The following is a 144,179-nucleotide window of genomic DNA, read 5'->3' on the forward strand; positions in this document are numbered from 1 at the left end:
ACCAAGATGCCAAAAGAAATGGCAGAGGCCTTCTGACCTTTCCTAGAACCGGAAAAGATAAGAAATAGACTAGAAGTCTTTCGGAAATTCTTAGTAGCTTCAATAAAATATTTCAAAGCTCTAACAACATCCAAAGAATGCAATAAACTCTCCTTAGAATTTTTAGGATTAGGACATAATGAAGGAACCACAATTTCTCTACTAATGTTGTTAGAATTCACAACCTTAGGGAAAAAAAATTAAAAAAAAAAAAATTAAAAAGAAGTTCGCAACACCGCCTCATCCTGATGAAAAATCAGAAAAGGAGACTCACAAGAAAAGAGCAGATAATCCAGAAACTCTTCTAGCAGAAGAGATGGCCAAAAGAAACAAAACTTTCGAAGAAAGTAATTTAATGTCCAGTGAATGCATAGGTTCAAACGGAGGAGTTTGAAGAGCCCCCAGAACCAAATTCAAACTCCAAGGAGGAGAAAATTGACTTAATAAAAGATTTTATACGAACCAAAGCTTGTATAAAATAATGAATATCAGGAAGAATAGCAATCCTTCCGTGAAAAAGAACAGAAAGAGCAGAGATTTGTCCTTTCAAGGAACTTGCAGACAAACCTTTATCCAAACCATCCTGAAGAAACTGTAAAATTCTCGGAATTCTAAAAGAATGCCAGGAAAAATGATGAAAAAGACACCAAGAAATGTAAGTCTTCCAGACTCGATAATATATCATCCTAGATACAGATCTACGAGCCTGTAACATAGTATTAATCACAGAGTCAGAGAAACCTCTTTGACTAAGAATCAAGCGTTCAATCTCCATACCTTTAAATTTAAGGATTTGAGATCCTGATGGAAAAAAAGGACCTTATGACAGAAGGTCTGGTCTTAACGGTAGAGTCCACGGATGACAAGAAGCCATGCGGACAAGATCCGCATACCAAAACCTGTGAGGCCATGCTGGAGCCACCAGCAGAAAAAACGAGCATTCCTTCAGAATCTTGGAGATCACTCTTGGAAGAAGAACTAGAGGCGGAAAGATATAGGCAGGATGATACTTCCAAGGAAGTGACAATGTATCCACTGCTTCCGCCTGAGGATCCCTGGATCTGGACAGATACCTGGGAAGTTTCTTGTGTAGATGAGAAACCATCAGATCTATTTCTGGAAGTCCCCACATTTGAACAATCTGAAGAAACACCTCTGGGTGAAGAGACCACTCGCACGGATGTAACGCTTGGCGACTGAGATAATCCGCTTCCCAATTGTCTATACCTGGGATATGAACCGCAGAGATTAGACAGGAGCTGGATTCCGCCCATACCAGTATTCGAGATACTTCTTTCATAGGCAGAGGACTGTGAGTCCCTTCTTGATGATTGATATATGCCACAGTTGTGACATTGTCTGTCTGAAAACAAATGAACGATTCTCTCTTTAGAAGAGGCCATGACTGAAGAGCTCTGAAAATTGCACGGAGTTCCAAAATATTGATTGGAAATCTCACCTCCTGAGATTTCCCAAACCCCTTGTGCTGTCAGAAACCCCCATACAGCTCCCCAACCTGTCAGACTTGCATCTGTTGAGATCACAGTCCAGGTTGGAAGAAAAAAAGAAGCCCCCTGAACCAAACGATGGTGGTCTGTACCACGTCAGAGAGTGTTGAACAATCGGTTTTAAAGATATTAAATGAGATATCTTTGTATAATCCCGGCACCACCGGTTCAGCATACAGAGCTGAAAAGGTCACATGTGAAAATGAGCAAAGGGGAACACGTCCAATGCAGCAGTCATAAGAACCTAGAATTTCCATGCATAAAGCTACCGAAGGGAATGATTGAGACTGAAGGTTTCGATAAGCTGAAACCAATTTTAGACGTCTCTAATCCAACAGAAACAGAGACATGGACACTGAATCTATCCGGAAATCTAAAAAAGGTTACTCTTGTCTGAGGAATCAACAAACTTTTTGGTTAATTGATCCTCCAACCATGTTCTTGAAAAAACAACACTCATAAAAAGCTGGAAAGGATCTTTCCATTGAAAATAAGCAAAGGGAATTGAATCCAATGCTGTTAAAACTTCTATGCATATATAGCAACTGAAGGAAATAATAGAGACTAAAGGTACCGACAGACGGAACCCAAATCAAAATGTCCCTTGTCTGATAGAGACAAAGATAGTGACATAAACCATCTGGAAACCTAAAAAAGGTGACCCTTGCGTGAGGAATCAAGAGCTTTTGAAAAAAAGATCCTCTAACTATGTCCTGAAGAGCAAGTGAAACATATGAGATTCCGCATCCACAGGAAATAATCTGAATGCAAACAGAAAAATGAAGAATATGCATTTATTGTATCTAATGAAAACAAATAATGCTATCAATGACCATAAAAAAGGCAGAATAGTTTGAATAAAACTCCAAAACCCAGTTCCTAGAAAAAGAACTGCAAGAAATACCCCAGAAGATTCCAGGTCTGAGCAGCGCTTGAGCCATGCTTCAACAGTATCCAAAATATATAGGACAGAAACACACTGAAAGAAAGTGTTAGCCTTACTGGAATAAAATCAAAGAAATTTGGACAGAATAGAACCAAATAAATTTCAAAGAAGTCTTAACCTGCCCCTTACCAGCGAAGCTGGAATACGGCACGTACATCGCAATATTAGGGAGCTGATCCCAATTATAAACATGTTACTTGGGAAAGAACTCAGGAATTCGTTCCTTAATAAGAACAACCAAACTAATATAAGCTTAAAGTTTAGTCTTAGAACTCAATCTTGAAGCCCATAGTAACAGTTAAGAATTGAATCCAATTATAATTGATTATCTTAGAAAAAAAGAAATATGGATTTTCTTTTTGTTTTTTTGTATTTTGTTTTTTTTTAAAAAACACAAAATTCTTCTAGCTAAAATAGCTAAAGACATAGATTAACCCTCATTTGCGAAAATATTCAATAAAATGAAGACACAAATGAAATCATTAGCATGATAGTCCAGTTTAAAGAACCAGTCAAAACAGAGGACTTGCAAAATGCAAAACAACAAGACAAATGCAACAGCACCTAAGTCTAGTAAATGTTGTCCCTTTAACAATGCTAAAATAAATCATAATCTGATACTTAGAAAAGTACCTGAAACTAAATAATTTTCCATAAATAAGATATAACTATATAAAGGAAAATAAATACTATTTTGCTATAACAACAATAGCATAATTAGTAGGAGTAGAGATAGCTCCAATAAATTGGAGAACCCTCCAAATTAAATTTAACTGCTGACAAAGAATATAGTTTAAAAATAAAAGAAAATTCTCAGCCTATTCCATTCTCTAGTATGGGAAATTGGAAGGAAATCACAGAAGAATAAAAAGGCAGAAATAGTGTCAGCTAGTTTTAAAGAACTAGTTACCTTAATATCCAAAATAATCAACACCTCTTCAACAAAGAACAAATGTACTTTAATAAAAAATTTATATAAAAAAGTAGATTTGTTAGTGTCAATATCTGATGAAGAGAATTTCTGAAAGAGAAAAAAAAACATCATCAGAGAAGGATAAATCAGTATGTTGTTGGTCATTTGAAACTTCAATAATTAAAAAAGAAGTGAAAAAGACCTAAAAATTGTATTAGAAGGCACGAAGTCAGACAAAGCCTTAATCAGAAAAAATATTTCTTATAAATCTTCTAAACATTTCTTGTACTTAAGAATGGAAATGTATAAAGCATAAATACTAATGGAATCTGCATGTAAAAGTATATCAAAATAACTTAATACAAACCATAGCTAAAGATAAACATTTATAACATTTAAAATAAAAGAACTTAGCTTTGGTAGAACTGAAACTCAGTTAAGCATTTTTCCAGAAGTGGCTTCTGACTCAGGGACAAACGGAGACATCTTGCAATATGTAATAGAAAAAACAACATATAAAGCAAAATTGATCAAATTTCTTAAATGACAGTTTCAGGAATGGGAAAAAAAATGCCAGTGAACAAATTTCTAGCAACCAGAAGCAATAAATAATGAGACTTAAATAATGTGGAGACAATAGTGACGCCCATATTTTTTAGCGCCAAAAATGACGCCACATCCGGAACGCCGACACTTTTGGCGCAAAAAAAGTCAAAAAAATGACGCAACTTCCGGCGCCAAAAAAGTCCGCGCCAAGAATGACGCAATAAAATGAAGCATTTTCAGCCCCCGCGAGCCTAATAGCCCACAGGGAAAAAGTCAAATTTTAAGGTAAGAAAAAAATTGATTAATCCATATGCATTATCCCAAATATGAAACTGACTGTCTGAAATAAGGAACGTTGAACATCCTGAGTCAAGGCAAATAAATGTTTGAACACATATATTTAGAACTTTATACAAAAGTGCCCAACCATAGCTTAGAGTGTCACAGAAAATAAGACTTACTTACCCCAGGATACTCATCTACAAGTAGTAGAAAGACAAACCAGTACTGAAACGAGAATCAGTAGAGGTAATGGTATATATAAGAGTATATCGTCGATCTGAAAAGGGAGGTAAGAGATGAATCTCTACGACCGATAACAGAGAACCTATGAAATAGACCCCGTAGAAGGAGATCATTGAATTCAAATAGGCAATACTCTCCTCACATCCCTCTGACATTCACTGCACGCTGAGAGGAAAACCGGGCTCCAACCTGCTGCGGAGCGCATATCAACGTAGAATCTAGCACAAACTTACTTCACCACCTCCATAGGAGGCAAAGTTTGTAAAAACTGATTTGTGGGTGTGGTGAGGGGTGTATTTATAGGCATTTTGAGGTTTGGGAAACTTTGCCCCTCCTGGTAGGAATGTATATCCCATACGTCACTAGCTCATGGACTCTTGCTAATTACATGAAAGAAACACTAAATAACAAAAAATTCAATTATCAAAAATAAAAAAGAATTACACCTAATCTAATAGCCATATCAAAATAAAATAAAAACTAGACTACAATAAACTACCAATAGCCCTTAAAAGGGCTTTTTGTGTGGGGGGGGGGGGCATGTCCGTACAGCATACCTGACAGGATGCACTTTCTGTGAGCTCTGACCGAATCTTAACTAATCCACTGATTTTGGACACATTACAGTGATTCATTTATCAGCACACTACAAGATATAGCTGCTTCATCTTTAGTGGTTATAGATCAGCTTAAATCTGCTGTTTTAATGAAATTGGAGCTACAGATCAGAAATATAAGGCCTAAGGCGGCGGCCCACTATTAAGCCACAAACCCCCTGGCTACACCGGGTTACCAGTGCTGGCAGATAACATCTGCCTTACTGAACTTTTCATCTATAACACCAGATAAGGCAACATACTGATAACAAGTCCACAGATCAACAATCCAGAACTTTTCATCTTACTTAAAATCGGGAAATATCAACATGAAGACCGCATGGGAGACAAGCACACTGCAAACATTGGATCAGCGTTTTGCCAAAATAGAGTGTCTATTACACAACCTTTACCAAAAATCCTTACCTAGAGCTTTACTAGAGAACGCTGAACCCTTGATACAAAAGGTACCTGAAAGGGAACTCGAGCTGGATATGCCAAATGGGAACGACCAGAATGCGCAACTTGTTTCAAGGAAGGAGCTTTCTCCCCCACATTAACCAACCGCCTGACTATTTGAGACCCTCAATCCCAGACCTTGCAATGCAGCCCGAGCCCAGCTCCATATTACAGGCTACTGATATACCTGAAGGAAATCGGGATGATCCATGTGACACATTCACAGATCCAGCTGAGCCAACGTCTAGCTACTCAACTGACACAGCATACCCCCGAGGTATCGATGGTATACCCGAAATAATGACACCCTCCATGCAAAAAGAACCCTTGAACTTCTCCATGTATGGCCATGACCAAATACTCTCAGGCTCCTCTCTTCTACGGAGTCCTCAGAGGTCTTGAAAGAACTGGACCACTGAACCCTGAAATTTGAAGGTTGGGTTCTTCCTGGAGGCCGCAAGAATAGCCTCCTTCTCCGGAAAGCGGAACATATGGACTATGACGTCTCTAGGTGGTGCATCCCCCCTAGGTTTTGCCCTTAGGGCCTTATGGGCTCTTTCCATCTGAAAGCATCCATCCTCAGAGTGACCAGTGATGGCTTGGAATAACTGGGTTAGATATCTGTCCAATTCAGTAGGCAACACAGATTCAGGGATCCCCTTCAGGCGTATATTGCATCTACGGCTGCGATTTTCGAGGTCTTCCATCCTATCCTTTATAGTCTCCAACTCCTGTTGGTATCGAGTCACCTGCTGAGATACTGAAGTAACCTCTTCCATGACTGAGTTTTCGCTATCTTCCAGGGTGGACACTCTGTTACCTAGGTCTTGGATATCTTGTTTAATGTCGGCCAGGCTACTTGTTACAGTGTTCTGCATAGCATCCATTTTCTCCCAAAGCTTATCAAAGCTGGAAGCTATGTCTTGTTTTGATACTAGGTTTTTAATATCCGCTTTCGTAGCTGGGATAGGATCATCCCCCTGATGCAGAGTAGTGGCATCTGAATCTTCCTCCTCATCCTGGTCCTCTATAAGGGTCCCTGTTATTTTGTCTCCCTTCATTTGTTTAAAGAAGTGATGCATAGTTGGGGTTTTACCCCCTTGTGCAGGTTTATTGGATTTTATTACAAGGACAGAGACTCCTATTTTGCAATAACTTTTCATTTACTGAACAGACAGCACTTAAAAGCACTGAAAATGTTTTTGAAGTATACATAAATTAAACCAATAAGGTTACAGGTACATTTTATGTAATGAGGTAACAGCCAATCAGATAACAACATCAGGTATAAGTGAGCACAGGTATAATAACTAATCCTCTTTTCACTTTGCTGAACAGACAAGTATCCATTTAAAATTTCTTTATAAATAAATTTTATTGATACATTTATTATTTATTTATTTATTTTCTGCATTTATTAAATTAATTCATATTTGGATTTATTCGTATTTTGTTGATTTTGTTCAAAATTAATTTTTGTTATGATTTTGTTTTATTTGTTTTATCATCAGTTTGTTTCTATATGTTTGCAAATTAAAGTTTTCCTTTATATATCTTTTCGCTTTTACTTTGGGCTCTCGATGCTTCCTCTTCCTCCATTATCGGCCTCTGTCCCCGCCCCTTCTTAGTGACGCACTAGTCTCTTTTTCCCCGCCCTCAAAATCTCCTCAGCTGTCAGATTTCCAGTCACGGATATACTTTCTCTCGTACTTGTATTTTGCAACTTTTGTAACAAATCCAATTACTATTTTATTTAAATTTAGCAACGTTTTATTAGTCTTATATATTTGTAGCCTATTGTTACACTGTTAAATGATATAGCAGAGTGGTTAGCTTGTCAGTCTCTGCACAGCAGAGTCCCCTGTTTGATTCCCCATACTGAAGGAAAAAATATATTTTAAATTGTTTAGCATTTCAATCCAATTCTAGGTCAGGAGTTTTATAACAATTTATTTAACCTTATTATTATTTAATAATACATTTATTTAATTCAGGTCCTTTATTAATATGTTGAATGAAAATATTTCAGAGGTCTCTAATAAATCTTTACAAGACTATGGCCTAGATTTGGAGTTCGGCGGTAGCCGTCAAAACCAGCGTTAGAGGCTCCTAACGCTGGTTTTGGCCGCCCGCTGGTATTTGGAGTCAGTGATTAAAGGGTCTAACGCTCACTTTTCAGCAGCGACTTTTCCATACCGCAGATCCCCCTACGCCAATTGCGTATCCTATCTTTTCAATGGGATCTTTCTAACGCTGGTATTTAGAGTCGTTTCTGAAGTGAGCGTTAGAGCTCTAACGACAAAACTCCAGCCGCCTGAAAATAGCAGGAGTTAAGAGCTTTCTGGCTAACGCCGGTTCATAAAGCTCTTAACTACTGTACCCTAAAGTACACTAACACCCATAAACTACCTATTTACCCCTAAACCGAGCTCCCCCCACATCGCCGCCACTCGATTAAAATTTTTAACCCCTAATCTGCCGACCGCCACCTACGTTATACTTATGTACCCCTAATCTGCTGCCCCTAACCCCGCCGACCCCTGTATTACATTTATTAACCCCTAACCTGCCCCCCACAACGTCGCCGCCAGCTACTTAAAATAATTAACCCCTAATCTTCCGACCGCAAAGCGCCGCCACCTACGTTATCCCTATGTACCCCTAATCTGCTACCCCTAACACCGCCGACCCCTATATTATATTTATTAACCCCTAATCTGCCCCCCTCAACGTCGCCGACACCTGCCTACACTTATTAACCCCTAATCTGCCGAGCGGACCTGAGCGCTACTATAATAAAGTTATTAACCCCTAACCCGCCTCACTAACCCTATCATAAATAGTATTAACCCCTAATCTGCCCTCCCTAACATCGCCAACACCTACCTTCAATTATTAACCCCTAATCTGACGACCGGAGCTCACCGCTATTCTAATAAATTGATTAACCCCTAAAGCTAAGTCTAACCCTAACACTAACACCCCCCTAAGTTAAATATAATTTACATCTAACGAAATTAATTAACTCTTATTAAATAACTTATTCCTATTTAAAGCTAAATACTTACCTGTAAAATAAATCCTAATATAGCTACAATATAAATTATAATTATATTATAGCTATTTTAGGATTAATATTTATTTTACAGGCAACTTTTTAATTATTTTAACCAGGTACAATAGCTATTAAATAGTTAAGAACTATTTAATAGTTACCTAGTTAAAATAATAACAAATTTACCTGTAAAATAAATCCTAACCTAAGATATAATTAAACCTAACACTACCCTATCAATAAATTAATTAAATAAACTACCTACAATTACCTACAATTAACCTAACACTACACTATCAATAAATTAATTAAACACAATTCCTACAAATAAATACAATTAACTAAACTAGCTAAAGTACAAAAAATAAAAAAGAACTAAGTTACAAAAAATAATAAAATATTTACAAACATAAGAAAAATATTACAACAATTTTAAACTAATTACACCTACTCTAAGCCCCCTAATAAAATAACAAAGCCCCCCAAAATAAAAAATTCCCTACCCTATTCTAAATTAAAAAAGTTACAAGCTCTTTTACCTTACCAGCCCTGAACAGGGCCCTTTGCGGGGCATGCCCCAAGGATTTCAGCTCTTTTGCCTGTAAAAAAAAACATACCATACCCCCCCCCAACATTACAACCCACCACCCACATACCCCTAATCTAACCCAAACCCCCCTTAAATAAACCTAACACTAAGCCCCTGAAGATCTTCCTACCTTGTCTTCACCATACCAGGTTCACCGATCCGTCCTGGCTCCAACATCTTCATCCAACCCAAGCGGGGGTTGGCGATCCATCATCCGGTGCTGAAGAGGTCCAGAAGAGGCTCCAAAGTCTTCCTCCTATCCGGCAAGAAGAGGACATCCGGACCGGCAAACATCTTCTCCAAGCGGCATCTTCAATCTTCTTCCATCCGGTGCGGAGCGGGTCCATCTTGAAGCAGGCGACGCGGATCCATCCTCTTCTTCCGTTGTCTCCCGACGAATGACGGTTCCTTTAAGGGACGTCATCCAAGATGGCGTCCCTCGAATTCCGATTGGCTGATAGGATTCTATCAGCCAATCGGAATTAAGGTAGGAATATTCTGATTGGCTGATGGAATCAGCCAATCAGAATCAAGTTCAATCCGATTGGCTGATCCAATCAGCCAATCAGATTGAGCTCGCATTCTATTGGCTGTTCCGATCAGCCAATAGAATGCGAGCTCAATCTGATTGGCTGATTGGATCAGCCAATCGGATTGAACTTGATTCTGATTGGCTGATTCCATCAGCCAATCAGAAAATTCCTACCTTAATTCCGATTGGCTGATAGAATCCTATCAGCCAATCGGAATTCGAGGGACGCCATCTTGGATGACGTCCCTTAAAGGAACCGTCATTCGTCGGGAGACAACGGAAGAAGAGGATGGATCCGCGTCGCCTGCTTCAAGATGGACCCGCTCCGCACCGGATGGAAGAAGATTGAAGATGCCGCTTGGAGAAGATGTTTGCCGGTCCGGATGTCCTCTTCTTGCCGGATAGGAGGAAGACTTTGGAGCCTCTTCTGGACCTCTTCAGCACCGGATGATGGATCGCCAACCCCCGCTTGGGTTGGATGAAGATGTTGGAGCCAGGACGGATCGGTGAACCTGGTATGGTGAAGACAAGGTAGGAAGATCTTCAGGGGCTTAGTGTTAGGTTTATTTAAGGGGGGTTTGGGTTAGATTAGGGGTATGTGGGTGGTGGGTTGTAATGTTGGGGGGGGGGTATGGTATGTTTTTTTTTTACAGGCAAAAGAGCTGAAATCCTTGGGGCATGCCCCCGCAAAGGGCCCTGTTCAGGGCTGGTAAGGTAAAAGAGCTTGTAACTTTTTTAATTTAGAATAGGGTAGGGAATTTTTTATTTTGGGGGGCTTTGTTATTTTATTAGGGGGCTTAGAGTAGGTGTAATTAGTTTAAAATTGTTGTAATATTTTTCTTATGTTTGTAAATATTTTATTATTTTTTGTAACTTAGTTCTTTTTTATTTTTTGTACTTTAGCTAGTTTAGTTAATTGTATTTATTTGTAGGAATTGTGTTTAATTAATTTATTGATAGTGTAGTGTTAGGTTAGTTGTAGGTAATTGTAGGTAGTTTATTTAATTAATTTATTGATAGGGTAGTGTTAGGTTTAATTATATCTTAGGTTAGGATTTATTTTACAGGTAAATTTGTTATTATTTTAACTAGGTAACTATTAAATAGTTCTTAACTATTTAATAGCTATTGTACCTGGTTAAAATAAATACAAAGTTACCTGTAAAATAAATATTAATCCTAAAATAGCTATAATATAATTATAATTTATATTGTAGCTATATTAGGATTTATTTTACAGGTAAGTATTTAGCTTTAAATAGGAATAAGTTATTTAATAAGAGTTAATTAATTTCGTTAGATGTAAATTATATTTAAGTTAGGGGGGTGTTAGTATTAGGGTTAGACTTAGCTTTAGGGGTTAATACATTTATTATAGTAGCGGTGAGGTCCGCTCGGCAGATTAGGGGTTAATAATTGAAGGTAGGTGTCGGCGATGTTAGGGAGGGCAGATTAGGGGTTAATACTATTTATGATAGGGTTAGTGAGGCGGATTAGGGGTTAATAACTTTATTATAGTAGCGCTCAGGTCCGCTCGGCAGATTAGGAGTTAATAAGTGTAGGCAGGTGTCGGCGACGTTGAGGGGGGCAGATTAGGGGTTAATAAATATAATATAGGGGTCGGCGATGTTAGGGCAGCAGATTAGGGGTACATAGGGATAACGTAGGTTGCGGCGGTTTACGGAGCGGCAGATTAGGGTTTAAAAATAATATGCAGGGGTCAGCGATAGCGGGGGCGGCAGATTAGGGGTTAATAAGTGTAAGGTTAGGGGTGTTTAGACTCGGGGTACATGTTAGAGTGTTAGGTGCAGACGTAGGAAGTGTTTCCCCATAGGAAACAATGGGGCTGCGTTAGGAGCTGAACGCTGCTTTTTTGCAGGTTTTTTTTCAGCTCAAACAGCCCCATTGTTTCCTATGGGAGAATCGTGCACGAGCACGTTTTTGAGGCCGGCCGCGTCCGTAAGCAACTCTGGTATCGAGAGTTGCATTTGCGGTAAAAATGCTCTACGCTCCTTTTTTGGAGCCTAACGCAGCATTTGATTAAACTCTCGATACCAGAGTTAAATTTATGGTGCGGCCAGAAAAAAGCCCGCGGAGCGTTAACAGCCCTTTTACCGCCGAACTCCAAATCTAGGCCATAATGTCTTCTATGGCCTCACTTCAACAACAGATGCAATCTGTCATGGCAGCAGTTAAAGAATCTGGTCATACTCCCAGAAAAGCAACTAGCAAAAGAAAACATTTAAATATTAATAATAATGAAATGTCATATATTAATACTGCTGAGAAATCAAATAAAAGTCTGCCTAGTTCAGACAATGAGTCTGCGCTTCCCAAAAATTTAAAAGATTTTTCTTCTGAGGATTCAGATCCTGTTTTATTTAATACTAAGAGACAAAAAAAGTAAGCGCAAGAGTGACGTTGACTTTGTTTCAACATCTGAGTCGGATGACTCCTATACTTCTAATAAAGTTTGTGATGACAAAGATATTGATTCTTTTTATGAGGATGCCTCAGACTCATCATCCTCTGATGATGATTCTCCCAAATATAAAAGGTCAAAATAGATTAAGAAATCCAAGAAACCTAGACTGTTAGATAACGCAGGTGATACCTACCTTGATCCCGATGATATTGAACACCCCAGGTCTTCTAATTGGAGACCATCTAAAAGGGTTTCTAAGTTCATAGCCTTTTATATCAGGAGACCTTTATCCAAAAAATCAAAAAGTATCTTAATAGCAAAATGCCCTAGGCCAGAATTACCCAGTTTAGCTCATGCCACTCCTGAAATTGATCTTAATTTATTAAAATTCATTGGTTCAATAATTTTTAATATTCGGAAAGGACCTGACAGGTTCTTAAAGGCCTGTCAAGACAAACTATTAGACACTCTGGGTCCTGTTACTAAATTATTAGAATTATCGGAAGATGCAATCTCTAATAATACTCAGGTTGATCCTACAGTGATTAAGCAATGGGTTCAACGTCTAATTTATTTATTAGGTGACTCTAATTCAGCCTTATCCTGCCAAAGAAGGCAAATTTTATTAAGAAAACTTGATCCTTAGTTAACAGATTTCGCTCCCAAAGAAATGGGAAAAAAAAGCCAAAGGTTTTTTGTTTGGAGATACAGGATTGAAGGAATTATCCAATTATGTGTCATCTCTTAATTCTTTAAATAAAATTAAATCCCAAACAAAGAACATTTTTAACCAAAACAGTAGAGTTTTTGACAGGGCCGGGAAAGGAAGGGGCCGCTTTCCTGGCCGCTCATCCTTTATCTCAACGCCTGTCTACCAAGGCAATCCTGCCCCATCAACATCTTTCAACAGTTTCTTCCCTACAAGAGGCAGACATTGGTTATCCAGACCATTTAGAGGGAGACCATCTAGAAGACCCTTCTCAGGTAAGTTTGAGCATTTATCATTCCATACCTTTTTTCCCCTCAAAAAAATAGGCGGCAGACTTGCCTTATTTACTCACAATTGGGAGAAAATAACTCTAGACCCTTGGGTGCTTCAAGCAATCTCAGGTCTTCATCTAAACTTCATTTCCATCCCATATCAGTCTTCTCTCCCAAATCCCATTGTTTTTTCCCTTTCAGATTATCATCTCTTAGACCTAGAGATTTCAGAATTAGCCAAAAAACAAGCTATAGAAATAGCCCCTTCAAACAAAAATTCTTTCATCAGCAACATGTTTCTGGTCAAAAAGAAAGAAGGTTCCTTCCGTCCTGTTATAAATCTAAGAGATCTGAATTACCATTTAGAATACAATCACTTCAAGATGGAAGGAATTCATCTCCTCAGAGATTGTCTTCTTTCCAAAGATTGGTTAGTTCGTCTAGATCTGAAAGATGCATATCTTTCCATTCCTATTCATTATTCTTTCAGAAACTTTTTGAGGTTTCTATGGAAAAACAACCTTTGGCAATTTACATGCCTTCTATTTGGACTTTCTTCAGCACCTTGGGCGTTTACAAAGATACTTCGCCCTGTAGTTGCATGGCTCCGGATGAGGGGTGTTCGTCTTATAATTTATTTAGATGACATCCTTATCATGCACCAAGACCCTCTTTGTTTGATTTCTCACCTAAATTTATCTGTAGATCTTCTTCAAAATCTAGGTTTTGTCATAAATTTCAACAAATCAGAGATCAATCCTTCCCAATCTCTTCAATTTTTAGGGTTCTTGATAGATTCTCAATCTGCAACCTTAAGTCTACCCTTAGTCAAAGTAAAGAAGATAAAGAAAGAAATTTCTTATTTACTCAAAAAACCTCTTTTCCCAATTCGAACTTTAGCTCGTATTATTGGTCTTCTTTCTTCATCCATCCAAGCTATCTTTCCAGCTCCCCTTCACTACAGAGCTCTTCAGAGACTGAAGATTTCTTATCTTCGACAAGGTTTTTCTTATTTTCACAAGATTTCTCGGACGGAAGAAGCGAGATCAGAATTATTATGGTTGTTAGCCAACCTAGAGGCTTGGAATGGGAGAGCCATTTTTGGTTGTTCTCCAGAGATAATTCTGGAATCAGATGCCAGCAATTCAGGATGGGGAGCCAGACGAGGCCCATTAATTACCAGAGGCAAATGGACTGCAAAAGAAAAGAACCTCCATATCAATTGTTTAGAATTATTAGCAGGTTCTTTTGCAGTCAAGAGTTTTGTACGCTCCGATCGTCCCATTTCAGTATTACTCAAAATGGAAAATATTTCTGCTGTGAGGTACCTCAATCGTCTAGGAGGTACTACATCAAAAATATTGTCAGACTTAACTTCATATTTTATCCATTCTTGTTTGGATCACAATATTTTCATTCAAGCAGAATATATTCCTGGTCAAAACAACATCATGGCAGATTGGGGTTCTCGCCATCTTCAAGATTCCAGCGATTGGAAATTGAATTCCAACATTTTTCAAATGTTGTCATTCCACAGAGGTCCTTTTTCCATAGACCTCTTTGCGTCGCGCTTGAATCATCAACTGATTCCTTTTTTCAGTTGGAGACCAGACCCTCTTGCCTTGGCAACAGATGCTTTCCTTCAGGAATGACCAATCATAGGAGCATATGCATTCCCTCCTTTTTCAATGATTCCTCGAACAATATCCTTTGTCAGGAGGAATCTTTTATCAATTCTTCTGATAACTCCCTAGTGGTCAGCCCATTCTTGGTTTCCAGCCCTACTAGAGATGTCCTACCTTACTCCTCTTCTCCTTCCTCTCCAAGATCTTTTATTGGACCCGACGGGACAACCTCACAACCTGGTTCTTCAAGGATCTCTTCATCTGATTGCTTGGATGATTTCAGGGGATCCTGGTCGTTCGAGGGTCTTTTGGAAGAGGCTAAATCACTACTTCGAGAATCATGGGCTTTAGGAACCAAAAAATTATACAAATATGCATGGCTTAAATGGTCTGATTGGTGCAGTGGAAGAAACTTGGATGCCTTTTCAGCCCCTGTAAACGAGGTCATTAACTATTTGACTTCTTTGTTTAAAGCAGGTTTAGCTTATAGGTCTATTAATGTTGCACGATCAGCAATTTCAGCAGGACACTATCCTTTATCTTTCATTTCTATTGGCCAGATCTCTTCTATTAAGAAACTTCTTAAAGCTATAAGAGTTAAGAAACCTCCCGTTCCTAAACATTCTTATTTTTGGGATGTAGATTTATTGATTTATTTATTTATTTTTTATTTATTTATTTATTAATAATTTTTATTTGAGATTTGAAAGATGGCATACAAAAATGTTAATACAGTAGTACAAAATAACATTGGGTTACAATAGTAATGTGCAATTGAACGTACATGTATGAGATGCCTAATGCTCAACCAACCTCCTGGTTCACACAAGAGACCTCTTTTGGGCCTCAATTAGAAATATATCAAGCTTAGGAGGTTACGGCTAACTGAAGAGACCGCTCTTGGGCCTCAATGACAAACCTCTTTTTATATTTAAGAGATGAACTGTGGTAACACGTCTAACTGGTATCTGATCTTGAAGGGGTTACTTCCGCTAAAGTTGAAACTAGAACTGTGTATTCCTGCAAAGTATATCAATATAATGGTCTTTATACGTAGTCTTTAGAGTGAATAGAAGTAGCAACTAAAGTATAATTTTAAGAAAAGTAAAAACCTTGTAAACTAACTTTTCTAGGGCTATATGAAAGTTATGCTGCTAAATATACTAACATTACAGGTGCAAGGGCTAGTAGAAGTGTCAGATTAGGGCATGTCTCTGTTATTTAAGTCAAGGTAGTGGAATTGGAGCTTCAACAGGCATAGGAATATAGGTGCAAAAATTTAGGTAGTTAGTTTTACAATGCCTCTAAAGGTAATAGATGTTTATATACTTATAGCATTAAATATGTGATATAATCTGACAGGTTAGAGCTGTTTTATCCAGCCAAGAGCAAGGGACTCGACAGAAAAAAAACAAATGCTATGGATGCCCATATTCTGCTATAAAGTTCCTGACCAACAGTAATGCGTTGCCAATTCCCAATTCAATGAACTAGCTGAACTGAACTGATCCAAGCCACACACTAGCACAGCAACGATGTATAGGGCTACAGTATATATCAAGCTTGAGCGAAAAAAATAGACTGTACAGGAAAATGTTGCTAGCACTGAACGCTGGTCTACTAAGGTTTCATTTTAGCTAGTCTAAAACAGAGGAGGAAATTCACCAACAATGTAGCACAACAGCGAAAAAAAACAAACAAACAAAAAAAAACCCAACATATATATATAGATGTCTCCTGCAGTATGAACAGTATAGTAGTAAAGTTCAGAGACACGCAAGTGAAATTCTGTGTTGTATACTCAGCCGATATCAGTGCAGGTGAATTCAGCATATTTCAAGTATGTGTACTGGAGTTAGTTAATATGGCTAAAAATTAACACGGCTCTGCCTGGAGTGATAAATAGCTGCATATAAATTGTATATAGCCCAGCTCATAGTATAAGTACTAGCGGCAAGAATTTAAACAACACATCTGAGTAATATGAACATAAACACCAGACAAGAAATTGAGAGTCTAAAGAAAATAATATATATATATATATATATATATATATATATATATATAGACATAAACTTGAACTGGAGCCGTCTGACTCATGTCCCTTATTAAGATAGCAAAAGTTTTAGCATTCAGAATGTGTATGTCTCAACCGACTCCGCATCTCTGAGTCAATCTGGCATCCACAAAATGTGTCTTCAAGGGCCGACTCACCACCCGTTGTCCAGCCGACCCCTCTACACTGCAGAAGTTCAACACAATCCCGCAGGTCCGTTTGAAAAAATGATCCCTCCGCAAACCACCCAACACTAAGGAGGTATAAGCGTCTCTCACTGTGGGCTCTCTCTCAGGATCCGGATCAACTCCTGGGGTGAGGCCATACACAGCAATCTGGCCAGCGTTCTCCAGCGTGTACCATCTGTGACGCTGCAGGGCAAAAGCCCATCTCATCTCATGTAAAGCGAACCCTACGGGGCTCTCTCTCCTGGCCACCATCCTCTGCTCCGTAACAGTGGACTGCTCAACCATGGGCCGCAGCTCTGCAGGACCATCGGCCCCCCAGTCTTCATGCCTCTCGAACAGCTTGGCATTGTCTCTAAAGTTCAGGGAATGGTGAGTCGCCTTCAGGTCAAGGGATATGACACCCGCACGTACTCTGGCATCAGTCTGCAGTTCCCCTGTCCTCAGTTGCTTCGTGGAAGGGTGTATCTTTAACACTCTCTTGTTGAAATTACTAGCTGGGTGAGCGGCTAGAGGGTTGTTTGCGGATACGCTCAGATTCTGAGTTGCTTTAACCAGAACCTGGGCTTGGGGTGGAGGGCGTAGCAGGCCGGGGATGAGCTCCTGAACACTTGAAGCTTTGCCGGGTTGCTCAGGTGACTCTCTTGGATGTCCAATTTGCTTAGTTAGCGCACGGAGGGCATTCCACTTGGCAGACCAGGATTGTAGTATCCTTTCATGGTGCGCATGCAGTAAGCTTGCTACAGTCTCAAGAAGTATGTTGGCGCCAGGTGCCATCTTGAATAGGTGCTTGCGTAGTTAGAAAAAACATAATTTATGCTTACCTGATAAATTTATTTCTCTTGTAGTGTATCCAGTCCACGGATCATCCATTACTTATGGGATATATTCTCCTTCCCAACAGGAAGCTGCAAGAGTCCACCCACAGCAAAGCTGCTATATAGCTCCTCCCCTAACTGCCATTACCAGTCATTCGACCGAAAACATGCAGAGAAAGGAAAACCATAGGGTGCAGTGGTGACTGTAGTTTAATGGAAAAATTACCTGCCTTAAAGTGACAGGGCGGGCCGTGGACTGGATACACTACAAGAGAAATAAATTTATCAGGTAAGCATAAATTATGTTTTCTCTTGTTAAGTGTATCCAGTCCACGGATCATCCATTACTTATGGGATACCAATACCAAAGCTAAAGTACACGGATGATGGGAGGGACAAGGCAGGTACTTAAACGGAAGTTACCACTGCCTGTAAAAAACCCTTTCTCCCAAAAATAGCCTCCGAAGAAGCAAGGTATCAAATTTGTTAAATTTGAAAAAGTATGAAACGCAGACCAAGACTCCGTCTTGTAATCTGTTCAACAGAAGCCACATTTAAAAAAGGCCCAAGTGAAAACCACAGCTCTAGTAGAATGAGCTGTAATCCCTTCAGGAGGCTGCTGTCCAGCAGTCTCATAAGCTAAATGAATTATGCTTTTTAACCAAAAAGACAGAGAGGTTGCTGAAGTCCTTTGACCTCTCCTCTGTCCAGAATAGACAACAAACAAGGTGAATGTTTGATGAAAATCTGTAGTAGCTTGTAAGTAAAACTTTAAAACACGAACCACGTCCAAATTGTGTAATAGACGTTCCTTCTTTGAAGAAGGATTAGGATACAAGAATGGAACAACAATCTCTTGAGTGATATTCTTGTTAGATACCACCTTAGGTAAAAACCCAGGTTGGTACACAGGACTACCTTATCCGTACGGAGAACCAGATAAGGAGAATCACATTGCAACGCACAACAAAACTGCCACAGCTGAGCTGTGGATTACCTTCTCTATAACTGTTTCTATGCAAAATTTAAGCCAGCCATGTGGAAAAATTAGGCCCCAATAAGTTTTATCACCAAACATATGTTAAAAAACGATTAAACATGCCAGCAAAAGTTTTAAAACACATTCTTATAAGAGTATGTATGTCTATTAATAAGCCTGATCCAGTCGCTATCACTGCATTTAAGGCTTTACTTACATTACTTCGGTATCAGCAGTATTTTCTTAGTCAATTCCATTCCTTAGAAAAATATATTACTGCACATACCTTAGCATATATCTCTATCAATCAGCCTGGTACCAGTCGCTTTCACTGCATTTAAAGGCTGTACTTACATTACTTCGGTATCAGCAGTATTTTCTTAGTCAATTCCATTCCTTAGAAAAATATTTTACTGCACATACCTTATTTGCAGGAAAACCTGCACGCCATTCCCCCTCTGAAGTACCTTACTCTTCAGAATGTGTGAGAACAGCAACTGGATCTTAGTTACGTCTGCTAAGATCATAGAAAAAACGCAGGCAGATTCTTCTTCCAAATACTGCCTGAGATAAACAGCACACTCCGGTGCCATTTAAAAATAACAAACTTTTGATTGAAGAAATAAACTAAGTATAAAAAACCACAGACTCTCACGACCTCCTATCTATGTTGAGACTTGCAAGAGAATGACTGGTAATGGCAGTTAGGGGAGGAGCTATATAGCAGCTTTGCTGTGGGTGGACTCTTGCAGCTTCCTGTTGGGAAGGAGAATATATCCCATAAGTAATGGATGATCCGTGGACTGGATACACTTAACAAGAGAAAAAACTCTCAATTCCCCTTCTATCAGAAGCATATAACATGTACAGTACTAAATAATAATTGTCCAGTTATATAGAAACTGGTTTGGTAACCCAGTGACCTGGGGGGGTATTAGTGCGGAAGCCCCTACAGCACTAACAGTCAGACAGGAGAGGCCTCTCGACCCCGTGGCTAATTGTAGTGGAGTAAGCTGAGGAGCATAGGCAGGTCCGAGAAATGTGGTAGATTCCTGAAACTCTCCTCATTAATTAAAGATTGTTTATCTTGGGTTCCTCAGTAAGAAAGGTAGAAATACAAGTTGAAACAAGTTCTTAAATATAGCTTAAATGTAGATTGAATGCAGGAGCTCCCAACAAACACGTCCTGCCGCAACAGCTATAGGCTCCGCCCCCCTGATTAATTTATTTAATAGTTGGCCATCTAATAAAGATCTTTCTCTTAAACAGTTAACCTGTAAATTAGCTGCTCTTTTATGTTTACTTTCCTGTAAAAGAGTTTCAGATGTTAGAGCTATAGATTACAATTCTAAAATGTTTTCTCCTCAAGGTGTAGTTTTTTCTTTCTAGAACTAAATCTCTGTCATCTTCGATTTTCTATCCTTACTTTTTTGATTGTCCTAAATTATGTGGGGTTTCTTGCCTGAAAGAGTATGAATCTAAAACCTTTCCTTTCAGATTATCTTCTTCTTCCTCTCAACTCCTTATTTCTTTTGTTTCCCCTCATCTACCTGTATCTACTACCACGATAAGTAGATGGGTTAAGTGGATTATGTCCTTAGCTGGTGTGGAAGACAAGTTTTCAGCTCATTCAATTAGAGGAGCTGCTGCTTCTAAAGCCTTTCTCAAATCTGCTTCATTACAAGAAATTTTAAATGCAGCAGATTGGTCTTCTGATTCTGTTTTTCGTCAGTTTTATTTTAAACCAATCACTTCTATTCCACATCATCTTTTCTCATGATTAATTTTGCTTTAAACTTGCAAAATAGGAGTCTCTGTCCTTGTAATAAAATGACGATTATCCTAACATTGTGACGGTATAATCTAGATTTTATTAAAGAGACAGAGACGAGTATTTTCCCCCCCTAAATGTATAATTTCTATATATTTTATTTATTGTATATATTTATGTTTCCCTCCCAATTATTTGAGGATTTATATTATATTATTATTATTTTGAAATTTTATATATTTTTCAGCTCAGAACTCAACAATGAACAAGCTTCAATTTCATATATTCCTTCAAGAAGTTCTTCTTTCCTCCAGAATGAATTTGGATCTCTTCAGAAATATCCATCCTACATCTGGAAGCAGTTTCTTTCTATCAAGTTTTCTATATTTTTCACAATTCTGTTTTGCATGTGTTTCTGAATTTTGTTTCTTTTTTGTTCCCACTTTCTTTATGATATTAGCAGCAAAGTTTAAAGAGGATTAGTTATTATACCTGTGCTCACTTATACCTGTTGTTGTTATCTGATTGGCTGTTACCTCATTACAAAACATGTACCTGTAACCTTACTGGTTGAATTTATGTATACTTAAAAAAAAAATTCAGTGCTTTTAAGTGGTCTGTTTAGTAAATGAAAAGTTATTGCGAAATACTCATCTCTGTCTCTTTAATAAAATCTAGATTATACCGTCACAATGTTAGGATAATCGTCATTTTCTAACAGACATGTTTAGGTGGGTAGTTCCCAATATTACAACACCTGTAGGGCCCAGATGGATTTTGATTTGTGTCTGTGTCCCCCAGTAATATGGTAGCAAGCTAAAGTCTTCAGCAGAGAATTTTCCTCCCCTCTCACGCTGCCATGACTTTTTTAAAGTATAGAGGTATATCTGGATATATATATATATATATATATATATATATATATATATATATATATATATATATATATATAGGCCTGTTTTAGGGTAGTTGCTTAGACAGGTAGCCGCATATTGTGAGCCCTTGTACATCCTCCATTCATAAATATATCTGGGTATCTGTAGAGTCTCTGACAAGTTTAACATGTGGTAACTGACATTTTTTATGGCTGTTCCTGGGAGTTCTATTTCAGCTAACATACCTCAGTTAGTGTGTGCTAACTTTCTCTAGCCTCTGTTGCATCTAAACCGGATCTCTCTGTATTCAGCTCTGTGTCTCCTTACATTCTCCGGATTGCCTCATGGTTCCCAAAGATGGCCGGCACCTATCCAGCTCACAGCAGCTACGGAAGCAATCTCTCTCCAGCAGCTTGCTTCCCGGCCGTTCTGGGCTTTACTTCAAGTGCCCCGATGCTCTCTGCATGATGTCTCCCCAGGGAGGCAAGGTTTTAAGCCGGGTTAAGGTTTTTTTTTTTACTTCCCTGTGCTCCGCTATGCACGGAGCTATTCCACTATGCGACTGACTTAATTTCGCTCCAGCGACCAAATACTCTCAGAAGGGACAACTCTGCAGAACCAGCAAGACCTCCCTATCACTACCGCTTCTGCATCACAAAGCCTACATATCACGGAGAGACGACCGGAACCAGAACCGCTCACCACTTTCAAAACTACAACGGTTGTACACAAATGTCACTTTCAGCAAATGGGAACGGTAGCTGACTTAACGGTGAGATCACATATTGTGCCCCACAGGATCTGTGTGAGTTGCATAGACACTTCACTTTTGGGACCTAGCTGTGAAGAGGTCAGGGCTCCCGAAATGCTCAAATGCCTTTAGCCAGATCACGCTATCATAACAAATAATGGACTGCTTGGTCTCTGTATGGAACCCTAACAAGGATATATGAGCCGCCTTCTTTTTCTTTTTTTTTAAAAAACTAAAACATATTGTGGTCAACTATACCCTTTTTTAGTTGCTATCTCTTCGGCTCAAAGAGTTTCTGAACTATCTGCGTTGCAATGCTACTCGCCTTATCTTGTTTTCCATGCTGATAAGGTGATTTTGCGTACCAAACCTGTATTCCTTCCTAAGGTTGTTACTAATAGGAATATCAATCAGGAAATTGTTGTTCCTTCTGTGTCCTAATCCTTCCTCTAAGAAGGAGCGTCTGTTGCACAACTTGGACGTGGTTCATGCTTTTTAGTTTTACTTGCAAGCAACCAAGGATTTCCGTCAAACATCTTCTTTGTTGTCTATTCTGGAAAACGTAGAGGTCAAAAAGCTACGGCTACCTCTCTTTCTTTTTGGCTGAAAAGTATCATCCATTTGCCATACGAGACTGCTGGACAGCAGCCTCCTGAAAGGATTACAGCTCACTCTACTAGAGCGGTGGCTTCCACATGGGCTTTTAAAAATGATGCTTCTGTTGAACAGATTTGTAAGGCTGCGACTAAGTCTTCGCTTCATACCTTTTCCAAATTTGATACTTTTGCTTCTTCGGAGGCTATTTTTGGGAGAAAAGTTCTTCAAGCAGTGGTGCCTTCTGTTTAACCATCTGTCTTGTCCCTCCCGTTCATCCGTGTCCTGTAGCTTTGGTATTGTATCCCACAAGTAAAGGATGAATCCGTGGACTCGTCGTACCTTATAGAAGAAAAGGAAATTTATGCTTACCTGATAAATTAATTTCTTCTATGGTACGACGAGTCCACGGCACGCCCTGTTATTTTAAGACAGATTATATTTTTTGATATTAAACTTCAGTCACCTCTGCACCTTTTAGTTTCTCCTTTTTCTTCCTGTACCTTCGGTCGAATGACTGGGGGGTGGAGCTAAGGGAGGAGCTATATAGACAGCTCTGCTGTGGTGCTCTTTGCCACTTTCTGTTGGCAGGAGGATAATATCCCACAAGTAAAGGATGAATCCGTGGACTCGTCGTACCATAGAAGAAATTAATTTATCAGGTAAGCATAAATTTACTTTTTCCTCAGAAACGTTACGAAGAAAAGCCGGTGTGGTGACTGCAACTGCCAAGCTCAAATTACTGCTTCCTGGAACACTGAGTACCATAAATAACCGTTTTTTCAAGCCGGACAGCTTAAAATGTTGCATCAGTTTATTTTAAAGCAATGGGGAAATGAATAAGCTACTGAAATAGAAAAAACATAATTTATGCTTACCTGATAAATTCCTTTCTTCTGTAGTGTGATCAGTCCACGGGTCATCATTACTTCTGGGATATTACTCCTCCCCAACAGGAAGTGCAAGAGGATTCACCCAGCAGAGCTGCATATAGCTCCTCCCCTCTACGTCACTCCCAGTCATTCGACCAAGGATCAACGAGAAAGGAAAAGCCAAGGGTGAAGTGGTGACTGGAGTATAAATTAAAAAATATTTACCTGCCTTAAAAACAGGGTGGGCCGTGGACTGATCACACTACAGAAGAAAGGAATTTATCAGGTAAGCATAAATTATGTTTTCTTCTGTTAAGTGTGATCAGTCCACGGGTCATCATTACTTCTGGGATACCAATACCAAAGCAAAAGTACACGGATGACGGGAGGGATAGGCAGGCTCTTTATACAGAAGGAACCACTGCCTGAAGAACCTTTCTCCCAAAAATAGCCTCCGATGAAGCAAAAGTGTCAAATTTGTAAAATTTGGAAAAAGTATGAAGCGAAGACCAAGTTGCAGCCTTGCAAATCTGTTCAACAGAGGCCTCATTCTTGAAGGCCCAAGTGGAAGCCACAGCTCTAGTAGAATGAGCTGTAATTCTTTCAGGAGGCTGCTGTCCAGCAGTCTCATAAGCTAAACGAATTATGCTACGAAGCCAAAAAGAAAGAGAGGTAGCGGAAGCTTTTTGACCTCTCCTCTGCCCAGAGTAAATGACAAACAGAGAAGACGTTTGTCGAAATTCCTTAGTTGCCTGTAAGTAAAATTTTAGAGCACGGACTACATCCAGGTTGTGCAGTAGACGTTCCTTCTTTGAAGAAGGATTTGGGCATAAAGAAGGAACAACAATCTCTTGATTGATATTCCTGTTAGTAACTACCTTAGGTAAGAACCCAGGTTTAGTACGCAGGACTACCTTATCCGAATGAAAAATCAAATAAGGAGAATCACAATGTAAGGCTGATAATTCAGAGACTCTTCGAGCCGAGGAAATAGCCATTAAAAATAGAACTTTCCAAGATAACAACTTTATATCAATGGAATGAAGGGGTTCAAACAGAACGCCCTGTAAAACATTAAGAACAAGGTTTAAACTCCATGGTGGAGCAACAGTTTTAAACACAGGCTTAATCCTGGCCAAAGCCTGACAAAAAGCCTGGACGTCAGGAACTTCTGACAGACGTTTGTGTAACAGAATGGACAGAGCTGAGATCTGTCCCTTTAATGAACTAGCAGATAAACCCTTTTCTAAACCTTCTTGTAGAAAAGACAATATCCTAGGAATCCTAACCTTACTCCAAGAGTAACCCTTGGATTCACACCAATATAGGTATTTACGCCATATCTTATGGTAAATCTTTCTGGTAACAGGTTTCCTAGCCTGTATTAAGGTATTATCCTCTGAATCAGACATGTTTAACACACTAGCAAATAAACTTGTAACTTGGAAATACAATTCAATTAGAATAATATTAAAACGTACTGTGCCTTTAAGAAGCACAGAAGATCTATGACAGTTGAAAATTAATAAATTGAAACAGTTATAGCCTCAATCCTTGTAAATAACACAACTTTAGCAAAGGTTTAATCCCATTAGCAAAGATAACAAATTCTGAAAGCAGGAAACAAATTACAGAATAAACGTTTTTTATCTCAGTCAAACTATAATTCTCACAAGCTCTGCTGAGAGAAATTACCTCCCTCAAAATAAGTTTTGAAGACCCCTGAGCTCTGTAGAGATGAACCGGATCATGCAGGGAATACAATGAGTTGCTGACTGAAATATTTGATGCGTAGTAAAAGCGCCAAAAAACGGCCCCTCCCCCTCACACACAGCAGTGAGGGAGAACAGAAACTGCCAGAAAACAGATTAAGCAACTGCCAAGTGGAAAAATAGTGCCCAAACATTTATTCACTCAGTACCTCAGTAAATGAAAACGATTTTACATTCCAGCAAAAACGTTAAACATAATCTCTAGTTATTAAACAGCTTTATGTATTTCTTACAGTGTAATTCTAGTGAAGTACCATTCCCCAGAATACTGAAGTGTAAAGTATACATACATGACATTATATCGGTATGGCAGGATTTTCTCATCAATTCCATTGTCAGAAAATAAAAACTGCTACATACCTCTATGCAGATTCATCTGCCCGCTGTCCCCTGATCTGAAGTTTACCTCTCCTCAGATGGCCGAGAAACAGCAATATGATCTTAACTACTCCGGCTAAAATCATAACAAAAACTCTGGTAGATTCTTCTTCAAACTCTGCCAGAGAGATAATAACACACTCCGGTGCTATTTTAAAATAACAAACTTTTGATTGAAGATATAAAACTAAGTATAATCACCATAGTCCTCTCACACATCCTATCTAGTCGTTGGGTGCAAGAGAATGACTGGGAGTGACGTAGAGGGGAGGAGCTATATGCAGCTCTGCTGGGTGAATCCTCTTGCACTTCCTGTTGGGGAGGAGTAATATCCCAGAAGTAATGATGACCCGTGGACTGATCACACTTAACAGAAGAAAGCAGCATTAATTTCAGTTTAAGCTTGTATTGTTTTATCAAGTAAATATGTGTTAGAAAATAAAGCCTAATAAAAACACTTTACCCTTTCATTTTAAGAGTTTAAAAGTTAGTCTCACACATGCTACAGTGCCTGCTTCATGCCCCAGTGTAACCCATACAACAGTATTATCTATGTCCCATAAAAAAAAGCAGTGTCTTAATTTGTCAAGTGCATGGTCTCCCTAACTGGAAGAAAAAGCAATTACCTGTTCCGCTGTAGACAGTTACAAGGTATGAGAAGACACCTTTCTTTTTCAAAGGTCTCTGAAGAACTAACAGAGTAGCCAATTCTGGCTTTCTAAACTAGGGCAGCAATTGTTAGGAACTTGTAAAGAGGTACTTACTGAGTTTTCCTAACTGCTTTAAAGCCACCACTACCGGACTGCAAGGAATGACATGGAATATGGCTATACCCCCAAAACTTGCTTGTAGATGAAATCAAAATTTGTATTCAGACACCTAAACTTCACCTCCTCCATGCACCGAAGGCAAAAAGAATTACTGGGGGTTGTGGGTAAGGGAGTGATACTTAGCAGTTTAACTGTGGTGCTCTTTGCCTCCTCCTGGTGGACAGGAATGATATTCCCAACAGTAATTATTCAAGCCGTGGACTAACCATCGCTTAGGAAATAAAAAATAATAAAAAAATGTCCAATAGCAGATTTGATTAGAAACAATGTGTTATGAACCTATGTTTGCATAAATGCTTCTTTGAAAGTCTATAATTCACATAAGGTTAACTTCTAGGTAAATTTGCAGCTAATATGGTTAATGGCTAATATTCAGTGTATGATCCCAGAGTCATTGTCGCCATAGACACTCAGAACATGTAATAGAGGTGGATGCACGTGCAAATTACCTACCATATCATATCACCAAAATGGGGGGAAGGAGGTGTTGGGGGAATGCTTTCAAAATATCCCGTTAAAAATCCATTGATATTAATATCATATAACTGACTAGATGAGGTGATCTATTTGGCCTTTTGTGAAAAATTTTAAATAACAAAACAAAAACAAACAAAGTGGTACATTCTCAGGTATTACCAACAAGCAATTGGAATGCACAGATGCATTAAAAATACTTGCAAATACATAATAAAACCTACACACAAATGTACGCTACAGAAATAGCTGTGGCTATAAAGGTATTTAATGGGGATTGGGTGAGGATATATACCCGGTTTCAGCAGTAATTGTCAAAATTTGTAGCACCACCTGTAGGATACAATAGTACATTAAATAATTGGTAGAGGTTACATAACCACAGGAGAGACATCGGGGAATAGAGGCTAAAGATTAACCAAAATTGTATTACCCTCAAAAGGTGCTATTTTAATAAATAAAACTTTCACATTTCATTACGGATTACAGTACAGGTACATATTCCCAAATCCAGACTTTCATTAGTATTTTTTTTATTTTAAATAAAATTAAAAATTACAATTTCCCCCAACAGTAAGCCAAAAAACAAACCAAAGACGCAGGCAGAGACTGTGTGTCCTAAAATGCAAATGATAGTCATATTATGACATGTAATTATTACCTAAGTGGCATAAGATACTGTTTACACTTGGTCCCATTTTACAGATGCAAATATACAAATATTCCAAAATCTAAACTGTTTCCGATCCCAACCAGTTTGGATAAAGGGTTTTGTATCAGTAATACTTCATATGGATTTAGTAATCAGTCATCCAGAGATTAAGGGCAACAAGAGACTTATATTATATGCTGGCAAGAGTTTTATGTAGTTTTATAAAATGACAAATATATTTATGACACACGTGAACTAATGCCCTCTAGTGGTGAAAAAACTGCCAAAATGCATTTAGATAAGAGGCGGCTTCAAGGTCTAAGAAATTAGCATATGAGCCTACCTAGGTTTAGCTTTTAACTAAGAATACCAAGAGAACAAAGCAAAATTGGTGATAAAAGTGCATTGGAAATTTGTTTAAAATTGCATGCCCTAACTGAATCATGAAAGTTTATTTTGGACTTGACTTTCTTTTTAATAATGAAAGAAAAAAAATTGAGTTTTCATGTCCCTTTAAGAGGTTATAACAAATCTTGTAAGTTTATACATACAAATGTATTCCATGCAGGCATCCTACTAGCAGAACTATTACACACTTGCAATAGATAGTGGTCCGATATTTTATTATTTTTTTGTAATAAGGCAGAATACAGATATATTATTCTGGACCAAACAATGGGATAGAACCAACTCTTTAATCATGATTGTATTACTATTCTCATTAAAACATTTAGTGACTCCAAAAACACAAATTTCAAACAAATGATTTTCATAAAACTGCATAGTTTTCTTTTGTGCACAATTCTTTGAGGGGAGCGTACAGTTGGGTACATGCAGGTAGATAGCTAAGAACAAACGTTTTTTTTACCTCTATAAAGTGGTATGTTGCTGCAAGTCTAAGCCACATCAGTCTGTTTAATGTAACGTAAAGTAAATCTAGAACACGCTAAAGACTTTAGTGTAGAAAAATCCTGTACATTGAAAAGCACAACTTGACATCTGTTTGATCTTGGCAAACAGCATAGTATAGGATGCCTCTTCTACACAACTAGAGCAACTAGCGAAGCATTACTCAATTTATTCTGGTACTAAATGACTTAAAAAGGCATCAGGGATATAATCACATTCAATTCCCATTTAACATTAGAATCAGCAGCATAGCTGTCCTAGTCACAGCCTCACGCTCTTCCTATGACGACCCTTATAGTGTTTACTGATTACGAGTTTGAAGCGTGTGCTGAACTGCTGGAGGGATAAAATCTCAGAAGCAACAGCTGGTGTCCTACAGCTGTTTGATTTAATGGAGGAACCGGATGCTCATTTTCTGTTCTACATCCACTTTTTCCAAAACCTAAAAAGAAAAACAATATTTTTGTTACAAAGTTGGAAAGTCTGGAGATAATGTAGAAGGTGCCAATGGAGGGACATCAGTAAATTAGCAATACATTTTAACATGAACATACTTATAATACTAGAAATTATTCTGAAAGTAAACAGTGGTATGTTTGAACATTTGTCAACTCAAAGCTTAAGAATCCCTGCACAATATTATGAAAATTTGTTTTATTTGAAAAGGACATGAAACCCAACATTTTTCTTTTGTAAATCATTTAATTTAAAAACATTTCCAATTTAACTTTCAAATTAGTTTTGTTCATATGGTATTCTTGTTTAAGAGATACCTGGGTAGTGTTTTACATGTCTGAAGGAAAAAAGTGCTGCCGTCTAGTGCTCTTGCAAATGTATAAAATGATTGCAAAACTGCTGCTGACACATGAATGCGCCTGAGCTTACTTCCCATATTTTACAACAAAGGATATCAAGAGAACAAGACAGTTTGATAATAGAAGTAAATTGGAACGTTGTAGGACAGAGGTTTTTCCCAGTTCCATCAGTTTTATTTAGTATAGGTGCGCCCATACATATTATTATACACCAATTTTTAACAGAAACTTGACAAAAGAGCAGGAAATCCCCAACATTGTGCAGCATTAAAACCAAAGTCCTTTATTGCACCATGTTAAAAATACACACAATCCTTTATGTGCAGAGCCATGCAAAAGTCAGCTAACATGCTTCAGCATACGCCGTACTCATAGCTGCATTGTCTGTGTGCATTTTTAACATGGTGCAATAAAGGACTTTGGTTTTAATTTTGCATAATATCGCTCTTTTGTTTCAAGTTTCTAATACTGGCCGCTGCTTGGAGATTCCCCAGCATGCATGTCCCTTTTCAGCGGCTGAGGCTCAGGCTACAGCTTGGCATGAGGACGTGGATGACGTAAGGGAGAGAACCACGTGACCGCTGGTGAGAGAGCCGTCAGGAAGTGAGTGCCTTTAAAGAGTCCCGCTGAGGGCTGCCTGAAAGAGGTGTTGAGGACACAAGGAAGAAGCAGTCGATCAGCTGGAGTGGCTGCTAGGCTTCTGTTTATCTCATCAATCGGGTAAGCTGTGGGACGAGGTGAGCATTAAGACTCCCTAGGGTATCACTCTCTGTGGCTTGTGTAGCCTCATTATTTACATTGAATTGTTAATAGGAGCAGATTACCCTTCTTGCACTTGGTCCTATTGTAAATACCAATTTGTAACAAACAAACCTTTCTTGTGATACCCTACATGGGTACATAAAATAATAATAAACAACAATTTAACACTAAAAAATGGGTCAGAAAGGGAAAAAAATTGTTTTGCATAGTTCTTTATAACCATGTCTACAAAACTAGTGTAACTAATAAAAAATACCTCCAAATTAATTTATTATGTTTTTCAAATTGTAGGAATACCCAATAAGTCGAAATATTTGAGTAATTTATAGCAAATATGGATCAAAAACTACAAAGATGGCATTATTGTTATAGTTTGACTGTAAGCTGTAAGCTAAATATAGTGGTAAACCAAATTCAAAACTGCTACACAAAAAGACACCCCAGGGTATTAAACCAGTGGTATTTTGACACGGTTTAAAAAAAAAAAAAAAAAAAAAAAAAAAGTTATTACCAAGGGCAGAAAACATTTAGGAGGAAAAACACTTTATGAAAACAAAATGTAGAAAAAAAAAAAAAGTGTTTTTTTTTTTTAAATGGGGATTTTCTTATTTGCTGCTGACTCGGCAGTGTGTGATATTACAGAGCGTGGGCCAAGAACTACAGGCTGACTAAAGCTCTATTACAGTGCATTATCTTTCAGCTTTTTTTCTCCTCCTGCAGGCACTTTTGTCAGTTGCAGGAGGGAAGACTTCCTCAGTTGTTGAATGTTTTGTTTCCCCCCCCTCATATTCTGCCCATTGTGTCCAGTTATTACTTAAAGGGGCAGTAAAGTTTTTTGTTTTTTAAAAAAAAACTTTCATGATGATTCAGAGAGACCATGACATTTTAAACAACTTTCCAATTTACTTCTGTTATCAAATTTGCTTTGTTTTTTTATGTATCTTTTACTGAGGAGCCCCAAGGCAGAATACTGTGGGATGTGCAATCTAATCGCAGAAACTGCAGTGTGTCTGCAGAAACACCAGCCATGGGGGCCCATTTATCAAGTTCCGGATCATTGATTCGCGATCATCATCGAGATCAGCTGTTGCCTGGCCCCTGCCCTACTGTACAGGTTAAGTAATGGAGACTGACAGTCAGCCCTGGATTAAAGATCACTGTCAGGGGACATGTGAAACTTCTCTTGAATTGCAGTTTATCTATGCAGCAGGGATTCTCTTAGTGGTGACATCAAGGTATATTATAAATAACTATTTATGCACATTATTTTTATTATAATCTGCCTTGATGTAATCACTAAGAGAATCCCTGCTGCATAGATGCCCTACGATTGAACAGAAGTTTCACATGTCCCCTGGCAGCCAGTTATCTTTAATCCAGGGCCAGGGACGTGCAGTAAAAATGTTATTTATAATCCGGCTACATAAATTCGCATTCTGTAAATTTTACAGAATGCTAAATTATGTAGCCAGATTATAAAAATCGGGCAAGCAGACCGCAGCAGGAGTATTTTAAAAGCGGCCAGTGGAGATGAACAGCTAAACGTCTCTAAAAATGTCTAATTTAACACAGGTGCCAGGGGTCTGTTAGTATGCTATGCGCCTCACACGGGCTATACAGAGCGCGGGGTTAAGTCATAATTGCAGTTGTTTAAACTTTTTCTGCCCATTTCAGTTCTTCAGCAGTCTCCTTCCTTACTCCAGCGGTGGCCATTTTGCGCTACAGACATGAGTTTTTTTGACAGGAGGGGGTAAGATTCATAGCGAGGATACTAGTGTTGATAGCGCAGCTGAAGCCAAGATAGGTCGAGAGAATGCAGAAGTGGACCAGCATAAAGCTGTGTGCTGCTCTTTTGGCGTCTTTGTGTCGAGTTTTGATATATTGCACTGGGTCTCGCATTTTTAAGACCTATTTAACCTTCATCATTATTCTGTAAGTAAAGAAGAATAATACATTTCAGAAATATTGGTTAAACTGACCTTTCAGAGAATATTATATTATAATCTCTATCTCTTTCTCTGAAGGGTCAGTTTAACCAGGATTTCTGAATATTGTATTATTCTTCTTTATTTACAGAATAATGGTGAAGGTTAAATAGGTCTTAAAAACGTGAGACAAATTCAAAGCCCCAGTGCAATATATCAAAACTCGACACAGACACACCAAAATTTATTATATGTAGTTTTAGGTAGGGCTTTGCATAGGGGAACTGTGGCTTCAAAAAATATACTGTAGTGTGTAACAAACTAAATTGTTAAGAAACAGCAGTACGTCTGCAAACATACCCTGTGCTGGCTCTTAAAGACCTCTGGCAACCCAATATTCTTGTTGGCTCCTAAGTCTGATATCAAATTGTCAACCCCTGCATGGACAGTTTGTGCACGGGCCTTATTGTTCAATTAAACACTACTGTCTTATATGGTAGTTCAGCGGTGAATTCCTAATATATTCACTGTATTTTATGGGGAAAAGTTGTATAACTTTGAAATGTTATATATTCACTTGTTTCCTAATATATCCTATTTACATTTGTACATAGATGTACTTTTCATGTGTTTGCATCTCTCTTGCCCAGCAATTTACAACACATCCTTTAGTCTGTGTAAGAAGTTTTCTTTGCTACAGTATTAGTTCTGTAATGGAGCAGACTGGCTTGTTGGTTCAGTACATTTTACAACACATCCTTTAGTCTGTGCAAGTAGATTACTTTGCTACAGTATTAGTTCTGTAATGGAGCAGACTGACTTGGGGGTTCAGTACACTTTTTAGAGCTAGGTTCTGCTCTGGTGTTATACCCATATCACTGTTTGATTGGCGCCTTAAGCACTGTTTTCAGTTATAAGTTAGTAGAATGGAAATGTTTTCCCTGGGTGGAACCCTTGGGGGTTAGATCCTCATATAATACATGTATGTTTTTCAATTTTGTGTGATGCAGAAAGAACAGTAGCTAGGATATATGTGTATTCTTTTTCAACAAGGGAAACTAAGAAAACAAATTAAAAGTGTCTTAAAATTACATGCTCTGAATCATGCAAGTTTAATTTTTACTTTCCTATCCCTTTCAGTATATGATGTATGTATGTATGTATGTATGTATGTATGTATGTATGTATGTATGTATGTATGTATGTATATATATATATATGTTATATATATATATATATATATATATATATATATGTTATATATATATATATGTTATATATATATATATATATATATGTTATATATATATATATATATGTTATATATATATATATATATATATATATATATGTTATATATATATATATGTTATATATATATATATATATATATATATATATATATATATATATATATGTATGTGTATGTGTATATATATATATATACACATACATATATACACATAATATATATACATATATATATATATATATATATATATATATATGTATATATATTATGTGTATATATGTATGTGTATATATATATATATACACACACACATATACACACACACACACACACACACACAACACACAGAGAAAACCCAGCACTCACAAGCTCTCAGCTAAGATTTAAAAGCAAAAATGGAAAGGTTAGTCACCGCATCTGGCCAAATGGGACAAGATGCGGTGACTAACCTTTCCATTTTTGCTTTTAAATCTTAGCTGAGAGCTTGTAAGTGAGTGCTGGGTTTTCTCTGTGTGTTGTATTAATTTGTTTTGTAATTTTCCCTATGGTTCTTGCACCCAGACCTGTCTGGGGTTAACTGCTTGTGGCTCTGGGGACAGCACAGCTTCCTGTGAGTGCCAGTGGCACCCAGGGCTGAGCATGTTGCAGGGTCATGGGATGTGTACCCGGTCTGGTATGATAGTGCAGTTCCCTTCCGTGTTTTATATATTTCGGAAGAGTTCCTTCCTTTATCAAGTCTGAAGCAATACTGACCAATTCAATGGAATTTACAGATTGTATCTTAAAACACAGAATAGCTAAGAAGACAGAAAGTGCAGGGAGAGAAGGAGGTGTAGTAAAAATCATGAGGGGGGCTTAGGTAACAGGCAGACAGTGTCCAGTGTAGGCGAACAGACGGGGGAAATACATAGCTATACATAGAGCATATCCTGACATAAAGTTATATATCAACAGTGAATCAATATCTATAAAGATGTGAAATTGTATATACAGGGGAAATACAAAAGTTAAAAAAAGACAAAAGTGTGGACATAAGGTTACCTGTGTACCTATGTATAAAGAATGTGGAATATACAATGTAATTGACTAAATGAAAGTACATTACAGAAAATTTTGATAATGTGTTAAGAATCCAGAGTCCACATTTAGTCCAGAATTAAACAAGTTGAAGTGCACTATCATTTTCATTTCAAAGGTTTTTCTTTCCATGGTGTTTTTGAAGTTGCCTTTGAGAATTTTGATTTTGAGGTTTTGGATGGAGTGGTCAGGTTGGGTGAAATGGTGACCAACAGGGGTGCAGTATTTTGTTTCACAGTGGTTTTTGATTGAGTGTCTGTGTAATCCGAAGGTGCAGTTTTTGGCTTGTTTCTCCAATATAGCATCCCACTTCACATGCAGTGCAATGTATCATGTATACCACATTTGCAGATATACATGAATATGCCCCTTTAATTTTATAGGATTTATTATTGTGGTTTGCTGTGCTGCTTTCACAAACGTGTTGACACAGTTTGCAGAGAGCTTTATAGCAGCACTTGGTTCCATCCCGAGTGTTCTTTTTCTCAAGGGGTAGCTTCCTATGTACCAGTTTCTGCTTTAGGTTAGGCGGTTGTCTGTATGCCAGGATTGGGGGTGAGTGGGATCCTCTAAGAGTAGTGGCTGTAAGTCTTATGATTTTTCGTATCCCTTCCACAGCAGGGTTGTATTTGACTACTAGTGGGATACGTGATATGTTTTTCTTTTCCCTGTATTGTAGTAAGTATTCACGGGGAGTATTGAGGGCAGAGTTAATTTTTTTATTTATAATGCTTGTTTTGTAACCTTTTTCTCTGAATGATTGGGACAGTGTGATGAGGTGTTTGTCATGGTCCTTGGTATCTGAGCAAATTCTTGTAGCTTGACTGTAGATTATGGATTTTTTAATATGATTGGGGTGGGAGCTGGAGCTATGGAGGTAGCTGCATCTATCTGTTGGTTTCCTGTATACAGATGAGTGCAGTTTGCCATTTGTGATGGATATTGTTGTATCAAAATGTTTTGTAATGTACTTTCATTTAGTCAATTACATTGTATATTCCACATTCTTTATACATAGGTACACAGGTAAGCCTATGTCCACACTTTTGTCTTTTTTTAACTTTTTGTATTCCCCCTGTATATACAATTTCACATCTTTATAGATATTGATTCAATGTTGATATATAACTTTATGTCAGTATATGCTCTATGTATAGCTATATATTTCCCGTCTGTTCTCCTACACTGGACACTGTCTGCCTGTTACCTAAGCCCCCCTCATGATTTTTACGACACCTCCTCCTCTCCCTGCACGTTCTGTCTTCTTAGCTATTCTGTGTTTTAAGATATAATCTGTAAATTCCATTGAATTGGTTAGTATTGCTTTAGACTTGATAAAGGAAGGAACTCTTCCGAAAGCTTGTCAACTTATAAACGAATAGTTAGTCCAATAAAAAAAAAAAAGTATCATTGCTCAATGCAATACGCTTGTCATTTTGAGATATCTCGATCTCTCTCTCTGGTGGAAAGTGTCAGGTGGAGGGTAATCTCTACACTAATGCTAAAATTAACCTTACAAGCTACCTGCATAACCCCATCACTATCAGGAATAATAAAAGTGTGGTGTGCCTTTAATAGTAAAGGTTAAAATCCTCAACACTACATAATTTATACGCACCCAACATTATTGATCATGATTTCTGGGAAAATCTACAAAATAAGATATTGGCAAAAGCAGAAGGAATGTTAATAATAGGAGGAGATTTTAACATGTCCCCGCACTATGCCCTAGATAGATTCAGGCATAACACTACAATATTGAAAACCAAAAAAGATAACTTAGAAACTAAAATCTTCAATAAATTATTTAACAATTTAAGAGTTAAAGATATATGGAGGTCTCAAAACTTGGATGGTAAAAACTTTACTTGTTTATCAAAAGCCCACAAGTCCCTCTCGAGAATAGACTTATTCCTAATAGACGAAAAATTACTGAATTTTAAAATCAAAGCTAAAATTCTCCCGATTATAGTTTCGGATCACGCCCCTATAACTATTGAAATTAGCTCACATGATTTTAAAACCAAAAATAATCAATTTCACTTTCCTCAATATCTGGCTACTGATCCAGAATTCAAAACAATGTTAAATTTAAAATTTGAAGAATATGTCTATTTAAATAGAGAATATATTAATCGCCCAATAATATTTTGGGAGGCTGCAAAAGCAGTCATGAGAGGAGAGATATTGGCATATAATATTAGGAGAACTAAAGATTATAAAAAAAAGGAAGAAAATATTATCAAAAAGTTATCAAATGCTTATAACAACTATATAGTAAATAAAACGATTGAAACCTGGAACAATTACATACAGGTCAAGAAAGAAAGAGACTTTTCTCTTGCATAAAACAACGCAACGTGAACTGAGACTTCAAGCGAAGTTGTATAAATACGGGAATAAGGCAGGCAAGTTACTTTCTAGATTAGTCAAGCAAGATAAAGGGAATACTATAATTGAGCATATTTAGAAGGACGATAAACTCTTCTCAGACTCAGAAGAGATTTTAAAAATAATGGTAGAATATTATCAAAGTCTGTACTCTTTAAATGCATCCAATAGCAGAAATAGTGAGGAGTTCTGGGAAAAGATTTCTTGTCCAACTATTTCAGAAGAAATGAGTGAAATGATGAATCTCCCTATTACAGAGATAGAGGTCGTGAAAGGGATAGAGGAACTGCCCATTAATAAAGCGGCAGGACCAGATGCCCTGCCTAGTGAATTTTATAAGTTGTTATCACCCTCCATAGCTTCACATTTAACAAAACTGTACAATGACATGTATAGGGAGGGCACTCCACCATCAAACACCTTCTCAGCCTCCTTTACTACCCTTATCTTAAAACCTGGGAAAGACCCTACACAAAAAGAGTCGTATAGACCTATCGCTCTTCTCAATACAGATTACAAACTGTTGACATCTATCTTGGCACGTAGATTACAAACCCCCCTTGCACAGATAATACACAAAGATCAGGCAGGTTTCATGATAAATAGAAACTCCTCGGCTAAAATCCGTGAGCTATTCCTTACGATAGATTTTTTTAATGTACAACCGAACCAAGTCCAAGAAATAGAACATAATATTAATGATAAGGCTATTATCACAATTGATGCTGAGAAGGCGTTTGACTCGGTCCACCATGATCACCTTCTTCATACACTCTTTCAATTTGGTTTTAGAGGTCATTTCTCTAAATTTATTGAAAATCTATATAAAAACAGCTTATACCAGGCTCCTAGTTAATACCAGACAATCATCTACTATTCATCTAGCTAAAGGCACAAGACAAGGATGTCCTCTTTCACCCTTGCTTTTCAATATTGCAATTGAACCTCTCGCGATTCTGGTTAGACAAGATATAGAAGGAATTAAAATAAGGAAAAAGGAACTCAAAATCTCGCTTTATGCGGATGATATTCTAATATATATGAGAAATACTCAGTTAAATATCCCTAAACTCTTGTCTATTATATCACAGTTTAGCTCATTTTCGGGTTACAAGATAAACACTAACAAATCGGAACTCTACTGGGCAAGACCTCCAGATCAGCCCCTAGATAACATGCCCTTTAAAATTGCAGAAGAAGCATTTAAGTATCTGGGTATTATAATCTCCTCAAACCCAGAACAATGGTATTCTTTCAACATACCCCCAATTCTAAAAGTAATTAGAGAAACAATGAAGTACTGGCAAAATTTACCTATTTCACTTTCAGGCCGAATTGCCCTTTATAAAATGATATTATTTCCAAAAATCCTATACATCTGTCAAAATATACCAATTCTATTAAAGGAGAAAGATATCAAGATCTTAAACACGGCACTTAGAAAATTCCTATGGCAGGGCAGGAAACCTCGAATATCTCTTGAAAAGCTCTTTTTGCCCAGAAAATTTGGAGGCTGTGCTTTACTTGATCTACGGTTATATAATCTTGCATTCTTAGCTCGTATAGTAATAGATTGGATCTGCCTTAAAGATTATGCAACAAACAATGACCTAGAAAAGAACGTTAGCTTGCCCTATCTTCCAGTAGCCCTAATCCATGTGAGAAGAGGCGAAATTCCAAAGGAAATTAAGAAACTTCAGTCTATTTTTATCCCAATCAAAGCCTGGTTAAAGATATGTAAAATTTTAAATATAAATGAGAAAATTTCTACCTATTTACCCTTAAAAGGAAGCCCATACTTTGAACTAGGGTTACAAATATCACCTCTTACAAGATGGGAAGCAAACGGTCTTGAAAGAGTAGCGCAATTAATCGATATGTCAAGGAAATGTATCTAATCATTTTCTGATCTCAGAAGTGAATTTGACATTCCACAAAAAGATTTTTTTGTTTACCTCCAGGCAAGACACTATGCTTGGAAGTTAATAAATGAAGCAGGTTGGAATTGGTCTCTGGGTCCATTAGAAAAATCGATAGCATTAGCTAATGGGGGCCAAATGTCAATATCTCTATGCTACCAAACGCTAAAGTTAAGTAAAGGCGTGAATCATATTAATAACATTGAACTAAAATGGGCCCCACTTATTGAACCAACTTCTATAGAAACAGGATATATTCAAACTTCCATCTTAAAAGTAAATCAAACAACATTCTCTTCTACTTGGAGGGAATCACACGTGAAACTTTTGCCTATGACTTATGTAACTCCTGAAAAGGGACATAGATGGGGCAATACACAATTTAACAAATGCCCAAAATGCTCAATGGGAGCGGCGAACCTAAAACATATGTTATGGACCTGTCCAAAAATAAGAGAGGTATGGAAGAAAGTGGAATATTGGTTAAATAGAAAGCGTGGCATATCTTATGCGATTCTCTCTTTTATAAATGTAATTTTTCTTAAAACAGATGAAAGACTCCCCCCAGATAAGGAAAAGATAGTAAATGTCACAATATTAGCAACAAGATACCTAATCTTTAAAAAATGGAAAGAAACAGCAACTCCCAGTATCCCAGAGATAAAAAATTGTATAAAAAAGCAATGTATACTTGAACAATTTGATACAAAATTATTTGAAACCCAAGATGTTAACAGGTTCTTCCAAAAGTGGTCATCATTTATAAAAATCTTTCCAAAAAAAGAAATAGATCATCTAATTTATCCCTTCAGGAATTCAGATTTAGTTTTATTAGGAATTTGGTAAGAATAGAAACCAGTCCTCCCTGCTTCTCCTCTTCTCTCCTCTCCCTCTCTTTTTCCCTTTTTTTTTTTTTTTTCTCCCAATCTCAATTCTCCCGGCCCCCCCCCCCCGCCGCTCATTTCCCCCCTCATTATGTTCATTTCTTTCTAATGCATTAAATTAATATCTAAGGTTGATATGGGTACCCTGTAAACCTAATAAGACACTTTCCCAATACAGTTAGGAATAACAGTGAAGATAATCTAAGGTCCAAGAGACCTACACATGTATTAATCTTAGATAAAATATTAGGTTAGATCAAGTTAGATGGAATTAGTGGAATCAGTCAATATACAAGAATAAATTGGGACTGACTTTGTCAAGTTACTTGTATTTCTTTTTTTCTCTTCTTATCTTGTTCATGTAGATTATAAGTAATGTTATGTTTATTTTTCCTTTGATACATAGCCCTGCGAGGCGTAACAAGAACCTACATGTAGTAGGACCCAAACAGATATTGTATTGGAGATTGTATAAAAATAAAAGTTTAAAAAAAAAAAAAAAAAAAAAAGTGTGGTGTGCCTTCTAATTACCAAAAACCAATGGAAAAGCCATACATGTCTGCTATTTCTAAACAAAGGAGATCCCAGAGAAGCTTTTACAATCACTTGTGCCATGAGTGTACAAGCAAGTAGTATGTAAATAATTTCAGTGATAAACCCAAAGTTTGTGAAAAATGAACTTTTTTTTTTTTTTATAAGATCGCATTTGGCGGGGAATTAGTGGCATGAAATATACAAAAATGAGCCGACGTCACTGGATTTCAAACCTGTCCTCAGGCCTCCTAAACAGTCCAGGTTTTCTGGATAACCTTGGATGAGAGCAGGTAAAATAACCATGTTTACTAATCAGCTGATTATTTCACCTGTGCTCAAGTTCAGATATCCACAAAATGTGGCCTGAGGAGCGGTTTGAAAACAAGTGGCCTAGCTCAATACCTTGGTTTGTCTACTTAAAAAAATAACAAGGCTCTATTTCTGTTTAAATGGAGTGATAGCAACAATTCTTAAAAATAAATGATCCGGTGTTTTCCCAGTAGTGAAGGGGTTAAAGGGACACTGAACCCAAATTTCTTCTTTTGTGATTCATAGAGCATGCAATTTTAAGCAACTGTCTAATTTACTCCTATTATCAATGTTTCTTCGTTCTCTTGCTCTCTTTATTTGAAAAAGAAGGCATCTAAGCTTTTTTCTTGTTTCAAAACTCTGGACAGCAGTTTTTGATTGGTGGATTAATTTATCCACCAATCAGCAAGGACAACCTAGGTTGTTCACCAAAAATGGGCCGGCATCTAAACTTACATTCTTGCATTTCAAATAAAGATACCAAGAGAATAAAGAAAATTTTATAATAGGAGTAAATTAGAAAGTTTCTTAAAATGCCATGCTCTATCTGAATAACGAAATAAAAAATTTGGGTTCAGTGTCCCTTTAAGAGTAATATTTAAGGAGTGCATTCCCCAGTTTTGTTTTCTTAAGATATTTCATCCTTTCCTGTTGCAATATAACATTTAGTAGGCAATACAGGTGTAATTCCATTTCCTAATGGAATTACACCTGTAAGTGACTTCCTTATTCTGTCTCATTGTATTAGACAGTTATTTTGAGTCGCAATTCAGTTCTATAATATCAGGTGTCACAACTAATAAATGGCGGATACTGAGAACTTTGTAATATGTTTAGGCAATAAATAATTCATATGCACATCTATAAATTGTGCAAACACAACCAAAATTATTATTTTTTAAATATTGATATATATTGAGTCAAACCTTGACAAACTCTGAGAATGAAATGGCACTGTCTCCATCCTGATCTGCTTCCTGGATTGTGCGGTCAGCGATGCTTCCTAACTGCTCGTCTGATATGTTCACTCCAACCATCATGCGAAGGACCTGGAGAGAACAGCAGATAAGCTTAACTACAAATGGTATCAATCTCTACTGCATAACCTATATATGTAAAAGGCATGGGGTGAAAAGAACTGTACACTATTATTTAGCCTAGGTAAAGAACACTGAAAATCACCATGAAATGTGGCACAATGTTACCATATATGAATTTCAATAGCAGAAAATTCAGACATAACAGACATTCTTTGAAAGTTTTTTTCCCCCATTACACTATAATAATGGGCAAAATTTTAGTATTTCTAATATTTTATTTCTAATGGCTTCCAGACACTGCTTTATAGTTCCAAGAACACTCAGAGCATACTGACATATTTAATGGTCAAGACTCTTATTCATAGTGGCAAAAATCTGGATTACAAATATCACCGAAATTCAGAGACCATAGTTTTTTGCTTTGAAATTTAAATCTTTTTTGAAGCAGTGATTGTGTTGACGGGAGCTAAGTACCTTACCTGCAATAGCTCATCCCTGGATATCTTGTCATCTTTGTCCAGGTCATATAAACGGAAAGCAACTACAAAAGAGTAGAAGATTTCCATTAACTAAATTTCATGAGTAAAAAGAAAGTGAAATAGAAGCATAGTTCCATAAAAACATAAATGTATATCTTACCTGAAAAATGAATTTCTTTCATGGTAGTGAGAGTCCACGATCTGTTACATATGGGATATACATTCCTACCATGAGGAGGCAAAGTTTCCTAAACTCAAAAAGCCTATAAACCCCCTCCCACCTCACAGATACCTCAAGTTTAAAGTATAGCCAATCCGTGAGGTGCAAGAGCCCAAAAATTAGGAGCAGGGAAAAAGAGGTGCTAAAAAATTTTTAGCCCCATAAGGGTGTGGGCTTGTGGACGCTCACCACCATTAAAGAAATTAATTTATCAGGTAAGAATATAAATTAGGTTTTCTTTTATATAACTGGCGAGAGTCCACAACCGGTTACATATGGGAACCAATACCAAAGCTGTGTAAGTCCACAAGTAACAATAAAAGGGAGGGATTGAGAAGAGAAAAAAACAAAAACAAAAAAAGAGAAAAAAAACCCCAAACAAACAGTGTTTCTCGCTGAGAAATTAAATCCACAAATATTGCTTGTGACAAACTCAAAATATTCAGATAGGTTAATACAAGTGTTATCCGTCTCTACTCTGTTAAAGAAAAAAAAATGTATGGACACTGAATTTGTTCGAAGAAACAAGGAAAGGACTGAGCTAGTTCCAAGATATCATTCAGGTAATAATTTTGTTTGGAGAAAGAATTGCAATACCCTGAGCTCGGTTATAGACAAAGGGTTACCCAGAACCTTGATATTATTCTTTTCAAGTACTGACCAGGTCTGGCCCTGCTTAACTTTCGAGATCAGATGGGATCAGGTGCATTCACAGCAGTGTGGCGGTAGGCTGGAGTTGTAGCTAGATTTTTTTCCAGTAAAGTGATTCCCAAAAAACTAATGTTTTGAATAAATTAGATTAGGAAGGCAAGCATCCTTTAATCTAATAGTGACATAAACTGACCTTGCTTAAGATAGAATAGTTCTGAATGTTTCATTCTGAAAGATTAAATTCTTAGGAACTGTTTGGAGTTCAAGATCCAAAATTGGTCTGAAGGTGTCTTCCTTCTTTGGAAGAATGAAGAGATTTGATTAAAATCCCATTCCCTGTTCTTGGATTGAATTGGAATACGTATTCCCATATCTCAACAGAAGCCAAGATTAAAGAGCCCTGAAATTTTGACAGTTTGAAGAACGTAATGGATAGGGGAAAAAACATAAAATTTATGCTTACCTGATAAATTTATTTCTCTTGTGGTGTATCCAGTCCACGGATCATCCATTACTTGTGGGATATTCTCCTTCCCAACAGGAAGTTGCAAGAGGATCACCCACAGCAGAGCTGCTATATAGCTCCTCCCCTAACTGCCATATCCAGTCATTCGACCGAAAACGAGAAGAAAGGAGAAACCATAGGGTGCAGTGGTAACTGTAGTTTAAAATTAAAAAATACCTGCCTTAAAATGACAGGGCGGGCCGTGGACTGGATACACCACAAGAGAAATAAATTTATCAGGTAAGCATAAATTATGTTTTCTCTTGTAAGGTGTATCCAGTCCACGGATCATCCATTACTTGTGGGATACCAATACCAAAGCTAAAGTACACGGATGAAGGGAGGGACAAGGCAGGTACTTAAACGGAAGGTACCACTGCCTGTAAAACCTTTCTCCCAAAAATAGCCTCCGAAGAAGCAAAAGTATCAAATTTGTAGAATTTTGAAAAAGTATGAAGCGAAGACCAAGTCGCCGCCTTGCAAATCTGTTCAACAGAAGCCTCATATTTAAAGGCCCATGTGGAAGCCACAGCTCTAGTAGAATGAGCTATAATCCTTTCTGGAGGCTGCTGGCCAGCAGTCTCATAGGCTAAGCGGATTATGCTTCTTAGCCAAAAAGAAAGAGAGGTTGCCGAAGCCTTTTGACCTCTCCTCTGTCCAGAGAAGACAACAAACAAAGCAGATGTTTGACGAAAATCTTTAGTCGCTTGTAAGTAAAACTTTAAAGCACAAACCATGTCCAGATTATGTATTAGACGTTCCTTCTTTGAAGAAGGATTAGGACACAAAGACGGAACAACAATCTCTTGATTGATATTCTTATTAGATACCACCTTAGGTAAAAACCCAGGTTTGGTACGCAGAACTACCTTATCTGCATGGAAGATCAGATAAGGAGAATCACATTGTAAGGCAGATAACTCGGAAACTCTTCGAGCCGAGGAAATAGCTACCAAAAAAAGAACTTTCCAAGATAAAAGTTTGATATCTATGGAATGAAGAGGTTCAAACGGAACCCCCTGAAGAACTTTAAGAACCAAATTTAAGCTCCAAGGTGGAGCAACAGGTTTAAACACAGGCTTGATTCTAACTAAAGCCTGACAAAATGCCTCAACGTCTGGGACATCCGCCAGACGCTTGTGCAAAAGAATAGATAGGATTGTCAGGGACAGATTTCTGCACTTTCTCCAATCCTTCTTGGAAAAAAGATAATATCCTGGGAATCCTGACCTTACTCCATGAGTAAACCTTGGATTCACACCAATAAAGAAATTTACGCCATATCTTATGATAGATCTTCCTGGCGACAGGCTTTCGTGCCTGAATTAAGGTATCAATGACTGACTCGGAGAAACCACGCTTTGATAAAATCAAGCGTTCAATCTCCAGGCAGTCAGCCTCAGAGAAATTAGATTTGGATGGTTGAAAGGACCTTGAAGTAGAAGGTCCTGTCTCAGCGGCAGAGTCCATGGTGGAAAGGATGACATGTCCACCAGATCTGCATACCAAGTCCTGCGTGGCCACGCAGGCGCTATCAAGATCACTGATGCTCTCTCCTGCTTGCAATCAGACGAGGGAGCAGAGGAAACGGTGGAAACACACAAGCCAGGTTGAAGGACCAATGCGCTGCTAGAGCATCTATCAGCATTGCCTTGGGGTACCTGGACCTGGATCCGTAACAAGGAAGCTTGGCGTTCTGTCGAGACGCCATGAGATCCAGTTCTGGTTTGCCCCAACGATGAATCAATTGTGCAAACACCTCCGGATGGAGTTCCCACTCCACCGGATGAAAAGTCTGACGACTTAGAAAATCTGCCTCCCAGTTCTCTACACCTGGGATATGGATAGCTGATAGGTGGCAAGAGTGAATCTCTGCCCAGCGAATTATCTTCGAGACTTCTAACATCGCTAGGGAACTCAATGTTCCCCCTTGATGGTTGATGTAAGACACAGTCGTGATGTTGTCCGACTGAAATCTGATAAACCTCAGAGTTGCTAACTGAGGCCAAGCCTGAAGAGCATTGAATATCGCTCTCAGTTCCAGAATGTTTATTGGAAGGAGTGTCTCCTCCTGAGTCCACGATCCCTGAGCCTTCAGGGAGTTCCAGACTGCACCCCAACCTAGAAGGCTGGCATCTGTTGTTACAATTGTCCAATCTGGCCTGCGAAATGTCATACCTTTGGACAGATGGACCCGAGATAGCCACCAGAGAAGAGAATCCCTGGTCTCTTGATCCAGATTTCGTAGAGGGGACAAATCTGTGTAATCCCCATTCCACTGACTGAGCATGCAGAGTTGCAGCGGTCTGAGATGTAGGCGTGCAAATGGCACTATGTCCATTGCCGCTACCATTAAGCCGATTACTTCCATGCACTGAGCCACCGAAGGGCGAGGAATGGAATAAAAAACACGGCAAGAATTTAGAAGTTTTGATAACCTGGACTCAGTCAGGTAAATTTTCATTTCTACAGAATCTATCAGAGTCCCTAGGAAGGAAACTCTTGTGAGGGGGGGATAGAGAACTCTTTTCCTCGTTCACCTTCCACCCATGCGACCTCAGAAATGCCAACACTATGTCCGTATGAGACTTGGCAATTTGGAAGTTTGACGCCTGAATCAGGATGTCGTCTAAATAAGGGGCCACTGCTATGCCCCGCGGCCTTAGGACCACCAGAAGCGACCCCAGAAACTTCGTAAAAATTCTTGGGGCTGTAGCTAACCCAAAGGGAAGAGCTACAAACTGGTAATGCCTGTCTAGGAAGGCAAACCTGAGAAACCGATGATGATCTTTGTGTATCTGAATGTGAAGATAGGCATCCTTTAAATCCACTGTAGTCATGAATTGACCCTCCTGGATCATAGGTAGGATGGTACGAAAAGTCTCCATCTTGAATGATGGAACTCTGAGGAATTTGTTTAAGATCTTTAGATCCAAAATTGGTCTGAAGGTTCCCTCTTTTTTCGGAACCACAAACAGATTTGAGTAAAATCCCTGTCCCTGTTCCTCCTTTGGAACTGGATGGATCACTCCCATAACTAGGAGGTCTTGTACACAGTGTAAGAATGCCTCTCTATTTATCTGGTTTGCAGATAATTGTGAAAGGTGAAATCTCCCTTTTGGGGGGGGGGGGGGAAGCCTTGAAGTCCAGAAGATATCCCTGGGATATAATTTCCAACGCCAAGAGATCCTCGACATCTCTTGCCCACGCCTGGGCGAAGAGCGAAAGTCTGCCCCCTACTAGATCCGTTACCGGATAGGGGGCCGTTCCTTCATGCTGTCTTAGAGGCAGCAGCAGGCTTTTTGGCCTGCTTACCTTTGTTCCAGGCCTGGTTAGGTCTCCAGACCGTCTTGGACTGATCAAAAGTTCCCTCTTGTTTTGCATTAGAGGAAGTTGATGCCTTGCCTTGAAGTTTCGAAAGGCACGAAAATTAGACTTTTTGGCCCTTGATTTGGACCTATCCTGAGGAAGGGCATGACCTTTTCCTCCAGTGATATCAGCAATAATCTCCTTCAAACCAGGCCCAAATAGGGTCTGCCCCTTGAAGGGAATGTTAAGCAGCTTAGACTTTGAAGTAACGTCAGCTGACCATGATTTAAGCCATAGCGCTCTGCGCGCCTGGATAGCAAAACCAGAATTCTTAGCTGTTAGTTTAGTCAAATGAACAATGGCATCAGAAACAAAAGAATTGGCTAGCTTAAGTGCTGTAAGCTTGTCAAGTATGTCATCCAATGGAGTCGCTACCTGTAAAGCCTCTTCCAGAGACTCAAACCAGAACACCGCAGCAGTAGTGACAGGAGCAATGCATGCAAGGGGCTGTAGGATAAAACCTTGTTGAATAAACATTTTCTTAAGGTAACCCTCTAACTTTTTATCCATTGGATCTAAGAAAGCACAATAGTACGCTTTGCTAGAGTAGAAACTGCTCCCTCCACCTTAGGAACTGTCTGCCATAAGTCCTGTGTGGTGGCGTCTATTGGAAACATTTTTCTAAAAATAGGAGGGGGAGAGAACGGCACACCTGGTCTATCCCATTCCTTAGTAATAATTTCTGTAAATATAGTATTTATCCAGTCTACACAATTTCTCTGGCACTGCAATTGTATCACAGTCATTCAGAGCAGCTAAAACCTCCCTGAGTAACACGCGGAGGTGTTCAAGCTTAAATTTAAATGTAGAAATATCATAATCAGGTTGCATCATCTTCCCTGAGTCAGAAACATCACCCACAGAAAGGAAAGAAGCTGTCCTTCTTCAGCTTCTGCATATTGTGAGGCAGTATCAGACATAGCTTTTAAAGCGTCAGTATGCTCTGTATTTCGTCTAACTCCAGAGCTATCTCGCTTTCCTCTAAATTCAGGTAGTCTGGCTAATACCGCTGACAGTGTATTCTCCATGACTGCCGACATGTCTTGTAAAGTAAATGCTATGGGCGCCCTAGATGTGCTTGGCGTCATTTGAGCGTGAGTCCCTTGAGCGGGAGTCAAAGGATCTGACACGTGGGGAGAGTTAGTCGGCATAACTTCCCCCTCGTCAGATTCCTCTGGTGATAAATTTTTTAAAGACAGAATATGATCTTTATTGCTTAAAGTGAAATCAGTACATTTGGTACACATTCTAAGAGGGGGTTCCACCATGGCTTTTAAACATAATGAACAAGGAGTTTCCTCTATGTCAGACATGTTTATACAGACTAGCAATGAGACTAGCAAGCTTGGAAAACACTTTAAATCAAGTTAACAAGCAAATATAAGAAACGGATAATATTAACCAAAGTGTGATAAATCAGTTGCGCCTAAAAACAACAAATACAAATAATATATCTGACAAAAAAAAAAATGTGTACAAAAGAATATGTGCAATAAAACATATATAAGTGCATAAACACAATGATATGATGCCCACACGCTAGATTGTGTGAGGTGAAACTCACAAACAATGATATCAATCAAACCAAAAACCTGGTGTGTGAACACAAAAGTCCAAAGTTCAAATAATGAAGGTGTGGCGGCAAAAACTTCTTCCAAAAGTTGAAGGCAATTCAAACGAAGCAAATCTGTATAGAACACAAAAAAGAAGAAGGCGCCAACATAGTGTGAATCTGTATTGAAAGTTGTTCACTCCCCACACATAAATTGTACTTACAAGAAGTCAGGCACTTGAGAAGTGCTACAACGGCTTTCTGGAGCATTAACAGCTGTCCAGGTAGCTGCTCTCTCGTAGTAAAGATGTAATCCTTGATGCTGCGTACGATCTGCAGGTATTTTGCAGCTTGACCCCTTTAGCCGGCTACTTTCTCTCGTAATATTCGTGATAGGAGAGAAGCCCAAACCAGGTGGGCTAGCAGCTATATTCGAATGCCAAGTATTGTAAAATTATCACACATATAAAATATCACTCCAGCCGTGATAAAGATATAGTTAAAAACAAATGTTTATTTAGTAAACATGTAATCACAACGCGTTTCCCGGTCTACCTTGACCGCTTCCTCAGGTGAATAAACTATATCTAAAATACACAGCTTATATTTGCTTGACTCGGCGTTCAAGCCGAAACAGAGCGCATGCGTGAAGGAGTATGCAGTACCCAGAGTCAAAGGGGGTGTGTATCAGCGCCTAAGTGATTGGTTGTCGACCGAAAAATCGAACCAACCAAAGGGAGATATAGTAACACACCTCTATAGTGTGTGTAAGGTTATACCAAATAATTTCATGATCTACAAGTCACTGCCGATAGCGTAATTCAATGACCACCAAGCGCAATATATTGTGTTAAGTGAAAGTATCAAATCGCTAATGTGTAATACGTATAAAAGGTAACAAAAGATACTGTTGGCGGCGATACGATACAAAATTCTTATATGCATACGTACAACCCCCAAATTGGGATACTACTCCTTCATGCATTTACAAAAAGAAGAAAGCAATGCTATACCATATACCAGCTCAAATGGCTAATATCACAATGAACTAAAATATACAGGATATAGAATATATATAAAATATACTACCCCTCATACATAAAATAAAAATACAAAGTAACTCTTGTATTCAGTAAATTATAAAAAAATGCAAAAAAATACATATTCATAAAAATAATAAAATAATATATACATAAAATATAATCAACGGGTTAGGTGTTCACATCTATGTACGGTTCTAATGAGCCATGATGTCTCAACAACTATCCCTCCTAATATAGAGCTATCCAATTCAGATTCTCATATCGAAAACTCTAAGGGTGAAATGTTGTTACAATACCTAGACCCAGTCGAATGTTGTTACAATACCTAGGCCAATTAGATGGTAATGATGAAACTAAAAATTAAAAATAGCTACTAACTAATAAATTATTGGACTACAACTTAATTGAATGCCGCCATGTCAAGATTCTCATTTAGACCATATGGATTCAAAGTTTTTAATTTCCAGATCCAATATGTCTCCCTTTGTCTTAGATCAATTAGTCTATTTCTGCCCCATTTAGAAGAGATTTGTTCAATAGGAAAAATACTATACAAATCTGTCTGCCCATCATGACAACAAACTCCATGTCTAGAGACACTATGTTTAGTACAGGACTTTTTCACGTTTCTCATGTGTTCCCCCCATCTTTTTTTCAGGGGTCTAGAAGTTCTCCCTATGTACTGTAGGCCACATTTGCACTCCAGTAGATATATTACAAAAGAGGAATCACATGAAAAACGAGTCTTTATCTCAAATTCTTCCTTTGTGGAAAAAGACCTGAACTTCAACTTTTCCCCCTTCGTAAATTCACATAACCCACAGTTAGCTCTGTTACATTTATAGAACCCTTTCTTATTAGACAGCCAATCTTTCGTCTTATGTTCTATATTTTTTCCAAATTTCCTCATCACTATTTTACTAGGGGCAAGTTTATTTTTAAGTGAAGGTGCTCTTTTAAAAGTACATATAGGGTTTTCATCTAAAATGTTTCTTAATACCGGATCGTTCAATAGAATGTTCCAATGTTTGCGAACAATTCTCTTAATTTTATCATGGTTTGAGGTATATTTAGTTATAAATCTCAGATTTTTATTTTTATTGATTTTGTTCTTATTAGTGCCTATTTCATCTAACTTGTTGCACTCTAGATTCTCCTTCTCTTTTGGAGTTTTAAAAAATTCAGATCTATCTTTATTTCTAGCCTTCAAAAAACTCTCCTCTACTAGATCCCTAGGATAATTTCTTTCAAATAATCTACTTTTTAGGATTCCTGCTTGTTCGTCATAAAGAGTTAAATTTGTACAGTTTATACGGATTCTAGAGAACTGATTGTATGGAATATTTCTCTTCCATGCCTTATAATGATTGCTTTTATAATTCAAGTAACTATTTGTATCCACTGTTTTAAAGTGGGTTTTGGTCAAAATATGACCTACTTGGTCCCAATATAATACCAAGTCCAAAAATTCAATATGATCTGTATTAATATTATGAGTGAACTTAAGTCCCATATTATTTTCATTAAGTGATTTAATAAAGTCTAAGGCATAATCCTCTGAACCTTCCCAAATAAAAATAAGGTCATCTATAAAACGGCCATAGAACACCAGACTTGCCCCCAGGGGGGAGTTGTAAATGTATCTTTCTTCAAATACCCCCATAAATAAATTAGCAAAACTGGGGGCAAATCTGGTGCCCATGGCCGTTCCCTTAATCTGTAAAAAAAATTGTTCCTGATAAACAAAATAATTATGTTTCAACACAAATGAAATTGCTTCTAACAAAAATAATCTCTGTTTGGTGGGTAAAAATTGATCTCTCTTCAAAAAAACATCTATAGCTTCTATGCCCAGATGGTGCTCTATGTTTGAATAAAGAGCTGTCACATCACAAGTGAACCAAATGAGCTTGCGCTCAGCCTTTTCTATTTTCGATAACTTGGCTATTAGGTCCGGGGTATCTTTGATATATGATGGAAGCCCCTTCACTATTTTTTTTAAAAAATGATCAATATATTCGGATAAGTTGCAAGTAAGACTCCCTATGCCCGAAATAATGGGCCTACCAGGTGGATTATTGGTGCATTTGTGTATTTTCGGGAGGTGATAATAATATGCTAGATTTGGTGACATAGGGACCAGATATTCTTTCTCATTTTTGGTTAAGATCCCCTCTAGAAAACCTTTGTCTACCATTTTAATTAGATGGGTGGTATATGTTTTGGTAGGATTATATGTAAGCTTTTTATAATAATTTTGATCTAGAAGGATCCTATTTGCTTCCTGTAAATAATCTGACATATTTTGCAGAACAACCCCTCCTCCTTTATCAGCCTGCCTGATCACCAAGTTGTCATTCTTGGCTAATCTTGACAAAGCTTTAATCTCATATAGATTCAGATTGGGGTTCCCCACCTTCTTCTCTAGTGCACCAAACTCCTCTAGAACAAGATTTTGAAATAGAGAAATATATGGACTGGTAACTGGCGGATTAAAATTAGATCTTAACATTAAATTGGAATGGATATAGTCGTCAAATAAAACATTACATAACTCTTCTGGTTCATGATATACTATACCATCAGTTGGTCTTTCTGGCATATCATCAGTAATGATAGCAGATTGTGTTGTACTGTTAATTTTCTTATCACAAAAATACTTTTGCATAGACAGTTTTCTTACAAACCGATTAAGATCCACAAACAGTTCGAACAAATTATGTTCGTTAGAAGGACAAAAAGAAAGGCCCCTATTTAATACGCAGATTTCTTCATTTGTGAGGTTGTGACTCGAGAGATTGAAGATACCTTCTTTCATTCTCTCAAGTCTCTTCTTTTTGGCAGATTTACCTCTGCCTCTCCTGCCACGCTTGCGTATGATCTTTTTTGTGGTGTAAAAGTTCTTATATTTTCTACCCTTGGGGGAGCTCTCTCTAACTGCTTTAGACGTATAGGCATGTGTCTCTGATGTGTTATATGAGGACCTTGCTCTCTGTTTGACTGAAAATCCTGTGAATTTTGTGATCTCCAATCCGATTTTTTATTTTCCCAATTATACTGATCAGGATAATGTTGTTTATTTCTATTTTGTGATGACATCCTGTAATATTCATCATTCCTGTGGCTATACTCTCCAAATTGATTATATCTATTGTTAAAAGAATTTCTTGGTGAATAATGGTTACTATTAAGTCTCCTATTGTTAGAATAACCACCCTGATTGACATGGTTATTTTTATCTCTCCATGTATCAAAATTATTCCTAGAGGGACCTGGCGATTGATAGTCCGGCCTCAAATTCTGATTACTCCCCACATTTTTCTTTTTATCTTTAGGTTTTTTGTAATTAATATAAGAAACGGTACTGTGCCTTTAAGAGAACCAAATTTTGTCAGAATTTGAAAAACAGTGAAAAAAGGCAGTAAATCAAACAAAATGTTTACAGTGTGTATAATAAGCTAACAGAGCATTGCACCCACTTGCAAATGGATGATTAACCCCTTAGTTCAAAAAAACGATATAAATGTTTTTTTTAACAGTCACACCAACTGCCACAGCCTTGCTGTGGGCCTACCTTCCCCAACAAACGATTTTGGAAAGCCTAAGAGCCCTTTAGAGATGTCCTATAGCATTCAGGGGACTCCTGGGAGGAAGCTGGATGTCTCAGTCTGTAAAAGTTAATGCGCAAAAAAAGCGCTAAATTAGGCCCCTCCCACTCATAGTAACACAGTGGAAAGCCTCTGGTTTTTAAGCCAGCCATGTGGAAAAAACTAGGCCCCAATAAAGTTTTATCACCAAAGTATATATAAAAACGTTTAAACATGCCAGCAAATGTTTTATATTGTAAATATAAAAGAGTATTACCTCAGAAAGTAAGCATGATACCAGTCGCTATTAAATCACTGTATTCAGGCTTACCTTACATAAATTTGGTATCAGCAGCATTTTCTAGCATTCACATCTTCTAGAAAAATCTTAACTGCACATACCTCATAGCAGGATAACCTGCACGCTATTCCCCCGCTGAAGTTACTTCTCTCTTCAGTCATGTGTGAGAACAGCAATGGATCTTAGTTAAAACCTGCTAAGATCATAGAAATCACAGGCAGATTCTTCTATCTTTCTGCCTGGGACAAAATAGTACAACTACGGTACCATTTAAAAATAACAAACTTTTGATTGAAGCAAGATAACAGCTACATTTCACCACTTTCCTCTTACTACCTCCATGCTTGTTGAGAGTTGCAAGAGAATGACTGGATATGGCAGTTAGGGGAGGAGCTATATAGCAGCTCCGCTGTGGGTGATCCTCTTGCAACTTCCTGTTGGGAAGGAGAATATCCCACAAGTAATGGATGATCCGTGGACTGGATACACCTTACAAGAGAAAAACAAACTCTTTTGGAGGCCTTGTTCTTAATAAGGGACAGTCTAGTCCAAAATAAACTTTCATAATTCAGATAAGGCATGATTAGAGGCCGCCTCTTATCTGAATGCATTTTGACAGTATTTCACCACTAGAGGATGTTATTTATATGACACACAAACTAACACTGTGCTCACGCACGTGGAGTTACCTAGGAGTCAGCAATGATTGGCTAAAAGTCTGTCAAAAGAACTGAAATAAGGGGGCAGTTTGCAGAATCTTAGCTACAAGGTTATCATAGAGGTAAAAAGTGTATTAATATAACTGTTGGTTATGCAAAACTATGGAATGGATAATAAAAAGGGATTATCTATCTTTTAAAACAATAACAATTCTGGTGTAGACTGTCCCTTTAAGTCAATTCAATATTCTTGTGAATAGTTTTGAACCCAGAGCTGTGGGACAGACTGAACCCAAGCCTCCTGTTAAAAACTGCCCTCTTTAAGTAGCTTTACAGATAGTTAATGCAGGTAATACCAGTATCCATTCGGACTTGTTCAGTCTAGTTTTGTAAACTAACTTTTGAAGGCACTATCAAGGTGCAAGTACCTTCAGCTGGATTCAATTTCTAAACCCGACTGCTTGCTAGGTAGCTGAGCTAATCTTTGGGTTACTACAGCTGGCTTGGAAAAAAAAAAGTGTGCCAAAATACATTTGTGTACAAAACAAGGGTATAGTGATATTCTGTACCAGGGTCATATATACATAATATATAGCTAAACTATTAAAATTAAAAGTGCCCACAATATGGCTACATATGTGTCTATATATAAATTTAAAATACTTACCAATAGACACTCGTCCAATAATCATCATTGAGTAGCAGACAGCCAAACCATTACTGAAACATATCAGCAGAGGTAATGGAATAGAAGTATAACGTTGATCTGTAAAAGGGAGGCAGAAGACGAGTCCCTGCGTCCGAATTTACAAAGAGCCCATGAATGATTTCTCATGAGGCTAAAACATTGTATCATAAGGCAGTACTCCAAACACATTCCTCTGAAAAGCACTGTACTCTGAGGGGAACTGGGCTTCAATATGTTTTGAAGTGGCATTAACTGAAGAAAAAATAAAAAAAATAAAAATCAAGCACATTGTTATGCTTCAACCACCTCCAATGAAGGCAAAGTAAAAACTGAATTATGTGTGAGGTGGGAGGGGTTTTATAGGCTTTTTGAGATTGGGAAACTTTGCCTCCTCCTGGTAGGAATGTATAACCCATATGTATCAGGTCATGGGCACTCATCACCAATATGAAAGAAAGAATAATAATTTCTTGATAAATGTTGGTTTACTAAGCCAAAAAGAGTCAATTAATTAATAGCAAGCAATGACAGGAAGTAGACAACAGAATTTATGTTTACCTGATAAATTTCTTTCTCCAACGGTGTGTCCGGTCCACGGCGTCATCCTTACTTGTGGGGATATTCTCTTCCCCAACAGGAAATGGCAAAGAGCCCAGCAAAGCTGGTCACATGATCCCTCCTAGGCTCCGCCTACCCCAGTCATTCGACCGACGTTAAGGAGGAATATTTGCATAGGAGAAACCATATGGTACCGTGGTGACTGTAGTTAAAGAAAATAAAATATCAGACCTGATTAAAAAAACCAGGGCGGGCCGTGGACCGGACACACCGTTGGAGAACGAAATTTATCAGGTAAACATAAATTCTGTTTTCTCCAACATAGGTGTGTCCGGTCCACGGCGTCATCCTTACTTGTGGGAACCAATACCAAAGCTTTAGGACACGGATGAAGGGAGGGAGCAAATCAGGTCACCTAAATGGAAGGCACCACGGCTTGCAAAACCTTTCTCCCAAAAATAGCCTCAGAAGAAGCAAAAGTATCAAACTTGTAAAATTTGGTAAAAGTGTGCAGTGAAGACCAAGTCGCTGCCCTACATATCTGATCAACAGAAGCCTCGTTCTTGAAGGCCCATGTGGAAGCCACAGCCCTAGTGGAATGAGCTGTGATTCTTTCGGGAGGCTGCCGTCCGGCAGTCTCGTAAGCCAATCTGATGATGCTTTTAATCCAAAAAGAGAGAGAGGTAGAAGTTGCTTTTTGACCTCTCCTTTTACCTGAATAAACAACAAACAAGGAAGATGTTTGTCTAAAATCCTTTGTAGCATCTAAATAGAATTTTAGAGCGCGAACAACATCCAAATTGTGCAACAAACGTTCCTTCTTTGAAACTGGTTTTGGACACAGAGAAGGTACGATAATCTCCTGGTTAATGTTTTTGTTAGAAACAACTTTTGGAAGAAAACCAGGTTTAGTACGTAAAACCACCTTATCTGCATGGAACACCAGATAAGGAGGAGAACACTGCAGAGCAGATAATTCTGAGACTCTTCTAGCAGAAGAAATCGCAACTAAAAACAAAACTTTCCAAGATAATAACTTAATATCAACGGAATGTAAGGGTTCAAACGGAACCCCCTGAAGAACTGAAAGAACTAAATTGAGACTCCAAGGAGGAGTCAAAGGTTTGTAAACAGGCTTGATTCTAACCAGAGCCTGAACAAAGGCTTGAACATCTGGCACAGCTGCCAGCTTTTTGTGAAGTAATACCGACAAGGCAGAAATCTGTCCCTTCAGGGAACTTGCAGATAATCCTTTTTCCAATCCTTCTTGAAGGAAGGATAGAATCCTAGGAATCTTAACCTTGTCCCAAGGGAATCCTTTAGATTCACACCAACAGATATATTTTTTCCAAATTTTGTGGTAAATCTTTCTAGTCACAGGCTTTCTGGCCTGAACAAGAGTATCGATAACAGAATCTGAGAATCCTCGCTTCGATAAAATCAAGCGTTCAATCTCCAAGCAGTCAGCTGGAGTGAAACCAGATTCGGATGTTCGAACGGACCCTGAACAAGAAGGTCTCGTCTCAAAGGTAGCTTCCAAGGTGGAGCCGATGACATATTCACCAGATCTGCATACCAAGTCCTGCGTGGCCACGCAGGAGCTATCAATATCACCGACGCCCTCTCCTGCTTGATCCTGGCTATCAGCCTGGGGATGAGAGGAAATGGCGGGAACACATAAGCTAGTTTGAAGGTCCAAGGTGCTACTAGTGCATCCACTAGAGCCGCCTTGGGATCCCTGGATCTGGCCCCGTAGCAAGGAACTTTGAAGTTCTGACGAGAGGCCATCAGATCCATGTCTGGAATGCCCCACAGGTGAGTGACTTGGGCAAAGATTTCCGGATGGAGTTCCCACTCCCCCGGATGCAATGTCTGCCGACTCAGAAAATCCGCTTCCCAATTTTCCACTCCTGGGATGTGGATAGCAGACAGGTGGCAGGAGTGAGACTCCGCCCAAAGAATAATTTTGGTTACTTCTTCCATCGCTAGGGAACTCCTTGTTCCCCCCTGATGGTTGATGTACGCAACAGTCGTCATGTTGTCTGATTGAAACCGTATGAACCTGGTCCTCGCAAGCTGGGGCCAGGCCTGGAGAGCATTGAATATCGCTCTCAGTTCCAGAATATTTATCGGTAGAAGAGATTCTTCCCGAGACCAAAGACCCTGAGCTTTCAGGGATCCCCAGACCGCGCCCCAGCCTATCAGACTGGCGTCGGTCGTGACAATGACCCACTCTGGTCTGTGGAACATCATCCCTTGAGACAGATTGTCCAGGGACAGCCACCAACGGAGTGAGTCTCTGGTCCTCTGATTTACTTGTATCTTCGGAGACAAGTCTGTATAGTCCCCATTCCACTGACTGAGCATGCACAGTTGTAATGGTCTTAGATGAATGCGCGCAAAAGGAACTATGTCCATCGCCGCCACCATCAACCCGATCACTTCCATGCACTGAGCTATGGAAGGAAGAGGAACGGAATGAAGTATCCGACAAGAGTCCAGAAGCTTTGTTTTTCTGGCCTCTATTAGAAAGATCCTCATTTCTAAGGAGTCTATAATTGTTCCCAAGAAGGGAACCCTTGTTGACGGGGATAGAGAACTCTTTTCCACGTTCACTTTCCAGCCGTGAGATCTGAGAAAGGCCAGGACAATGTCCGTGTGAGCCTTTGCTTGAGGAAGGGACGACGCTTGAATCAGAATGTCGTCCAGGTAAGGTACTACTGCAATGCCCCTTGGTCTTAGCACCGCTAGAAGGGACCCTAGTACCTTTGTGAAAATCCTTGGAGCAGTGGCTAATCCGAAAGGAAGCGCCACGAACTGGTAATGTTTGTCCAGGAATGCAAACCTTAGGAACCGATGATGTTCCTTGTGGATAGGAATATGTAGATACGCATCCTTTAAATCCACCGTGGTCATGAATTGACCTTCCTGGATGGAAGGAAGGATAGTCCGAATGGTTTCCATCTTGAACGATGGGACCTTGAGAAATTTGTTTAAGATCTTGAGATCTAGGATTGGTCTGAACGTTCCCTCTTTTTTGGGAACTATGAACAGATTGGAGTAGAACCCCATCCCTAGTTCTCTTAATGGAACAGGATGAATCACTCCCATTTTTAACAGGTCTTCTACACAATGTAAGAACGCCTGTCTTTTTATGTGGTCTGAAGACAACTGCGACCTGTGGAACCTCCCCCTTGGGGGAAGTCCCTTGAATTCCAGAAGATAACCCTGGGAGACTATTTCTAGCGCCCAAGGATCCAGAACATCTCTTGCCCAAGCCTGAGCGAAGAGAGAGAGTCTGCCCCCCACCAGATCCGGTCCCGGATCGGGGGCCAATATTTCATGCTGTCTTGGTAGCAGTGGCAGGTTTCTTGGCCTGCTTTCCCTTGTTCCAGCCTTGCATTGGTCTCCAAGCTGGCTTGGCCTGAGAAGTATTACCCTCTTGCTTAGAGGACGTAGCACCTTGGGCTGGTCCGTTTTTACGAAAGGGACGAAAATTAGGTCTATTTTTTGCCTTGAAAGGCCGATCCTGAGGAAGGGCGTGGCCCTTACCCCCAGTGATATCAGAGATAATCTCTTTCAAGTCAGGACCAAACAACGTTTTCCCCTTGAAAGGAATGTTTAGTAGCTTGTTCTTGGAAGACGCATCAGCCGACCAAGATTTCAACCAAAGCGCTCTGCGCGCCACAATAGCAAACCCAGAGTTCTTAGCCGCTAACTTAGCCAATTGCAAAGAGGCGTCTAGAGTGAAAGAATTAGCCAATTTGAGAGCATTGATTCTGTCCATAATCTCCTCATAAGGAGGAGAGTCACTATCGAGCACCTTAAGCAGTTCATCAAACCAGAAATATGCGGCAGTAGTGACAGGGACAATGCATGAAATGGGTTGTAGAAGGTAACCCTGCTGAACAAACATCTTTTTAAGCAAACCTTCTAATTTTTTATCCATAGGATCTTTGAAAGCACAACTATCCTCTATGGGAATAGTGGTGCGTTTGTTTAAAGTAGAAACCGCTCCCTCGACCTTGGGGACTGACTGCCATAAGTCCTTTCTGGGGTCGACCATAGGAAACAATTTTTTAAATATGGGGGGAGGGACGAAAGGAATACCGGGCCTTTCCCATTCTTTATTAACAATGTCCGCCACCCGCTTGGGTATAGGAAAAGCTTCTGGGAGCCCCGGCACCTCTAGGAACTTGTCCATTTTACATAGTTTCTCTGGGATGACTAAATTTTCACAATCATCCAGAGTGGATAATACCTCCTTAAGCAAAATGCGGAGATGTTCCAATTTAAATTTAAATGTAATCACATCAGATTCAGCCTGCTGAGAAATGTTCCCTAAATCAGTAATTTCTCCCTCAGACAAAACCTCCCTGGCCCCCTCAGATTGGGTTAGGGGCCCTTCAGAGATATTAATATCAGCGTCGTCATGCTCTTCAGTAACTAAAACAGAGCAGCCACGCTTACGCTGACAAGGGTTCATTTTGGCTAAAATGTTTTTGACAGAATTATCCATTACAGCCGTTAATTGTTGCATAGTAAGGAGTATTGGCGCGCTAGATGTACTAGGGGCCTCCTGAGTGGGCAAGACTCGTGTAGACGAAGGAGGGAATGATGCAGTACCATGCTTACTCCCCTCACTTGAGGAATCATCTTGGGCATCATTGTCATTATCACATAAATCACATTTATTTAAATGAATAGGAATTCTGGCTTCCCCACATTCAGAACACAGTCTATCTGGTAGTTCAGACATGTTAAACAGGCATAAACTTGATCAGAAAGTACAAAAAACGTTTTAAAATAAAACCGTTACTGTCACTTTAAATTTTAAACTGAACACACTTTATTACTGCAATTGCGAAAAAACATGAAGGAATTGTTCAAAATTCACCAAATTTTCACCACAGCGTCTTAAAGCCTTGAAAATATTGCACACCAATTTTGGAAGCTTTAACCCTTAAAATAACGGAACCGGAGCCGTTTTAAGCTTTAAACCCCTTTACAGTCCCTGGTATCTGCTTTGCTGAGACCCAACCAAACCCAAAGGGGAATACGATACCAAATGACGCCTTCAGAAGTCTTTTATAAGTATCAGAGCTCCTCTCACATGCGACTGCATGCCATGCCTCTCAAAAACAAGTGCGCAACACCGGCGCGAAAATGAGACTCTGCCTATGCTTTGGGAAAGCCCCTAAAGAATAAGGTGTCTAAAACAGTGCCTGCCGATATTATTATATCAAAATACCCAGATAAAATGATTCCTCAAGGCTAAATATGTGTTAATAATCAATCGATTTAGCCCAGAAAAAGTCTACGGTTTAAATAAGCCCTTGTGAAGCCCTTATTTACAATCGTAATAAACATGGCTTACCGGATCCCATAGGGAAAATGACAGCTTCCAGCATTACATCGTCTTGTTAGAATGTGTCATACCTCAAGCAGCAAGGGACTGCAAACTGTTCCCCCAACTGAAGTTAATTGCTCTCAACAGTCCTGTGTGGAACAGCCATGGATTTTAGTTACGGTTGCTAAAATCATTTTCCTCATACAAACAGAATTCTTCATCTCTTTTCTGTTTCTGAGTAAATAGTACGTACCAGCACTATTTAAAAATAACAAACTCTTGATTGAATAATGAAAAACTACAGTTAAACACTAAAAAACTCTAAGCCATCTCCGTGGAGATGTTGCCTGTACAACGGCAAAGAGAATGACTGGGGTAGGCGGAGCCTAGGAGGGATCATGTGACCAGCTTTGCTGGGCTCTTTGCCATTTCCTGTTGGGGAAGAGAATATCCCCACAAGTAAGGATGACGCCGTGGACCGGACACACCTATGTTGGAGAAAATACAGGCAGAAGTGTTAACACAAATAAAACCTTCTTACAAAGCAATTTGTTGTTTCTGCTGTTCAGGGGTTCTGGGTTGTTCACATCTTTGGGTTTTTCATTATCTTCAATGGGTCGGAAATGAGCCAATGTTCTCATAAAGCCTCGGAAATTAACTTGATCCTCTCTGCAGATGAGAGAAGTAAACAAAACATTAGTGATATTTAAGTAGGTTAAGGTTACACATGGTTGAATATAATACCTACTGCTATACTACAAATTTAGATAATTGCCAGAACATTTAAAAAAAATAATAAATAAAAAAAATCAAAAAAAAAAAAAAAAAAAAAAAAAAAAATCAGGGAAAATAATAAAAAAAAAACTAAGAAAAAACATAATTTATGTAAGAACTTACCTGATAAATTCATTTCTTTCATATTAGCAAGAGTCCATGAGCTAGTGACGTATGGGATATACATTCCTACCAGGAGGGGCAAAGTTTCCCAAACCTCAAAATGCCTATAAATACACCCCTCACCACACCCACAAATCAGTTTAACGAATAGCCAATAAGTGGGGTGATAAAAAAAGTGCGAAAGCATATAAAATAAGGAATTGGAATAGTTGTGCTTTATACAAAAAATCATAACCACCACAAAAAGGGTGGGCCTCATGGACTCTTGCTAATATGAAAGAAATGAATTTATCAGGTAAGTTCTTACATAAATTATGTTTTCTTTCATGTAATTAGCAAGAGTCCATGAGCTAGTGACGTATGGGATAATGACTACCCAAGATGTGGATCTTTCCACGCAAGAGTCACTAGAGAGGGAGGGATAAAATAAAGACAGCCAATTCCTGCTGAAAATAATCCACACCCAAAATAAAGTTTAATGAAAACATAAGCAGAAGATTCAAACTGAAACCGCTGCCTGAAGTACTTTTCTACCAAAAACTGCTTCAGAAGAAGAAAACACATCAAAATGGTAGAATTTAGTAAAAGTATGCAAAGAGGACCAAGTTGCTGCTTTGGAAATCTGATCAACCGAAGCCTCATTCCTAAACGCCCAGGAAGTAGAAACTGACCTAGTAGAATGAGCTGTAATCCTTTGAGGCGGAGTTTTACCCGACTCGACATAAGCATGGTGAATTAAGGATTTCAACCAAGATGCCAAAGAAAACATAATTTATGTAAGAACTTACCTGATAAATTCATTTCTTTCATATTAACAAGAGTCCATGAGCTAGTGACGTATGGGATATACATTCCTACCAGGAGGGGCAAAGTTTCCCAAACCTTAAAATGCCTATAAATACACCCCTCACCACACCCACAAATCAGTTTAACGAATAGCCAAGAAGTGGGGTGATAAGAAAAAAGTGCGAAGCATATAAAATAAGGAATTGGAATAATTGTGCTTTATACAAAAAAATCATAACCACCACAAAAAAGGGTGGGCCTCATGGACTCTTGTTAATATGAAAGAAATGAATTTATCAGGTAAGTTCTTACATAAATTATGTTTTCTTTCATGTAATTAACAAGAGTCCATGAGCTAGTGACGTATGGGATAATGACTACCCAAGATGTGGATCTTTCCACACAAGAGTCACTAGAGAGGGAGGGATAAAATAAAGACAGCCAATTCCTGCTGAAAATAATCCACACCCAAAATAAAGTTTAACAAAAAACATAAGCAGAAGATTCAAACTGAAACCGCTGCCTGAAGAACTTTTCTACCAAAAACTGCTTCAGAAGAAGAAAATACATCAAAATGGTAGAATTTAGTAAAAGTATGCAAAGAGGACCAAGTTGCTGCTTTGCAGATCTGGTCAACCGAAGCTTCATTCCTAAACGCCCAGGAAGTAGAAACTGACCTAGTAGAATGAGCTGTAATTCTTTGAGGCAGAATTTTACCCGACTCAACATAGGCAAGATGAATTAAAGATTTCAACCAAGATGCCAAAGAAATGGCAGAAGCTTTCTGGCCTTTCCTAGAACCGGAAAAGATAACAAATAGACTAGAAGTCTTACGGAAAGATTTCGTGGCTTCAACATAATATTTCAAAGCTCTAACAACATCCAAAGAATGCAATGATTTCTCCTTAGAATTCTTAGGATTAGGACATAATGAAGGAACCACAATTTCTCTACTAATGTTTTTGGAATTCACAACTTTAGGTAAAAATTCAAAAGAAGTTCGCAACACCGCCTTATCCTGATGAAAAATCAGAAAAGGAGACTCACACGAAAGAGCAGATAATTCAGAAACTCTTCTAGCAGAAGAGATGGCCAAAAGGAACAAAACTTTCCAAGAAAGTAATTTAATGTCCAATGAATGCATAGGTTCAAACGGAGGAGCTTGAAGAGCTCCCAAAACCAAATTCAAACTCCATGGAGGAGAAATTGACTTAATGACAGGTTTTATACGAACCAAAGCTTGTACAAAACAATGAATATCAGGAAGAATAGCAATCTTTCTGTGAAAAAGAACAGAAAGAGCGGAGATTTGTCCTTTCAAAGAACTCGCGGACAAACCCTTATCTAAACCATCCTGAAGAAACTGTAAAATTCTCGGTATTCTAAAAGAATGCCAAGAAAAATGATGAGAAAGACACCAAGAAATATAAGTCTTCCAGACTCTATAATATATCTCTCGAGATACAGATTTACGAGCCTGTAACATAGTATTAATCACGGAGTCAGAGAAACCTCTATGACCAAGAATCAAGCGTTCAATCTCCACACCTTTAAATTTAAGGATTTCAGATCCGGATGGAAAAAAGGACCTTGAGACAGAAGGTCTGGTCTTAACGGAAGAGTCCATGGTTGGCAAGATGCCATCCGGACAAGATCCGCATACCAAAACCTGTGAGGCCATGCCGGAGCTATTAGCAGAACAAACGAGCATTCCCTCAGAATCTTGGAGATTACTCTTGGAAGAAGAACTAGAGGCGGAAAGATATAGGCAGGATGATACTTCCAAGGAAGTGATAATGCATCCACTGCCTCCGCCTGAGGATCCCGGGATCTGGACAGATACCTGGGAAGTTTCTTGTTTAGATGAGAGGCCATCAGATCTATCTCTGGGAGCCCCCACATTTGAACAATCTGAAGAAATACCTCTGGGTGAAGAGACCATTCGCCCGGATGCAACGTTTGGCGACTGAGATAATCCGCTTCCCAATTGTCTACACCTGGGATATGAACCGCAGAGATTAGACAGGAGCTGGATTCCGCCCAAACCAAAATTCGAGATACTTCTTTCATAGCCAGAGGACTGTGAGTCCCTCCTTGATGATTGATGTATGCCACAGTTGTGACATTGTCTGTCTGAAAACAAATGAACGATTCTCTCTTCAGAAGAGGCCAAAACTGAAGAGCTCTGAAAACTGCACGGAGTTCCAAGATATTGATCGGTAATCTCACCTCCTGAGATTCCCAAACTCCTTGTGCCGTCAGAGATCCCCACACAGCTCCCCAACCTGTGAGACTTGCATCTGTTGAAATTACAGTCCAGGTCGGAAGAACAAAAGAAGCCCCCTGAATTAAACGATGGTGATCTGTCCACCACGTTAGAGAGTGCCGAACAATCGGTTTTAAAGATATTAATTGATATATCTTCGTGTAATCCCTGCACCATTGGTTCAGCATACAGAGCTGAAGAGGTCGCATGTGAAAACGAGCAAAGGGGATCGCGTCCGATGCAGCAGTCATAAGACCTAGAATTTCCATGCATAAGGCTACCGAAGGGAATGATTGAGACTGAAGGTTTCGACAGGCTGTAATCAATTTTAGACGTCTCTTGTCTGTTAAAGACAAAGTCATGGACACTGAATCTATCTGGAAACCCAGAAAGGTTACCCTTGTTTGAGGAATCAAAGAACTTTTTGGTAAATTGATCCTCCAACCATGATCTTGAAGAAACAACACAAGTCAATTCGTATGAGACTCTGCTAAATGTAAAGACGGAGCAAGTACCAAGATATCGTCCAAATAAGGAAATACCACAATACCCTGTTCTCTGATTACAGACAGAAGGGCACCGAGAATCTTTGTGAAAATTCTTGGAGCTGTAGCAAGGCCAAACGGTAGAGCCACAAATTGGTAATGCTTGTCTAGAAAAGAGAATCTCAGGAACTGATAATGATCTGGATGAATCGGAATATGCAGATATGCATCCTGTAAATCTATTGTGGACATATAATTCCCTTGCTGAACAAAAGGCAATATAGTCCTTACAGTTACCATCTTGAACGTTGGTATCCTTACATAACGATTCAATAATTTTAGATCCAGAACTGGTCTGAAGGAATTCTCCTTCTTTGGTACAATGAAGAGATTTGAATAAAACCCCATCCCCTGTTCCGGAACTGGAACTGGCATAATTACTCCAGCCAACTCTAGATCTGAAACACAATTCAGAAATGCTTGAGCTTTCACTGGATTTACTGGGACACGGGAAAGAAAAAATCTCTTTGCAGGAGGTCTCATCTTGAAACCAATTCTGTACCCTTCTGAAACAATGTTCTGAATCCAAAGATTGTGAACAGAATTGATCCAAATTTCTTTGAAAAAACGTAACCTGCCCCCTACCAGCTGAACTGGAATGAGGGCCGTACCTTCATGTGAACTTAGAAGCAGGCTTTGCCTTTCTAGCAGGCTTGGATTTATTCCAGACTGGAGATGGTTTCCAAACTGACACTGCTCCTGAGGACGAAGGATCAGGCTTTTGTTCTTTGTTGAAACGAAAGGAACGAAAACGATTGTTAGCCCTGTTTTTACCTTTAGACTTTTTATCCTGTGGTAAAAAAGTTCCTTTCCCACCAGTAACAGTTGAAATAATAGAATCCAACTGAGAACCAAATAATTTGTTTCCCTGGAAAGAAATGGAAAGTAGAGTTGATTTAGAAGCCATATCAGCATTCCAAGTCTTAAGCCATAAAGCTCTTCTGGCTAAGATAGCCAGAGACATAAATCTAACATCAACTCTAATAATATCAAAAATGGCATCACAGATGAAATTATTAGCATGCTGGAGAAGAATAATAATATCATGAGAATCACGATTTGTAACTTGTTGCGCTAGAGTTTCCAACCAAAAAGTTGAAGCTGCAGCAACATCAGCCAATGATATAGCAGGTCTAAGAAGATTACCTGAACATAGATAAGCTTTTCTTAGAAAAGATTCAATTTTTCTATCTAAAGGATCCTTAAACGAGGTACCATCTGATGTAGGAATGGTAGTACGTTTAGCAAGGGTAGAAATAGCCCCATCAACTTTAGGGATTTTGTCCCAAAATTCTAACCTGTCAGGCGGAACAGGATATAATTGCTTAAAACGTTTAGAAGGAGTAAATGAATTACCCAATCTATCCCATTCCTTAGCAATTACTGCAGAAATAGCATTAGGAACAGGAAAGACTTCTGGAATAACCGCAGGAGCTTTAAAAACCTTATCCAAACGTATAGAATTAGTATCAAGAGGACTAGAATCCTCTATTTCTAAAGCAATTAGTACTTCTTTAAGTAAAGAGCGAATAAATTCCATCTTAAATAAATATGAAGATTTATCAGCATCAATCTCTGAGACAGAATCCTCTGAACCAGAAGAGTCCAAAGAATCAGAATGATGGTGTTCATTTAAAAATTCATCTGTAGAGAGAGAAGATTTAAAAGACTTTTTACGTTTACTAGAAGGAGAAATAACAGACAAAGCCTTCTTTATGGATTCAGAAACAAAATCTCTTATGTTATCAGGAACATTCTGCACCTTAGATGTTGAGGGAACTGCAACAGGCAATGGTACATCACTAAAGGAAATATTATCTGCATTAACAAGTTTGTCATGACATTTAATACAAACAACAGCTGGAGGAATAGCTACCAAAAGTTTACAGCAGATACACTTAGCTTTGGTAGATCCAGCAGGCAGAGGTTTTCCTGTAGTATCTTCTGGCTCAGATGCAACGTGAGACATCTTGCAATATGTAAGAGAAAAAACAACATATAAAGCAAAATAGATCAAATTCCTTATAAGACAGTTTCAGGAATGGGAAAAAAATGCCAAACATCAAGCTTCTAGCAACCAGAAGCAAATGAAAAATGAGACTGAAATAATGTGGAGACAAAAGCGACGCCCATATTTTTTGGCGCCAAATAAGACGCCCACATTATTTGGCGCCTAAATGCTTTTGGCGCCAAAAATGACGCCACATCCGGAACGCCGACATCTTTGGCGCAAAATAACGTCAAAAATGACGCAACTTCCGGCGACACGTATGACGCCGGAAACGGAAATGAATTTTTGCGCCAAAAAAGTCCGCGCCAAGAATGACGCAATAAAATGAAGCATTTTCAGCCCCCGCGAGCCTAACAGCCCACAGGGAAAAAGTCAAATTTTTGAGGTAAGAAAAAATATGATAATTAAAGCATAATCCCAAATATGAAACTGACTGTCTGGAAATAAGGAAAGTTGAACATTCTGAGTCAAGGCAAATAAATGTTTGAATACATATATTTAGAACTTTATAAATAAAGTGCCCAACCATAGCTTAGAGTGTCACAGAAAATAAGACTTACTTACCCCAGGACACTCATCTACATGTTTGTAGAAAGCCAAACCAGTACTGAAACGAGAATCAGTAGAGGAAATGGTAAATATAAGAGTATATCGTCGATCTGAAAAGGGAGGTAAGAGATGAATCTCTACGACCGATAACAGAGAACCTTATGAAATAGACCCCGTAGAAGGAGATCACTGCATTCAATAGGCAATACTCTCCTCACATCCCTCTGACATTCACTGCACGCTGAGAGGAAAACCGGGCTCCAACTTGCTGCGGAGCGCATATCAACGTAGAATCTAGCACAAACTTACTTCACCACCTCCCTTGGAGGCAAAGTTTGTAAAACTGATTTGTGGGTGTGGTGAGGGGTGTATTTATAGGCATTTTAAGGTTTGGGAAACTTTGCCCCTCCTGGTAGGAATGTATATCCCATACGTCACTAGCTCATGGACTCTTGTTAATTACATGAAAGAAATGGCAGAAGCTTTCTGACCTTTTCTAGAACCGGAAAAGATGACAAATAGACTAGAAGTCTTTCGGAAAGACTTAGTAGCCTCAACATAATATTTCAAAGCTCTAACATCCAAAGAATGCAACAATTTCTCCTTAGAATTCTTAGGATTAGGACATAATGAAGGAACCACAATTTCTCTACTAATGTTGTTGGAATTCACAACCTTAGGTAAAAATTCAAAATTAGTTCGCAACACCGCCTTATCCTGATGAAAAATCAGAAAAGGAGACTCACAAGAAAGAGCAGATAATTCAGAGACAAAAGGAACAAAACTTTCCAAGAAAGTAATTTAATGTCCAATGAATGCATGGGTTGAAAAGGAGGAGCTTGAAGAGCCCTCAGAACCAAATTCAAACTCCAAGGAAGAGAAATAGACTTAATGACAGGTTTCATACGAACTAAAGCTTGTACAAAACAATGAATATCAGGAAGATTAGCAATCTTTCTGTGAAAAAGAACAGAAAGAGCAGAGATTTGTCCTTTCAAGGAACTTGCGGACAAACCTTTATCTAAACCATCCTGAAGAAACTGTAAAATTCTCGGAATTCTAAAAGAATGCCAGGAAAAATGATGAGAAAGACACCAAGAAATATAAGTCTTCCAGACTCTATAATATATCTCTCTAGATACAGATTTACGAGCCTGTAACATAGTATTAATCACAGAGTCAGAGAAACCTCTTTGACCAAGAATCAAGCGTTCAATCTCCATACCTTTAAATTTAAGGATTTGAGATCCTGATGGAAAAAAGGACCTTGCGACAGAAGGTCTGGTCTTAACGGAAGAGTCCACGGCTGGCAAGAGGCCATCCGGACAAGATCCGCATACCAAAACCTGTGAGGCCATGCTGGAGCTACCAGCAGAACAAACGAGCATTCCTTCAGAATCTTGGAGATTACTCTTGGAAGAAGAACTAGAGGCGGAAAGATATAGGCAGGATGATACTTCCAAGGAAGTGATAATGCATCCACTGCCTCCGCCTGAGGATCCCGGGATCTGGACAGATACCTGGGAAGTTTGTTTAGATGAGAAGCCATCAGATCTATTTCTGGGAGTTCCCACATTTGAACAATCTGAAGAAATACCTCTGGGTGAAGAGACCATTCGCCCGGATGCAACGTTTGGCGACTGAGATAATCCGCTTCCCAATTGTCTATACCTGGGATATGAACCGCAGAGATTAGACAGGAGCTGGATTCCGCCCAAACCAGAATTCGAGATACTTCTTTCATAGCCAGAGGACTGTGAGTCCCTCCTTGATGATTGATGTATGCCACAGTTGTGACATTGTCTGTCTGAAAACAAATGAACGACTCTCTCTTTAGAAGAGGCCAAGACTGAAGAGCTCTGAAAATTGCACGGAGTTCCAAAATATTGATCGGTAATCTCACCTCCTGAGATTCCCAAACCCCTTGTGCCGTCAGAGACCCCCACACAGCTCCCCAACCTGTAAGACTTGCATCTGTTGAAATTACAGTCCAGGTCGGAAGAACAAAAGAAGCCCCCTGAACTAAACGATGGTGATCTGTCCACCACGTCAGAGAATGTCGGACAATCGGTTTTAAAGATATTAATTTAGATATCTTTGTGTAATCCCTGCACCATTGGTTCAGCATACAGAGCTGAAGAGGTCGCATGTGAAAACGAGCAAAGGGGATCGCGTCCGATGCAGCAGTCATAAGACCTAGAATTTCCATGCATAAGGCTACCGAAGGGAATGATTGTGACTGAAGGTTTCGACAAGCTGAAATCAATTTTAGACGTCTCTTGTCTGTCAAAGACAGAGTCATGGACACTGAATCTATCTGGAAACCTAAAAAGGTTACCCTTGTCTGAGGAATCAATGAACTTTTTGGTAAATTGATCCTCCAACCATGATCTTGAAGAAACAACACAAGTCGATTCGTATGAGATTCTGCTAAATGTGAAGACTGAGCAAGTACCAAGATATCGTCCAAATAAGGAAATACCACAATACCCTGTTCTCTGATTACAGACAGAAGGGCACCGAGAACCTTTGTAAAAATTCTTGGAGCTGTAGCTAGGCCAAACGGCAGAGCCACAAACTGGTAATGCTTGTCCAGGAAAGAGAATCTCAGGAACTGATAGTGATCTGGATGAATCGGAATATGCAGATATGCATCCTGTAAATCTATTGTAGACATATAATGCCCTTGCTGAACAAAAGGCAAGATAGTCCTTACAGTTACCATTTTGAATGTTGGTATCCTTACATAACGATTCAATATTTTTAGATCCAGAACTGGTCTGAAGGAATTCTCCTTCTTGGGTACAATGAAGAGATTCGAATAAAACCCCAGCCCCTGTTCCAAAACTGGAACTGGCATAATTACTCCAGCCAACTCTAGATCTGAAACACATTTCAGAAATGCTTGAGCTTTCACTGGGTTTACTGGGACACGGGAAAGAAAAAATCTCTTTGCAGGAGGTCTTATCTTGAAACCAATTCTGTACCCTTCTGAAACAATGTTCTGAATCCAAAGATTGTGAACAGAATTGATCCAAATTTCTTTGAAAAAACGTAATCTGCCCCCTACCAGCTGAGCAGGAATGAGGGCCGCACCTTCATGTGGACTTAGAAGCTGGCTTTGCTTTTCTAGAAGGCTTGGATTTATTCCAGACTGGAGATGGTTTCCAAACTGAAACTGCTCCTGAGGATGAAGGATCAGGCTTTTGTTCTTTGTTGAAACGAAAGGAACGAAAACGATTATTAGCCCTGTTTTTACCTTTAGATTTTTTATCCTGTGGTAAAAAAGTTCCTTTCCCACCAGTAACAGTTGAGATAATAGAATCCAACTGAGAACCAAATAATTTATTACCCTGGAAAGAAAGGGAAAGTAGAGTCGATTTAGAAGACATATCAGCATTCCAAGTTTTAAGCCATAAAGCTCTTCTAGCTAAAATAGCTAGAGACATAAACCTGACATCAACTCTGATAATATCAAAAATGGCATCACAGATAAAATTATTAGCATGTTGAAGAATAATAATATTATGAGAATCATGATCTGTTACTTGTTGCGCTAAAGTTTCCAACCAAAAAGTTGAAGCTGCAGCAACATCAGCCAATGATATAGCAGGTCTAAGAAGAAGATTACCTGAACACAGATAAGCTTTTCTTAGAAAGGATTCAATTTTCCTATCTAAAGGATCCTTAAAGGAAGTACCATCTGCCGTAGGAATAGTAGTACGTTTAGCAAGGGTAGAAATAGCCACATCAACTTTAGGGATTTTGTCCCAAAACTCTAATCTGTCGGATGGTACAGGATATAATTGCTTAAAACGTTTAGAAGGAGTAAATGAATTACCCAAATTATTCCATTCTCTGGAAATTACTTCAGAAATAGCACCAGGAACAGGAAAAACTTCTGGAATAACCACAGGAGATTTAAAGACCTTGTCTAAACGTTTAGATTTAGTATCAAGAGGACCAGAATCCTCAATTTCTAATGCAATTAGGACTTCTTTAAGTAAAGAACGGATAAATTCCATTTTAAATAAATATGACGATTTATCAGCATCAACCTCTGAGACAGAATCCTCTGTATCAGAAGAATCATTAGAATCAGAATGATGATGATCATTTAAAAATTCATCTGTATAAAGAGAAGTTTTAAAAGACTTTTTAGGTTTACCAGAAGGAGGAATAACAGACATAACCTTCTTAATGGATTCAGAAACAAAATCTCTTATGTTATCAGGAACACTCTGAACATTAGATGTTGATGGAACTGCAACAGGTAATGGTACTTTACTAAAGGAAATATTTTCTGCATTAACAAGTTTGTCATGACATTTAATAGAAACAACAGCTGGAGGAACAACTACCAAAAGTTTACAGCAGATACACTTAGCTTTGGTAGTTCCAGCACCAGGCAGCGATTTTCCAGTAGTATCTTCTGACTCAGTTGCAACGTGGGACATCTTGCAATATGTAATAGAAAAAACAACATATAAAGCAAAATTGATCAAATTCCTTAAATGACAATTTCAGGAATGGGAAAAAATGCCAGTGAACAAGCTTCTAGCAACCAGAAGCAATAAATAATGAGACTTAAATAAAGTGGAGACAAAATTGACGCCCACATTATTTGGCGCCTAAATGCTATTAGCGCCAAAAATGACGCCACATCCGGAACGCCGACATTTTTGGCGCGAAAAACTTCAAAAATGACGCAACTTCCGGCGACACGTATGACGCCGGAAATAGAAAAAAAAATTTGCGCCAAGAAAGTCCGCGCCAAGAATGACGCAATAAAATGAAGCATTTTCAGCCCCCGCGAGCCTAACAGCCCATAGGGAAGTCAAATTTTAAGGTAAGATAAAAATGATATATTCAAATGCATTATCCCAAATATGAAACTGACTGTCTGAAATAAGGAAATGTTGAACATCCTGAGTCAAGGCAAATAAATGTTTGAATACATATATTTAGAACTTTATAAAAAAGTGCCCAACCATAGCTTTAGAGTGTCACAGAAAATAAGATTTACTTACCCCAGGACACTCATCTACATGTTGTAGAAAGCCAAACCAGTACTGAAACGAGAATCAGTAGAGGTAATGGTATATAAGAGTATATCGTCGATCTGAAAAGGGAGGTAAGAGATGAATCTCTACGACCGATAACAGAGAACCTATGAAATAGACCCCGTAGAAGGAGATCATTGAATTCAAACAGGCAATACTCTCCTCACATCCCTCTGACATTCACTGCACGCTGAGAGGAAAACCGGGCTCCAACCTGCTGCGGAGCGCATATCAACGTAGAATCTAGCACAAACTTACTTCACCACCTCCATAGGAGGCAAAGTTTGTAAAAACTGATTTGTGGGTGTGGTGAGGGGTGTATTTATAGGCATTTTGAGGTTTGGGAAACTTTGCCCCTCCTGGTAGGAATGTATATCCCATACGTCACTAGCTCATGGACTCTTGCTAATTACATGAAAGAAAACAAAAAACGTATGGGTCTCTATACTCCCTCGCATTACACTACCGAAAATCAGAGACACTGTTATATTCTCCATTTGCTTTTAACCCTCCACCTAAAACATCCATTTCCCTCACATCTACATGTTTCAATACCTGATGAAGGGTAGTTAAATAATCATGGGTAACAAATACCCAACTGCCCCTGGAGGTTTTTGTTGGTACATTTCTGCAATCACGATTACCACAACCTGTATAGGGGCTTTATTTTAAAGAGGGGCTTCTAAGTGTTTAAACATTGGAGTTATGTCAAGATGCAGTAAGTACAAATATATAGTCTCTGAACTGGTTGAAAGCACACACCTAACCATTAAAGTCAATACATTAATGGGAACCTGCATTTGGATGGCAGTAGAAGGTACTCAAGTCAACCTGCATTTGGATGGCAGTAGAAGGTACTCAAGTCAACTGTGCTTTTTTTTTTTTTTTTTTAAATGCCAAAACACACACACACACACACACACACACACACCCATCATAGGGATGGCCAAACGTTCCTGGCTCCTACATTTTGAACAAACTTGTTGAGCACTGACTTAAATCATACATTTTGAAGAGATTTAAAAAAAAAAAAAAAAAAAAAAAAAAAAAAAGTCCCTTTCAGGTAAAGAGAAAAAAAAAATAAAAAAAAATTGTGATACATCTCTCCATTTATATTCATTCATTCATTCTCTCTCTCTCTCTCTCTCTCTCTCTACACATAAAATATATATATATATATACATACATATATATACACACACACCATTTTATTAGATACACCTTGGTACTACAGGGTTGGACCCCCTTTAGCCTTCAGAACTGGTTTAATTCTTTGTGGCTTAGATTCAACAAAGAGTTGGAAACATTCCTCAGAGATTTTGGTCCATATTGACATGATAGCATCAGGCAGTTGCTGCAGATTTGACGGCTGCACATCCATGATAATAATCTCCCATTCCACCACATCCCAAAGGTGCTCTATTGGATTGAGATCTGGTGACTGTAGAGGCAATTTAAGTACAGTGAACTCATTGTCATGTTTAAGAAACCAGGTTTAAGATGATTTGAGCTTTGTGACACAGTGCATTATCCTGCTGAAAGTAGCCATCAAGATGGGTACACTGTAGTCACAAAGGGATGGACATGGTCAGCAACAATACTCAGGTAGGCAGTGGGGTTTAAACGATGCTCAATTGGTACTAATGGCCCAAAGTGTGCCAAGAAAATATCCCCCACACCATTACACCACCACCAGCCTGAACCATTGATACAAGGCAGGATGGGTCCATGCTTTCATGTAGTTTATGCCAAATTCTGACCCTACCATCTGAATGTCGCAACTGAAATCGAGACTTATCAGACCAGGCAATGATTTTCCAATCTTCTATTATCCAATTTTGGTGAGCCCGTGCAAATTGTAGCCTCAGTTTTCTGTTAGGCTCGACAGGAGTGTCACCGGTGTGGTGTTCTGCTGCTGTAGCCCATCTGCTTCAAGGTTCAACATTGTTGTTGTGCGTTCAGAGATGGTATACCTTGGTTGTAACGAGGGGTTATTTGAGTTACTGTTGCCTTTCTATCATCTTGCACCAGTCTGCCCATTCTCCTCTGATATCAACAAGGCATTTTCATCCACGCAACTGCCGCTCACTGGATATTTTCTCTTTTTCGGACCATTCTCTGTAAACATTAGTGATGGTTGTGCGTGAAAATCCCAGTAGATCACCAGTTTTTTTTTAAATACCCAACAACCATGCCATGTTCAAAGTCACTTAAAAACTCTCTTACCCATTCTGATGCCCGGTTTGAACTTCAGCAAGTCGTCTTCACCACATCTAGATGCCTAAATGCATTGAGTTGCTGCCATGTGATTGGCTGATTAGCAATTTCTGTTACCCAGCAATTGAACAGGTGTACCTAATAAAGTGTCCAGTGAGTGTGAAAATATATATATATATATATATATATATATATATATATATATATATATATATATATATACATATATATAAATAAATAAATAATTAAATAAATAAATGTCTATATACATCTACCACTGTATATTTATCTTTTTTTAATATAAATAAAAGCCAACAGTTACCCTTCTACAAAAAATGCATTGATAATTCGGTCTCCTAGAGGATTGATGGCCAGTTCTGGTATCCGCTGAAAATCTTCCCGACTGAAATAAGAATAAAAAGCAAATGTAAATTTTTTAGTATGAAAAGGATTATGCAGATTTCTGATCAGGTACATAAAGTAGGAGTGTCCAAACTTACCAAATGAGGAACAAAACAGTTTCTCTCCTCCCATATTTAGGTCAGCGAACAAGCTTTAGTAAGGTTATTATATAATACACACACTTAGTATGCATCTATATACACAGACACACACAATTTGAATAAACAATTTTGCCAAGATATCACATTGCCATTATGATTCTAAATAACTGAACATACCCAGGGAGTATAAAATCAGACAAATGCAATAGAGAGGAGCAGGCTCATACCGAACCTCTACTGCACGGTATGTGGGTAGGTACTATTTGCGTAATGGAGAACCATGTGTTGCACAAGAGTCAATTAGGCAAAAACTATTAGGAATATATCTCAGTGTTTAAAAGGGACCGAAAAGTCAAAATTAAAATTGCATGATTCAAAGTATATAAATTTTAAAAGGGACAGTCAAGTCCAAAATAAACTTTCAACAATAACTTTCCAATTTACCACCAATTTTGCTTTCTTCTCTTGGTATTCTTATTTGAAAGTTAAACCTAGGTAGGCTCATATGCTAATTTCTTAGATCTTGAAAGCTGCCTCTAATCTGAATGCATTTTGACAGATTTTCACCACTAGAGGGCATTAGTTCATGTGTGTCATATAGATAACATTGAGCTCATGCATGTGAAGTTACCCTGGAGTGAGCAATGATTGGCTAAAATGCAAGTCTGTCAAAAGAACTGAAATAAGGGGGCAGTTTGCAGAGGTTCAGATACAAGGTAATCACAGAGGTAAAACGTGTATTAGAAATTTGTTGGTTATGCAAAACTGGGGAATGGGTAAGAAAGGGATTATCTATCTTTTTAAACAACAATTCTGGTGTTGACTGTCCCTTTAAGACTTTTAAATTCACTTCTACTTTCAAATGTGATTCATTCTCTTGGTATCCCTTGTTTGGAGCTAGAAGCTGATTGGTTTCAACACACATTTGTCTCTTGTGATTGGCTAACTAGATGTGCTCAGCTAGTTGCCAGTAGTGCAATGCTGTTCCTTCAGCAAAAGATAAGAGAATGAAACAAATTTAATAAACGTAAATTTAAAAGTGGTTTAAAATTGTATATTTTATCCAAATCATGAAAGAAAATATTGGGATTTCTCTCTGTAAGGTTACTCACATATGGCAGGGGACAATAAAAAAAAAAAAACACTGCAGAGATGGAATGTGACTTCTGTGCTTTATATTTGATAAAAACAGAATTTATGCTTACCTGATACATTTCTTTCTCCAACGGTGTGTCCGGTCCACAGCGTCATCCATTACTTGTGGGAATATTCTCTTCCCCAACAGGAAATGGCAAAGAGCACAGCAAAAGCTGCCCATATAGCCCCACCTCTGGCTCCGCCCCCAGTCATTCGACCGACGGTTAGGAGAAAAAAAGGAGAAACTATAGGGTGCCGTGGTGACTGTAGTGTATAGAGAAAGAAATTTTTCAAACCTGATTAAAAAACCAGGGCGGGCCGTGGACCGGACACACCGTTGGAGAAAGAAATTGATCAGGTAAGCATAAATTCTGTTTTCTCCAACATTGGTGTGTCCGGTCCACGGCGTCATCCATTACTTGTGGGAACCAATACCAAAGCTTTAGGACACGGATGAAGGGAGGGAGCAAATCAGGTTACCTAAACGGAAGGCACCACGGCTTGCAAAACCTTTCTCCCAAAAATAGCCTCCGAAGAAGCATAAGTATCGAATTTGTAAAATTTGGCAAAAGTGTGCAGAGAAGACCAAGTCGCTGCCTTACATATCTGATCAACAGAAGCCTCGTTCTTGAAGGCCCATGTGGAAGCCCAGCCCTAGTAGAGTGAGCTGTGATTCGTTCAGGAGGCTGCCGTCCGGTAGTGTCATAAGCCAATCGGATGATGCTTTTCAGCCAGAAAGAAAGAGAGGTAGCAGTAGCTTTTTGTCCTCTCCTCTTACCAGAGTAAACGACAAACAAAGATGAAGTTTGTCTGAAATCCTTTGTTGCGTCTAAATAGAACTTTAAAGCACGGACCACATCTAAATTGTGTAACAAACGTTCCTTCTTTGAAACTGGATTCGGACACAGAGAAGGAACAACTATTTCATGGTTAATATTCTTGTTGGAAACTACTTTTGGAAGAAAACCAGGTTTGGTACGCAAAATGACCTTATCTGAATGGAACACCAGATAGGGTGGATCACACTGCAAAGCAGATAATTCAGAAACTCTTCTAGCAGAAGAAATAGCAACCAAAAACAGAACTTTCCAAGATAGTAACTTAATATCTATGGAATGTAGAGGTTCAAACGGAACCCCTTGAAGAACTGAAAGAACTAAATTTAGACTCCAAGGAGGAGTCATAGGTCTGTAAACAGGCTTGATTCTGACCAAAGCCTATACAAAAGCTTGTACATCTGGCACAGCTGACAGGCGTTTGTGTAACAAAACAGATAAAGCAGAAATCTGTCCTTTTAGAGAACGCGCTGACAACCCTTTATCCAAACCCTCTTGGAGAAAGGAATGAATCTTAGGAATTTTAATTTTACTCCAGGAGAATCCCTTGGATTCACACCAACAGATATATTTTTTCCATATTTTATGGTAAATCTTTATAGTCACAGGTTTTCTGGCTTGGACCAGAGTATCTATCACTGAATTTGAAAACCCACGCTTGGATAAAATCAAGCGTTCAATTTCCAAGCAGTCAGCTGCAGAGAAACTAGATTTGGATGTTCGAATGGACCTTGTACTAGAAGATCCTGTCTCAAAGGTAGCTTCCATGGTGGAGCCGATGACATATTCACCAGGTCTGCATACCAAGTCCTGCGTGGCCACGCAGGAGCTATCAGAATCACAGAGGCCTTCTCCTGTTTGATCCTGGCTACGAGCCTGGGAAGGAGAGGAAACGGTGGAAACACATAAGCTAGGTTGAACGACCAAGGCGCCACAAATGCATCCACTAGAGTCGCCTTGGGATCCCTGGGATCCCTAGCAAGGAACCTTGAAGTTCTGACGAGACGCCATCAGATCCATGTCTGGAATGCCCCATAATTGAGTTAACTGGGCAAAGACCTCCGGGTGGAGTTCCCACTCCCCCGGATGGAAAGTCTGACGACTCAAATAATCCGCCTCCCAGTTGTCCACTCCTGGGATGTGAATTGCAGATAGATGGCAGGAGTGATCCTCCGCCCATTTGATGATCTTGCATACCTCTCTCATCGCCAAGGAACTCTTTGTTCCTCCCTGATGGTTGATGCAAGCTACAGTCGTCATGTTGTCCGACTGGAATCTTATGAATCCGGCCTTCGCTAGTTGAGGCCAAGCCCGGAGCGCATTGAATATCGCTCTCAGTTCCAGGATGTTTATCGGGAGAAGAGACTCTTCCCGAGACCATAGACCCTGAGCTTTCAGGGAGTCCCAGACCGCGCCCCAGCCTAATAGACTGGCGTCGGTTGTGACAATGACCCACTCTGGTCTACGGAAACTCATTCCCTGAGACAGGTGATCCCGAGTCAACCACCAACGGAGTGAGTCTCTGGTTAACTGGTCTACTTGAATCTGGGGAAACAAGTCTGCATAATCCCCATTCCACTGTCTGAGCATGCACAGTTGCAATGGTCTTAGATGAATTTGAGCAAAAGGAACCACGTCCATTGCTGCCACCATTAGACCTATTACTTCCATGCACTGAGCTATGGAAGGCTGAGGAATAGAATGAAGAACTTGACAAGCCTTTAGAAGCTTTAATTTTCTGACCTCTGTCAGAAAGATCTTCATTTCTACAGAATCTATTATTGTTCCCAGAAAGGGAACTCTTGTAGACTGGGACAGGGAACTCTTTTCCACGTTCACCTTCCACCCGTGAGACCTGAGAAAGGCTAATACAATGTCTGTATGAGCCTTTGATCTGGAAAGGGACGACGCTTGGACTAGAATGTCGTCTAGGTAAGGTGCCACTGCAATGCCCTCGGTCTTAGAACCGCTAGAAGGGACCCTAGCACCTTTGTGAAGATTCTGGGAGCAGTGGCTAAACCGAACGGAAGAACAACGAACTGGTAATGTTTGTCCAGAAAGGCGAACCTTAGGAACTGATGATGATCTTTGTGGATAGGAATATGTAGGTACGCATCCTTTAAATCCACGGTAGTCATATATTGACCCTCCTGGATTGTAGGTAAAATTGTTCGAATGGTTTCCATTTTGAACGATGGAACTCTGAGGAATTTGTTTAGAATTTTTAAATCCAGAATTGGTCTGAAAGTTCCCTCTTTTTTGGGAACTACAAACAGGTTTGAGTAAAACCCCGGACCTTGTTCCGCTGTTGGAACTGGGTGTATCACTCCCATCTTTAATAGGTCTCTTACGCAATGTAAGAATGCCTGTCTCTTTATCTGGTCTGAAGATAAGCGAGACATGTGGAACCTTCCCCTTGGAGGAAGTTCCTTGAATTCTAGAAGATAACCCTGAGAGACTATTTCTAGTGCCCAGGGATCCGGAACATCTCTTGCCCAAGCCTGAGCAAAGAGAGAAAGTCTGCCCCCTACTAGATCCGGTCCCGGATCGGGGGCTACCCCTTCATGCTGTCTTGGTAGCAGCAGCAGGCTTCTTGGCCTGTTTACCCTTGTTCCAGCCTTGCATTGGTTTCCAAGCTGGCTTAGCCTGGGAAGCGTTACCCTCTTGTCTAGAGGCTGCAGAGTTAGGAGACGGTCCGTTCCTGAAGTTACGAAAGGAATGAAAATTGGACTTATTCTTAGCCTTAAAAGGCCTATCCTGTGGGAGGGCATGGCCCTTTCCCCCAGTGATGTCTGAAATAATCTCCTTCAATTCTGGTCCAAAAAGGGTCTTACCTTTGAAAGGAATATTAAGCAATTTTGTCTTGGAAGATACATCCGCCGACCAAGACTTTAGCCAGAGCGCTCTGCGCGCCACAATTGCAAACCCTGAATTTTTCGCCGCTAACCTCGCCAATTGCAAAGCGGCATCTAAAATAAAGGAATTAGCTAACTTAAGTGCGTGAATTCTGTCCATGACTTCCTCATATGGAGTCTCCATATTAAGCGACTTTTCTAGTTCATCGAACCAAAAATACGCCGCCGTAGTGACAGGAATAATGCACGAAATTGGTTGGAGGAGGAAACCTTGCTGAACAAAAATCTTTTTAAGCAAACCCTACAATTTTTTATCCATAGAATCTTTGAAAGCACAATTGTCCTCAATGGGAATAGTCGTGCGTTTGGCTAGCATAGAAACTGCCCCCTCAACCTTAGAGACTGTTTGCCATGCGTCCTTCCTTGGGTCGACCATGGGGAACATTTTCTTAAATATAGGAGGTGGGACAAAAGGTATGCCTGGTTTCTCCCACTCCTTAGTCACTATGTCTGCCACCCTTTTAGGTATCGGAAAGGCATCAGGGTGCACAGGGACCTCTAGGAATTTGTCCATTTTGCACAATTTTTCTGGAATGACCAAAGAGTCACAATCATCCAGAGTAGTTAGTACCTCCTTAAGTAAGGCGCGGAGATGCTCTAACTTAAATTTAAACGTCACAACATCAGGTTCTGCCTGTTGAGAAACTCTTCCTGAATCAGAAATTTCTCCCTCCGACAAACCCTCCCTCACTGCCAATTCTGACTGGTGTGAGGGTATGACAGATAAATTATCGTCAGCGCACTCTTGCTCTACTGTATTTAAAACTGAGCAATCACGCTTTCTTTGAAATGCTGGCATTTTGGATAAAATATTAGCTATAGAATTATCCATTACTGCCGTTAACTGTTGCATAGTAACAAGCATTGGCGCGCTAGATATACTAGGAGTCGCATGCGCGGGCATAACTGGTATTGACACAGAAGGAGAGGATGGTGAACTACCCCCACTACCTTCATTTGAGGAATCATCTTGGGCAACCTTATTAAATGTGACAGTACTGTCCTTACTTTGTCTGGACGCCATGGCACAATTATCACATACATTTGAAGGGGGGACCACCTTGGCCTCCATACATACAGAACATGTTCTATCTGAAGGTACAGACATGTTAGACAGGCTTATACAGGCTAATAATGCAATAAAACCGTTTTTAAACAAAACCGTTACCGTCTCTTTAAATGTTAAACAGAGCACACTTTATTTCTGAATGTGTGAAAAACTATGAAGGAAATATCCGATCTTTACCAAATTTGCACCCTAGTGTCTTAATGCTTTAAAAGTATTGCACCCCAATTTTCAAGTTTGTAACCTCTTAAATGAGGAAACCGGAGCTGTTTTATCAATTAACAATTTTAAACCCACTACAGTCCCAGCCACAGCGTTTGCTGCGGCTTCACCTGTCCTTGGGGGTTATTCGCCACAGAAATAAGCCTTCCAGGAACGTTTTTAATGGCCACCAGACCCTCTCACATGAAGCTGCATGCACTGCATCCAAAAGAAACTGCGCAATAAAGGCGCGAAAATGAGGCTCTGCCTACTAGAGTGAAAGGCCCTTCCTGACTGGGAAAGGTGACTAAACGACTGCCTGGCGCTTAAAAACGTTATCAAATTATTCTCAAGTGTTAAAACACTTCAAACCACATATAAATATCGAATAAAGCAATCGATTTAGCCCTCAATAGTGTCAACCAGTATATAGCCCATTAATAAGCCTTCATTCTGTTATGAGTTTAAGAAAATGGCTTACCGATCCCAAAGAGGGAAAATGACAGTCTTCTAGCATTACTAAGTCTTGTTAGAAAATGGACTAGTCATACCTTGAGCAGAAAAGTCTGCAAACTGACACCACATACTCTTCACCATCTCCGTGGAGATGCTACTTGTTCAGAGCGGCAAAGAGAATGACTGGGGGGCGGAGCCAGAGGAGGGGCAGCTTTTGCTGTGCTCTTTGCCATTTCCTGTTGGGGAAGAGAATATTCCCACAAGTAATGGATGAAGCCGTGGACCGGACACACCAATGTTGGAGAAAACTATACAGGTTTTTTTTTTTTATGTTTAATAGTAGATTGGTGCCATATCCAAACAACATGGATACCGATTAGTAATTATACCTAATGCACAGAGAATACTTGTCAAATCAGCATCCATTTAAGTATAAATATTATCACCAGGAGATTTAAAATAAAAAATAAATACAATTTAAAAAAAAAAGAATTCAAATTTATTTGTAAATTAAAAGAGATATGAAATACAAAATGTTTTCTTTCATTATTCAGATAGAGCATGCAAATTTTAAGCAACTTTCTAATTTACTTCTATTATCAATTTTTCTTCAATCTCTTGGTATGATATATATATATATATAGATATATATATATAGATATATATATAGATATATATATATATATATATATATATACATATATATACATATATATACATACACACACACACATACATACATACATACATACACACACAGCAACCAAACAGCCGCTAGAACCTAGGTGCTTTGCTACTCTTGAACTGTCCTAGATAAACCGTTTAGCAAAGGTTAACAAGTAAATGGAATGTTGTTTAAAATTGTATTCTCTATCTGAATCATGAGAGAAAATGTTTGAGTTTCATGTCCCTTTAAAACACCAATTTCCATTTTGTAAGGAGGTCGTAAAGTATTAACACTACATTTATACTTTGTAGTCAAGTACACCGACTCTAAAATGTTTTGTATGCCCTGAATTCATGAGTAGGGGAGAAACTTTCACACATTCTCCAAATACTCTCCATAAAGCTCCTAAGTAGGCCATATGTAAGCCAGCAGGAAGAAGAGGATAGTACGAAGGATAGATTCCCACCTTTGCCAAGAAAGCAGAATAATCCACTTCATTCAATCAATACTTTTTCTTACAGTCATAAGGCAGATAGTGGTAATCATTTTTTTTTAGCGGTATATACCTATTAATAAATAATATATACGGCATCAAACAGGAACTGAATCAATTAAAAGGGAAATAATACTCATATGCTAAATCACTTGAAACTAATGCAGTACAACTGTAAAAAGCTGACAAGAAAATATCACCTGAGGATCTCTATGTAAAAAAGGAAGATATTTTACCTCACAATCTCCTCAGCTCAGCAGAGTAAGTTCTGTGTAAAAAGTTATAATTCAGCTGCTGCCCAGCTGCAGGTTAAAAAAAATAAAAAAAATAAAGAAGAAATGAACAGCAGCGAATCAGCATCAACAGTGCTGAGGTCATGAACTCATTTACTGTGATCTCATGAGATTTGACTTAACTCTCATGAGATTTCATAGTAAACTTCCTTAAACTGAATAGGGAAATAAAATGAGTGTGCACGAGGCTCAATCCCTTAGCTGTCCCGGGACAGACATACTGATTTGCTGTGGCTACTGAGGAACGTTTGAGGTAAAATATATATATATATATATATATATATATATATATATATATATATATATATATATATATATATATATATATATATATATATATATATATATATATATATATGTGAACATAGAGATGTTAAGGTGATATTTTCTAGTCAGCTTTTTACAGCTATGCTGCATTACTTTCAAGTGTTTCAACATTTGGGTATCATGGCCCTTTAACAAAACTAAATTATACACACACACACACACACACATTTTGTTTTCAAAACTGGAAAGAAACATTAAAGAGGGGGGGGATCAGTAATGCAAAATAAGCTTGTGTAGTCACACCTAGTGCTATCACTTACGTGACTTCCAAGACACTTCTATGAAAGCTCAGCTATTGCAAATAAAAATGTGCAAAAGGCCCTGTGTTTAGCAATGACATATTTAAAAAGGGTACAAAGTACAACTACATGAAATAATTCGTCAGGGGGTGAGATAAATAGTTTATTAAAAAGGTCACAGTGATAAGGAAACAAAAAGTCCAAAGGAAAAAAAAAAAAAAAAAAAAAAAAAAAAAAGGCAAGGAGTGGCATGAGCAATTGTAACATATGAAATAGCAACAAATAAAAGTCCAGGAGATTAATTACACACTGGCCAATAAGTATTTTTTTTTTGTGCGTGTCATTGTTACATTCTATGCCAGGGACATACAACATAAGACACAAAACCTCTAGTTCTATTTGGTCCCTAATATAGATTTATTTAAGTCTTTGAGATTGTGTCTATACATCTTTATCTTGCTAACAAAACATTTGGGTATCATGGTCCTTTAAGGGTACTTGAGGACTGGGGTTGAGAAACACGGTTATCCTATAGCAATCCAACCAGAATGTCTTTCACAAGGTGTTTACTCTCTCAAAACTTATTTGGTTCAGATGGTGTCAAGCGTGTGTGGCGGCAACCAGGTGAGGAGTACAAAGACAAGTGTGTCTTGCCTACAGTCAAGCATGGTGGTTGGAGTGTCATGGTCTGGGCCTGCATGAGTGCTGCCGGCACTGGGGAGCTACAGTTCATTGAGGGAACCATGAATGCCAACATGTACTGTGATATACTGAAGCAGAGCATGATGCCATCCCATCGGAGACTGAGCCACAGGGCAGTATTCCAACATGATAACGACCCCAAACACACCTCCAAGACGACCACTGCCTTGCTAAAGAAGCTGAGGGTAAAGGTGATGGACTAGCCAAGCATGACTCCAGACCTAAACCCTATTGAGCATCTATGGGGCATCCTCAAACGGAAGGTGGGGGGGAGGTATCCAACATCCACCAGCTCCATGATGTTGTCATGAAGGAGTGGTAGAGGACTCCAGTGGCCACCTCTGAAGTTTGATGTACTCACTTTTGTTGCCAACGGTTTAAACATTAATGGCTGTGTGTTGAGTTATTTTGAGTGGAGAGCAAATTTACACTGTTATACAGGCTGTACACACTGATCCAATCACCGGATCATTTTTTATAAGGTGCCAGTGCTTTCTTAGGATTTTCCTCATCATCCCATGATCCTCACTATATGTGGTGATAAATGGAACATCTATCATTTCTTTCTTCTCAAACTCCTTATTTTTATATTCTAAAAGTGAATTTCTCTCTGTAACCCTAGCTCTTGTAATGGCTGCTTTAATATTCTTCTCCTGATAGCCTCTATCTCTAAACCTATCTTCCAATATTCCTATTTGCTCATCAAAATCCATTAATCTGGAACAATTTTTTCGAATCCTTAGACATTGACCAACCGGAATATTGTCTATCCATTTCTTATAATGGCAGCTAGTAGCATGGATGTAGTTATTTGCATCCGTGGGTTTAAAATGGGTTTTAGTTATACACTCTTTATTTTCCACAACTAAATCTAAATCCAGGAAAGTTATTTTTTCCTTACTAATATTATATGTAAAAGTCAGGCCCCTATCATTACTGTTCATAGTATTAAATAAATCTATGAGGGACTCTTCACTCCCACGCCAAATAAAGGATTCGAAAAAATTGTTCCAGATTAATGGATTTTGATGAGCAAATAGGAATATTGGAAGATAGGTTTAGAGATAGAGGCTATCAGGAGAAGAATATTAAAGCAGCCATTACAAGAGCTAGGGTTACAGAGAGAAATTCACTTTTAGAATATAAAAATAAGGAATTTGAGAAGAAAGAAATGATAGATGTTCCATTTATCACCACATATAGTGAGAATCATGGGATGATGAGGAAAATCCTAAGAAAGCACTGGCACCTTATAAAAAATGATCCGGTGATTGGAGACAAGCTCCCCCCATACCCAAGGATAGTATATAAAAAAACGAAAAATTTTAAAACAATCCTAGCCCCTAGCGAATTTAAACGGAAGAAAGAAAGACCCCCGAAAGATAGAGATCTAAGAGGAGAGGAAATAAGAGGCTTCTTCCCCTGTGTCACTTGTAAAGCCTGTAGAAATGGGATTAAAAAGAAGGATGTAGTGATCCCAGGTATGGACAAAGAGTATAAGATCAAGGATACAATTAGGTGCAATAGCAAGGGTGTAGTGTATATGTTACAATGCTCATGTAAATATCTTTACATAGGGGAAACAACAAGGATGTTGAGAGATAGAGTTAGGGAACATCTATGGAATATAGAAAAAGGGAAGCTGGATACACATTTATACCAACATTTTAGAGAGATACATAAAAATAACATCAAGGACCTCACATTTTGGGGATTGTGTTTGGTAAGGAAAGATTGGAGGGGGGGCAATTTCGAAAATAAACTTTTAAAAAGAGAAGCTGAGTTAATTTATAATTTTAATACACTGTACCCCAATGGTCTTAACTCAGAATTGGCTCCTTTTTTAATGTAATTTTTAATGTAATTTATAAGGTAATTTTTATGTAATTCAAGGTAATTAATTTATTTATTTTTAAACTAATATATTTTTTTATCCATTTGTGCCATACTATTTCCTCATAGAATGATTTGTCTTAATATAATATTGATTAGATCTATTACATATATTCAATACTAGATTCCCTTGCTTGCTTATTTATTTATATATGCCTCTTACAATATACCCCTATTAATAATATATGAAGATTTTAAAAGATTAAAATGATTTTAGAAATGTCTTTTCACTTCTTGTCTACCATGTCTTTTGATAGTTATGCTCTAAGGTTTTGTATATACTAGTATTTTAATATAACTCCCCCCCTAGTCACAATTTTTTCCGTATTTCTCAGATTTAATTTTCAAAACTGAATTTATATTTTATTGAAATTTATAAATTTATTTTATTACATTTTTATTTTTATTTACATTAGAAATTTATTCTACAATTTATTCTTCAATAAAATATATGTTTTTAGAGTAGCATATTATTACGTTTTTTGCATTTAAGATAGAATTTGAGATAGCCTATATGAATGGATTCATGAATGAATGTTTAAAATTGATTAAGCATGTGTCTCTGTATCGATTCCCACATTTAACATAAGCTAGAAGGTAATGAACAATTGACGAATCAGGAGCTACAGCGGGGTTTTTAAGATAGCACAGGTGCAGGGTAAAGTATCTTGACAAAGACCCACACGGGTTGAAACGCGTAGAGGATTCACCCTGCCATTACACAAAGTTGCCTTTTCTGCTATTAGTCTATTCGATAGACGAAGACTGGAGGAGAATCTTTCACCGCGTACTTGGAAGTACTGAAGAGCCGTAATAGAACCAGGATTAGAGGTCTCCCTACACCTCGTAATAGACTTGCGCAAGTCTGAACCACCTGGAGGTTCCGGAAACCAGGTGACGTAGGAGTCTTGGAAGCCACCGGTGTGCGGTTGATTGTTTGTAGCAGAGCGGCTGAGATACAAGTGGAGTCACGGTAAGAAGGCGGATAGCCTCAAAATACACAGGATAACAACGGAGATTTCCGTAAAATATTGAAGTCTTACAGACTAACTCCCTTGCAAATTATATACAGCGCCGGTGAAAAAAGACCGACGGCTGTTGCCATTTGGGATAATCAATTTTAAAAGAGACTAAAACCTGGCACTTTACCCTGCTGTAGTGGACTTGTCATAAATTGTACTGTGCATAAATTTTTATCATAAACTTTTTATCAGGAAGAGACATTATTATTTTTAAGTCCTTTCTAGAAATATATTATACTTTTTGGTTTCGATACAAATTCAAACTTGCATTTATTCATTGGTTTTTATATCATCATTTAGACTGTTATTGTTTTAGGGAGTGTGTGAATGGTTGAAAGAGCAACAATAGTTGGGAATGAATGTATATTGTTTTAGATTTTGATTATTAATTGTGATTTTGGAACTGTTCATCAAATAAACTTTTTTATATACTAGATCTGCTTATTAAATAAATATTTTAAATTTATTTAAGACCATAGTAGGTTTGAATTTATTCCCTAAACTTTTGATCTATTCTCTAGAGGTAATTATATTTGTTTTACATATCTACTGAATCTACTGCTTTAAGTGCCCACTGTTTTATAATAAATTTGTCATTTAAACTGTTACTATCCAGGAAGGGGATAGTTTCACAGTGAGGCTTTGGAGATTAGATTCAGCGCTTCACCCACACTACTGTTCTAAAATAATAAATTAGAAATGGTTAATGCCCAGCAATAAATCAAAACAAAAAATACATAGGAGTATTAATAAATCCCAACTGCATACAAATTACTTGCAGAAAGTCCATAGCAAAGAGATAAAAGTGGATATTCCAAACCACTGTATACTGAAGAAACTGAGTCAGTCACGCATTAGATCCAAATCAGATCTCATAAAAATGGCTGTAGCTAGCGTCCATATAAAATGTCCTACTTACCTCATATGATTGAGGTAAAATTCTGTAAGTGCTGCACTCAATCAAGAAGAGGTTTGGTCTCCATCTTTCTGTAATCCTACTTCGGTTCATACTGGGTATGGTACACTCCCCTCTCCACATTACAGGAAACCAAGCAGAAGAAAAAAAAACCCACACCAAATAGTGCAACACTGTAGGTAAAAGGCATGTCATTTTATTCTTAAAAACATTATTTATGTAAGAACTTACCTGATAAATTAATTTCTTTCATATTAGCAAGAGTCCATGAGCTAGTGACGTATGGGATATACATTCCTACCAGGAGGGGCAAAGTTTCCCAAACCTCAAAATGCCTATAAATACACCCCTCACCACACCCACAATTCAGTTTAACGAATAGCCAAGAAGTGGGGTGATAAGAAAGGAGCGAAAGCATCAAAAAATAAGGAATTGGAATAATTGTGCTTTATACAAAAAAAATCATAACCACCACAAAAAAGGGTGGGCCTCATGGACTCTTGCTAATATGAAAGAAATGAATTTATCAGGTAAGTTCTTACATAAATTATGTTTTCTTTCATGTAATTAGCAAGAGTCCATGAGCTAGTGACGTATGGGATAGCAGATACCCAAGATGTGGAACTTCCACGCAAGAGTCACAAGAGAGGGAGGGATAAAATAAAGACAGCCAATTCCGCTGAAAAAATAATCCACAACCCAAATCAAAAAATGAAATAATAAGCAGCAGAATCAAACTGAAACAGCTGCCTGAAGTACTTTTCTACCAAAAACTGCTTCTGAAGAAGAAAACACATCAAAATTGTAGAATTTAGTAAAAGTATGCAAAGAAGACCAAGTTGCTGCTTTGCAAATTTGATCAACAGAAGCTTCATTCCTAAAAGCCCAGGAAGTAGAAACTGACCTAGTAGAATGAGCTGTAATCCTTTGAGGCGGGGACTTACCCGACTCTACATACGCATGATGAATCAAAGATTTTAACCAAGATGCCAAAGAAATGGTAGAAGCCTTCTGACCTTTCCTGGAACCAGAAAATATAACAAATAGACTGGAAATCTTTCTAAAACCTTTAGTAGCTTCAACATAATATTTCAAAGCTCTTACTACATCCAAAAAATGTAAAGATCTCTCCAGAGAATTCTAAGGATTAGGACACAATTTCTCTACTAATGTTGTTAGAATTCACAACCTTAGGTAAAAATTTAAATGAAGTCCGCAACACCGCCTTATCCTGAAGAAAAATCAGAAAAGGAGATTCACAAGAAAGAGCAGATAATTCAGAAACTCTTCTAGCAGAAGAGATGGCTAAAAGGAACAACACTTTCCAAGAAAGTAATTTAATATCCAGAGAATGCATAGGTTCAAACGGAGGAGCCTGTAAAGCCCTCAGAACCAAATTAAGACTCCAAGGAGGAGAGATTGACTTAATGACAGGCTTGATACGAACCAAAGCCTGTACAAAACAATGAATATCAGGATGATTAGCAATCTTTCTGTGAAAAAGAACAGAAAGAGCAGAGATTTGACCTTTCAAAGAGCTTGCAGACAAACCTTTATCCAAACCATCCTGAAGAAACTGTAAAATTCTAGGAATTCTAAAAGAATGCCAAGAGAATTTATGAGAAGAACACCAAGAAATGCAAGTCTTCCAGACTCTGTAATAAATCTTTCTAGACACAGATTTACGAGCCTGTATCATAGTATTAATCACTGAGTCAGAGAAACCTCTATGACTAAGAATCAAGCGTTCAATTTCCATACCTTCAAATTTAATGATTTGAGATCCTGATGGAAAAATGGGCCTTGAGATAGAAGGTCTGGCCTTAACAGAAGTGTTAAAGGTTGGCAACTTGCCATCCGAACGAGATCTGCATACCAAAACCTTTGAGGCCATGCTGGAGCCACCAGCAATACAAACGAACGTTCCATTAGAATTTTGGAAATCACTTTTGGAAGAAGAACTAGAGGCGGAAAGATATAAGCAGGTCGATAATTCCAAAGAAGCGACAATGCGTCCACTGCTTCCGCCTGAGGATCCCTGGATCTGGACAGATACCTGGGAAGTTTCTTGTTTAGATGAGAGGCCATCAGATCTTTTTCTGGAAGTCCCCAGATTTGAACAATCTGAAGAAATACCTCTGGGTGAAGAGACCATTCGCCTGGATGTAACGTCTGGCGACTGAGATAATCCGCTTCCCAATTGTCTACACCTGGGATGTGAACCGCAGAGATTAGAGCTGGATTCCGCCCATACAAGTATCCGAGATACTTCTTTCATAGCCTGAGGACTGTGAGTCCCACCTTGATGATTGACATATGCCACGGTTGTGACATTGTCTGTCTGAAAACAAATAAACGATTCTCTCTTCAGAAGAGGCCAGAACTGAAGAGCTCTGAAAATCGCACGGAGTTCCAAAATGTTGATTGGTAATTTCGCCTCCTGAAATTCCCAAACCCCCTGCGCTGTCAGAGATCCCCATACAGCTCCCCAACCTGAAAGACTCGCAACTGTTGAGATCACAGTCCAGGTCGGACGAATAAAAGAGGCCCCTTGAATTAGACGATGGTGATTCAACCACCAAGTCAGAGAAGATCGAACATTGGGATTTAAGGATATTAATTGTGTTATCTTTGTATAATCCCTGCACCACTGGTTCAGCATACAAAGCTGGAGAGGTCTCATATGAAAGTGAGCAAAGGGGATCGCGTCCGATGCAGCAGTCATGAGACCTAGAATTTCCATGCACAAAGCTACCGAAGGGAATGATTGAGACTGAAGGTTTCGACAAGCTGAAACCAACTTCAGACGTCTCTTTTCTGTTAGAGACAAAGTCATGGACACTGAATCGATTTGAAAACCCAAAAAGGTTACCTTTGTCTGAGGAATCAAGGAACTCTTTGGTAAATTGATCCTCCAACCATGTCTTTGAAGAAACAACACAAGTTGATTCGTATGAGATTCTGCAGAATGTAAAGACTGAGCAAGTACCAAGATATCGTCCAAATAAGGAAATGCCGCAATACCCTGTTCTCTGATTACAGAGAAAAGGGCACCGAGAACTTTTGAAAAGATCCTTGGAGCTGTTGCTAGGCCAAACGGAAGGGCAACAAACTGGTAATGCTCGTCTAGAAAAGAGAATCTCAGGAACCGATAGTGATCTGGATGAATTGGAATATGAAGATATGCATCCTGTAAGTCTATCGTAGACATATAATGCCCTTGCTGAACAAAAGGCAGAATAGTCCTTATAGTCACCATTTTGAATGTTGGTAATGTATCCTTACATAACGATTCAATATTTTTAGATCCAGAACTGGTCTGAAGGAATTCTCCTTCTTTGGTACAATGAATAGATTTGAGTAAAACCCCAGACCCCATTCCAGAACTGGAACTGGCACAATTACCCCAGCCAACTCTAGGTCTGAAACACATTTCAGAAATGCCTGAGCCTTCACTGGGTTTACTGGAATGCGTGAGAGAAAAAAAATCTTCTCACAGGCGGCCTTACCTTGAAACCTATTCTGTACCCTTGTGAAACAATGTTCTGAATCGAATTGATCCAAATATCTTTGAAAAATCGTAACCTGCCCCCTACCAGCTGTGCTGGAATGAGGGCCGCACCTTCATGCGGATTTGGGAGCTGGTTTTGACTTTCTAAAAGGCTTGGATTTATTCCAGACTGGAGAAGGTTTCCAAACGGAAACCGTTCCTTTAGGGGAAGGGTCAGGCTCTTGTTCCTTATTCTGACGAAAGGAACGAAAACGATTAGCAGCCCTATATTTACCTTTAGATTTTTTGTCCTGAGGCAAAAAGGTTCCTTTCCCCCCAGTAACAGTTGAAATTATAGAATCCAACTGTGAACCAAATAATTTATTACCTTGGAAAGAAAGAGAAAGCAAAGTTGACTTAGAAGTCATATCTGCATTCCAAGATTCCATTCCATAAAGCTCTTCTAGCTAAAATAGCAAAAGACATGTACCTGACAACTATCTGCGTTAGAAAGCTTATCATGACAACTAACACAAACTACAGCCGGAGGAACAGTTACCAAAAGTTTACAACAGATGCACTTAACTTTGGTAGAACCAGCATCAGGCAGCGTCTTTCCAGAAGTAGATTCTGATCCAGGGTCAGGTTGTGACATCTTTCAATATGTAATAGAAAACACAACATATAAAGCAAAATTATCAAATTCCTTAAATGACAGTTTCAGGAATGGGAAAAGATGCAAAATAAGCAAGCCTCTAGCAACCAGAAGCAATAAAAAAGTGAGACTTAAATAATGTGAAAAAAGGTGGAGACCAGTATGACGCCCACATTTTTTGGCGCCAAGTATGACGCCCACATTATTGGCGCCAAGTACAATGCCCATATTTTTTGGCGCCAAGTATGACGCCACATCCTCTGACATAAAAAACGACGCCCACATTTTTTGGCGCAAAAAAACGTCTAACACACATACGTCAAAAAAAATTACGCAACCACGAACAAAACTTCCGGCATCAACTATGGCGCCGGAAATGACAATTTTGTGCCAAAAAAGTTTGCGCCAAGAATGACGCAATAAATTGAAGCATTTTCTGCCCCCGCGAGCTTAACAGCCCACAGAGAAAAAAAGTAAATTGAAAATTTGTTAAGGTAAGAAAAAATTATTTATTCATATGCATTATCCCAAATAATGAAACAGTCTGAATGAAGGAATACTGATTATCCTGAATCATGGCAAATATAAGTTTAAAGACATATATTTAGAACTTTACATATAAAGTGCCCAACCATAGCTTAGAGTGTCATAAATAAAATAAGACTTACTTACCCTAAGACACTCATCTACATATAGTAGATAGCCAAACCTGTACTGAAACGAGAATCAGTAGAGGTAATGGTATATAAGAGTATATCGTCGATCTGAAAAGAGAGGTAGGAGAAGAAATCTCTACGACCGATAACAGAGAACCTATGAAATAGATCCCCTAGAGGAAGACCATTGTATTCAAATAGGCAATACTCTCTTCACATCCCTCTGACATTTACTGCACTCAGAGGAAAACTGAGCTTCAGCCTGCTGCGAAGCGCATATCAATGTAGAATCTAGCACAAACCTACTTCACCACCTCCATGGGAGGCAAAGTTTGTAAAACTGAATTGTGGGTGTGGTGAGGGGTGTATTTATAGGCATTTTGAGGTTTGGGAAACTTTGCCCCTCCTGGTAGGAATGTATATCCCATACGTCACTAGCTCATGGACTCTTGCTAATTACATGAAAGAAATTACATCCATTGGTAAAACATGCTTACACTATTTGACCCCAATCACATGAGGTATCAGCAACAGCACATTAAAGGCAAATATACAATGTTGTTCCTGCTGCAATACAAAACAATTGCAGTGATGTATAAAAAGCAATAGGTCCCGTGTTTTCAGCGTCTGTATCAACGCGTTTCGAAGGTATAAAAATTCCCACACATTCTTCGTCAGAGGTCATAGAAGGTGTGGAAATATTTGCCTTTAATGTGCTGTTGACGATACCTCATATGTGATTGGGGTCAAATAGTGTAAGCATGTTTTACCATTGGATGTAATGTAAGAATAAAATGATAAGCCTTTTACATACAGTGTTGCACTATTTAGTGTGTTTTTTTCTCCTTTTTACACCCTTGGTTTCCTAAATGTGGAGAGGGGAGTGTACCATACCCAGTAAGGACCAAAGTAGGATCACAGAAAGACAGAGACCAAACCTCTTCCAGATTGTGTGCGGCACTTACCTCATATGATTGAGGTGAAATTCTGTAAGTAAAAAATTTATATGTTATTATCTTTAACTACGCTAGCTACAGCCATTTTTATATGATCTGATTTGGATCTAATGTGTGACTGACTCCGTTTCTTTAGTATACAGTGGTTTGAAATATCCACTTTTATCTCTTTGCTACGGACTTTCTGCAATTAAAGGGACACTGAACCCAATTTTTTTCTATCTTGATTCAGATAGAGCATGCCATTTTAGGCAACTTTCTAATTTACTCATACTATCAAATTCTTTTCATTCTCTTGGTATCTTTATTTGAAATGCAAGAATGTAAGTTTAGATGCCGGCCCATTTTTGGTGAACACACTGTTGTTCTTGCTGATTGGTGGGTAAATTCACCTACCAATAAACGAGTGCTTTCCATGGTTCTGAACCCAAAAAATAGCTTAGATGGCTTCTTTTTCAAATAAAGAAAGCAAGAGAACTAAGAAAAATTAATTAGGAGTAAATTAGAAAGTTGTTTAAAATTGCATGCTCTGAATCACGAAAGAAAAAAATTGGGTTCAGTGTCCCTTTAATTTGTATGCAGTTGGGATTTATGAATACTTCTATGTATTTTTGGTTTTGATTTAATGCTGGACATTAACCATTATTATTTTATCAAATTATTTATTGCAGATACATTAGTTGTGCATATTATAAAAATTTTGCTTCAGGTTGGTCTTTTTAGGGTTTCCTTTGCTTGTGCCTTTTTCTACTGTGTGCTTATATATAAAACACACACAGTATATATATATATATATATATATATATATATATATATATATATATATATATATATATATATATATATATATATATATATATATATATTTTTTTTTTTTTTTTTTTTTTTATATTCTCTAGAGGTGGAAGCAAATGTAATGCTTAACCAGTTCTGATGCTTGCTAATATTCCAATTCAATCAAAAGTGCAAAGTCCTGTGTATATTAGGAATCACCCCGTGAACTCACTTTGTTTCCTATATGTATTAAGAAAAAAAAAAAAAAAAAAAAAAAAACAACTATCATAAATCAAACAAACACACACCCACTGCTAAAAATACAACATGCTGATATGAGAAACAAAAAGAATATCTAACCACATTACCTGTTTATTTTGGAATAAAACATATTGTAGTGGTTTATTCGGCAAATGGAAAAATAAACACACACACAAAAAAAAGCTTACAAATTTTAACGATAAGTGGCTTAAATATGAGGGCAATTTAAAGTTAGATTTTCCCAAGAGAAGAATTCTAAAATAGATTATAAATTATATAAAAACAGAAGATTAATGAATGCCAGATTGACCTATATAAGATATTTCACCTAAAATATTTCCTCAGTAGTCACCTTGTAAAAGAACATAATACACTAGATTTTTCTTTACATAAATGTTTTGTAGATGATTCATTCATATAGTCCATATAGGTTTTTTTTTTTAAATGTATAGGGTTTTTTTTATTTTTAAGCAACATTGCCCTGATTTTCAGACTCCTAACCAAGCCCCAAAGTTTTAGGAGTTTACTGATGTAGACCTACTCCAGCTTGCGCCTGTTTGTGTAAAGGGTCTTTTCATATGCAGAGGAATGGGGAGGGGGAGAGTGTCTGCTTTCACTGGGTGTTACAGTCAACCTAATCAAAATGTGCTAAACTGAAAGCTTCTAAGTTTTTAAAAAGGTTTTATACTGGAATATACTGTGCATATTATTCTTTATAGTAGTGTATTACATGTAGTTGTATGAATACTGTACCTTTAAAGTGAATGTAAAGTATCATCAAGTAGTGCCCGTTTTTTTAAAATACTATTAAAAACAGGGGTACTTTCATTGATGAAACTTTACATTGCACCATATTTGTAGAAATACTTACCTCTTCATCTTGAAAGCCGTTAAAGCGCTTCGCCAGCCCGTCGCAAGCCTCTTCCTACGACAGCAATGAAGATTCCGGCATCATCCAATCACGGCTTGATTGGTGGAAGTCCAGAATCGTCATTTCTGAAGTAGGAAGAGGCTTGCGATGGGCGGGGGAAGCGACATCAGTGATCCGGCTTACAAGACCAAGAGGTAAGTATTTCTACAAATATGGTGCAATGTAAAGTTTCATCAATGAAAATGCCCCTGTTTTTAATAGTATTTTTAAAAAGCGGGCACTACTTGATGAAATATTACATTCACTTTAAGTGCAATCAATAAATAATTAGACAAGTACCTTTTTTTGGCTCTCTTACAGAGGTGAAGAATATTAAAAAGAAAAAATACTTATGCAAATGATCTTCTCTAGCGATTTATTTATTAAAACAAAAGCACAGCACAAGTTTAGATCTGTTTTCAGTCACCTAAATGAAATGGTTTTTTTCTTTTCTCACTAATGTTAAAAATAAACTATACAAAACACACACTTTGCAGTATCTTTAATATTAATATTTCATTTTTGGGGCCATAAGCAAACTTGCCTATTTTTTAATTAAATTATTTTATTAGAAAAGAGATCGTACAGAAAATACATCATATACACATTGGCAAAAATTTAAAGCAAATAGAGATGATATTGCTTCTATAAATTCACGGTCTCTTAGAATTTTAAAGTAAAACAATAATAACGAGTTATTATCAAACAATATAACAATAATTTCAAGTAACAGTGGTTCCATCTCAGAGAAAATAACATAGCAATCTATGGTGTAATTTTGACTTCTTATTTGGGGACCACACTGACATCATGCAATTATACATATTGGGTATTTGTTATAGATAGAAAGGATCAAACATTTCTAATATAATCATCCCACATTGCTTGTAACATTATAAAACTTTCAGTATTCCCTTTTTTATATACTGAATATTCCTCCAATTCCAGGAGTTCAGTAACCTTGGCTCGCCACATCGTTAATGAGGGAACCTCTCTGGACTTCCACCTTTAAGCTATAAGAATTTTGACACTGTTGGTAAAAATCCTAAATAAAGGGAGAAGTTGTTTAGAAGGGAGAGGAGTGGTCTTGTTTAATAGCCAAACCAAAGGGTCTGAAGGGATAGTTATTTTAAAGATATGCTCAACTTCCCTTATGGTTTGATACCAAAAGTGGTTGAGCCGGGAGCACCACCACCACATGTGATCCATGCCACTTCCCACATGTCCGCATCTCCAGCATCTATTACTGAGCTTAGGGTATAAACTATGGAGCCTGCGGGGGGTTAAATACCAACAATGGAGGATTTTATAGTTAGTTTCCAAGATAGAGGAAGATGTAGATGACTTTTTTGTATTTAAAAATATTTTAGACGCTGTTTGGGGGAGGATGATGACTCCAGCTCTCTTTCTCACATTTCAGTAGAGTGTGGTAAGTTATCTGGGGGAGGGTGTGTGAGAATTTTGTAAATGGTGGACAGTGAATGTTTAACTGGGGAAGTTACAAGGAATAATTTCTCCATATTGGTGCGAATAAACTTGCCTATTTTTTAAACAGTTAAAACATGAACCATAAAATATAAATGTGTTCTCAAAAAAAACAAAAACAAACATACCACATCTTATGTTGGTCTCATGAAAAATGCCAAAGTCACGCTTGCAGCCAATCCAGAGTGGATATTAGTCATTTATGGATCAGTGGCATTTTCAAAGAAGACCAACACCAAAGTGTGTCAAGTTTTGCCTTTGATACCATGTGTGGATCATTATTGCCTAGACAATTAAGCACTGTAGCATATGCAGTAGCTGATGGAGCTTGCTTGGGCCTGACTCCTGGTGCAAGATAGTATCACTCACAGGTAGAAGGAAAATCTGCCAATTGTACTACAGATTTAAGCAGAGGTTTGCAAGAACACCTCATTTTCACTGAGGATATGAATGTAATTGGAACCTCGAGTCTTTTGATCAGGTATAATGAAGGTGTGGCCTGAAGTGCATACAAAAACAATCTACATTACTCTTATTACACTGAAGTATCAGATTGTAAAAAAAATAAAAATGTAAAATATATTAAAAAGAAAAAAACTAATATCACATTGAAATAAGTATTCAAACCCTTAACTCACTGCTTAGTTGGAGCACCTTTGGCATTGATTACAGCTTTAAATATTTTTGAGTATGATGCGGCAAGCTTTGCACACATGGATTTGGGAATTTTCTGCCATTTTGATCAGCAGATCCTCTCTAGCATTGTCAGGTTGGATGGGGACAGTTAGTGGTCAGCCATTTTCAGGTCTCTCCATAGATGTTCCATTGGGTTCAAGTCTATGCTCTGGCTGGGTCACTCAAGGACATTCACAGAGTTGTCCCTAACCCACTCTTTGTTTTTTCTTGGCTTTGTGCTTAGGGTCATTGTCCTGTTGGAAGCTGAACCTACAGCTAAGTCTGAGGTCCTGAGAGCTTGGGTTTCATGTACCTTTAATTCTTCATTTCATCAGACCAAAGAATTGTTTCTCACATTCTGAGAGTGCTTAAGGTGATTTTTTGAAAATTCCAAGCGGGCTTTCGTGTAGTAGTGCACTGAGGAAAAGATTCTATCTGGCCACTCTGCCATAAACCCTATGCACTCACTCTGCCATAAACCCTATGCACTCACTCTGCCATAAACCCTATGCACTCACTCTGCCATAAACCCTATGCACTCACTCTGCCATAAAGCCCAGATCGGTGGAGTTTTGCAGTGATGTTTGCAAGTTTCTCCCATCTGCATATATGATCTCTTGCTCTTAACCAGAGTGACTATTGGGTTCTTGGTCACCTTTCTTACCAAGGCCCTTCTCCCCCAATTGCTCAGTTTGGCCGGTCCAGTGCTAGAAAAACAAACAAACAACACAACTTCTTACATTTTAGAATTAGAGGTCACTAAGCTCTTGGGGACCTCCATTGCAGCCAAAAAAGAAATTGTAGCCTCAGCACAAGCCTGTCTCTGAGCTTTGCATTTCCTTTGACCTTATATATTGGTTTTTGCTCTGATATGCATTTACAGATGTAAGATCTTATATTGACAGATGTGCACCTTTCCAAATCATGTCCAATCAATTGAATTTGCCACAGGTGGACTCCAATCAAAGTGTAGAAACATCTCAAAGATAATCCAGGGACATGGGATGCACCAGAGCTAAATTGCAAGTGTCATAGCAAAGGATCTGAGTCAATGTGATATTTCAATGCACTATAACCATATTTACTAATTAAAAACCATGTACTGTTAGGTGACATTTCACATGGACATACATGTGCTGCGGAATCTGTTGACGCTCTACAACTTCACTCTGCAAATCATATATAAAAAAAAAATACCTTATTAAAGGGTCATGAAACCACATTTTATTTTGTGATTCAAAGAGAGCGTACAGTTAAAAAAAAATAAAAAAATTGTTTCTAATTTACTTATATTTGCGTCGTTCTTCAGTTATTCTTTGTTGAAGAGATACCTAGGTAGGTGTCTGGAGCACTACATGGCAGGAAATAGTGCTGTCATCTAGTCCTCTTGCAAATAGATAACATTCTTGGAAAGCTACTGCCATATAGTGTTCCAGACATGTTCACACTCCTGAGCTTATAGCCCCGTGTTCAATTTTATAATAGAAGTAAATTAGAAAGTTAAATGCTCTGAATAATGAAAGAAAAAATTTGGGTTTCATGTCCCTTTAAAAAATAAAAACCCCTGGGCTTTCAAAAGAACTACTTGGTTTTGCATAAAAAAAAAAAAAAAAGATTACATTTTAAAACGACCCTTTATGTAATGTTCCTTTAAACTATTGCTGAATGTATGGTCATAATATTCCACACTGCACATCTTTATAGGTTTATAAACTCATCATCTGCATGAATTGCTAAAATTGGTTTAACGCATTAATAAATTACACATTAACTATAAAACAAAGTGCTTTTCTGAATTTTATTAGCATTCTATTGCAAACATTTAGGGATAAGCCACTATGACAATTAACCTTAATGAATGTGTGCTAAATCACAAGCAGAATGCTTCTTACAATTAAAAAAGTAAATTATTAACATATAAAACAGCTTTCCTTACAATGGATTAAGTTTTTAGATTTTAGGCTTTATTTATAAAAGTAACAAAAAAAAATATATATATATATATATATATATATATATATATATATATATATATATATATTCTTGAAAGCAAGTAAAGTAAGGTCGAGGGATGTAAAAAGTACAAATAAAGTAACTTCACAGTGCAAAAATTACACTTGCTAAGTGTTAGATCATGAAATGTTTGCACTAGTGACCTGCAGTGCCGCATATAACCAGGGGTTAAACACATAGTTAAAGAGATAGTAAAGTCCAAATTAAACTTACTTAAGTTTTTTTTTACAGCTAGAGGGCGTTAATTCATGCGTTTCATATAAATAGCATTGTGCTCATGCACATGGAGTTATTTAAGAGTCAGCACTAATTGCGTGAAATGCAAGTCTGTCAAAAGATCTGAGATACAGAGGCAGTCAGCAGAAGCTTAGATACAAGGTAATTACAGAGGTAAAAAAAATATTTTTCTATAACAGTGTTGGTTATTCAAAACTGTGGAATGGTAAAAAAAAGGGGATTATCGAACTTTTTAAACAATAATATTTTTGGTGCTTACTATCCTTTTAAAGTAATAACGCAGAAATCCCAGAGAACGGCTGATCCCAAGCGGATACAGCGTATGAGCCAATAGGCAACAATAGTTGCAAGATATAGCTATGTGACAATCGCTAATGATTAAATAAAAGGGTTGGGCAGCACTCCAAAAATGTAGAGAGAGAGAGAGAAAAAAAACAAAAAAACAAAAACAAAAAAAAAAAAAAACACAACCTTTATTAGAAGCTAACACATTGACAACATTTTGGGGCTCCTGCCCCTTTGTCAGCATAACACACTTAATGTGCCGATTGTTCTCAGGCAGATCCACTGAGCAACACTGACAATACAGAGTAAATAAATTACGCACTACGGTGACAAACTTTCACAAAAGTTCAGGATATTCTCTTACATTATATATAACTTTTGTTTTCCCTAAATATAATACTGTAACCACAGGCATACACACACATATAAAAGTATTGCAAAAGAAATACGATTAGCTCTGAAAAAGTGAGGATTTTCTTATTATCAGGACCTGAAATGCCCCCATTACATATGTTGTTGAGAAATCAAATAAAACATATTCAGAGTGTAACGTCCATACTGTTGCTTCTATGGACTGTATGGATTTCATAAGCTTAGTAAGTAAATATGAAGCCAAATTTACGAGGAATGCATACAGGGCATGTACACATGGGCAATTTTTTTTTATATAGATATATTTCTCACCTGTTGAAAATCACATTTATAAAGGGATAAAACTCAGCTTTCATGTAGAGAAGACGTGTTAAGAGACTTTTCAATTCATTCCATGATTAGATGTACTTAGTTATCTTGATATTCTTTGATGAAAGCATACGTAGATAGGCTAGGGATCACCAATACACTACTGGGAGCAAGCTGGTGATTGGTGGCTACACAAATATGCCTCTTGTTATTGCCTCACAAGATGTGTTCAGCTATCTCCCAGTAGTGTTTAATCCCTGTGCAAGTAACATTGCAATGATAAAAAGCTTTAATACATTACAGCATTTTCATTTTGCAATTTCATGTACCTTTAAGGGTCACTTAAAGACTGATACATCATCTTGTATCATACCCAGGCACCAATAGGTTCTTACACATTGTGCATAGCATCAATTAGAGGCTGTGTATTTGCAATGGAGTAATGCCTTTATTCACAATAAACATAAAACTTTCCTCATCTCTTTCAAGGTTACTCTCCTGCTTCTGTTTATAGTACTTGTCTCATACTGCTTCATGTCCTTTACAGAATGTCCCCTCTACAAATCCTTACAGATGCAGAACTTCCTCAAGGAGAAAATGATTTAAAGTTATTGCTCCACACTTCTGAACATGTTACATTGGAGCACTTGCCAAGCTACTTCTTTAAAGAGCATTTCAAACTCTAATCTAAAAAAATAAATATATCACATCCTTTAAAAAGGCATTCGCAACGCTTTCATGAATTATTTTACCCACTTTTCATGTAATTTAGCTCTGAAAATTGTGGGTTTGCTTATTATCAGGACATGAAATGCACCCCCGCTGACTGATCAAGGCACATCCTACTACATATGTCCTTAAATGACTTCCTTTTCATAAAATACAATGTGCTTCATAATAACAGAATGCCTGTGGTTATCCTTGTTGTCTGCAGTCTTAGATTCAAGCCCAGATTGGTTTTTTAAAGTGAATGTCAATTTTGATGCTTAAGTGTCCGGTTTTTAAAAATTCTATTAAAAACAAGGGGCACTTTAATTAATCAAAATTTACATTTCTCTCCTGTTGTGTGAAAAAAAAAAAAACACCTTTTAATCTTCACAGCAGCTCCAGCTTTCTCCACCCGTCGCAAAGCCTCTTCCTGGGTCTAAAATGAGGAATCCAGCTTCCTTCAATCAAGGCATTGAATCAGACACTGATTCCCCCGGGGGGTAAGCCGTGAGTGGAGGATGACCTATCCATCATTTCTGAAGTCAGAAATGGCTTGCAACGACCGGAAGAAGCTGGAGCTGCTGTCAAGATTAAAAGGTAAGTTTATTTTCACAACAGGAGTGAAATGTAAATTTTGATGAATTAAAATGCCCCGGTTTTTTAAATGAATTTTAAAAAAAAACAGGCACTTTAGCATAAAAATTGACATTCACTTTAAAATATGCAGAGTGGTAGGTGGAATTTAGCTATTGAAAAAGCAAACAAGAAATCAATCACTTTTAAAATGTTTAGACTTGGCTGGTATGTTATCCTATACTGTCCCTTTAAATGAGTTCAATTCACTTACTCATATTTCTACAAATCCTAAACAAGCTCAAGATTAGATTGTAAGCTTTATGGGGCTTGTGTACTGTACAATTTGTATCTGCATTATAAAATTGCAAAGTACTGTGTATATGGAGAGCGTGGAATAAAGATAGATACAAAATAAATTGATCATCTGAAAAAAAGGATTAGCAAAAGAAACTGGGGAACAAACAAACAAACTGAACAAAACGCTAAAATTAAAGCCATGTTAATTATATACCATATTTTACACCAGTTTAAAACCATTTAAACTTCTAAATCTTTACAAGGAAAGAAAACTGGAACAAAACCAGAATAAAGCAGATCAGCTGTTACCCAAAGAATCATTTTCTAGTAATCATTTACCATTTTACATCCAAAGACTACCACTTCAGGAATGTTAGCAATCTATCACGCAACTTCTCTAAAGGACCAAGTTAGCAGTAAAATAAAGTCACCTAATTTGTAAGAGCATTTGATTACACGAACGTCCCTTAGTAATTAAAATACTTTGCTACTCCTAAGCATGACAGAGCAAGTGAACCAATCAAGGAGCTGCCTATGCACATAGAAACCAATCACTGATTATGTCCAACACTGGCTTAGCTGGGCTTTTGCTGAGGGTCCTTAGCTACTTCTTACCAAGTGAGATTAGAGCCTGTTATTACTGCAATAGCACGTTCCTTAAAAGACATCTCTGTTGTGTTGCTGTAATATTTTAATAACAATTTTAAATTAACATCCCTTTTACTATAAAATTAGTTTTCAATTACTAAACGCCACGCACCATTTGCCTTATTTAGCAGAGCCAATCTGGGCTTTAGTTCAGACAATAAGGTAAGCCTCTGCCATAAAGTAAGTATAAAATTTATGTTTTTGCAGTTATTCTATGATAAAGCCACTTAGGGACACATATGTAGCCTGGTTAGCCTTCATAAGTCAGTACGGTACATTTCAAGTCAGGAGAACTAGACTACATTTTGAGCGCTAAATTACATGAGAAGGGGCAAAATAAATAATGAAAATATAATGCAAAGTTGTTACGTTACACATAACTAAACATTTTACATAAAATCTCAAGATGTTTACTATCCCTTTAATAACCTAAATAAAAATGTTATTCAACATGCCAAAAGCTACACATTCAAGTGTCTTCCAAACCTTCAATTTCAGTTTAGTTTTCAAAGTATTTCCTTTAGAATCCCCCTAAAGTACAACTTTTAATCAGTTACTGGAGCTCTGGACACAGCAAATTTACCTAAGTCAACGTCCTATGGGAGGACACATCATGATCATGTTACAGCTGATGTGGACATTTTGTACTATATGACAGACAGGACTTTATTTATAAACCATATACATTTATATATATCTAACTTCACTGGCCAGTAACAAGATACAATACTTTTCCTCATTTACAACACTTGAAGCTCCTCAACTGTATAATTCCTGTTTCTCTAAATGTATTTAACTCATATTTCTAAATCAGCATGTATATGTATGATTATGAATAGTTAGTACTCTTTCAATTAGGTTTAAGCGGTATATAATTTTGCTTTAATTTAGAAGTGCAAATTCATATTTTATTAAGGTAAAAAATATACACAGAGACATTATACAGGTACATATCCCCAAATCCAAACTTTTTAATCAATATTTAAATTTTTAAAAAAATACAGCTTCTGAAGGTACAATCTATACAAAAGTATTAGAAATTATATCAAAAACGACCTTTAGGTTGCATGTATAAGCTGTATTATGACGTAAATATTGCGTACATGACAAAGATAATGTTGATTACACTTGGTTCCATTCCCTCTCCAAACTAACCCATTTTAAAAAGATACAAATATTTCAAAATCCAATATGACTCAGAATACACACACACACTATACAGTTGTGCTCATAAGTTTACATGCCCTGGCAGAATTTATGATTTCTTGGACATTTTTCAGAGACTATGAATGAGAACACAAAAACTTTTCTTTCACTCATGGTAAGTGTTTGGCTGAAGCCATTTATTATCAGTCAACTGTGTTTACTCTTTTTAAATCATAATGACAACAGAAACTACCCAAATGATCCTGATCAAAAGTTTACATACCCTGGTGAGTTTGGCCTGATAACATGCACACAAGTTGACACAAAGGGGTTTGAATGGCTATTAAAGGTAACCATCCTCACCTGTGATCTGTTTGCTTGTAATTAGTGTGTGTGTATAAAAGGTCAATGAGTTTCAGGACTCCTGACAGACACTTGCATTTTTCATCCAGTGCTGCACTGACGATTCTGGATTCAGAGTCATAGGGGAAATCAAAAGAATTGTCAAAAGGATCTGCAGGAAAATGTATTTGAACTGTATAAAACAGGAAAGGGATATAAAAAGATATCCAAGGAACTGAGAATGCAAATCAGCAGTGTTCAAACTCTAATAAAAAAGTGGAAAATGAGGGGTTCTGTTGAAACCAAACCACGGTCAGGCAGACCAACTAAAATTTCAGCAACAACTGCCAAGAAAATTGTTCGGTATGCAAAGAAAAGCCCACAAATAACTTCAGGTGAAATACAAGACTCTCTGAAAACATGTGGTGTGGCTGTTTCAAGATGCACAATAATGAGGCACTTAAATAAAGATGGGCTGCATGGTCGAGTCGCCAGAAGTTATTAACACGCAAATGCCACAAAGTATCCCACTTACAATACGTCAAACAGCACAGAGACAAGCCTTAAACCTTGTGGCACAAAGTCATTTGGAGTGATGAGACCAAAATTGAGCTTTTTGGCCACAACCATAAACGCTACATTTGTAGAGGAGTCAACAAGGCCTATGATGAAAGGTACACCATTCCTACTGTGAAACACGGAGGAGGATCGCTGATGTTTTGGGGATGTGTGAGCTACAAAATTCACAGGAAATTTGGTCAGAATTGATGGCAAGATGAATGCAGTATGTTATCAAACAGAACCCCTAATTTTCCACTTCTTGATTAGAGTTTGTACACTGCTGATTTGCATTCTCAATTCCTTGGATATCTTTTCATATCCCTTTCCTGTTTTATACAGTTCAACTATCTTTTTCCCAGAGATCCTTTGACAATTCTTTTTCTTTCCCCATGACTCAGAATCCAGAAAAGTCAATGCAGCACTGGATGAAAGATGCAAGGGTCTGTCAGGAGTCCAGAAACTCATTGACCTTTTATACACACTCACTAATTACAAGAAAACATATCACAGGTGAGGATTGTTACCTTTAATAGCCATTCAAACCCCTTTGTGTCAATCACAAGGCTATGTAAACTTTTGATCAGGGTCATTCGGGTAGTTTCTGTTGTCATTATGATTTAAAAAGAGTAAACACAGTTGATTGATAATAAAGGGCTTCAGCCAAACACTAACCATGAGTGAAAGAAAAGTTTGTATTATCATTCATATTCACTGAAAAATGGCCAAGAAATCATAAATTCTGCCAGGGTATGTAAACTTAAGAGCACAAATGTATATAAAAATATGGTGATTGCCGTCTCCTCCACAGATCTAGAGGGCCCCTTCCTGAGTAAGAAGTTTAGCACCACAGAACCTTCCACTAGAACTAGGTTAAATCAATTTATTAAATCCTTAGTTGTTTACTCCTGAGAGCTATTGGAATTCATTACAGCTATGAACCACTTTGGCCAAATTCAGTAAACAAAGGCCAAGAACAACAAATCTTGATTTCTTACCTTAATGTCCCATTCTCTCCCTTGTCCAGGCTGGTGAAGCGGCTATATAGACGAGTTATCTGGCTGTGGGAAACTAAACCAGAAGGAGAATTAGAGATTGGCAGCATTCATCATACATCCTCTATGTTATGGAATATGGCAGCATCAGGCCAGTTGTCAATTACAAGTTATTACATTCAACATTGCAAAGTAATTATGCATAACAAAAATTTGTTTGTTGAGAATATTAGCAATTACATCTAATACAGAAGAAATAGGTTTTAAAGAAGTGTAGATTATAAATTTTTTAAATAAACTTTAATACTCTTGGTATCTTTTAATCGAAGAAGCAGCAATTCGCTCCAGGAACCTAGCAGCCAATTAAAATGGGCAAACAAGTTCAGCCACCAATAAGCGACTAGCTCCTGAACCTATCTAGATATCCTTTTCAATAAAGGATAACAAGAAAATTAAGCAAAGTAGGTAATAGAAGTACATTTGGAAGTTGTATAAAATAGTGTGCTCTAGCTGAACCATGAAAGAAAATTTTGGGTTTCATGTCCCTTTAAATTAGACATAGTATCAATCTTGTAATCAAAGCATTCGTCACCAGAAATGGTATCAGGCAGGTTTATCATCAACAAATCTAGCCATTTGGGAGATATTATTGAATAAGCTTAGTAGAAAGTGAAAATGGTAAATATGTGAATAAAAATATGGAATTTTAAATGGCCATAATAGTCAAAAAAAGACATCCTCAAATGTGTTAAAATAACAGGCTCTGTGTCTATCCGCGCGCTATTGTGTGTTTAACCCCTACACACAGTGAAAGTGCCCCTTGGGACCTGTGTGCCCACAAATGAGTGTAAAAAGGCAAGGGAGTACTTTTATATTGATCGATTAGATACTTTATTATATTTTACACTAACATTGCAAAAGGTAATATTAGGATTATAGCTTAACAAATAAAATGAAATTTGTTAGAAAAAAATAAAATAATCTACTACTCATTTGAAATTCAGAGTAAATGCTATTGTATTGTCTTTTTATCTTGCATTTGTTGATTATTCAAATCTACTGTGTTTACTGGTCCTTTAACTAATTTATTTAACCCCTTAACGACACACATCGTACAGGGTACGTCATACACAAACTGGTTGTTAAAGACAAACAACGTACCCTGTATGTTGTTAGGGGTTTAAAGCAGCTGCAAGCGATCCTGATCGCTCCCAGACACTTTCAAGGTATTGCCGTGATGCCTCGATATTGAGGCATCACTGCAGTACTTTTTTTTTTTTTTGGAACATCGATGCAGATAGGCCCTCTCTGCTTTGGCCAGTGATGGTGCCGATCGTTGGTGGGTGGGAGCAGCTGCAGGGAGGCGGGTGGGCGGCCCATTGCTGGACAAGTTCAGGTGACGACACCGGCCACTGTTCAGGGAAGGTGGGCGGGAGCTTGAGAGGGGGGTTGGAAGCGCGCGCGCAGGCGACTATCCAATCGGTGGGAGAGAGAGAGAGAGAGAGAGAGGGGGGAAGAGGGAGAGGGGAAAGGTTGTTGGAAATGGGATCTGGGAGGGGGAAGGATATTGAGGGGGGCAGCTACACTACGGGAAGAAACAAAAAAAGCTAATTTGTTAAGAAATTGGGTACTGGCAGGCAACTGCCAGTACCTAAAATGGCCACATATAGGAAGAGGGGGAAACTACACTGCAGAAACTATTATTAAAAAAAAAAAAAAAAAAACACGCTTTTATTTTAGTACTGGCAGACTTTCTGCCAGTACTTAAGATGGCGGTGACAATTGTGGGATGGGGGAGGGAAGAGAACTGTTTGTGAAGGGTCAGGGAGGGATAAAGAGGGTGGGATGTGTCAGGTGGGAGACTGATCTCTGCACTAAAGCTAAAATTAACTCTACAAGCTGCCTAATTAACCCCTTCACTGCTGGGCATACTACAAGTGTGGTGCGCAGTAACATTTAGCTGTCTTCTAATTATCAAAAAGAAACACCAATGCCATATATGTCTGCTATTTATAAACAAAGGGGATCCGAGAGAAGCATTCACAACCATGTGTGCCATAATTGCACAAGCTAATTGTAAATAATTTCAGTAAGAAACCTAAACTTTGTGAAAAATTTAGCGTTTTTTTTCTTTTTGGATCGCATTTGGCGGTGAAATGGTGGCATGAAATATACCAAAATGGGCATAGATCAATACTTTGGGTTGTCTACTACACTACAAGCTACCTAATTAACCCCTTCACTGCTGGGCATAATACAAGTGTGGTGCGCAGCGGCATTTAACGGCCTTCTAATTACCAAATAGCAACGCCGAAGTCATATATATCTGCAATTTCTGAAGAAAGGGGATCCCAGAAAAGCATTTACAACCATTTGTGCCATAATTGCACAAAATGTTTGTAAATCATTTCAGTGAGAAACCTAGTTTGTGAAAAGTGTTCCAATGTAACTATCGCTAATATTTTTTTTTGGGGGGGGGGGGGGGAATAGTTCTGAAATAGCAAAGTGCTACTTGTATTTATTGCCCTGTAACTTGCAAAAAAAGCAAAGAACATGTAAACATTTGGGTATTTCTAAACTCACGAAAAAAATTACACTATTTAGCATGGTTGTTTTTTGGTGGTTGTAGATGTATAACAGATTTTGGAGGTCAAAGTTAGAAAAAGTGTGTGTGGGGGGGGTTTCTTCTTTTTTTTCCCCATCATATAATTTAATATAAAAAATTTTTTTTTTTATAAAATAAGATATGATGAAAATAATGGTTTCTTTAAAAAGTCCATTTAATGGCGAGAAAAAACGGTATAGAATATGTGTGGGTACAGTAAATGAGTAAGAGGAAAATTACAGCTAAACACAAAATATAGCCCTGGTCCTTAAGGGTAAGAAATTGAAAAATGGCCTTGTCCTTAAAGGGACACTAAACGATGAAAAAAATTTAACTTAAACATTTCAATAGATATATTTTAATCATATTTGTAATTAGTTTTGCGTGTCATATTTTTACCGTACATTAGTTATGCAGCTCCAAAATTTTATTGATTTCCAAACCCACCAATTTAATCTTATTTTTCTTTCACGAATCGTCTACGATAACCTGAGTTATCAAGATGTCCGACTTTGTGAGTAATGCGCAATCATCTAGAAACGTCATTACATATGTCACCTTCCATTTACACCGCAGACCGTCTGAATCGATATTTCCAAACAGATGTTACCCAGGAATAGACAATGTAAGATCATTACGCTGCGCTGCGAGAATAACCCTTACTTTAACGAGCATTTAAATACATAAATATTTCATTAGGAGAATAATGATGAATGAAACCTCTAATATTTTAAAATGCATTTCTTAAGGATCTAAGTAGTTTATTTAATTACTCAAGGATTTAGTTACTATTAGTGTTGGATGCTATATGTGTGGTATCAGCGGCACCACCGACGTCTGAACTTGCAAAGCAAATAAGAAAAGAGGTTGTGGAGATTACAACCTCTGGTAAGTATTGCGGTAGGCTATTTCTTGCTTGTGTAAGTACCGACTGAAAATGGAATCTGTTGATTACCGTGCTGCTAATGGGACTATACATCTCCCCTTGTAAAATGATAGCTAAATCAGACTAAGTACTCAGGAGGATCCCCCGATTATTCTCTATATATATTTTGCCCCGCTAATAAGCATATATCTTGTGAACAGTTGGATACTACAACAACAGCCGTTACGATAAATTAAAAGCTAAAAATGTGCTCCCAGCAATAACTTGATATAAAGCAGTACTGTTCGTGTAGTGTGCTGATCTAAATTGCCTAAGCAGTAGTACAGAGTAAAGATCTAAGAGACACTAAAAATATGTCAGGGAAGTTAGCTGTGTTAGGGTACTGGTGAGAAGCCCTGGAACTTCTGTGTTTTCAGATAGCCTTAGGTTGCCTCAATTGCAAATGTTGATGTTGTCACGTACAACTATTTATATTATGTTTATGTACTAGGGGTAGCACTTATTTATACTTGGGGGTATCTCCAATTTCATTCAACCTTAATTTAATTCCTTGATTTACAGACCGTTAATATCAGGCTTCAATTCTCTGTGACATGTATACACACTCATTTACAGTAGATCACATTTCTTAACCTCTTAAGGACATATGACGGAATTTTTCCGTCATAAAACAATTGAGCAAACTGAAAGCTGTGTCCTTAAAGGGTTAATTGAAGAATTTATGTAACTTATTTGTAATGTTGCTTGGATCCTCCTGAGTACTTAGTCTGATTTAGCTATCATTTTACAAGGGGAGATGTATAGTCCCATTAGCAGCACGGTAATCAACTGATTCCATTTTTAGTCGGTACTTACACAAGCAAGAAATAGCCTATCGCAATACTTAGCAGAGGTTGTAATCTCCACAGCCTCTTCTTTTCTTATTTGCTTTGCAAGTTCAGACGTCAGTGGTGCCGCTGATAACGATACCACACATATAGCATCCAACACTATAGTGCTATGGGTTATAGACAGCAGTATATTATAGCGAAACCTAGACACCTGTTGGCAACTACCTCCTTTTTTATCCAGTTACTGTAGAACAGCCAATATTTGTATTTATTAAAGGGTTGTTGTGAGCATTTTATCACTGTTTGCCTAACCTAATTTATTCGTGAATTCAAAAAGCACCTAGCTTTTATATTGTCTACATGTTCAGTATATAATACCCCCAGTGACAACAGGAGGTTTATAGCGAGCGTGGGTATATACAAAATCTTTTTCCCCCTGAATATTGAGCATACAATTACAAATCCTGCTGTTCTTTATAATTCAAGACAATTATGTTTCTCTCATAGTTTGTTTAGGATTAGCTTGTAATCAAGCCGTACACAGTATGAATAGGAGTACCTATTCAATCGATCTAATTTTGAAAAGCGCATGCGTGTCGCAAGTAACTTGTTATGGGTAAGTCTGGCATCTAAGTGGTAATATGCGCATGCGCTAATGGACATATAGTATTGCGCATGCGCTGGGTGACGAATACAAGCAATAATGAGATGCAAGAAATCGCGCTGTGATTGGATAATAGTTTTTGCATTGACGTCAGCAGAAACGGGGTTTGGCTTTGATGGCGTTTTTTTAAAATGTAATATATTATTTTATTCATCTTCTAACACTCGTTTTCCATTCTAAGTGGGTTAGTTTGGCTAATGAGGGTTTATAGATACGATTGATTAAAATTTAGACAACGAAAAAGTAAAAGTTTTGGAATCTTTAAGGGGTTAATGTGAGCAACAAACATTGAAAAAAATAATAAGCAAATTTTATCTCAAATGTTTGCTGGCTGGTGCGCACATTAAAAAGGAAGAACACAAAAAAATAATATATATATTTATATATATTATAATATATCTTTAGCATGGAATACACTAATCAGATATTGTATTCCCTATGTTACCCGAGTTTATTGCAGTATGATAATGACAATATCAAATGCCTGGCAAATCATTTTGAAAGTTTTTGAAAATTAATTCTTCAAGCTGTACAGAAAACAAAAAAGTAATGTAAATCACTTCTGAGTTTCAATACTTTTTATAAGTATTTATAACCATAATAATAGCTACTTTGCTTTTGTTGTATAAACGGACAATCATTCACCCTTTAAAGGGACAGTCTACACTAAAATTTGTATTGTTTAAAAAGATAACGCTTTACTACCCAATTTCCCAGCTTTGCACAACCAACATTGATATATTAATATACCTGATAACATTTAAACCTCTAAATGTCTGCCTGTTTCTAAGCCACTATAGACAGCCTCTTATCACATGCTTTTTTATTTGCTTTTCACAACAGGAGATTGCTAGTTCATGTGGGCCATATAGATAACATTATTTTCACGCCCAAGGAGTAATATTTATGAGGTAGCACAAAACAGTACTAAATGCAAGTCAATAGATAATAAATACAAATAAATAAAAAGTCATGTGACCTGGGGGCTGTCAGAAGATGCTTAGATACAATTTAATCACAGATAAAAAGTGATTATCTTTTAAAACAATAAATAGGAGCCATGGCTATCTGGCGTCCGTTCTTTGTCAAGTTCTTCTCTAAACAGCTCCCAAATACACTAGAATGTGTCAACTTGAGTCTTTTTCTCTGAGCAGGTACAATATTGTTCAAACAGGATTATACAAATGAATAAAATAATCTCTAGGACCACACAATTTCCTTCTTATTCAACACCACAAAACTTTTAATCAAGATTAATTGGCTACAGTTACTGAGTTCTTGCTGAAAAATGAAAAGGATATGAACCCCAAAAATGTTCTTGTGTGAGACGAACATTTTTTTAAAAAAACAATTTTATTATTTCATTATCAAATTTGCTTTGTTCCCATAGTAATTCTTTGTTGAAGCAATATCAAGGTAGGCGTCTGCCATCTAGTGCTCTTAGAAATAGGTAACATTCTTGCAAAAATGCTGCCATTTAGTGCTCCAGACATGCACAATCCTGAGCTTACTGCTCTGCTTTTCAACAAAATATACCAAGAACATTTGATAATAGAAGTAAATTATAAAGGTTGTTTAGAATTTGCTATATATGAATCAGGAGAGAAAAAAAATTAGGGTTTCATGTCCCTTTTAACTTCAATATTAACTTTATAATCTGACAGCTAAATATATGAATTGTTCATGGAGGGGAATTATAATTTGACCACACACATTGTGTCCATCCGTGTATATTACTAAGAGCTGCTGAGTTAAAAAGATAAAGGTCAGTCCTTCTTTAGTTATGATCATAAAGGTGATAGTTTAGAATCTGTAAATTTGTGCTACATCCAAGTAAGAAGAGAGGACACACAGCAAAGACAGACAGACACACAGTCCAACAGCAGCTTATGTAGACATAACAGCATATGGCTAACATTTCCCCATTATCCAACAGAAGTCTGGCACTGGTTTTATTTTAGGTAAATTGAAACCCAAACGATCACTATCCAACCACCTAAAGACAAACCTAAATCAGTACAATACAAAGGTAATGGTAGGTCAGTCTGTTCGCTTAAATAACACTAGGAAGTACAATCAATGTTACCCCTTCGCTGCCACATAAGGCTACAAAAACGAATTACATAACAACCAATGGGTTAACACGAATACCAAATTAAAAAAAAGCCATATTTCCAGAACAATACAGGGTTAGTTACATTTAGCACTTACAGCCAGTCTCCTTCTTGATTTCCTCGATCTCCTCGTCTCTCAGTAAACTAGAAGCACGGGAGCCCATTCTGATGACAGACACTTCCTAGTACAGTCAGTCACAGTGCAGCAAAAGCCTGATAACCTGCCTCTTCAATATTTCAACAGATGGGCGTGGTTAATCATATCAGCCCCCTGCGCCACGACCCTTTAGAAAAGTCACTCTCTATCATTGGATACAAATGCGCTTAAACCAGCCTCTTTCTAGTACACACCAATCATATAATCTATCGACATTTCAGAAACGCCTTCATTTGGCTATTCGATCCTGCCTACAGTTTAACCACGCTCACTGGTTCTTATTTTTTTTTTTTACAGAAGTAGACAACTTTATTTAAAACTGTAAACAGTTACAGTTTTGCAGTACAATGATTATTGCGTGAGGTTACTGAGTCATGTAAATGAATAAAATATTTATTGGAGGCGCAAGACTCTTTAAAATTATCAACAAGAAGCAATTGAAAGGGACGTAAATATTCTGTTCCAGGGTAATAATAAAAAAAAAACGGTGGGTTATTTATATATAAAGGGACATGATATCCAAATCAACATAGAGATGTGCAGTGCAGGCAATATTTCCTAGTCAGCTTTTTACAGCTATGTTTTTGTTTTAAATCTAATGTGTGTAGGCTCCCTCCATTACTTATTGTCACAGCACCATACAAGAGGCCGTGGAGTGGACTATTCAGGAAGAAAAGATTTATCACAAGGCGAATTTGCTTGCTCATGTGAGCCTGAAACTGATATTTATGAAGCAGGGACAGTCTAGTATAAATTCAGACATCCCAACTCTCCCTGAAGTTCAGGGAGTCTCCCTGATTGTAATAGCGGCTCCCTGATGCCAGCAAAGGGAGTGCAATCTCCCTGAAACTCCAAGTACCATGATCTAATGTGGCCCAAATCTGTAAAAAGTGTTTCTTTAAAGAATGCCTTTAGTTGCTGGGACGTTATAGAACCCTTAAAGCATGCATCAGTAATTAAAAATCCCCCACTGAATTTAATAAAATAAAACACAAATACTACCTTATTTACTGCACGTAATTAAACTTTGTATTCTAAAATATTTAAGCTTTCAACAAGCGTACTATCACTGGAAAAAAGGTTTGTTTTATGTGGTTGAGCAATAAAGATACTTTTTTTTAATGTGACTTTAGTGGGAAGCTACTTTAATGATAAGTCTCTATCTTATTTAGAGTTTCAAGGTGTCCAATATATAACTGGGGGGCGGCGGCGCAGTAGTGGGTGAAACCACCTCCCTGAAATCCGTTTTTGCAGGTTGGGATGTCTGTAAATTAAACTTTCATTATTCAGATAGGACTTTTAATTTTAATCAACTTTCCAATTTACTTTTATCATCAAATTTGCTTTTTTCTCTTGGTATTCTTAGTTTAAAGAGACAGTAAACCTAAAAAATAATGTTATAGAATTAGAATTATATAACATTATTTTTGTGTTATCGTTATAAACCCTTTTATTCCCTTTTAATTTTTTAAAAATATGTCCGTTTTTCAGACCCGCTCTCTGTACTCTGCTGAGCGGGTCTGTTTTTTTTACACAGCGCATCGGGCCAGCTGTATAGTCACAGCCCGGCCCGACTGCGCCATAACACTAAGTGCAGCTCGCTCCTGCTCTGTCTGACACAGCAGTCTCGATAAAAAAATGTTTCCTTCCTCCTGAATCGATCCGTTTTGGTTTTGAGGCTGCTGCTGTGACTTTATATCCGTTGAGACTTACCATTGTTGTACCTGGGACTCTGACATAATAATTAGATTGATTCCTCTGATGCGGGGAATTACTGGGATGGTCCACATACGGATATTGTTTATGATGGTAGTAACAGTTATTCTCATTCTTATTTCTATTTTTATTATTATATTGGTTTTTATTCCTATTTTTCCGATAACTAACTGTAGACCATTCACCGTTCTGTCCCTCTAAGTCTACAGGGTGTTGGGTTAAATTATCAAACACTCCCTGTTCATCAATGGGTGGATTAGAACTATCTTTCTTTTTATTTATATTTTTATTATAGGTATAGATTTCACCTTTTGAGTAGTCTTCCGCATCTCTTGCAATTTTACGGTTCTTTATGTCCATCAGCTCTTTTTGGTATAAATCTGTTTTATGTAGCACCATCTTATTTATGTCCTCATATAGCTAAACTGTTTTAAATTTATCTAAACTAGTTTGGATAATATCTATCTCTTTAGATGTTTTTTCCACTAAAGATTTTCTGTGGGCAATAAGAATCCTCATAAGTATAACAGAACATTCCTTAAAGTGAAGTTCAATTTTAACTCACTGCTCAGCACCCATGTAAACATTAACCTCCAAATATAAAAGTCGCTAACTTTTTAAAAAAAAAAAGTATATGAATTTAGTGTAATTTATATATATATTATAGCAATGTTTCTTACTGTTACTCCTCCCCCAGTCTACTTCCTTATTTTCCTCTAATGACGTAGCGATTGTAAGAAGAAGCTGACTTCGTCACTTCAATGCTCGTGCACAAGACCGGCTTCAATATGCGCATTGTATCTTCATTTGCGCATGCGTACAAATTTTCAGTCCGTTTCTTAGTTCATTCCGGAGCATATCATGCACGAGCATGACGACTAGGAGGACAATAGCTTTTACACGCATGCGTGAGACTGAATGATGACGCGGGTAAAAAGGGGCAGGACGCCCCGGGGGAAGTGAAGGAATTGGATGGAAAATTTAGAAAACATGTCAATCAAAAGACGAACAATGTCGGGCGGACAATTGCGGCAATAGGGACGGTAAATGTAAATTAAAAAATTAAACGACAGGCATAATTTTAACAGTTTTGATGAATGAACATTATACTTTTTTCAATTGATAATTATAATACTGTAATCGAGAGCCGCGGACTTGAACTTCACTTTAAGAGCATCCTCCCATCTAGTTAATAGGGCGGGATCCTTCTTAAAAGAAAAGCTCTTGAATATTCTCAGGCCCCTCGGGATCTGATTTCTATCAATATATTTCTGAAGCATTTCAGCATCTAACCAATGCCTACATTTTATATTAATGGCCTCTTCTAATTTAGCAAAAAGGGCGTGTATAGATAAATTCTCAATGTAGTTATCATCAGTTGATCCTAAGCTCGAAGGGGCAATATGTGATACCAATAGTAGTCTTTTGTTGTTCCTTTCATTAGTGGACAACATATCTTAGAATAAAAATAGTATAAAATGAAAAATAGTAAGGATATTGAGGCTCAAACCGTGAGCCTAGTCCCTAATTAAGTGGATATGAAAATAAACAACCTATTCAGCCACAATTGTGTTTTAAAGTCACTAATAATGTTCTACTATATTACTGTGAAAATAGTGTTTGCAGAGGTGATTGGATAATAATATAATGATTTAATAAAATAGTAATATTATAATAAATAAGGAGGTGCTAAGTAGTGATCACTAACTGTGATACTAGTAGGTGTGATAGGTCCCAATGCTATATTCTAAATAGGATATAAATGTGTATAAATAGATAAATACAAATAATAATATTAATAATAATATAGTGATCGTCCAAATCACAAAACTAGACTATGTAGCAGAATAAGATACATGATACTAGGCAGCAATGAAGACGGTAATATCAAGGCGGTTGGGGTATTGCTATTACTATTACGTTTAGAGTATTGTTATTGGTATATAGCTATGTGTACAGAGTGCAGTGCAAATGTGTCAGAAAAACAGTGCATATATAGAACAATGCATACATTAAAATACAAATGTGTCAAATCGAAAATACATATATTAACCCTTTGAGTGCTAAGCTGGATTTAATCTTTTTCTGATTTTTACTATTTTTAACAAAAAAAATGTCTTCCCCCCCCCAGATCCCCAAGACTCATACCATTTGAAAGGTTAGGCGATTACCTTTCCAATGGTGGGTCTTGGGGGTCTGTAGCTGCTCAGATCCCTGAGATACAGGTTTCTAAGCAGCATGCCCCCTTTCCCTATACTTTGTATTGTCAATTTTAAATAAAGTTGTGCGGTGATGTCATTACGCATGACATCACCGCACGTAACGGGAAGCCCCAGTGATGCCTGTCACTATGCAGGCCTGATCGCCGGGGTAGGAGCGGGTGGGAGCCCCCAGATTACCAAAAAGGTAGTTGAGTGCAGAACCCAATTTTTTTCTTTTGTGATTCAGATAGAGCATGACATTTTAAGCAACTTTCTAATTTACTCCTATTTTCAAATTTTCTTTATTCTCTTGGTATCTTTATTTGAAATGCAAGAATGTAAGTTTAGATGCCGGACCATTTTTGGTGAACAACCTGGGTTGTCCTTGCTGATTGGTGGATAAATTCATCCACCAATAAAAAACTGCTGTCTAGAGTTCTGAACTAAGAAAAAAGCTTAGATGTCTTCTTTTTCAAATAAAGATAGCAAGAGAACGAAGAGAAAATGATAATAGGAGTAAATTAGAAAGTTGCTTAAAATTGCATGCTCTGTCTAAATCACAAAAGAAAAAATTTGGGTTCAGTGTCCCTTTAAATACAGATACAATATGCTGAAATAGGGAGTGAGAGAGACTAACAAATGACACATGCGGCAGGAAGTCCTTTCAAATAGGCATTAAAGTATGGATAAACTTAAACGATACCCTTAAATGGAGTCCCAGGTACAACAATGGTAAGTCTCAACAGAGATAAAGTCACAGCAGCAGCCTCAAAACCAAAACAGATCGATTCAGGAGGAAAGAAACATTTTTTTATCGAGACTGCTGTGTCTCTCTTGAGCCGCTTCTCATTTTGGCCTCTCCTGATTGGATCACTTGGTCTCCTGACATCACGTCAGACGTTTCCTGACGCCTGGTTGAGTCTTACGGGCGACTCTGTGGGTCCTGTGCTGCTTTGTACGGCACTCTGATTGTGCCGCTACCTTCGGTGAGTTGCCACTACTAGGGGCTCTGGGCTCGCTACTGCTGGGCGCTCCAAACTCTACTACTCTATGTGGCACCTCTTTTTCTCCTCTGTAGGTTCCATCTGAGTCATCCTTCTATCAAGAGCGCGGCCTCAACACTGACTTCTTCTCCCTCCTGTTGTCACGAGCGCACCTTTTGGGACCCCTGTGTCTCATGATTTTTTCCTTCCTCCAGTGTAGAGATCAGCCTCCCACCTGACACATCCCAACCCCTGATCCCTCCCTGAACCCCCTCAAACAGCTCTCTTCCCTCCCCCATCATCATAATTGTCACCACCATCTTAAGTACTGGCAGAAAGTCTGCCAGTACTAAAATAAAAGTTTTATATATATATTCTTTAGTGTTGGTTCCCCCCTTAGCCCCCAACCTCCCTTATCCCCCAAACAGCTCTCTAACCCTCACCCCTTTTACCTATTTGGTGCCATCTTGGGTACTGGCAGCTGTCTGCCAGTACCCAGCTTGCTGAAAAAAAACATTTTTTTATAAAAAAATCTCAAGTTTCTGTAGTGTAGCTGCCCCCCCCTCAATACCCTACCCCCCTCCCAGATCCCTTTCTCAACATTTATTTCCCCCCTCTACCTCCTTTTCTTACACTTTGAGTAGCGGTCCCAGTTCCAACGATCATACGGTATAACCAGAACTCCCTCCAGCGATGGGCCTCCCACCCGCCCCCTGCTATGGCTCCCACCCACCAATGATCGGCACCATTGCTGGCCGATGCAGAGAGGGCCACAGAGTGCTTGTCTCTGTATCAGTGGCTAAAAAAGGGTATTGCAGGATGCCTCAATATTGAGGCATCACTGCAATACCTTTAAAGCGTCTGGAAGCGATCACGCTCGCTTCCAGCGCTTGAAACCCCTGAAGACATGCCAGGCACGTCCTTGGTCATTAATGACCGTTTTTTGTAGGACGTACCTGGCACGTCCTCATCGTTAAGGGGTTAACCCCTTCATGACGGAATAATAGTGTTCGCATCAGAACTAAGGTCCGATGTATACACTATTTGTAAAAATGAAATCACGCAATCTTCGATGTGATTGCGTGATTTCAGTGTCGGGATGGGATCATGGGGGTTGCCTAAGCTGCTAGGCACACCCCAAGCCGATCCTTGCCTAATGGCATTAAAGCTCAGTGCTGTAAGGGCGGCATGGAACATCCTAACTGCATAAAGGTGTTAAACTGCTGCTTCATAAACACTCCAGTTGGCGAATCAAAATCAACCTGGATTCATTTGAATGGGGTGATTGACAAGCCCTGCTCTCACACAGTTGGTTGCGCAAGGGATTGTACAAGCATTTGCTAATGCAATGATAAATACGTGCCCCACACTCTGTGATTAAATGCAGTCTGTTCACATGTTGAGAAATCTTGTCCAAAAAAGTAGCTTAACCTTTGAAGTGGTTGCTAGGAGACACCTACAAACGCTCCGGTCAGTTTATTGCCAATACATAGCAGAGGACATTCACTGTAAAAAATCTTATAACAATAGAACAGAACATAAGATCCGTAATGTTAACTTCCTTATCTCACACTGAGTGCTCATTTTGCAAAATAAACAAGTTAGTTGTATATAATTTTTAACACAATCTGCTTTTTTTAAAGTCTACTTTGATTCAACATGTTTTAATTTTTTTATACAAAAAGTGCATTGTTTCATAACCCTTTAAAGGGTCTAGTCAAAAATAAACTTTCATGATTCAGATAGGGCATGTAATTTTAAACTTTCCAATTTACTTTTATCATCAATTTTGATTAGTTCTCTTGATATTAGTTGAAAACTAATTAGGTAGGCTCATATGCTAATTTCTTAGCCCTTGAAGGCCGCCTCTTATATGAATACATTTTGACAGTTTTTCACAACTAGGAGGGTGTTAGTTCATGTGTGCTATATAGATAACATTGTGCTCATGCACATGGAGTTACCTAGGAGTCAGCACTGATTGGCTAAAATGCAAGTCTCTGAAAAGAACTGAAATAAGGAGGCAGCCTGCAGAGGCTTAGATACAAGGTAATCACAGAGGTAAAAAGTGTATTTCTATAACAGTGTAGGTTATGCAAAACTGGGGAATGTGTAATTAAGGGATTAGCTATCTTTTTAAACAATGAAAATTCTGGTGTAGACTGCCCCTTTAAGTGTAAATTGGTAACAAAAATTAAAGGGACAATGAAGCCAATTTTTTTCTTTTGTGATTCAGATAGAGCATGCAATTTTAGGCAACTTTCTAATTTACTCTTATTTTTTTCTTCATTCTCTAGCTTTCTTTATTTGAAAAAGAAGGCATCTTAGCTATTTTTTTTGGTTCAGAACCATGGAAAGCACTTGTTTACTGGTGGGTGAATTTATCTACCAATCAGCAAGAACAACACAGTGTGTTCACCAAAAATGGGTCGGCATCTAAACTTACATTCTTGCATTTCAAATAAAGATACCAAGAGAATGAAGAAAATTTCATAATAGGAGTAAATTAGAAAGTTGCTTAAAATTGCATGCTCTATCTGAATCACAAAAAGAAAAAAATGGGGTTCAGTGTCCCTTTAAGATTACAAATTGTTCTTACTAAATACTTCTCAGGTCTTAATACAGTCATTCTTTTAAGACCACAATCTGCTTTTCTAACTTTCATAAACGGCCCATTTTTTGAAGGGTTTCAAACTTTTAATAATAACATTTAAGTGTCAACTTGGACTTTCTAAATGACAATGGTATTGTATGAAAAATTGTCTTATTGTTTGTTGTCTGCAAAAATAAATTATTTTTTTTAAAAAAAAGATACCAAAAGAACGAAGAAAAAATGATAAATAGGAGTAAATTAGAAACAGGTAGATTACGAGTTGTGCATTCGTCTTTTAACGCTGAAAAAATAGTAATTTCAGCATTAAAACAGCACCGCAGCCATTACAAGTCGGTATAGCTGTGTCAGGGTGCCAGGAATCAGACTGAGACAAGAAGTGCAAAAATAATCACACCTTTATTAATAGCAAAAAATAATAAAAAGTCCAAAAGTCAAATAACAAGCCAGGAATGAAAACCAGAACTGGTAGTCAGACGAGCCGAGTCAGGAGCCAAAGCGAATAGTCAGACGAGCCAAGTCAGGAGCCAAAGCGAGTAGTCAGATGAGCCGGAATCAGGAACAAGGAGAACAGCAGAGTCAGGAACAAGCCAAGGATCAGGAACCAGGAGGGACGTCAGACAGCCAGGTAATACACAGGAGCTCTCACAAACAGATCTGAGACAACACAAGGGCAAAGCATACTGAACAGAGGCCCTTTAAATAATAAGTGATGACATCACAATTCTGAGACTGCATCCTGTCTCACACGGATGATGTACACCAGTCTGGCCATAAAAGGAAGTGCAGGAAATGAGCAGCATCACACAGTATGCATCAGAGTCAGGAAGAGAGGTGAGTAAAATGGCTGCCAGCAGCACATGACAAACAGATCAGGGAAAAAACCCTGACAGTACCCTCACCTCAACGACCCCTCACCCGTGGGAGGACAAAAGGCTTATTGGGGAAACAGGCATGGAAGGCACCTAGGAGGGCGGGTGCATGAACATCAGAGGAGGGAACCCATGAACGCTCCTCCGGACTGTAGCCCCTCCAGTGAACCAAATACTGTACGCGGCCCCTGGACATACGAGAGTCAATAATGCTGCTGACCTCATACTCCTCATGGTTGTCAACAAAGATAGGGTGGGGATAAGGCAACACAGTGGTAAACAGATTACAAACCAATGGTTTCAAGAGGGAGACATGAAAAACATTGGAGATGCGCATTGCAGGAGGAAGGTCAAGAGCGTAGGCCACAGGATTGACCCGTCAGAGTATTCAAAAAGGACCAACATAACGGGGAGCCAGTTTATTGGAAGGCACACGAAGGTTCAAGTTGCGGGAGGACAGCCTCTCACTCTCTCACCAACCTGGTAGGAAGGCGCAGGCAGACGCCTACGATCAGCCTAGAACTTTTGTCGCTGCATAGAACGATGAAGGTAATCCTGAATCTGCACCCACGTGGAACGGAGTTGCCGGAGATGCTCCTCCAAAGCCGGATTACCCTGAGACATGAATGAATCGGGCAACAAGGATGGTTGAAACCCATTATTCGCCATGAACGGGGATAACTTGGAGGAAGCATTAATAGCACTATTACGAGCAAACTCTGCCCAAGGTAACAGTTCAGACCAATTATTGTCGTGATCTGAGACATAGCAACGGAGGATCTGTTCCAGAGCTTGATTAGACCGTTCCGCAGCCCCATTGGATTGAGGGTGATATGCCGAGGAGAAGGACAGCTGGATCCCCATTTGAGCACAAAAGGAACACCAAAATCTGGAGACAAACTGGCTACCCCGGTCCGACACTATCTCCTTGGGTAACCCATGTAAATGGAAGACCTCCCGGGCAAAAATTGAAGCAAGCTCCTGAGCGGTAGGCAACTTCTTCAAGGGAATGCAATGTGACATTTTAGAAAAACGGTCAACCACCATAAGGATAACAGTATTGCCATTGGAAACAGGGAGCTCAACAATGAAGTCCATGGAAAGATGTGTCCAAGATGTGTCACAATTAGCAATAGGTTGAAGACCGACAGGAAGACGTTGAGGAGTCTTATTCTGTGCATAAACTGAGCAGGAGGCAACATATGCAGCAACATCAGAACAAAGAGCTGGCCACCAGAATTGTCGAGTGACAGACCAAATCATTTGGTTCTTGCCTGGGTGACCTGCGGCTTTAGGATAGTAGTAAGTGTGCAAAAGTTTAGTTCGAAGATTCTCAGGAACAAAACACTTACCACTAGGTTTCTCAGGAGGTGCATTGGTTTGTGCAGCCAGGATCTCCTCCCCCAAGGGAGAAGTCAAATTAGAACGTATGGTAGCCAAAATATGGTCAGGAGGTATAACTGGAGTAGTGTGGCCAAAAAGCGAGTCTAGTTGCTGCTGTAAGTGATCGATGTGGAGCGATCAGCACTAGTATATAATGAACCACAAGCGGTGCACATTAAATATAAGGAACAAACTAGGAAAAACTCGCTGCAAGGTAGGGTTAAACATTTGTCAGTATAGGAGTTGTACCCAGTTAGACGCTGGTAGCTAAAGTGTTAAACTAGCAGTAACAGGCTGCTGATTCAAAGTATCAGAGACCCATATTGTAACACGTTTCACACTCTAAACTTGTTGACATTCTTCTCTCATCATAGCAATTTACTTTTGCAACACAGTGATCTGTGACATATGTCAGTAATATAAATAAATATGTAAAATAACTATATTGTTTTAGGAACTAGACAGAACTTTTCTCAGACAGGGAGTAAGGGTGATTATTATCCTAATTTCATTGAGGGGGTAGTCTAGGGGGTAGTCTTATACGGCGAGTATAGCACAAACCCTATAATTTTAACAGGAAAAGTAGGGGGGCGTCTTATACGCCCAGTCGTCTTATACGCCGTAAAATAATACTCTGTGTATTGCTACATATTTATAGTGTTAATAAAAAGACTGACATTTTGTTGAAGCAGGATAATAATAATAATAGTAATTGCATCACATGTTTAATTATTCATGTGTATTTATTGATTTCTTTAAATGTTAAAGGGACATGATACTTAATATAATCATACATTCTAGTTTATATATTATTATCAGTTATTGAGAGAGAGAGAGAGAGAGAGATGCGTACTTCGTTTTATTGCGGTCCACAGATATTGCATTTTTTCCAATATATACAGACACATATTAACACATAAATGCACATACATACACACAAACACACACACATATATATATATATACACACACACACACACACCACCAGCAAAAACAATTATGACTTACTGAAGGCATTTTTTAGCAATAAAGTGACAGTCTAGTCCAAAATAAACTTTCGTGATTCAGATAGGGCATGTAATTTTAAACAATTTTCCAATTTACGTTTTTTTTAAATTCAACTGTTTTTATTCAGTTTTCAAAATAAACAGGTGTACAGAAAATACAATTACATTTGCAATCTTCTTTGAGGCAAAACAGAACAGCAGTGGTGACACAAAATATTAACGAAAGACAACCTATAAACATGCTAAGCACTTCAGAGGAAAGCTTCATATTTAACCCCAACAATAAAGATACAGCGAGACAATGTAAGTGATTTCATTCCATAACATTAAAGATCAGCACAATGATGCACATTTTCCCCTTTCAAAAAAAAAAAACGGAAAAAAAACCCTTTGTTATAGATTCCTTTGTTCCCAGAGATATGAGATGTCAGCAATTAAGTCTTGTTCACCCAAGAAGGTTTAGTGTATTTTTTCTAGGGATAAGATGTGGTCTACTTCTTTCATCCACATGGGGAGAGTGGGGACCTGCATGGACTTCCAGAACCTAGGTATAAGGCATTTGGCGCAGTTAAGCATACAACGAAATAGCTGGATTCGATAAATACATGATATGGGGAGGGGGGGGGGGTCGTGTAACAAAACAATATTAGGAGTGAGTGTGATGCTGAGCCCTAATATGCTGTTGATATATTTGGTGATATCCTTCCAGTATGTTTGTAGGGAGGGGCATGACCACCAGATATGGGAGAGTGTTCCTGTTCCACCACAATGTCTCCAGCATAAAGAAGAGGAGTTTGGATAAATACTATGTAGTCGTTGCGGGGTAAGATACCATCAGGATAAAAGTTTGTAGTTAATTTCTGCGAACACCAGTGAGGGGGATGACTTTTTAGTTTCCATAAAAATGTGGCTCCATTGGGCTTCGGGTATATCTAAGTTAAGTTCTTTTTCCCATTTAGGTATGTAAGAGGGTTGTTTGGCTGGATATGATCCCTTTAAGCAGTTTATATATGATGGAAATATGGGATCTCGTCATTGATAATGTTATGCAGAGTGTTTCGAAAGGATAAAGAGATCTGGTAAGGTCATTAGTGTGGGGGCTATTAAATATGGCATGTCGTAGTTGCAGGTAAGGAAACCAAAGATGAAAAGGGGGGCCCAGCAATTGGGAAAGTTCTTGTTGCGTGCAAATCTGGCCATTGTTAAGTATCAAGTGTGCAGGGACATTGGAAGGAGAGTCAGCAATGGTCGGGGTTTGCAAGGAGTGTGAATGAAGCAACAGAGGATTATTAAGAAGTGGAGTGAGGGGTGAGGGTATGGTCGAAACTGTTTTGTCTAAGGTGAGGGTTGCATCCCATACTTTTAGAGTAGCAGCTATGTAATAATTTGTATGGGCTTCTGGGGGCCTATGTTTAGGCAATATCCAGCATAAATCGCCAAGATTATATCCACTAGTTAAAGAGGATTCCAATTGTACCCAGGGTTTCTCGTGGTAGGAATGCTTCCACGCCACTATCCGCACTAGGTGAGTTGCCCTATAATATGCAGTTAGATTCGGAACGCCTAGACCACCGTGCTCCCTATCAAGATATAATGTGCTCCTAGTCACTCTAGCACGCTTCTGAGCCCAGATAAAGGAGTCAAACAATTTTTGCTGTTGTAATAGGTATGAGGGAGGGATATCTAGAGGGAGTACCTGAAATATGTACAAAAACTTGGGAAGGAGAGTCATTTTGAGCGCATTAACCCGTCCCATCCAAGAAAGATAACCTTGCTTATGCCACGTCTCGAGGACGGTCTGCGATTCCTTCTGAAGGGGGATATAGTTTAGGTCAAACAAGTCAGTTTCCAATTTACTTTTATCAACAATTTTGCTTTGTTCTCTTGGTATTCTTAGATGAAAGCTAAACCTAGGAGGTTCATATGCTAATTTCTTAGACCTAGAAGGCCGCCTCTAAGCTAAATGCATTTTGACAGTTTTTCACCACTAGAGGGTGTTAGTTCATGTGTGTTATATAGATAACACTGTGCTCACACACATGAAGCTCCTAGGAGCCAGCACTGATTGGCTAAAATGCAAGTCTGTCAAAAGAACTTAAATAAGGGGGCAGTTTGCAGAGGCTTAGATACAAGATGTTCACAAAGGTAAAAAGTGTATTAAAATAACTGTTGGTTATGCAAAACTGGGGAATGGGTAATAAATGGATTATCTATCTTTTAAAACAATAAAAATTCTGGTGTAGACTGTCCCTTTAATAGACTACAGTATAGTGCAATGGTTTTCAAAGTGTGAGGCGGGCCTCCCCAAGGGGCACTAGAACATATAAGGGGAGGCGCAGGAATAGTGACAAGCAACGGCTGACTTTGGCAAAACATAGAACATGTTTTAAAAACTGACAATGCCATTTGAGTTTGTTGTCTTGATCTGTAACTTGCATTTAACACGAGTCAAATTAAAACACTTTTCAGAGCTGTGGGTGAACCCTGGATCAGATGTAAATTCCCCAAATTAAAACTAAAAATAAATTACAATTTTTCAAGAGCAAAAATATAGTAACATCTTATATAGGGGGCACTGTCTTGTAAATTTCATCAGAGGGGGGGGCGCACCACCTAAGACTTTGTAAACCACTTATGCAGGCCCATTTATCAAGCTCCGTACGGAGCTTGACGGGCCGTGTTTCTGGCGAGTCTTCAGACTAGCCAGAAACACAACTTATGAAGCAGCGGTCTAAAGACCGCTGCTCCATAACCCTGTCCGCCTGCTCTGAGCAGGCGGACAAGAATCGCCGGATATCAACCCGATCGAATACGATCGGGTTGATTGACACCTCCCTGCTGGCGGCCGATTGGCCGCGAGTCAGCAGGGGGCGGCGTTGCACGAGCAGCTCTTGTGAGCTGCTGGTGCAATGTTAAATGCGGAGAGCGTATTGCTCTCCGCATTTAGCGAGGTCTTGCGGACCTGATCCGCAGTGTCGGATCAGGTCTGCAAGCCCTTTGATAAATTGGGGCCATAGTGTAAACAGAACTTTTATATGCACTGGAAAACCAAAATATTAGTGTGACTTACTTTATTGTGATATTCGCTTTATTGCAGTGGTCTGGAACCAAACCTGCAATTTCTCTGAGGTATTCCTGTATATAGAAAACATCTGAGTTGAGTAAATGTACCCTGTATTGTTAATGAATTACTTCCTATTACACATTTGAAAGTATACCTATATCATACTTTTGTGTATATATATATAATACCTAATCCCACAGGTTGGATACATACAGAGACAATGATTATACGAGGCAGGAAATTATAGAGTAATGTGAACTGCACAATTACCAGTTTGGTCAATGAATGAATAGTTTAAAGGTTTAGTAAATACAGGAAGGCATTGTAGTTGTGAATGACAAAAAAACAAAAAAACAAATCGGCATTAGATTTACTTTGGTATAAACAGAAGTTTTACATCCTGAAGTTAGAGATTATACTTTTTTTTTTAAAGAAAAAAAAATTGTTTTCAGTGTCTGACTACACATTTGTTTGGGTGTATTTAAGGAAATTAAATGAATACAATAGTAATGTCAACAGTACAGCCAAGTGTGGAACAATATGTGCCAGTATCATGTGTCACAAAATGAAACCAGTTATGTCCGCAGAGAGACTGTAAGAAGGAGATACAGTTAAATGAACCAATTATCTTCTCTCTGTGTTTACTTATTCCCTGCATTGTGTAATCCATTGTCTGGTTTATAGAGTTCAAACTCATATAATTTCCAGACTGCAGAAATCTCTAAATCTGATTGATGTAATACACAGACAGACACAATTTAAGGATGTAATTGGTGATGTATTTCAACTGTGTGTTAAATAGACATTAAATACTTTGAGATATTAGTATAAAATTTTTCATTTTATTTAGTAAAACAACTTTGCAATTTACTTTAATTGTTCATTTTGTTCCCTTTTCCTGTAATTTTCTGGTTAAACGTGGAAGTGCAAACACAGCTGTAATTCACACAGTCATTGGTTGCACACTCTAGTAAGCCATTTATAACTGTCCCTAATTGGCCTTAGCAGAAAAATAAAAGTTACTAGTGGCGTCCACTGCTTTATGAACATTAGACTGTTACCCTTATTTTTTCCATATTTAAACAACTAATATTTAAAAAATGACATGTATATGTAACGTGTAAAGTTAATAATCCGAGTAATCCTAGGATTACCCGGGTAAAACGGAAAAGCGGCTGTGGGTAAAGCCTGATGATCTGTAATTCCCCAATCTACACTATTTCTTTTGCCTCCACCTGGGGGGTTCAAGGAAGACGCCCTACCGATCCGCTGGCATCCACCCCCCCTTGAAACCCCAGGCAAAGGCAAAAAATATATTAAAGATGGGGGAATTACAGTGCATGCTATATATGTTTGATGCTGTGACTCCGCACTCTGAGGGGATTTATGATCACATATTGGGTTTTACCCACAGCCGCTTAGGTAATGTCCGTTTTACCGGGTAATCCTAGGATTACCCAATATCTGACTTTACCCACAGCTGCTTGGGTAATGTCCGTTTTACTCCGGTAATCCTAGGATTACCCAATATCTGACTTTACCCGCAACATATATATTATTCTCAAGGTAATATTTGCACTGAATACTTCATACTAACAATTATTTATTTAGTAATGTTCCTTTAAAGGGAAAAAAAAAGGTCAAAACTAAAATGTGCATGGGTGGATTTAATTTTTTTTTTGCAGTATACTTGTATTGGCAAAAAATGCTTCTAGTAAAAATTATTAAAGGGACGTGAAACCCCACATTTGTCTATCACGATTCAGATAGAGCATGCAATTGTAAACAACTTTCTAATTTACTTTATTATCAAATGTTGTTTGCTCCTTTGGTATCTTTTGTTGAAAAGCTCTGGAGCATGCACGTGTCTGGAACACTATATGGCAGTTTTGCAAAAATGTTATCCATTTGCAAGAGCACAAGAGAGCACCACTGTTTCCTGCCATGTCGTCCTCCTCCCAGGTATCTCTTCAACAATGAATACCTTGGGAAACAAGCAAATTTGATAATATAATTTTTTGAGGGGGTTTCATATCCTTTTAATTCAGTGGCATAGGCAAATATCTTGTGAGGGCCGTGCACCAGTATTCAAGGTCAGAGAGCTGGTAGTGTGTATTGTGTCTGTGTGTGCTGACTTTGTGAGAAGGTGTAGGGGCCGATTTATCAAGCCCCGTATGGCCCCTAATGCATCTGTTTCCGCGCAAGCCTTCAGGCTCACTAGAAACAGGAGTCTTAAGACCGCTGCTCCTTAACTTGTCCGCCACCTCTGAGGCAGCGGACAGCAATCCGCCCGATCGCATACGACTGACACCCCATGCTAGCAGCCGATTGGCCGCAAATCTGTAGGGGGCGGTATTGCACAAGCAGTTCACGAGAAATGCATGTGCAATGATAAATGCCGACAGCATATGTTGTCTGCATTTAACGATGTGAGGCGGACATGATCCGCTACAGCGGATCATGTCCGTCTGCACAATAATAAATCGGCCCTGTAGTGTTTGAATACTGGTGCACGGTCCCTCACAGCATATATGCACATGCTGCAAAAAAACAAAGCAGTAATAACCTTTACTAGAAGCATTGTTTATGGAAGTATATTGCAAAAATGCTTCTATGTAAAAATAAAATTTACCCATGCACATTTCAATTGTGACTTTCATATCCTTTTAAGTCAAGCGTGTTCTTCTTTTATTTCTGTGACTTCATACTGTTTTCTGATAATTGTATTACAATTTTGCAAGCAGTTTTACTACACAACTCTGTCCAGATAGTATGGAATATGTAAGAATTTTGCAAGAATTTTACTTACAGCACCTTAGGCCTGTATATTAGTACAAAATGATAACATCTGCCAGAGCAACATACAACATTCTAATTTTACTTCTGTGTCCTATATTTTGGATTATTCTACATATATTTATGAGAATTTAAATGATGAGAAACGTTCCCCACTTTACACTGAGGGTTACTCTAGGACCTACCTGATTAATAGGTTCAAAGGCAGGGGGAGTTAGCATAATGTCTCAGTCAATATTAGGTCTTAGTATATAAGGGGTACAGTGAGTAACTGTTATGGCAAATGTTAAAAGAGAAAACATTAATAGATTACTGAGAATAAAGATATCAACTCTTACTATAGTATAATAATAACCAGCCACAGTAAATATTTTATGGAAGCCTCAATATAGGGAATGTATAACTAATGAAGTAAACATAAAGGTAGCTTATGCAAATATGTTAATGCTGTTGCAGATTTCTCATCTCCTGGGATCTGAATCTATATCAGCGTGTTGTATTTAACTGACAATAAAGCTCATGATATAATATATCTGGAAAATAAGTGCTAGTGAGATACTGCATAGTATATATTATAGTTGTATCTAATAGCAGAGCTATAACATGCTGTCCTGGGTGCAGACAGCACGTTTAGGATGAGAAGTCAATGCAGTCAAACAATACATTTGAATGTATGTCGCCTAGTGAATAATAAATAAAGTACCCAAGAGGTGCAAGGAGTTGCATAATATGTGGGAGTATACAGATCTGCATTATTAACGACTCTTAGGGAGGACTATACTTATACATCTCTACTAGGTTCATCGAAAATGCTACACACAAAAGGAGAGAGATATAAAATAGAATAAGAAAAAATTACAACCTCAGTGTACTACCAGCTAGAAATGTTCTGCCATATAACATACAAGTATAAGGGGGAGCATATAGAATAAAACATTAATGTCATAAGGGCAACTAAATTTGGGGAAACAGTCTGTAACTAGCAATGTAATGAGATGATCATACTGCATGTTACCAGAAGACAACCGCAAGATGACCACAAACAGGATCAAGTTCAAGATATGTACGGCAGTCTCATATTCACAGCTGAGAGTGGATAATATATTACTCTATTCCAGTCTTCCAAGGGTTAATAGATATTAGTGGAAAGTCAGCTTCGGAAGGCATAGCTCTCTGGTTCTTGCTGATCGTGAGCACTGGGGATTTCCAGCCTGTCAGTAAGCCATCCAATAATAAGCTGCTGGTGAGGAGAGCATTAATGTTCTGTGCAGGTACTTCTCTTGGGACCATTTTACTTCCCATGTAGTGTGATCCATGTGTAGAAAGTAGTTCATCTGCAAGCTGTGGAGGAAGCCCAATATCTGATCCGTACTGCCCCTGTGCAGTTAAGGCCAGGACAGGATTTCCCATGAGGCACAGTAGGCATGTGCCTACAGGCGCATTGCAGTGAGGGGCGTCTGTCTGTCAGTGTATCTTACTAAAAAATATATTATTTTTTTCTGAAGGCATTATTTTAATAAGAATTGTGCTGCCAGCTGCTTACAGAGTCAAGTGTTTCATTGGGAACATGTTACAGCAGTCCAGGGAGCCTACTGTGAAAGTTTCACTTTTATTTAATGTACTTCTGCCTCCCTCACACAGCCAAGCTCCATGCTGATGTGGAACAGACACTTTTTGTTGAAGGACTGAAGGCTTCAGTACAGGTTAGGACTGTACAGGGCTTCTAAATGCTGCCTAGAATGACAACATAACAAGCAGAGCACACTTTAACCCCTTGGCTACCAGAGAGGATTGCAGTGTATTCACTTGTTATGTGCTGTTGTTGGACACCTTGAAACCCTAAATAAGATAGAGACTTATCATTAAAGTAGCTTCCCACTAAAGTCACATTAAAAAAAGAAGCAGCTTTATTGCACAACCACATACAACAAACCTATTTTCCAGTGATCGTACGCTTGTTGAATGCTTAAATATTTTAGAATACAAAGTTTAATTATGTGCAGTAAATAAGGTAGTATTTGTATTTTAATGGTTACTGATGCATGCTTTAAGGGTTCTATAATATCCCAGCAACTAAAGGCATTCCTTAAGGAAACACTTTTCAGGATTTGGGCCACATTGGATCATGGTACTTGGAGTTTCAGGGAGATTGCATTCCATTTGCTGGCATTAGGGAGGCGCTATTACAACCAGGGAGATTTCTTGAACTTTAGGGAGAGTTGGGATGTCTGGATTTACAGCCTTTAGGGCACTTTGACAACGATGTTTGTAGACTGTAAGGCTGTTGCTATAAATGAAGAGCTTGATTACTAAAGGTTAACTAGCAAAAACATAATTTATGTAAGAACTTACCTGATAAATTCATTTCTTTCATATTGGCAAGTGGCGAGTCCATGAGCTAGTGACGTATGGGATATACAATCCTACCAGGAGGGGCAAAGTTTCCCAAACCTCAAAATGCCTATAAATACACCCCTCACCACACCCACAATTCAGTTTAACGAATAGCCAAGTAGTGGGGTGATAAAGAAAGGAGTAGAAAGCATCAACAAAAGAAATTTGGAAATAATTGTGCTTTATACAAAAAAAAATCATAACCACCATAAAAAGGGTGGGCCTCATGGACTCTTGCCAATATGAAAGAAATGAATTTATCAGGTAAATTCTTACATAAATTATGTTTTCTTTCATGTAATTGGCAAGAGTCCATGAGCTAGTGACGAATGGGATAGCAATACCCAAGATGTGGAACTCCACGCAAGAGTCACTAGAGAGGGAGGGATACAAATAAAAACAGCCATTTTCCGCTGAAAAAATTAATCCACAACCCAAAAAAATAAGTTTATTCTCATAAATGAAAGAAAAAAACTTAAATCAAAAGCAGAAGAATCAAACTGAAACAGCTGCCTGAAGAACTTTTCTACCAAAAACTGCTTCTGAAGAAGCAAATACTTCAAAACGGTAGAATTTTGTAAATGTATGCAAAGAGGACCAAGTTGCCGCTTTGCAAATCTGATCAACTGAAGCTTCATTCTTAAAGGCCCACGAAGTGGAGACTGATCTAGTAGAATGAGCTGTAATTCTCTGAGGCAGGGCCTGACCGACTCCAAATAAGCTTGATGAATCAAAAGTTTCAACCAAGAAGCCAAGGAAATAGCAGAAGCCTTCTGACCTTTCCTAGGACCAGAAAATAAAACAAATAGACTGGAAGTCTTCCTGAAATCTTTAGTAACTTCCATATAATATTTCAAAGCTCTTACCACATCTAAAGAATGTAAGGATCTTTCCAAAGAATTCTTAGGATTAGGACACAAGGAAGGGACAACCATTTCTCTACTAATGTTGTTAGAATTCACAACCTTAGGTAAAAATTGAAAAGAAGTCCGGAAAACTGCCTTATCCTGATGAAAGATCAGAAAAGGAGACTCACAAGAAAGAGCAGATAGCTCAGAAACTCTTCTAGCAGAAGAGATAACCAAAAGGAACAACACTTTCCAAGAAAGTAGTTTAATGTCCAAAGAATGCATAGGCTCAAATGGAGGAGCCTGTAAAGCCTTCAAAACCAAATTAAGACTCCAAGGAGGAGAAATTGATTTAATGACAGGCTTAATACGAACTAAAGCCTGTACAGAACAGTGAATATCAGGAAGTATAGCAATCTTTCTGTGAAATAAAACAGAAAGAGCAGAGATTTGTCCCTTCAAAGAACTTGCAGACAAACCCTTATCCAAACCATCCTGAAGAAACTGTAAAATTCTAGGAATTCTAAAAGAACGCCAAGAGAATTTATGAGAAGAACACCATGAAATGTAAGTCTTCCAAACTCTATAATAAATCTTTCTAGAGACAGATTTACGAGCTTGTAACATAGTATTAATCACTGAGTCAGAGAAACCTCTATGACTTAGTACTAAGCGTTCAATTTCCTTACCATCAAATTTAATGAATTGAGATACTGATGGAAAAACGGACCTTGAGACAGTAGGTCCGGCCTTAACGGAAGTGGCCAAGGCTGGCAACTGGATATCCGAACCAGATCCGCATACCAAAACCTGTGTGGCCATGCTGGAGCCACCAGCAACACAAATGATTGTTCCATGATGATTTTGGAGATCACTCTTGGAAGGAGAACTAGAGGCGGGAAATTGTAAGCAGGATGATAACACCAAGGAAGTGTCAGCGCATCCACTGCTTCCGCCTGAACATCCCTGGACCTGGACAGGTATCTGGGAAGTTTCTTGTTTAGATGAGAGGCCATGAGATCTATCTCTGGAAAACCCCACATCTGAACAATCTGAGAAAACACATCTGGATGGAGAGACCACTCCCTTGGATGTAAAGTCTGACGGCTGAGATAATCCGCCTTCCAATTGTCTACACCTGGGATATGCACCGCAGAGATTAGACAGGAGCTGGATTCCGCCCAAGCAAGTATCCAAGATACTTCTTTCATAGCTTGGGGACTGTGAGTCCCATCCTGATGATTGACATATGCCACTGTTGTGATATTGTCTGTCTGAAAACAAATGAACGGTTCTCTCTTTAACATAGGCCAAAACTGAAGAGCTCTGAGAATTGCACAGAGTTCTAAAATATTTATTGGTAATCTCGCCTCTTGAGATTTCCAAACCCCTTGTGCTGTCAGAGATCCCCAAACAGCTCCCCAACCTGAAAGACTCGCATCTAACTTGTGATCACAGTCCAGGTTGGCCGAACAAAAGAAGCCCCTTGAACTAAACGATGGTGATCTATCCACCACGTCAGAGAGTGTCGTACATTGGGATTTAAGGATATTAATTGTGATATCTTTGTATAATACCTGCACCATTGGTTCAGCATACAAAGCTGTAGAGGTCTCATGTGAAAACGAGCAAAGGGTATCGCGTCCGATGCTGCAGTCATGAGACCTAAAACTTCCATGAACATAGCCACTGAAGGCAATGATTGAGACTGAAGGTGCCGGCAGGCTGCAACCAATTTTAAACGTCTCTTGTCAGTTATAGACAGAGTCATGGACACTGAATCTATCTGGAAGCCTAAAAAGGTGACCCTTGTCTGAGGAATCAAGAAACCTTTTGGTAAATTGATCCTACAACCATGTTTCTGAAGAAACAACACTACTTGATTCGTGTGAGATTCTGCAGAACGTAAAGACTGAGCTAGTACCACGATATCGTCCAAATAAGGAAACACCGCAATACCCTGTTCTCTGATTACAGAGAGTAGGGCACCTAGAACCTTTTAAAAGATTCTTGGAGCTGTTGCTAGGCCAAATGGAAGAGCAACAAATTGGTAATGCTTGTCTAGAAAAGAGAATCTCAGGAACTGATAATGTTCTGGATGAATCGGAATATGAAGGTATGCATCCTGCAAGTCTATTGTGGACATATAATGTCCTCGCTGAACAAAAGGCAGAATAGTCCTTATAGTCACCATCTTGAAAGTTGGTACTCTTACATAACGATTCAAAATTTTCAGATCCAGAATGGTCTGAATAAATTTTCCTTCTTTGGGACAATGAATAGATTTGAATAAAACCCCAAACCTTGTTCCTGAAAAGGAACTGGCATGATTACCCCTGAAGACTCCAGGTCTGAAAAACACTTCAGGAAAGCCTGAGCTTATACTGGATTTGCTGGGATACGTGAGAGAAAAATATCTTCTCACAGGAGGTCTTACTCTGAATCCTATTCAATACCCTAATACAATGCTCTGAATCCATTGATTTTGGACAGAATTTATCCAAATATCCTTGAAAAAACCTTAATTTGCCCCTTCCAGCTGAGCTGGAATGAGGGCCGCACCTTCATGCGGACTTAGGGGCTGACTTTGGTTTCTTAAATGACTTGGATTTATTCCAATTTGAGGAAGGCTTACAATTGGAAACAGATTCATTGGGGGAAGGATTGAGTTTTTGTTCCTTATTTTGAAGAAAGGAACGAAAACGGTTATAAGCCTTAGATTTATCCTGAGGAAGAAAAACTCCCTTTCCCACAGTGACAGTTGAAATAATAGAATCCAACTGAGAACCAAATAAATTATTACCTTGGAAAGAAAGAGATAGTAATCTAGATTTAGATGTCATATCAGCATTCCAAGATTTAAGCCACAAAGCTCTTCTAGCTAAAATAGCTAAAGACATGGATCTAACATCAATTTTGATAATATAAAAAATGGCATCACAAATAAAATGATTAGCATATTGCAGTAAGCGAATAATGCTAGATATGTCAGAATCCAATTCTTATTGCGCTAAATTCTCCAACCAGAAAGTTGATGCAGCCGCAGCATCAGCCAAAGAAATTGCAGGTCTGAGAAGATGACCTGAATATAAATAGGCTTTCCTTAGATAAGATTCAAGCTTCCTATCTAAAGGATCCTTAAAGGAAGTACAATCTTTCATAGGAATAGTGGTACGTTTAGCAAGAGTAGAAATAGCCCCATAAACTTTGGAGATTTTTTCCTAAAACTCTATAGAATTTGCTGGTAAAAGATAAAAAATTTTAAACCTTGAAGAAGGAATAAAAGAAGTACCTGGCTTATTCCATTCCTTAGAAATCATATCAGAAACCACAGAAGGTTTAAAAACGGCATTTAAACGTTTATTAGACTTAACGTCAAGAGGACTGGTTACCTCAATATCCAAAGTAATTAACACTTCTTTTAATAAAGAACGCATATACTCTATTTTAAATAAATAAGTAGATTTGTCAGTGTCAATGTCTGAGGAAGGATCTTCTGTATCAGATAGATCCTCATCAGAGGAGGAGGATAAATTATTATGTTGTTGGTCATTTGAAATTTCATCAACTGAATGAGAAGTTTTAAAAGACCTTTTACGTTTATTAGAAGGTGGAAATGCAGACAAAGCCTTCTGGATAGAATCAGAAACACATTCTTTAAAATTCATAGGTATATCATATACATTAGAAGTTGAAGGAACTGCAACTGGCAATGTACTATTACTGATGGACACACTATCTGCATGTAAAAGTTTATCATGACAATTATTACAAATGACATTCTGCAAAATAATTTCCACAATCTTACAACAAATGCACTTAGCTTTGGTAGAACCGATGTCAGGCAGCAATGTTCCAGCAGAAACTTCTGAGGCAGGATCAGATTGAGACATCTTGCAAAATGCAAAAGAAAAAACAACATATAAAGCAAAATTATCAATTTCCTTATATGAAAGTTCCAGGAATGGGAAAAAATGCAAATAGCATAGCCCTCTGATAGAGAAAAAGGCAAGAGGCAAACATCAATGGGGTATTAAAATAATGAAAAAGTTTGGCGCCAAGTATGACGCACAACGTAACTGAAAACTTTTTTGGCGCCAATAATAACTGGAAATTACACACTTGCGTCACTAATGACCGTGTGTGAGGCTTCGCCTACAACTATGACGGCGGAAATGAAGAAGTTGCGTCATAGACGTATTTTTCGCGCCAAAAAAATTCTCGTGCCAAGAATGACGCAATAAAGTCTAGCATTTGGCGCACCCGCGGGCCTAATACCACCCGCAATTTGCAAGAAGTAGTCAATTGAAAAAAAGACTAAACCCCAGGTAAGAAAAAAATTTCTTAAAAAAAAGGAAATTTATGCTTACCTGATAAATTGATTTCTTCTATGATACAACGAGTCCACGGATTTATCCTTACTTGTGGGATATTATCCTCCTGCTAACAGGAAGTGGCAAAGAGCACCACAGCAGAGCTGTACAATACCAAAGCAACAGGACACGGATGAACGGGAGGGACAAGACAGATACCTAAACGGAAGGCACCACTGCTTGAAGAACTTTTCTCCCAAAAACAGCCTCAGAAGAAGGAAAAGTATCAAATTTGTAAATTTTGGAAAAAGTATGAAGGGAGGACCAAGTTGCAGCCTTACAAATCTGTTCAACAGAAGCATAAGCTCTAGTAGAATGAGCCGTAACCTTTTCAGGGGGCTGCTGTCCAGTAGTCTCGTATGCCAGGTGGATAATGCTTTTCAGCCAAAAAGAAAGAGAAGTAGCCGTAACTTTTTGACCCCTACGTCTTCCAGAATAAACAACAAATAAAGAAGATGTTTGACGGAAATCCTTGGTTGCTTGTAAGTAAAACTTCAAGGCCAGAACCACGTCCAAGTTATGTAACAGACGCTCCTTCTTAGAAGAAGGATTAGGACACAAAGAAGGAACAACAATTTCCTGATTAATATTCTTATTTGAAACAACCTTTGGAAGAAATCCAGGTTTAGTACGCAAAACCACCTTATCAGAATGGAATATAAGATAAGGCGAATCACATTGCAACGCAGAAAGCTCAGAAACTCTTCGAGCAGATGAGATAGCAACTAAAAACAAAACTTTCCAAGATAAAAGCTTAATATCTATGGAATGCATGGGTTCAAACTGAACCCCTTGAAGAACATTGAGAACTAAATTCAAACTCCATGGCGGAGCAATAGGTTTAAATACAGGCTTGATTCTGATTAAAGCCTGACAAAAAGACTGAAAGTCTGGGACATCCGCCAGACGCTTGTGTAGTAGAATTGACAAAGCAGAAATTTGTCCCTTCAAGGAACTAGCTGATAATCCCTTCTCCAATCCTTCTTGGAGAAAGGACAAAAGCCCTTGGATTCGCACCAATAAGGATATTTACGCCATATCTTATGGTAAATCTTTCTAGTGACAGGCTTGCGAGCCTGAATCAAAGTATAAATGACCGACTCAGAGAATCCCCGCTTAAATAAGATCAAGCGTTCAATCTCCAGGCAGTCAACTGCAGAGAATTTAGATTTGGATGTTGGAACGGACCTTGAATGAGAAGGTCCTGTCTCTACGAAAGTTTCCACGGTGGCAGAGAGGACATGTCCACTAGATCCACATACCAAGTCCTGCGTGGCCATGCAGGCGCTATTAGGATTACCGAAGCTCTCTCCTGTTTGATTCTTGCAATCACACGAGGCAGGAGAGGAAATGGTGGAAACACATAAGCCTGGTTGAACAACCAAGGTACTGCTAGAGCATCTATCAGTACAGCTTGGGGATCCCTTGACCTGGACCTGTAACGAGGAAGTTTGGCATTCTGACGAGATGCCATCAGATCCAATTCCTGTGTGCCCCATTGACGAATCAATGATGCAAACACCTCTGGATGGAGTTCCCACTCCCCCGGATGAAAAGTCTGACGACTTAGAAAATCCGCTTCCCAGTTCTCTACTCCTGGGATATAGATTGCTGATAGATGGCAAGAGTGAGCCTCCACCCATCGGATTCTTTTTGAAACCTCTATCATCGCTAGAGAACTCCTTGTTCCCCCTTGGTGATTGATATATGCTACAGTCGTGATATTGTCCGACTGGAATCTTGGAATTTGGTTGAATATTGCTCTCAGTTCCAGAATATGGATTGGTAGTAGAGACTCCTCCGGAGTCCAAACACCCTGAGCCTTCAGGGAATTCCAGACTGCACCCCAGCCCAAGAGGCTGGCGTCCGTCGTCACTATTACCCATGCTGGCCTGCGGAAGCACATTCCTTGGGACAGATGATCCTGTGACAACCACCAAAGAAGAGAGTCTCTGGTCTCTTCATCCAGATTTATCTGCGGAGATAAATTCGCATAATCCCCATTCCACTGTCTGAGCATGCACAGCTGCAGTGGTCTGAGATGAAAGTGAGCAAACGGAACGATGTCCATTGCCGCTACCATTAATCCAATGACCTCCATACACTGCGCCACTGAAGGCCGAGGAATGGACTGAAGTGCTCGGCAAGTATTTAGAATCTTTGACTTTCTGACCTCCGTCAGAAATATCTTCATGTCTACCGAGTCTATCAGAGTTCCCAAGAATGGGACTCTTGTTAGTGGAACTAGTGAACTCTTTTCTAAATTCACTTTCCAATCGTGAGTTCTTAGAAATGCCAACACGATGTCCGTGTGAGATTTGGTCAGATGATAAGTTGACGCCTGGATCAAAATATCATCCAGATAGGGCGCCACTGCTATGCCTCGCGGCCTGAGAACCACCAGAAGGGACCCTAGCACCTTTGTGAAGATTCTGGGAGCTGTGGCCAACCCAAAAGGAAAGGCCACGAACTGATAGTGTTCGTCCAGAAAGGCGAACCTTAAAAACTGATGATGATCCTTGTGGATAGGAATGTGAAGATACGCATCCTTCAGGTCCACGGTGGTCATATATTGACCCTCCTGGATCATTGGTAAAATTGTTCATTAGTCTCCATCTTGAACGAAATTGAGAAATTTGTTTAGGCATTTGAGATCTAAAATCGGTCTGAAGGTTCCCTCTTTTTTGGGAACCACGAACAGATTTGAGTAAAACCCCTGTCCCTGTTCTAGTTTTGGAACTGGACAAATTACACCCATGGTATAGAGGTCTTTTACACAGCGTAAGAACGCCTCTCTTTTTGTCTGGTCTACAGACAAACGTGAAAGATGAAATCTCCCTCTTGGGAGAAAATCCTTGAATTCCAGCTGATACCCCTGGGTCACAATTTCTAATGCCCAGGGATCCTGAACATCCCTTGCCCAAGCCTGAGCGAAGAGAGAAAGTCTGCCCCCTACTAAATCCGGTTCCGGATGGGGCTACCCCTTCATGCTGTCTTGGTAGCAGCAGCGGGCTTCTTGACTTGTTTACTTTTATTCCAGGCCTGGTTAGGTCTCCAGACTGACTTGGATTGCGCAAAATTCCCCTCCTGCTTTGTGGCGGAAGAGGAAGTAGAAGGTCCACCTTTAAAGTTTCGAAAGGAACAAATATTATTTTGTTTAGCCCTCATCTTAACAGTCGTATCCTGAGGCAGGGCATGACCTTTACCTCCAGGAATGTCAGAAATGATTTCCTTCAGTTCAGGCCCGAATATGGTCTTACCTTTAAAAAGGAATAGCTAAAAGTTTAGATTTTGATGACACATCAGCAGACCAAGATTTAAGCCATAACGCTCTATGCGCTAAAATGTCAAAACCTGCATTTTTCGCCGCTAATTTAGCCATTTGAAAAGCGGCATCAGTAATAAAAGAATTAGCTAGCTTGAGAGCCTTAATTCTATCCAAAATATCATCTAATGGGGTCTAAACCTTACGAGACTCCTCTAGAGCCTCGAACCAAAAAGCTGCTGCAGTAGTAACTGGAACAATGCACGCTATAGGTTGTAGAAGTAAACCCTGATGAATAAACTATTTCTTTAGAAGACCATCTAATTTTTTATCCATAGGATCTTTGAAAGAACAACTGTCCTCAATAGGTATAGTTGTACGCTTAGCTAGGGTAGAAATAGCTCCCTCCACCTTAGGGACCATTTGCCAAGAATCCCGAATGGTGTCAGATATGGGAAACATTTTCTTAAAAGTAGGAGGGGGAGAGAACGGAATGCCTGGTCTATCCCATTCCTTAGTAACAATGTCCGAAATTGTTTTAGGGACTGGAAAAACATCAGTGTAAGTAGGAACCTCTAGATATTTATCCATCTTACACAATTTCTCTGGTGGAATTACAAGAGGGTCACAATCATCCAGAGTCGCTAAAACCTCCCGTAGTAACAGGCAGAGGTGTTCAAGCTTAAACTTAAAGGACATCACGTCCGAATCTGTCTGAGGTAACATTTCCTGAATCTGAAAGCTCTCCCTCAGACAGCAATTCCCCGACCCCCAAATCGGAACACTGTGAGGGTACATCGGAAATGGCCAATAAAGCATCAGAGGGCTCAGCATTTACCTTAATACCGGACCTACTGCACTTACTTTGTAAACCTGGCAGCTTAGATAATACCTCTGTAAGGGTAGTAGACATAACTGCAGCCATATCTTGCAGAGTAAAAGATTTAGACGCACTAGAAGTACTTGGCGTCGCTTGAGTGGGTGTTAAAGGTTGTGACACTTGGGGAGAATTGGATGGCATAACTTGATTTTCTTCAGACTGAGAATCATCCTTAAACATACTTTTATCACCTAAAATATGTTCTTTTCAATGTAAGGCCCTCTCAGTACAAGAGGGACACAATGTAAGTGGGGGTTCCACAATGGCTTCTAAACACATAGAGCATTGACTTTCCTCAATGTCAGACATGTTGAACAGGCTAGTAATAACCACAAAAAGTCTTGAAAACACTTTATTTATTGAAAAAAACACCAAGTTTGAAAAACGGTACTGCGCCTTTAAGAAGTAAAAAAGTGCACAATTTTTCCAAATCTGCTTTAAAATGCTATAACGCTCACAATTTTAGCATATATTCTCCTTATATTGTAGCCTAATATTGCACCACAAGTAAGGGACAAATTAACCCCTATAAGAAAAACGTTATTCCCAAAACGTTATAAAAAATAACTTAACAACCCCCTGCACCTCGCCACAGCTCTGCTGTGGCGCCTACCTGCCCTCAGGGGTCTGACAAGTCTCACTATGACTCCGGTAGCCTATGTCTCAGTTTGGGCTCAACCTAAGCTGAAGTTTGCTGCCTTCTTGTGAAGATCAACTGTGCATCTGAGGCGTGAAAATTAGGCCCCGCCCATCATATGCGATGTCTCTCAGCCTAAAAAACTGCAAAGGAGCGGTATAGAAACTAGCCATGTGGGTTTTAGTATCCCAAATGAAAATTAAGCCATGTGAAAAAAAAACAGTACAATGCTCAGCAACAGTGAATATAAACGTTATTAAACAGTGCAATAAAACGTTATGCTGCCCCAGTGTCTAACCATGCTGCCATCATTTGCTGCATTTAGCCCATAACTATTCACACACAGGTCTCCAGTAATACCCCTTCTATCTATAGGTTTACTGCTTACCCCTTCCCTCATGGGAACTATGTCAGCCTGTTCTGAAATATCACAGTCTCTTCAGAAATAAATGACTAAACATACCTCAATGCTTGTAGCATGAAAAACGTTCCCCACACTGAAGCTTCTCTAGTACTCCTCAGCCATTCTGTGGGAACTCCTCTGGATCTTAGTGACAACTGCTAAGATCATCAACCTCCAGGCAGAAATCTTCTTCCATCTGCTGCCTGAGGAAAAATAGTACTCACCGGTACAATTTAAAATAAAAAAGTCTTGCTTGAAGAAATTAAAAACTATCATTTTAACACCTCTTTCACTTTACCTCTTCCTATTACTAGTATAGGCAAAGAGAATGACTGGGGGTGGAGAGAAGGGAGAAGCTATATATACAGCTCTGTTGTGGTGCTCTTTGCCACTTCCTGTTAGCAGAAGGATAATATCCCACAAGTAAGGATGAATCCATGGACTCGTCGTATCTAGAAGAAATGCTTATTTTCCCCAAATATGAAACTGACAGTCTGCAGAAGGAAATACATGAACCTGACTCATGGCAAATATAAGTACAATACATATATTTAGAACTTTATATAAATGCATAAAGTGCCAAACCATAGCTGAGGTGTCTTAAATAATAAAAAAAC

At 38.4% G+C, this 144,179-nt stretch overlaps 1 protein-coding gene across 1 annotated transcript; it reads right to left on the reverse strand.

Annotated features, from left to right (window-relative positions):
- Positions 1–27,610: 27,610 nt before the first annotated feature.
- CHP1 (calcineurin like EF-hand protein 1) lies at positions 27,611–114,226 on the reverse strand. Its single transcript, XM_053697873.1, has 7 exons — positions 114,070–114,226; positions 106,877–106,949; positions 75,182–75,262; positions 61,067–61,194; positions 42,043–42,104; positions 41,450–41,572; positions 27,611–29,097 (listed from the first exon to the last, which is right to left on the reverse strand). The coding sequence occupies exons 1-7, from the start codon at positions 114,134–114,136 to the stop codon at positions 29,044–29,046; spliced, it is 588 nt and encodes a 195-aa protein (XP_053553848.1). The 5' UTR covers positions 114,137–114,226; the 3' UTR covers positions 27,611–29,043.
- Between the last annotated feature and the right edge of the window lie 29,953 nt (positions 114,227–144,179).

The sequence above is a fragment of the Bombina bombina genome, chromosome 1 (assembly GCF_027579735.1).
Source record: "Bombina bombina isolate aBomBom1 chromosome 1, aBomBom1.pri, whole genome shotgun sequence".
Classification (NCBI taxonomy): Eukaryota; Metazoa; Chordata; class Amphibia; order Anura; family Bombinatoridae; genus Bombina; species Bombina bombina.

Excerpts from the sequence above, each read along its gene's own strand:
- CHP1 (XM_053697873.1), bottom strand. The coding sequence starts at position 114,136 with ATGGGCTCCCGTGCTTCTAGTTTACTGAGAGACGAGGAGATCGAGGAA. Across the intron at positions 75,263-106,876 it reads GGAGAGAATGGGACATTAAG|TCGGGAAGATTTTCAGCGGA; the intron begins GTAAGAAATCAA and ends TTCTTATTTCAG. Across the intron at positions 42,105-61,066 it reads CAGAAACAACAAATTGCTTT|TTGCTTTCCGTTTATATGAC; the intron begins GTAAGAAGGTTT and ends ACTCTTTTGTAG.